At 46.6% G+C, this 144179-nt stretch overlaps 1 protein-coding gene across 1 annotated transcript; it reads left to right on the forward strand.

Moving 5' to 3' along the window:
* The first annotated feature begins 17357 nt into the window (after nucleotides 1-17357).
* On the forward strand, nucleotides 17358-100274 carry SUSD6 (sushi domain containing 6). The gene is made up of 6 exons (XM_063948017.1): nucleotides 17358-17609; nucleotides 44160-44328; nucleotides 91681-91878; nucleotides 91967-92105; nucleotides 96456-96880; nucleotides 97101-100274. Exons 2-6 carry the CDS (start codon nucleotides 44217-44219, stop codon nucleotides 97124-97126), a joined length of 900 nt encoding a protein of 299 aa, XP_063804087.1. The 5' UTR covers nucleotides 17358-17609; nucleotides 44160-44216; the 3' UTR covers nucleotides 97127-100274.
* The last annotated feature ends 43905 nt before the right edge of the window (nucleotides 100275-144179 follow it).

Raw genomic sequence — 144179 nt, forward strand, 5'->3', positions numbered from 1 at the left:
ATATATATATATATAATAAAACAATTCCCAAGCGCGCTATATAAAGCGTATTTACGATGATTCTTCCAAGAGAGCCCATGTAGGTATGACTTGTATGCTGGAGAATACCTATAACTGGGGACCTGTAATAGACAACCCCTCACCAAATAGTCACCCAAACAAGAGGCCCAAGGCCAATTATTAAATGTTAATTTAATATCACAAATTCAGAGATATTACAAACAGTACAATCGATAAAAAAGTATAAAATAAATATGCCAGTAAGTTATGTCCAGTATGTTCAATATGTGTTGTTAACTCTAGATGCTCCCTCACCTTTTTCAAGGTGTGAGCTCAAAGGGAGTATCTTCACAGACTGGGTAAATAACTTTTGACTGACAGTCTGACAGCGAAAAAATGGTCATCTAGATTATTGTTTAGAAGATGGCTAAGTCCATTTGTACACATTATGATTTTCATAGTCCGCATCGACTCTACTCCGTTTATTGGCTTTGAATTTGATTAGATTGCATTTATAAAGTTGAATCTGTCCATTCAATTTTTCGTACCAATCTGTAGTGTTATCTGCTTCAAGACTAGATTTATGTAACATTTCAAACTCGGCCACTTTAGACTCCAAGGTGTTAATTTCTTTGGTTGATTGTTCAATGATGAGGAGCATAAGGTCCATAGAACACTTGTTCAGTATACTGACCCATTTCCTACAGAAAGTGGAATCATACTTGCCAATTGTGGGAGAGTTCCTTACTCTCAACCCAGGTGGGATTTTATTAGCCCTGTAATATTCTGACAGGGATATACAGTGGTAATAATAATCAATTTCCTTGCTCTTGATCCTCAATAATTCATGATACAGATGTTCTGGTGATATAGATTCCTGTTGGTCCTGTAAACACTCTGTATACAGGATGTTCTCAGCCTCTGCTTCCGAATATCCACGTAAGTCCCCAAGGGGATATCCCACAAAGTGGACACCACTAGGCTCATCTAGTGCTGCAGATTCAGTCATTGTAGGGAGGAGGTAAACAATGTGTGTTGTACTGCAATGCTTAATATAGTATCAGTCATCAATTCCTTATTGCTTCATAAACACATCCAAAAGTGCCCAGTGCCAGAAAAAGTGCTAGTGCAGTAAAGTCTAGTGCAGACTCATATGAGCCTTGTTTGCACTATGCTGTGCAAATGAAGTGATAAACTTAGATAAATAGCACCAGATGAATAAAATTCATAATAAACAGTAAATATGGGGAGCCTTGGCTAAAGTTGATAACGTGCCCATGTAGCAACTTAAATGTAGATACCAGAGTGCTCGGCTCTCCCAATCAGAAATAAAATGCACCGGGTGCCCTCACAGGTAAATCCATACAGCATCGGAGGTGCGGCACTCCTGGCGACTCGGAGAAGGAAACTCGTTAGACAGCATATGAAGACAACGTTTCAATGACTTTTAATCCGTCATTTTCATCAGGTATATCAGAACAAACAAACAAACATCTTACTTTAAATAGCATCATCCAGTGATCGTGTGCCTCCAGAGCGCGGATCACCCGTACATTTCCGGCAGGTGCATATCCGGTGACGTCACCACAAGTCCATCAACCTGGAAGTGTACCCCAACCATCACCATAGTAACACTAAAACACATAATGGAATGTAGACTACTATAAGCAAAAATACAAATCAAAATACAAGGCCATCTAGAAACAATGCACACTGACTGCATACTGTAGTATACATCAATAGCAAATTGTAATTTACTAATCATATCAGAATCGAAAGCCTCATACTGTTACCATGGCAATACACTACACGATGTCTCCAGGGCCGGATTAACAATGGGGCGGATGGAGCTGCAGCTCCAGGCCCCCAATTGAAAATAGGCCCACAGGTACCCCTTCAGCGCAGCCAGTGTTGTCAGGAAAAAAAAATTCCTGACACCACCAGCGCAGCTCACTCACCTCCCGGTTACTGGAAAGAACATAACCGGCAAACAGAAGCTCCTACTGCGCCAAAGGGCATGCAGAAGCATCGCCCCTGGACCCCACCGAAGAACAACAACGTCACTGTGAGATGCTCCATCGAGTACTGCCAGATATTCAGAGGAGCTCCACATCCTGGACCCATCCATAGCTCCGCCTCCCGGACCCGTCGGAAGCCCCGCCTCCCGGATCAGTCGGAAGCCCCGCCTCCCAGATCCATCGGAAACCCCGCCTCCCGGACCTGTTCGAAGCTCAGTCCGCATGCCGTGAGAGATTCAGAAAAGCTCCAAATCTTGGACCCATCCATAGCTCCGCCTCCCGGACCCGTCGGAAGCCCCGCCTCCCAGACCAGTCGGAAGCCCTGCCTCCCGGACCTGTCCAAAGCTCAGCCCGCATGCTGTGAGTACTTTTGCACTGCTTCTTTGTAAGCAGCTTTATCAGCAGCAGGGGCTTAGAGCTGGTGGGCAGTGGGGACGGGGTGAATAATTTTGCAGCAGTTACCACAGGGGTCGCAGATTTTCCCATGAACCCCCTGATCCCATTTCTGCTCCTCCCCCTGTCTTCTACTGCTTTTCTCCCCACCAGATGCTATTATACAGAGACACACTGTGACTGGACCGGGTGGTGGAGATTATGGGCCTAATTCTGAGTTGATCGCAGCAGCAAATTTGTTAGCAGTTGGGCAAAACCATGTGCACTGCAGGGGAGGCAGATATAACATGTGCAGAAAGAGTTAGATTTGGGTGGGTTATTTTATTTCTGTGGAGGGTAAATACTGGCTGCTTTATTTTTACACTGCAAATTAGATTGCAGATTGAACACACCACACCCAAATCTAACTCTCTCTGCACATGTTATATCTGCCTCCCCTGCAGTGCACATGGTTTTGCCCAACTGCTAAAAAAATTCCTGCTGCGATCAACTTGGAATTACCCCCTATGTACCACCAGGTTAAGTTTTCCCCTAAATGGCCAGTGACGTCAGATATGGCTGCAGCAACCTACAGTATGCCCCTTCCCCTCCTGTGTCTCTGCCCCCTCTAAACCTGCGTCTCTGTCCCCTCCTCACCTGTATCTATACCCCCTCTCCACCTGCCTCTCTGCCTCCTCTCCACCCATCTCTCTGCCTCCTCTCCACCCGTCTCTCTGCCTCCTCTCCACCCGTATCTCTGCCCCTTCCCCTCCTGCATCTCTTTCCCCGCCCCACCGATGTCTTTGCCCCCTCTCCACCTGCATCTCTGCCCCCTCTCCACCTGTTTCTCTTCTCCCTCCCCACCTGTGTCTCTGCCCCTTCCCCTTCCTGCATCTCTGCCCCCTCCCCACTCGCATCTCTGCCCCCTCCCCACCCGCATCTCTTCCCCCGCCCCAACAGTGTCTCTGCCCCCTCTCCACCTGCATCTCTGTCCCCTCGCCACCAGCTTCTCCCTCCCCTCCTGCATATCTGCCCCTTCCCCTCCTGCATCTCTGCCTCCTCCCCACCCGCATCTCTTCTCCCTCCCCACCCGTATCTCTGCCCCTTCCCCTCCTGCATCTCTTTCCCCGCCCCACCGGTGTCTCTGCCCCCTCTCCACCAGCTTCTCTTCTCCCTCCCCACCAGCTTCTCTTCTCCCTCCCCACCTGTGTCTCTGCCGCTTCCCCTTCCTGCATCTCTGCCCCCTCCCCACTCGCGTCTCTGCCCCCTCTCCACCTGCATCTCTGCCCCCTCTCCACCTGCTTCTCTTCTCCCTCCCCACCTGTGTCTCTGCCCCTTCCCCTTCCTGCATCTCTGCCCCCTCCCCACTCGCGTCTCTGCCCCCTCTCCACCTGCATCTCTGCCCCCTCTCCACCTGCTTCTCTTCTCCCTCCCCACCTGTGTCTCTGCCCCTTCCCCTTCCTGCATCTCTGCCCCCTCCCCACCCGCATCTCTGCCCCCTCCCCACCGGTGTCTCTGCCCCCTCTACACCTGCATCTCTGTCCCCTCGCCACCCGTGTCTCTGCCCCCTCCCCACCCGCATCTCTTCCTCCGCCCCACCGGTGTCTCTGCTCCCTCTACACCTGCTTTTCTTCTCCCTCCCCACCCGTGTCTCTGCCCCCTCCCCACCCGCGCCTCTGCCCCCTCCTCCCCCACGTCTCTGCCCCCTCCTCACCCACGTCTCTGCCCCTTGCCCTCCTGTGTCTCTGCCCCCTTCCCACCTGCGTCTCTGCCCCCTCCTCACCCGTGTCTCTGCCCCCTCCATACCCGTGTCTCTGCCTCCTCCTGCGTCTCTGCCCCCTTCCCATCTGCGTCTCCGCCCCCTCCTCACCTGCATCCCTGCCCCCTCCTCACCTGCATCTTTGCCCCCTCCCCACCTGTGTCTCTGCCCCTTCCCCTCCTGCATGCCTGCCCCCTCCTCACCTGCATATTTGCCCCATCTGCACCTGCATCTCTGCCCCCTTCACAACGTGTGCTTCTCACAGCCCCTCCACCTGTATCTCTACCACCTCCCCACTTGAGTCTCTGCCCTCTCTCCACCTGTCTGCCCCTTCACCACCTGTGCTTCCGCCCCTCGCCAACCTGTGTCTCTGCACCCTCTACACCTATGTCTCTGCCTTCTCTCTACTTGTACTTCCACCTTCCTCTTCACTTGTGTCTCTGCCACCTTCACTACCTGTGTGTCCACCCCTCTTATCATCTGTGTCTTGTTCCCCACTTGTGTCATTGCCCGTTTCGCACCTGTGCCTCTGCCTCTCTCTCCATGTGTATCTCTGCCTCCCTCCCCACCTGTGTCCCTTCTCCCTTCACCACCTGTGCTTCCGCCCCTCTCATCACTTGTATCTCAGGGTATTTTTACGAAAAATACCCTGAGAATTGTGGTAACAGGATTCGCAGGGACAGAGCTTTCTCGCAAGCTCTGCCCCTGTTGGTGGTAATTGATACATCCCTGCAGTGTGTTAAATTTTCACAATGTGATTTTGGTCACATGTATCACATCTGCATCTCAGATGTGGATTGTGCAAAATATGACGCATAGTGTGGGGATGTAGTGTAGTAGTGATATAGTGAAGTGAAGTAGTGTGGGGAGGAAATACAGTGATATAGCATGCATGCCACCACACCCTCATGCCCATACAGGGAGAAATTATCTGTGGCGCTAATCACACCCACTGCGCAGCAACAATAGGCTCTTCAGAAATTGCAGCTCCAGGCCAATGTGGACCTTAATCTGGCACTGGATGTCTCTGACATTAATCAGCAGGCAATCCAGATGTTAAATACAGATACTTAATATTAAAAGCAAATCAATATATCGCTAAAATCCTGTACACTTAATTCACAGAAAACTACTGAGACCCAAATGTTCATGAAGCCTCCTAGGGGATAACGTCCCCATACGATGTATCCATCGTATTTCTAATTGGTGCAATTTAGCTCCCCTATCACCACCACGAATATTAGCTGGAATTTGATCTAGCATCCGATAACGTAGGGAGACCAATGTATGCCGTGCCTGTTGGAAGTGTCTCGCTACTGGCTGATCACTAGTACCTTTATTGATAGCCAACTTGATTGCTGACCTGTGGGCTGCCATACGCTCCTTGAACATAAGTTCTGTTTTACCTATATATGACAGCCCACAGGGGCAAATCAACTGGTATATCACAAATTTGGAGCTGCAAGTAAGAGTTTGGTAAACACGGTATGTGGGCCCAGTATGAGGGTGCTGAAAGGAGTCGCCAGCTATTAGAAATTAGCAGGTGGTACAAGTACATTTTATACAGCCCTTTTTCTTTAAATTTAGAGTAGATGTCTGCTTGTTATGGTCAGTGATATCCGCTCTAACCAAGATATCACAAAGATTTCTTCTTCTAGTATAGCAAGACATCAGTCTCGTTTGGTCAAGTTTCAAATCAGGATCACTACGTACTATTGACCATAACTTTTTGGAAATGGGGTTAATGCCCGGGCTTGCTGGATTAAACTGTCCCACCCATGGCAACCTAGGTTGACCATCAACCCTACTGGAAGTAAGTACAAGGAGTTGAGGCTGTTCAATACTCATGGCCCGTGTGATAGCTTCCTCCACCGCTATATATGTACAGTATTTCCCCTGGCCACAAATTTGTCACCAGCCATCATCACCAGCCTGGAGAAATGTCCAGCTTGTTAATTTCATCAATCCATACAGGTGTAGGTATCTGTGTTGATGCATGGTGCCAGATAATTACATACAACCATCCTACATTATATTCTTCTGGAATATTCAAATAAAACCCGATAAACCCAGTTTTAAGAACGATTTAGTACACATACATACATACAAACGTGTGTGTGTGTGTGTGTGTGTGTGTGTATATATATATATATATATAAATATGCACACATACATATCTATGTATAGGCTACCATACAACCCCCTTTAAACCAGCCAGGACACACATGAATTATATATATATATATATATATATATATATTTCCATGTATGTGTCCGCACTCACATCCAGTAAGTCATCATAGGGGTGCTCCACAAGGTAATGCAGGTGGCTTTACCATTTAATATAGACAATAAAAGTCCAAAAGACTTTACAGAGGGTACTCACTATCCAATAAAGTATAAAGATTTTATTAGGACATCAGCAACAGCAAAATATGTGTCGACGTTTCGACCCTACCAGGTTATTATCAAGACAGCCACATGAGACATCCTCTCAGCATGCAGGTTGTAGGCATGCTCAGAGGATGTCTCAGCATGCCTACAACCTGCTCCAATAATAATAATAATAATAATAATAATAATATGTGCCCCGGTGCCCTTCTGAAGAAATTGCACAGTGGAGGTAGAAAGGTGGAATGGCACTCACGGGTCTTCAAAGATTATGTAAGGGTAGTCAGCGCGACTGTACTGCAAATGTCAAATTTAATTTATTGCTAAATTTCGTCAGGACATAAAAGATTAAAACAGTGGGGCAGATGTATTAACCTGGAGAAGGCATAAGGAAGTGATAAACCAGTGATATGTGCAATGTAATAAAGGCACCAGCCAATCAGATCCTAACTGTTAATTTACATATTGGAGCTGATTGGCTGGTGTCTTTATCACCTTGCACATATCACTGGTTTATTACTTCCTTATGCCTTCTCCAGGTTAATACATCTGCCCCAATGTTCTTACCTTAAATAGAGAAGAAGTAAAAGCCATCACCACGTCTTCTAGCCCACATACCAGCAAATCCGCTTCCTAGTTTTTGGGGTGGCTCAATAGTAGTTACTTCACCCCTTATCTTGCCGCCCTTTTAGGGATCGATTTAATTCACCGACAGTTGAATAGCGCCGGGAATTAGCACCCGGCGCTATTCAATACAGCGCCAAGTGACACTCAATTGTCGGGAATTCTTCTATCACTTCTGTCGGGAATCAGCATCGCGGCGGGGAGTTAAGTCCGAGAATGCCGATCTCCCGACAAATCAACCTGTTACGTCCGGGAGAACGGGCATTCGCCGACTTAACCTGAGCTGAATTGAATAGCGCCGGGAGCTAATTCCCTGCACTATTCAACTGTCGGTGAATTGAATCGACCCCATAGAGGGTTACCTACAGAAAGGGGCAACCAGAGCACTTCCCTCCATGTTTACTAATTAGTCATTATCTACTGCTGTGTGAACAAAGCGACATGCAGTGACATGGAGGGAGAGGGCAACTGTTTATTAGCCAAGAGTCAGCCTTAGTGCAAGAGGTGAGACTATTGCAGATCACAAAGTGTGGGCGTTCCCCAGCTCAATGATAACCAGTGAGAAACCGACAGCGTGAACGGAGCGGTCATTATACCCTGCTTTAACCGTTCCTCTCTGCATGCTTGCTTAATTTCACTAAACTGAGCTGTGTAATCACCGCTTCTTCCTCACCTGCTGCTACCTGACCTGTGACCTGTGTAACTTTCTGCTTGCATAACCGTGAGGTAGAGAAAGGAACTGCATGAGCTATTGCTGTACAATGCTTTCTGACTGACTTTCAGAACTTGCCTGCATGATAAGCTAAAACCTGCAACTGTTGCTACTGCTCTGCCTTCTGCCTATTTTATCACTTCAACAGACTGTTACTAGGCAGCGGATTCTATTTGTGAGGAACTTTAACCGTATTTACACTTTTTATCGTGCCCTATAAGTGCCTGTAGGGGACAGAACATAAACTGGGATATAACAGGGTCACAGGTATAAGGACTTGGTAACAGAGACGTCAAACGCCACCCAGTGGACAATATAGGTTATTATGGTATTTCAATATTGCATTGATGTGATTTGCATGATCTGCCACTTTACCGGAACCGTGTTCTTTACTATCCTCTATTACGGTGTATCTTCTGCTGTTATATATATGCCAGTGTGTGTTGCATCTTGCATTGTTATATTCTTTTCTGTGTGTTACACCCCGCCATTTAACCTAGTTAAACCCACAGCGGTGACCAGTGCTTTCCTTCAAAATAAACATCTAGTCACCGTCCAAATGTGTGATTTTTGGGGGGTTTCTTGGGTATCCTGATCCTTCTGCCTGAAGCCAGTAGATGAGATCTGGAGGAAGCAACATCATCGGGAAAACAGGTACTGCCAACATCAGCACCGACTTCACTACAAACATACCCTGTTATTACATATATATATTTGTAACAAGCGACCTTCCACCAGACAAGACGCTGACACGGTTGTATGAAAGAAATGCAGACCGTTTACTTCCACAGCATAATAAACAGCAAGTTTCAATGGGTACCTTAATTAGGCACCAGTTCACTAACAGCATGTACACAATCTCAGGCTCCCTGTCTCTAACCCACTGGTCCGCCCTCTATCGCCTGGCCACTTGTTGGCATCAGGAGCCCTGAGCCCTTGCCCTAACGAGCTTTATAAAAAAGTGTCACAGGTGTGCCTGATTGCTGGGAGCGCTTGCTCCAATACCTGGACCGGACTTACATGGATGGGATCTCATGCATGAAATTGCAGGGTATTTCTGTTTATCAACAGCAATACAATACTATAATTTCTAACTACCACACAATCTTTGACACAACATTAAAGAGACAACCTGCTGTGTCCCAACACCTCCCTGGGCTTCCTGTTGGTGCAGCCCTAAACCCAGGTCACCATATCCCGGGGCACCCAAACTGTTGTGCCCTGTCCTGCAAACACCCGGGGTGGCATCCGGACTGGACTGCTACAATATATATATATATATATATATATATATAGTGTGTGTGTGTGTGTGTGTGTGTTTTTATATATATATATATATATAGATATAAGTATATAAAAGAACATTGTGTGTGTATTTAAATATATGTATATGAACACATAGACACACACACACACACACACACACTATATATATATATATAATTGTATGTTTTCATTCTTGCGGCCCACACACTCTTAGACCATGATTATTTGGCCCAGTTGGGATTTTGAGTTTGACTTGTCTGGTGTAGTGTGTACCGAGCATTAGAATGCTGTCTTTGAGCCTCAATTCTGTTTATTGGCAGCAGATGGCGCTACTCTGTCTTCTAAATTACCTTAAAAGTCAAAGTGAAACATATCTAAATAGGGAAGTAGTTATGTGACCTGCGCAAGGGGCTTGTTGTGCTCGCTCCCGCCGGTCACATTACCTCCCCCTAAATCCCGCACCCTCACAATCCCGACGGTCGACCAACAGGGACTATTCCCACGCAATACGCACCCATCTAGATTGGAGTTGTATTTACACAAACAACATTTGCACCAATGAGTAACACTTTATCTAAGGACATAGTGGTATGTATTTTATAAAAACAAAACTTTCTACAAATACTCTAGTTAGGAAAAAATGTTCCCCCAATATAAATTTCTCACTGTAACAATTCTCCTAGTCTAATGGGCCCTACAGACTCGGCGACCTACCGCCGAGCTGCCCGAAGGCCGATACGGCAGACGGGCAACCCGGCGGCAGGGGGGAGTGAAGTTTCTTCACTTCCCCCATCACCCGGCTCCATAGTAGTGCAAGCTAGTATATGGACGAGATTGTCCATATTGGCTTGCATGCATAAGCGACCTGGCACCAACGATGAACAAACACGGGGCCGCGCATCATTCATCATTGGTGCCTACACACTGAACGATATGAACGAGTTTTTGTTCATTAATGAACGAGAACGTTCATATCGTTCACTGAAATCTTTCAGTGTGTAGGACCCAGGGGTTAAAGTGAGCCGAAACGGGGCGGAACTGCGTTCCGTCAATTCCACTTGGAGATGGAACGCAGTTCCGCCTCCTCCGGCTCACCTAACCCGATGTGTCTCCGGCGCTGCACAGGGAGATGCCTGGCGCCCGCTGAGATTGTGTTACCAGTGGGCACCCGTCTCCCTCTCTACACCGAAAGCCGGAGGCAGGAGCTCAGTACTGAGCTCCGGCTTCCGGCACTGTTACTGTGCGGCGTGCGCTATGGGAGAGACGTCAGTCATGACGTCTCTCTTATAGTGCTGAGGAGCAGACGCCAAGAGAGGAGGACTGCAGCGGTCTGGAAGCGGGAGCGGGGCTCGGTGAGTATGGTGTGCTTTTTGTTTTCTTCCTTAGTGCAGCGGCGCATCTAATGGGGGAGGCATTACTACTGAGGGGGCATCTACTGGGGGCAAACTATGGGGGGACATTACTACTGGGGGGGCATCTACAATGGGCATTACTACTGGAGGTAAACTACTAGGGGGTATTACTACTGGGGGCCTTACTACTGGGGGGTCATCTATTGGGGGCATTACTACTGGGAGCAAACTACTGGGGGACATTATTACTGGGGGCCAACTACAAGGGGGCAAACTACAAAGGGGCTTACTACTGGGGGCAAACTACAGAAGGGCATTACTACTGGCGGTGTAACTACAGGGGCATTACTACTTGGGGGCTAAACTACAGGGGGCATTACTACTGGGGGCTAAACTACAAGGGGGGCATAACTACAGGTGCTAAACTACTGGAGGCATAACTACAGGGGCTAAACTACAAGGGGGCAAACTACAGGGGCTAAACTACAAGGGGGCATTACTACTGGTGGCTAAACTACAAGCAGGCAAACTACTGGGGGCATTACCACTGGGAGGCTAAACTAAAGGGGGGGGGGTAAACTACTGGGGTCATAACTGCAGGGGCATAACTACTAGGGCTAAACTACAGGGGGCATTACTACATGCAACATTACTACTGAGGGAAATACTACACAGGGGCATTACCATTAAGGGCATTACTACTGGGGGCCCGACTAATGAGGGAATTATAAAGGGGGCGCTTCATAAGGGGCATCACTCCTGGGGACATAAGGGGCACTACTATTGCGGGCATTGCATAAGGGGCACCATTACTATGGGCTCTATATAAAGGGCACTACCACTGTGGGCACTACGAGTACAGTGGACAGTGCATAATGAGCACTACTACTGTGGGCATTGTATAAGGGGCGTTACTGTGGTGGGCATTATGTGTATTACGGGGTGCTACTATTGTGGGCATTATTACTATTGTGTAATCACGCCCCTTTCTTTTGGAGACCACGCCTTTTCTTCTTCTTTTTTAAATTACCTTTATTACTTGGCCGCCGTGGGGAGGGGGGGTGAGTTCCACCACCTCTCTAGGACCACTTTAAGCACTGGTAGGACCCATAAGGTTCTGCTTTAGAGGTGTACACAGATGTGGGCGTGGCCGCTTCATTTGCCGCAGTCACCTCTGTGTACTTAAACTAATGCTGTGCCCAACTGTCATACAAGTGAACCGCCCACATGTGGGTGCCCAAATGGGTCTTTTCATGCCCATTACTTTAGTCGGGTTTATGTACTTTGCGCGCCTAAACCCTAATGTAATGAACGTGATAAGTGGGGGCATTTGAATATTGCCCTGTGATCTCCCATCACTTTACACAGATTGGGGGGGGGGGGGGGTGCAATAACATTTGAATTCCCCCCATTGTCTCTGTCATTGACTATTGTTTTAAATTATTAGTAAAATTAAGGGTAATGTGCACCCAAATGTAATGGCCCCCATACATCACTGGCTGCGGTGCACCGACTGACCAATCTGCTGTCTGGATCTACCGATCAGCTGGCAGTGATCCATAGGGGATATAGGGAAATTAAACATGTTAAAAACGCCACATTCCCCCATCCCGACCATAAACGGCTGGGATCAAAATGTTTGAACATATTTAATTTCTGCAGCGGGGTACACTGGTATTCCACAGGGAATAACATTGGGGTGTAGAGTTGGATCTTGATCCGAGGCACCAACAGGCTAAAGATTTGACTGTTCCCAGGATGCACTGCACCGCCTCCTCTATATCCCCACCTCTAGGCACTGGAGCTCAGTTTGTAAGTTGGTGCCTGCAGTGCAGGCAGCTAACAGCTTTTCTGAGAAGAAAGAAGACCAAGAGCCGCAGCACAGGCACTAGCTGCTATATGTCATGCTGACATATCGTGCTGCGGCTCCCTCACCACCCACAGCGGCGCTGTATACTCCCGCGCCCTGGTTGCCGGGTACTTACAGCGGAGGCGCTCCGGTTTCATCAGGCACACACATACCGCCACTGCTCTCCTGGATTGCGTGGCCGTACATCTATGGAGGAAGTAAGAGGGTCCCCCAGGCAAGACTCTCCAAAATCGCGATCGGGATGCGGTCTCCAGAGATGGACCGCGCCGCTGGCATGGACACTGTGGCCGTGCAGGGACCCCACTATATCCACCAGAGCAAGGAGCACAGGTCAGATTTGCTAAAATCCGTTTCACATAGGCTCCATAGTACCTGGTGGTGAAGTCCAGCAGAGGGGATAAGGCGCTGACCTGTAGCCCCTCCCCCAGCCGCCATCTACGGCAGATGTTGCCGCTCTGGAGCTGAATCTCTCTCTCCCTGTCAGCGTTTGGGTGCCATTACACAGAGCTGCACTGATTCTGGGACTGCTGGGCACAGTCTCCTCTGTAAAGCCGCCTGCCTCATCAGCGCTGTGCTTTTGCAGGACACTTAAGTATTCTACATGTCGTTTAGACAGTGCTAGTTAAGAACAAGTGCATAAATATATGAATATTTAGTACAAGTATTCTGTGATATACATCGTGTTTACTGTGCATTGTTATATCTGTATACATACATAGCTCTATGTAGTATTACCAGTACAGTCTTATTGTTGTATGTAATAATTTCTGCATTGTACATTTGACTGTGTGTGCCAATAGCTGCTGTGTGGTTTCCATTCAGTGTATCTCACACATATTGCTGTCTCTATATTCTGTACCCTGAGGGGGGCTAAGTGCGTCAGGGTCATATATATATATATATATATATATATAAAATGTTTCACAGGATATACTATTTGGTATTTTTCTCTGTGTATTTTCAGTCACCCTGTACTGCTTAAATCCTCTGTTTGTGTTCTGCGTTTGCAATCACCTTACACAGGGGTTTTTTGTTCGGTACTGTGTTTGTCTTGCTATATTGTACTACTACGCCCTAAGGCTACGTTTCCAGGTATTGTCTGCTACACAGGGCGGGAATTCCATGGACGCTCCTGCCTCATGCAGTGCTGACACCACGGTTTTACCTGAGGAAAATATTTCAGCTGAGGGTCCAGGTACTGGGTGTACTGCACCCCCTAGTCAGCCTACAGCACCAGTGGCACACCAAACCCCACCTTGGGCTGCTTTCTCTAATATGCTGACTACGCTGGTAACAAGACTTAGGCCCCCTGTGGGACCTCCTGTGCCATTACAGCTGCATATAGTCACTGTAGTTAATCCGCCATGGGCGGATACTCTGTCAACTCTGTTATAGCAATTAAATCAGTCCTTGGTTAAACAAACACCTAACCCTTGCCCTCCTAGGACCAAAGGGTCATCTAAGCGGGCAATTTCTTCCTCACAATCCACTCATGGTTCGGATACTTCATCCGATGAAGATGGGGAATATACTGATCCATCAGACACAGGTTTATGTACCTGACCTAGTGGAGACTATCACACTGATTCTTCAGATTGATGACCCTCCAGATACGTCTAAGAAACCTGATAAGGTCAAACGTCAGAAGGTTACTAAATTCGTTTTACCACATTCTGAACATTTAGTTGACATACATCAGGAATCCGGGGAGTCTCCAGGAAAGAAATCCTCCCTGTCTAAATAGATGCTAGCTCAGTATCCCCTCCCTGCAGAGTTAAGTCAAAATTGAGAAACACCACCTCCGGTGCTCACTTGTCGCACATCTTGTGGTGTCCTCTACCTGTCACTAACGTCACCTCTCTGAACCGACGGATAAGCGTGTGGAAGGTTGTTTGAAGCCTATTTACACTCTTGCAGGTGTTGTACATAGACCTACTATAGCGGTTTCTTGGGCTGCAAAAGCCATTGAAGCCTGGGTTCAAGAAGTTGAGGCGGGGCTACATCTGTATTTTTCTGATAACCAGTGTCTTTCATATATTACCATAGCCTCTCATTACATTCAGGAGGCGGCTTCTGATGCCGGCGTGCAGGCGGCCAAAGCGTCTACTACGTCCATTCTGGCTCGCCGGATTCTGTGGTTGCGGTCCTGATCTGTGGATCTGGACTCCAAAAAGACCTTGAAGGTGATCCCTTTTAAGGGAGACATCCTTTTTGGGGAAGATCTGAACAAGATTGTTGCTGACTTAGCGTCTGCTAAAAACTGCATGTCTGCAGAGTACTAATCCTTCGGCTCCGAAGGCTAAGCGTACCACCTTTCGTTCCTTTTGACCTCCAAGTAAAGCAAAGGGTCAGGCGTACCCAAAACAGGCTCGCACTTCCAAAACCTCTAAGCCCAAACCTAAACGTTCCTGGGCTGCCCGTCAGCCTGCTTCCAAACCAGACAAGCCTGCTGCATGACGGGGCGGGCCTTCCCCTAGGGGACCCCAGTTCGCCCAGGTATGGTTACAGACCACTTTAGATGCTTGGGGGAGGGAAGTCGTCGCTCATGGATACGCCATCTCTTTCAAGAAACGTCCCCCGCGCTAGTTTTGCTCGACAAATATCCCTTCGGATCCATTGAAAGCAAAAACTCTACATTTGGTGGTACAGTCCCTCCTGGACACAGGAGTGATAGTGTCGGTGCCTCTGGCTGAGAGAGGCAGGGGGTACTATTCAACATTGTTCCTAGTTCCGAAACAGAATGGATCCTCCCCGCCCTTTCTCAACCTCAAGTTTTTGAACAAATTTGTGAAGGTATCCAAATTCCTTCTGGAAACTCTTCACTCTATTGTTCTGGCCTTGGAACCCAAGGACTATATGGTATCCCTGGACATACAGGATGCTTGCCTACATATACCTATTGCCATGTCGCATCAGCAATATCTACGGTTTGCTATTGGCAACCTACATTATCATTTCCAGGACTTGCTTTTTGGACTGACCACTGTTCCGCGATTCTTCACCAAGGTCATGACGGCCCTTCTCCACTGTCAAGGTATCAGGATCCTGCCATATCTGGACGACTTGTTGATCCTGGCGAACTCCCCAGAGGTTCTCCTCCGTCATCGGGAACTAACGGTCCAATTCCTGCAAGCCCACGGATGGCTCATCAACTGGAAGAAATCCTCACTGGTCCCTGCTCAGAGCATGGTGCACCTGGGGGCATTACTGGACACACACAACGAACGGTTGTTCTTGTCTCCGGAGAAGGTCCTGAAACTTCAGGACAAGATAAGATGCTCCCTATCTCACCCTCGTGTGCCGATATACTCGGCGATGCAAGTACTAGGCCTCATGGTGTCGGCTTTCTACATGGTAGAGTACACTCAATTTCATTCTCGCCCTCTGCAGTGGTTAATCCTTTCCAAGTAGGACGGCCTGCCTCACCGGATCAGGACTCACATGATTTCCTTGTCTCCGGAGGTCCGTCTGTCACTCAGCTGGTGGCTGTAGGGCCAACGATTGAGCAGGGGTCGTCCATTCTGGATCTCCAATTGGGTCTTCCTAACTACGGATGCCAGTCTGCGGGGTTGGAGCAACACTCTCTTCATGGCAGGAGGACCAGGGAGGAATCTCTCCTTCCGATAAACATTCTGGAGTTTCGGGCAGTGTTCAATGCTCTGAAACTGGCCCTGCCTCTGGTACAGAACAGGCCTGTTCAAGTACAGTCGGACAACGCCACCATGGTGGCATACATAAATCAAGGCGGCACTCAAAGCCGCATGGCAATGATGGAAGTGTCAAAGATTCTCCTATGGGCGGAACGCCATCTGCCAGCCATATCGGCAGTGTTCATTCCGGGGGTCCTCAACTGGGAAGTGGACACCAGGGGTCTTGTGCCCGCTACAGTGCGCCCCCTCCCATGAGGAACTGCTTTAGGACATCCCTGATGTTATTCCCTGTGGAATACAAGTGTACCCCGCTGCAGAAAAGGAGATTTATGGTAAGACTTACCATTGTTAAATCTCTTTCTGCGAGGTACACTGGATTCCACAGGGCACCCACCCTGACGCACTTAGCTTCTTTGAGTTTGTATGGCATTAGCCGCTGGTACCTTCTCCTGTCGTCAGAATGTGGTTATCTGTGGCTACTAACAACTGTCGTCTCTTTTACCTGCTACTGCATTGGACTGGTTAACGAAACTGAGCTCCAGTGCCTGGAGGCGGGGATATAGAGGCGGTGCAGTGCATCCTGGGAACAGTCAAAGCTTTAGCCTGTTGGTACCTCGGATCAAGATCCAACTCTACACCCTGATGTTATTCCCTGTGGAATCCAGTGTACCTCGCAGAAAAAGATTTAACAATGGTAAGTCTTATCATAAATCTCCTTATTCCATTTCATCCAACACGGCCATCAGGGTTTGGGGAATTGCCTCAATACATCTCAGATGTATGAGGGCCATTAAGGTCGGGAGACATTTACCATATAGCACCCATACATTAGAGACGTATAGTGTCGATATTTGCCGATCCCCAGACAACCGGGTTGGAGAATTAGGAATATTAAAATTTAAAAACCCAGATTCTCCAATCCCAACTGCTGCAAATCGGGGATTTTTAATTTCCCCATTTTCCTGCCGAAACGATGATCATCGCTGGCCGCAGATTCGGGAAACGAGCCCGCAGATGTATACAGGCCATAACATGCTTATATTGTACTGTCTGCATTTTGCATTGGAAATAAGAACATTAAAAAATAGCGCAGCATCTGCATTTACTAGGTGACATCGCATCCTGTAAAAGAATTGGGTCGTTTCTGAGGACATCACATTTCCAGAGATCAGACTGTCATGGAAAAGCGCTTCCACCGTCACCAGGCAGCTGCCAGAAAGCTGTTGCTCATATATACATCATGGCTTCTCTAGCAGAGCCGTGATGAGGGGGCTATATTGGCATCCATCCCTATAGTACCAGGCTCATGGCTACCAAACACTCAGCAGCCGGCGGGGAAGACCCGGGAGAGGGGAACATGGACGCCGCGATGCTGCAGCTGCTGGAACAGTTCAGTAACACAATAGTTCCCTGGAAGCCGGAATGTGGCGTCAGAGGGAGGAGCCTCCCACTCCAGCCCTGAGAGACGTCACCTCCGGGAGCAGAGCAGCGGCAGCCACGGAGAGAGAGCCGAGAGAGTCCCCGGGAACTGGCTGGACGCACTGACACCGGCTCTGATCCGCGGGCTGAGCAGCTTGGAGTCCCGGGAGCAACTGGTGAGTGAGGGGCGCCCGGATGTCCCGGCGGGGTATGGCGGGGGAGGGGGCTGTATACACACGCACAGGTATGTGACTCAGGAACAGGAAGCTGCTGCCTCCTATACAGTTGCTGTATTGTCTGTACAGAGTGTAGGGCTCAGCTACCCGGTGTGTGTACACAGAGCTGATTGCTGGGCTCAACTACCCGGTGTGTGTACACAGAGCTGATTGCGGGGCACAGCTATCCGGTGTGTGTACACAGAGCTGATTGCTGGGCTCAGCTACCCGGTGTGTGTACACAGAGCTGATTGCTGGGCTCAGCTACCCGGTGTGTGTACACAGAGCTGATTGCTGGGCTCAGCTACCCGGTGTGTGTACACAGAGCTGATTGCTGGGCTCAGCTACCCGGTGTGTGTACACAGAGCTGATTGCTGGGCTCAGCTACCCGGTGTGTGTACACAGAGCTGATTGCTGGGCTCAGCTACCCGGTGTGTGTACACAGAGCTGATTGCTGGGCTCAGCTACCCGGTGTGTGTACACAGAGCTGATTGCTGGGCTCAGCTACCCGGTGTGTGTACACAGAGCTGATTGCTGGGCTCAGCTACCCGGTGTGTGTACACAGAGCTGATTGCTGGGCTCAGCTACCCGGTGTGTGTACACAGAGCTGATTGCTGGGCTCAGCTACCCGGTGTGTGTACACAGAGCTGATTGCTGGGCTCAGCTACCCGGTGTGTGTACACAGAGCTGATTGCTGGGCTCAGCTACCCGGTGTGTGTACACAGAGCTGATTGCTGGGCTCAGCTACCCGGTGTGTGTACACAGAGCTGATTGCTGGGCTCAGCTACCCGGTGTGTGTACACAGAGCTGATTGCTGGGCTCAGCTACCCGGTGTGTGTACACAGAGCTGATTGCTGGGCTCAGCTACCCGGTGTGTGTACACAGAGCTGATTGCTGGGCTCAGCTACCCGGTGTGTGTACACAGAGCTGATTGCTGGGCTCAGCTACCCGGTGTGTGTACACAGAGCTGATTGCTGGGCTCAGCTACCCGGTGTGTGTACACAGAGCTGATTGCTGGGCTCAGCTACCCGGTGTGTGTACACAGAGCTGATTGCTGGGCTCAGCTACCCGGTGTGTGTACACAGAGCTGATTGCTGGGCACAGCTACCCGGTGTGTGTACACAGAGCTGATTGCTGGGCACAGCTACCCGGTGTGTGTACACAGAGCTGATTGCTGGGCACAGCTACCCGGTGTGTGTACACAGAGCTGATTGCTGGGCACAGCTACCCGGTGTGTGTACACAGAGCTGATTGCTGGGCACAGCTACCCGGTGTGTGTACACAGAGCTGATTGCTGGGCACAGCTACCCGGTGTGTGTACACAGAGCTGATTGCTGGGCTCAGCTACCCGGTGTGTGTACACAGAGCTGATTGCTGGGCACAGCTACACGGTGTGTGTACACAGAGCTGATTGCTGCACACAGCTGAGCCCTAGGCAGTACATGGCTGTGCTCACATGTATCGGTACACAACATTCCTGTGTGCTCACAGTGCTGGATGCAGTAATACAGCGCTCTGGGCCTGATTCGGCGATGTACACAGTAGAGCGCTGTTTCACCGCTGCTCATGCTCCTAAGTGGTGCTGCGCATGTACGGCGATGATGGCCGCAGAAAGGATATATCTGCAAAGTGATTGACGGTCAGGGACTGAATATTGGCGCTAACAGGGGAGCTGCGACTGGCACACACGCATGTCATGATTATTTCAGGGGCATACCATACGTAGTTACAGTGACGCCAGCATCCCCAGCAATATGGTGCTAGATGTTTGACCAATGTGCGTCTGATGGTTGCATCTCTGTACGTAGTTAGGGGTTCAGCGACACCTCCTTATGAAGTAATGCCATTACTACCTGGAACCTTAAGGAGGTACAGCTCTATAGGGGGAGCTTTTGCAGCAGCGCGGCGTCCATGTTCCCCTCTCCCGGGTCTACCCCGCCGGCTGGGTACAGCTCTATAGGGGGAGTTTTTGTTATATAGGAAAACCCCTATGTGTTCTTATTTGTGCCTTCCTCAGAAGGTCATATGTGGTACGCATGTATTTGGCATTTTTATACTTTTTAATCAATAAATAGTTGATGGTATGCACTATGGTTTGTCCACTATTTGTTTTGCATAACTTCACCCAAAAGCGGTTGATATCAACAAAAGTGGAACAGGAACCGTGTGGATGCCTAATTTGAACTGAAGGAACCAGGGAGCAGATATATTAAGCCTGGAGAAGTGATAAAGCAGTGATATGTACAAGGTGATAACGCACCAGCCAATCGGCTTCAACATGTAAATTAACAATTAGGAGCTGATTGGCTGGTGCATTATCACCTTCCATTTATCACTGCTTTATCACTTCTTTAGGCTTAATACATCTGCCCCCAGATTATCTCTTTTGTGAAAGGAGAGACTGTAAATACTGAACATTTGGATTGGAGACTGAACAGGTTTTCCTATTCTGAACTACATTAACTGACTATAATTAAGACTTATAGGGGCAGATGCATTAACCTGGAAAAGGCATAAGGAAGTGATAAACCAGTGATATGTGCAAAGTGATAAAGGCAACAGCCAATCAGATCCTAACTGTTAATTTACATATTGGAGCTGATTGGCTGGTACGTTTATCACCTTGCACATATCACTGGTTTATCACTTCCTTATGCTGTCTCCAGGTTAATACATCTGCCCCATAATTTGAAACACCTTTTGAAAAGTGCGCAGGAATCTTTTTCCTTGTTCTGCTGATACGCAGTGCAGCTGCTGGGTGACATGGAAAACGTGAACCGTGTGGGGTCCTGAGGACCGAGTTTGAGAACAACTGTTTTAGATATTTGCAGGTAACATAGAGAAAAGTGATATTTCTCTATGTCCTCTACTTTCATACATGCCGAGGTTACTTGTGTCAAATAGTGCTGGTTATAGCACATTTACCACCTCTTACATCTCCCCCACAGTGCTCTATGTGCTTGCAGTGTTCTAGGTCGTATACAACTACTCTTTGCTCCCAAGGGCTCTGTGCTGCTCACAGTGCTCCTGCAGTACACGACTGTGCCCACAGTGTTCTAGGCAGTACACGACTGTGCCCACAGTGTTCTAGGCAGTACACGACTGTGCCCACAGTGTTCTAGGCAGTACACAACTGCTTTATGTGCCCAGTGTTCTAGAGCAGTTGTGTACTGCCTAGGAAGCACACATCTGCTCTAGGCAGTACAAAGATGTGGCCACGGTGTTTAAGCCATACACAGCTGTGCTGTTTGTGCTCACAGAACCAAACCTGGTCCTCAGGACCCCACACAGTTCACCTGTTTCCAGATCACCTAGCAAGTACACAGGTGTACTCATAACTCACTGAAACATTTTCAAAGATTCATAGGTGGAGCTAATTATTTTACTTTCAATTCTGAGAGGAGACCTGGAAAACGTGCACTGTTTGGGGTCCCGAGGACTGGGTTTGAGAACCTGTGATCTAGGCACATTGGGGGTAATTCAGATGTGGTCGAAGTAGCTTTGTCCGTCACAAAGTACTGATTATCTGTACTTTGCGCGTGTGCAGGACAGCTCCTGCAATGACAGATGCAGGACGGCATCAAACTATTAGTGAATTTATATAAAGGCAGTCTGTATGGGATTTCTCCAGCAGCGGCTTTGGATTCTGTTAAGAATGGCGCCACCATAGCCAGTAATGGCGGTTATCAGAAGATTGATTGTATCCAGTCCCTGTGCCTTACAGAGTATAGGTTCCTATCTGTGGGGGTGATTCAGACCTGATTGTAGCAGCACATTTGTTAGCAGTTGGGCAACAAAACCATGTGCACTGCAAGGGGGGGGGGGGGGGGGGGGTAGATGTAACATGTGCAGAGAGAGTTAGATTTGGGTGGAGTGTGTTCAATCTGAAATCTAAATTGCAGTGTAAAATTAAAGCAGCCAGTGTTTACTCTGCACAGAAACAGAATAATACCCCTTTCACACCGCAAACCCGGGTCCGACCCGGTATTTTGAACCCGGGTCGGACACTTTCACAGTACACTTTCAACCCGGGTTGTTGCAGGGTTGGCTCCTTTTAACTCAACCCGGGTCAGCAATTAAAACACCATGGATGTCATTTTAAATGGACTCTTTTTGGCTCAGAAAGATGAGGTGTCAGAGGGGACAAAAGGTGAGGGTGGGGACAACTCACAGCATTGCAGGAATTATGGCTGACAGAGCTATGTTTTTATATATAATTGCATCTTTAACTGTTCCAGTAGCATACCTCCCAACTGTCCCGATTTTCGTGGGACAGTCCCTTTTTTGGGGACTGTCCCACCCGTTGCACGCGGTGGGGCGGGGGGGGGGGCGGGCAGTTGGGAGGTTAGTGTCGCTGCTGCCCTGCTTAGCAGAACAGCGGTGAATCGATGCTGTGCGCATGCGCACAGCGTCTATTCACAGGTGACAGAGGGAGAGGGGGCATGTCAGCATCTCAGAGAGCGCTGGGCATGCCCCCTTAGTAACGGTACAAGGGGGGCGTGACTCGTGATTGCGGCTCTGCCACGAGACCATGCACCTTTCAGATAGGCCACGCCCCCTTTTTGGGTGCACCCCAAGGTCTTGTTTGTACTTTTAATAAGTTGGGAGGTATGCAGTAAGCTGCCTAGCAAACTCTACCTCACCCCTAATTCTTAATAGCTCTAATTGTTCAAGCTCTCTGTTCTCTCCTGTGCAGCAGGGCTCAGGCTGCTGACATCATCAAGGCACACAAAGAACAGCCAATCAGCACTTTTACATGTATGCAGGGATGAATAACCCGGGTTGGACACTTTAGAGTGCACATTGACCCGGGTCCAACCCGTGTTTTACACTGCTTTTATACCTGGTTGAAATGCAGGGTTACTCCACCCGGGATATCCAAAAGTGGTGCTTTTAGACTGCACGTTGAGCTGGCTCGACCTGGCAATATCCCGGGTTATATTTGCGGTGTGAAAGGGGTGTTACCCACCCAAATCTAACTCTCTCTCTGCAAATGTTATCTCTACCACACCTGCAGTGCACATGGGTTGGCCCATGCACTGCAGGTGTGGTAGAGATAACAAATTTGCTGCTACAGTCAGGTCTGAATTACCCCATGTGTCTTCAGGAAGGATAACTTCCTACGTGGTATCCTGTTTGTCACAAATATATCTCTGTCTTTCTCGAATATACCCTAGCACTTAATCCTAATACCCTGGCTGTAACCCTTAATCCTAGCACTAATAACTTTACAATCGCCATTAAGCTGCTTGAGTCCTGTTGGAGAAAGTGTGCTATATAAATAAAATGATTATTCTTAGTCCTAAACACAAACACTAATACCCTAACACTAATACCCTTAATCTTACACACTAACACTAATAACCAAAAACCTCACAATTAATCCTATTACCCTAACACCCAACCCTTACTCTTAAACTGAACCATGACCCTAATACTCAAACACTAATGCCCTAACCAAACCCATAATCCAGGGGCAGATGTATGAAACCTGGAGAAGTGATAAAGTAGTGATAAGTGGAAGGTGGTAACGCATCAGCCAATCAGCTCCTAACTGTTATTTTTCAAACCCGTAATGATTGGCTGGTGCGTTATCACCTCCCACTTATCACTGCTTTATCACTTTTCCAGGCTTAATACATCTGCCCACCAGTCCCCTAATCCAACTCTAACACATAACCCTAATAACCTCACACTAAAAGGGGAGACTAGGTGGGCCAAATGGTTTTATCTGCCATCAGTTTGTATGTTTCTATGTAACTCTAATGCTAATACCTTAACCCTAAAGGGCAGACTGGATGGGCCATTTACTTCTTATCTGCCATCAAATTCTATGTTTCTTTGTAAATCATTATAGGAGCTTAGGATCGAAAAGCTGAACGTTTTGTCACTTGGCCACTATTACACACTGGGGTTCTTTTATGTCTTGTACTGGACGTGTTTGCGAATGAGCCGTATGGTTACATTTCATGTTTTTTTTTTTTTTTTTTTTACAAATTTCACATATACTTAATGGGGCCATCCAGGAGCTTTGATGTATTGCACCAGCCATAGGACGTGTAGGTATCACTGGAAGGCGAAGTTCTTTTCTCTAACCACTCTAGTGACTGACCTATACATTCACATAGCACTCTGGTGCTACAGCATCCTGCTTTATAACACAAAACAGTGAAGCATGAGCTGCAATACCGCTGAGTAAAAGATTTTTTGTTTTTTTTACAGGCTATCCAGATAAATCGCCTGTTAAAAAAAAAAAAAAACCTTTCTCCTGAAAACACACAGGTTCACTGAACCTCTGTGTTTTCGTGTGAAACAGCCTCGTTTTCTGACGTCAACAGGGCTGTTTCCGGGGATTCTGCTTCGCCTTCCAGAGGCAGGTGAAACAAAATCCCCGATAAGCCGCGGCATGCGCCGGCTTATCGGGGCTAATTAGATAGCCCCCGGTGGGACAATTAGCCCCGGTAAATTACTGGAGCTAATTGGATATCCCTCTAAGTCCTGCATGATGTACCGATTGTTTACTCTACACATAGGGGCTTAACTATAGCGCAAGTTACATGTTCCCCCCCCCCCCGCATATTACTTTTCTAGTCATATGAAGAGTTGGTTGCGTCTTGCACTTGATTTAGAGAAGCACAATGGGGGACTGAAGGGCCGTGCAAATATGGGGCAAGTGCAGTAAGGGTGTGTAAATGTAACTAAACTGGATCAGAATGCAGACACACATTTGCCTTTCATGAGGTGTATATCTTACAGGTGCTTTACTTCTTGTGCAAACTCCGCACTGATGACAACTGGTAGCTGCTGCTGATTGTTTGAGTGAACTGAACCCGCCACAGATATAGTGTGGCGGCTGCAGTCTATTCACAGTATTTAATACCGTTTTCGTTCTAGCACCCCGCTCCTGTCACAATCCATGCAGTTCCTCTTTCCTGCCTGGGGTGTCGCTCCCTGCTCTGGTGCTTCTAGCACACTCTGGTATGTTTATCAGCACTGAGATACTTACCAGAATGTGCTAGAAGCACCAGAGTAGAGACTGACACCCTAGGCAGAAAGGATGGGTGGTAGAATGATCACTGTGATAGTAGCATTAGGTCTGTGACAGGAAAGAAGACTGCCATGTGATTTTTAAAGACAACTGGTGTTTATTTATTTAAACTTTTTTATTTTGTAACTGCATCAGTATCTAATACAGTGGGCTGGATTCAAATGTTACCCCCCCTCCCGGCCGCAATTGCGCCCGCCGGCGGTGTTCTAATGTTACTGCCGACGGTCGCGACAAGTTAATTTCAGCTCGCTAACGCCAGAGGTAGTAAAGAGACCCGTTTGGGCACCCAAACCGGTCTTTTCACGATTGCGACCATTAGTTTAGTCGGGTTTAGGTGCATTGCGCGCCTAAACCCGACTGTACTGGTCGTGATAGGGGCGATAACGGGGGCCATTTGAATAATGCCCCTCTATCTCCAGTCACTTTAGACAGGAGATAGTGGGCGCGTTAAGATTTGAATTCCCCCCTGTAAATGTAACGTAGGCATTTACTACAAACATTGCTTAGTCACATCTCTTAGTCTTAGCCAAGCACTTATATCAGTGGTTTCCAAACTTTTTTGAATCACGGCGCCCTAGAATATCAGAATTTTTTTCACGGCACCCCTAGGCCAAAAATTTCTTATTGAGAAATTTATAAAGAAATATTACATTAAGTAGATCGCGTTTATATGTCATCCTTAGGGTCAGTTGTGTGGTGAGGGACAAGATTTGCTTCTGTTTGGCCACATATTTTATGACTGGCAGCCACCAGCACTGGTTTTGCCTATTATATTGACCATGAATAATTTGCATTGGTCCTGGACCACCAACCCAGGGCACCCCTGCAAGTGTCTCGAGGCACCCCAGGGAGCCACGGCACACCGTTTGGGAACCTCTGACTTATATGCTTCTTTTTAAGCTGGTGTAAACCTGGCACATATACTACTGTTTTCTCCTGATGCATACTTGGTGGATATACTGCCCCCACAGAGCTGAATGCATTTTTTTTGAGCGTGTGCTGCTTGTCACACTGTGCTAAAAGCACTTTTTATGGTGCATTGAACGCCTGCATCTTGTATGTAAAATCTGACTCTGTACGTGAGCCCCACAGTGTTGTTCACGTGGGATGTAGTCACGATCCCGGCCGGCAGGAGGCCGAGGCCTATTCCCACTCCTAGGTGTCCACAACACCCATAGAGTTAGGAGTAGAACCTGTGGTAACCACAGCGAGCCACAGGGCCTACAGTGTGGCGAGCCAGCGAGGGGCTATATCGCGCCTGCACCCCTGCCGGCATTCTGGTGGCTGGTATCCCAGCGTCAACATGCTGACCGCCGGTATCCCGAACCCAACCCGTTCACATATAGGGCCTATTTATCAAGCTTTTGTTCCATAAAATTATATAGGAACTGCAGTATCCTACAGAATACTCATTAGCACTACATATCGCAGTTCCCGTTATTATCAGTTGGGACTACAATCTGACCTCTATGTACTAAACCATGAACAACGAAGCTGTTCAGAGTTTGGCCACTTTCGTTAGCACCATCTTTAGGTGGTGTAAATTGCTTTAAGCCTATGGAGGCAAAGTAGCAAGAGAGAGTTCCTTCAGTTCCCTTCCCACAGCCTCTGTCTGGCACTGGCCTCGATTCCAGAAACTGACACACTGCGCATGTGTAGCGTCCGATTCCCCCAGAGTGAAAACCTCCTGGAGAATGCCGGGGAAGTGTCTCACAGGGACAGTGGTTATCCCTACCGCTGTCCCTGCAGGTTTTCCTATGTACATAGCAGGGCTATCTTCATTAAATATGAAAATATCCGCACTGAAACATAATGTTAGTAATTGCAGCCGTTGCGAGATAATTGATACATATGCCCCATAGGGTAATTTACTAAACTGTGTAAAATGTTGCACTCTCCTCACAAATACTATTCTTTTGATCTTTTCTTGATGTTGCGCTTCTATAATTGCATGGGTAAATTCATGTCTTAATGCAAATCAAATGACCATATAGTAAAACCATTGAAATGTGCGAACTGAACACACAGTAGCACATGTTCCCTAAAGTTATGTCTTATATAGCAGTTCATGACACAGACCATTTTCAGTTGTACAATGCGTCATTTTTATTGGGAATAACTTACATTTACTATAGTAAAGTGTTTCTTTACTTGGAACTTTAGTTTGGTGACATATATGGGAATACATTATGGCGTTTGTTTATTTATTTTTAAGTCCGCTAAGGAAAAATACTCTATTTCCAACATTTCTAAACCAATATTTTTTTTTCATTTAAATAATATAATTTACTACTGTGCATATGTAGGCAATTTGAAATGTAAAATTAGTATTTAATTAGATTGTTTTCTTATTATTACGGGTTTTTTTTCAACCTGAATGAGACTATTCAATAGGGTGTGGATCATAGCATAGACCGTCACTAGGTCGACCACTATTGGTCGACAGTCACTAGGTCGACACCTGAAATAGGTCGACATGGGCAAGGTCGACATGACTAAAGGTACACAAGTTTTTAAAGGGTTGTTTTTTTGTGTGTGTGTTTTCTTCGTAAAGTGAACGGGAACCCCAATTAGTGTACCGTGCCCCCTCTCATGGCTCGCCATGCTTTGGGCAAGGTTACTGTTCCCAATTGTAGTCCAGGTGGATCGTAAAGTATTAAAAAGCTCAAAAGCGGAAGAAAAAAAATGCGAAAATCTCATGTCGATTTATAGACCATGTCGACCTAAGCCATGTTGACCAATAGTGGTCGACCTAATGAGTGTCATTATAAGTACTGGCGACTTAAGGACCGGATACCGTTAAATGCATGTCCCCTTTTCCCAAGACTACAGCTCCTGATAATGGTCATTCCGAGTTGTTTGCTTGCTAGCTGCTTTTAGCAGCATTGCACACGCTAGGCCGCCGCCCTCTGGGAGTGTATCTTAGCATAGCAGAATAGCGAACAAAAGGTTAGCAGAACTGTAACTAAATAATTCCCTGCAGTTTCTGAGTAGCTCCAGACCTACTCCTAGATTGCGATCACCTCAGTCCGTTTAGTTCCTGGTTTGATGTCACAAACACGCCCTGCGTTCGGCCAGCCACTCCCCCGTTTCTCCAGACACTCCCGCGTTTTTCCCTGACACGCCTGAAAAATGCTCAGATACCACCCAGAAACGCCCTTTCCTGTCAATCACTCACCGATCAGCAGTGCGACTGAAAAGCGCCGCACGAACACCAGCAAAACTGCTAAGTTTTTAGTTAAATTACTAAGCGCATGCGCTCTGCGTACCATGCGCATTTAACAACAAATCGCAGCATAGTGAAAATCGTCAACGAGCGAACAACTCGGAATGACCACCAATGTTAGGTGTCCAGAGAAACCGGCATACGATTTCTAATACCCCTTTCACATCGCACAAATAACCCCTTTCACATCGCACAAATAACCCGGTATCGACACGGCATATTGCCGTGTCGAAACGGGTCAGTGTGCGATGTGAAAGCTCCTTTGCTGAATTAGCGGGTCGCCTGACCCGGCAATTCAACCCGGTAAAAAAGAAGGGTTATACCTGGGTTGAATACCGGGTCAGGTGCAGTGTGAATGGGAGCCGCGTCGATGCGACACGGCTCCCATTCACAGCATAGGGAGAGGCGGCGCAGGAGATGAGCTCATCTCCCAGCGCCGCCTCCGCCCCTGCTGCTGCTGCGCCCCCCGCTGCTATGGCAACCGACCCGGTATATTGCCTGGTCGGAAAGCCAGCAAAGGAGCGCAAATGCCGGATCCCACCCGGTAAGGACACGTTTCTCTTACCGGGTGGGATCCGGCATTTGCGATCTGAAAGCAGCATAAGATTGTTGTTTTCTCTTTCTTGAAAGAGGAAGCAGCACGTAGCACGCTCTTTGAAAATAGTGTTCAGACGGGCTGCTGTGTGCTGGTCGCTTCCTCTTTGAAGGAATCCGGGTGGAAAGAAACAAATAAAATGTTTTCTGACACCTCTCAGATGAGTGCATCCACCATTTTCTCGATGACGTTTTGAATTCAGTGTTAATGCTCAGTTACCCCACCACTTATCAGCGGATGATTGACAGGTGGGTTCAACATAAATTAAGTTCCAAGTAGTATATTAGAAGAAATCTCAATTATACCAACTGTGCTTGGTGTTCACATATGCATAAAGAATAGATATACTGCCACGGTGTAACAATTGCATATATTTATTTTCTTAAGTCAATATTAAGTATCAAGTTTAAAACCTAAAGTATAAAAATTACTGTGCAAAGAAAAAAGCCTTACAAACACATATCTAATCATGATATTTTGTATAAAACACAATATAGACTGTAGAACAACAAAAGAAACTACTTGTTCAGCGCCTCAAACAAATCAATCATTTAAATAAAACCAACAGATTAAGGTACAACAGGCTCCTGAGACACTGCGCTTGCCACACCACTATGTGAGATGGATTGGAAGACTATAGAGCAAGAAAAGTGGCTGCGCTGTGTGTCAGCAGCTATATAAAATAGAGAGCACAACTATAAAATGTAAAGAATTTATTCTCTTAATCAATATAGTTATAAAACATGTAGGTTAATAATACACCTATATCTGTCTCAGGTGATATAAAGGTTCAGCCGTGTGAAAAAAATGGCTATCCAATATATTAAATCCTAATTGTGCAATAGGGAGGGAACAGGAGAATTTGTAGATGTAGTTCCAGATAAATGTAAACGTATACTACCTCTCCGGCAAGGGCTGGTATAAACTTGGCTGGGCGTCCCCGGCTAGTGAGTCCTGCGTTGCCCGATGTTCTGCGTAGAGGAGAGGAGTATTGCGGTGCCCAGTGCCGAGCACCTCCCAATAGAAAGAGATGTGTAATCGTCTCCTGTATTCCTGATCGCCAGCCGGCGATGAAGCAAGCTGCTGAAATGCACAATGTGATTGTACAGCGGAGCGGAAAGGTGGGTAACCCAATACTGAGTACCTGCCGCCAGGAGGAAATGTGCGGTCGTCTCCTGTTCTCGTGATCGCTGGCCGGCGGTGATAGCAAGCTGCTGTCGGAGAGTCAAAGGCGGTTTCTTGCCGCGGTCAGCTGGATGGAAGAGAAGCTGTGTGGATTGCACAGGATAAATTCACCTGGACCAGGTGTATGGAAGGCGGGGTCCTGACGCGTTTCGTCACGATCACGTGACTTTATCAAAGGTGATCGTGACGAAACGGCCAGCGATCACGAGAACAGGAGACGACCGCACATTTCCTCCTGGCGGCAGGTACTCAGTATTGGGTTACCCACCTTTCCGCTCCGCTGTGCAATCACATTGTGCATTTCAGCAGCTTGCTTCATCGCCGGCTGGCGATCAGGAGTACAGGAGACGATTATACATCTCTTTCTATTGGGAGGTGCTCGGCACTGGGCACCGCAATACTCCTCTCCTCTGTGCAGAACATCGGGCAACGCAGGACTCACTAGCCGGGGACGCCCGGCCAAGTTTATACCAGCCCTTGCCGGAGAGGTAGTATATGTTTACATTTATCTGGAACTACATCTACAAATTCTCCTGTTCCCTCCCTATTGCACAATTAGGATTTAATATATTGGATAGCCATTTTTTTCACACGGCTGAACCTTTATATCACCTGAGACAGATATAGGTGTATTATTAACCTACATGTTTTATAACTATATTGATTAAGAGAATAAATTATTTACATTTTATACGTTGTGCTCTCTATTTTATATAGCTGCTGACACACAGCGCAGCCACTTTTCTTGCTCTACAATATAGACTGTAGCCTTTAGCTTATGGATTCCTTAAGTATCAACACCTGTGAATCAGGGGCAATGGATTTATAACCCTATATATACACTTGAGTGATCCAGTGTATATGTGAGTGCCACACCTCTGCAATTTGTATTTATCCATGTTGTGAGGGCACCAAACCCAGCTCCTTAATTTTATGGAGTGCTGGGCCTGCTGTTTAGTATGCGTGTATGTATATACAGTGTCTGTGTGTGTGTGTGTATATATATATACATACATACATACATACATACATACATACATACACATACACGCGTGTGTAAGCACTCCCTCATCACTAATTCTCTTACTTCCCGATATGTTAGGAAGATGAAATGTAACAGGTATTCTGCAGGTGGGCTATAGGAAAATTACGTAATTAGAATTTTAATAAACCTCCCCTAAGGAGATGAGAAGGGGATGACATAATGACATAATTACTGATGCACGGTTTGCTTTGTGTGAAAGATAATGCCCAAATGGACAATTGGATCAAAATTTGGATTGCACCTCCAGTGTGTAGAATTTAATAGACTACATAAAATTGGTCCTGTCACTTTTTACAGTATCTGCTACAGGTGCTCCTCGGGTAACGCCGAGAACCATGGATTAATATTTACGTGCATTAAAATGTCTCAAATTTACAGCTCTGTAGATTTACCAAATTTTTACCACTCATTTATATTTACAACCGTAAAAAAATCAGAAACTCGCGTGTGAACGGGTAAAACAGCTAGTCACTAATAATTTGGTCCAATTTTAGTAAAACACACCTTCCTGCTGATATTTTATTCACAAGATGCATATATGTTACCTTGTGCCTACTATTGCTTGGGTAAAAGGTAACAACAACTGGATTACTTCCTCATGTGTTACACAGTCAGTTAAGGAGAAACCGTCCTAGAATGTTCAAAGGTTATGTAATAAACTAGCTGGATTCATACTGGCTGATACTTCGGCCATTCAGCTGAATGGGCGATATAGCATGGGCACACCGGCGGGTGTTTACCCCCGATATGTCTGTGAACGGCGCATTATGACGTGTTTACTGGCAGTCTGCAGACCACCCGTACCCTTACTGAAGGGTCCGCCGGTCAGGGGTGGATTAACAATGGGGCTGATGGAGCTGAAGATTTAGGACCAGTCTCTAGAATAGGCCCACAGCTTCTGCAGATCTCTGTGCAGCATCATAGGCCCCTCCCCCTCCTGCATTAACACCTCCCTCCTCTACCCCTTAGTCTCACCCGCCCCTGCTGCTCACCTCTACTGGTGTACAGAGTCCGACATGCTCGGATGCTGTGGCTGGTCACACCCCCAGCCATGGGCTGCCCTGCTGCTGAATTGTGAGCGAATGGGCAAAACATCCATATGACCCCTCCCACCTCCAGGACCAGACCCGCCCCCTCCTGCTCCTATATCCCAGCTGCCTGCGTCTTTTTTTTTTTTTTTCTTCCGCCTTTTTCCATTCACGGGTCCTCCCGTTCTTACCCCCTATCCTGTGTGAGACTGCCTCCCTCTAATTCTTATTCTCCTGAGGCAGAGCTTCTGTGCATGCACCATGCACGGACCCGAGGAAACAAACAGAGACATCCTCCTTAAAGGTAAATGCCTGTGGAGACTGGATCTGTCCTAATGTAATGGGAGTGAGAACTACTGGAGTGTAATGCAGTGATGTATTGTGGGGAGTTAGTGCTGTTACGTAATATGTGTGGGTGCTGTGTAGTGATGTAGTGATGTGATGTGGTATGGTTAGGTAGGTAGTTATCTACTGTTAGGGGCAGTGTAGTGATGTGGTGCAGAGCGGGGAGGAAGTATAGTGCTGTTAAGTACTGTGGGGAGGCAGTGCAGTAAGGTAGTATGGGGGGTAGTGTAGTGATAGTGGCTGAAGAGGTAGTGCAGTAATGTGTTGGAAGATAGCGCAGTATGGTGGTGCTGGTAGGTAACACAGTAATATGATGTGGGGATGTAGCGCAGCAATGTGATGTGGGAAGGTAGCGCAGTACGGTGGTGTGGATGTGATGTGGGAAGGTAGCGCAGTGAGGTGGTGTGGGAAGGTAGCGCAGTGAGGTGGTGTGGGAAGGTAGCGCAGTGAGGTGGTGTGGGAAGGTAGCGCAGTGAAGTGGTGTGGGAAGGTAGCGCAGTGAGGTGGTGTGGGAAGGTAGCGCAGTGAGGTGGTGTGGGAAGGTAGCGCAGTGAGGTGGTGTGGGAAGGTAGCGCAGTGAGGTGGTGTGGGAAGGTAGCGCAGTGAGGTGGTGTGGTGAAGGTAGCGCAGTGAGGTGGTGCTGGAAGGTAGCGCAGTGAGGTGGTGCTGGAAGGTAGCGCAGTGAGGTGGTGCGGGAAGGTAGCGCAGTGAGGTGGTGCGGGAAGGTAGCGCAGTGAGGTGGTGCGGGAAGGTAGCGCAGTGAGGTGGTGCGGGAAGGTAGCGCAGTGAGGTGGTGCGGGAAGGTAGCGCAGTGAGGTGGTGTGGGAAGGTAGCGCAGTGAGGTGGTGTGGGAAGGTAGCGCAGTGAGGTGGTGTGGGAAGGTAGCGCAGTGAGGTGGTGTGGGAAGGTAGCGCGGTGGTGTGGAAAGGTAGCGCAGTACGGTGGTGTGGATGTGATGTGGGAAGGTAGCGCAGTGAGGTGGTGTGGGAAGGTAGCGCAGTGAGGTGATGTGGGAAGGTAGCGCAGTGAGGTGGTGTGGGAAGGTAGCGCAGTGAGGTGGTGTGGGAAGGTAGCGCAGTGAGGTGGTGTGGGAAGGTAGCGCAGTGAGGTGGTGTGGGAAGGTAGTGCGTTGGTGTGGGAAGGTAGCGCAGTGAGGTGGTGTGGAAAGGTAGCGCAGTACGGTGGTGTGGATGTGATGTGGGAAGGTAGCGCAGTGAGGTGGTGTGGGAAGGTAGCGCAGTGAGGTGGTGTGGGAAGGTAGCGCAGTGAGGTGGTGTGGGAAGGTAGCGCAGTGAGGTGGTGTGGGAAGGTAGCGCAGTGAGGTGGTGTGGGAAGGTAGCGCAGTGAGGTGGTGTGGGAAGGTAGCGCAGTGAGGTGGTGCGGGAAGGTAGCGCAGCGAGGTGGTGCGGGAAGGTAGCGCAGCGAGGTGGTGCGGGAAGGTAGCGCAGCGAGGTGGTGCGGGAAGGTAGCGCAGTGAGGTGGTGCGGGAAGGTAGCGCAGTGAGGTGGTGCGGGAAGGTAGCGCAGTACGGTGGTGTGGGGAGATGGGTGTAGTGCGGGAATGTAGTGATTAATCTGGCACTGCTGCCGGTGACTAACATCACAACTGGGTGGGCACATGTAAATGCCCGTGACGTCAGGTAAAACACATTGGGCCGACGATCGGTAAATGTGTATGCATTTACTGGTCGGTGGATTGGCCGGATGGCTGATCCTTGGGAATAGTGTGTACACAGCATAATGTAATCCAAGCTTGGACAAGTATAAAGTCTGTAGTATAGTGTAATTAGTGCACTTAAATAAGCAGCTTTGAGTCCATTGGCATCACCTTTTCTCTAATGGGAAAAAACAGAGGTAGTAATACATGCGAGCACTGACTGTGGCTAGAAGTCCTCTCTTATCCGCCTTCTATGAGGGGATACATGAATAACAAATCTGTGTCGTAAACATGTTAACCATTGAGCTGCACTACTCTGCACTCAATCAGAATCCAACATGGGTATCGGATAGTTTGCTCCTTCCGCGTTTCTCCACTGTATGGGGATTGGTTTGTAGACAATAGCCTGGTGAGATCATCTCCGCTCCGCCTCTCCCTGTTGTAGTGAACGGGTTCCAGGGTCGCATTGACCCGGGAGCCCGTTTACGCTGCCCTGACCCGGTATTCAACCCGGGAATACTTTATTCCCAGGTTGAATTACCGGGTCAGACGACTTTGGATTTTGACTATGGTGCATTCACGTCGACCCAATATGCCGGGTCAATACCGGGTTATTTTTGCGGTGTGAAAGGGGTATAAGAGACCCTTGCCCTATTTTATATACTACGTTCTTCTCATAGATCTTGGAAAGTATTATTAATATGTAAGGTTATCTGTACTCTGTAACATCCCTGCCGTTCCTCTTGGGTTGGGTATGTGTGACCGGCGGTCAGGAGACCGACCGCCGCTGGTCACAATACTGACGCCGGGATCCCGGCTGTGAGATGGCCAGCGGGGGGAAAGAGTGCTATGAAGCCCCTTGTGGACTCGCTGCGCTTGCTGCAAGTTCTGTTCCCACTCTATAAGTGTTGTGAACTCCCACGAGTGGGAATAGTCCCTGTTGGTCGGCATGCCGACCATCGTGATTTTGAGCTGGCGGGAAGTAGTGGTCAGTATTGTGAAGACCGCCGGTGACATAACTACACCCCGTTCCTCTGCCTCAGTTGGGGAATTAAGCGTTTGCAATGCAGAGCGATATGAATAATGGCTCTTCAGCTTTGTAAAATGTCATTCAATGTATGAAAACATTTAAGGGCACTTGAGAGAAAAAGTGGTTCTACACCATTATATAGCCTAGCATAGTAATCAGCATACACTATGGATACATGTACCATGGTCAGAGTACGCAGCAGATTCTCCATATCTGCGTGCTGTGTTACCTGTTATTATAGCTAAACCCTCAGAAAGGTAATTCTTCATTTTTCCCATCTTGATGCAACCTAGGTATCTGAGAGTTTGGTTTCAGCAGTCCTATTTCAGTCTGACGTGTTTTTAAAAGTCTGCCTGGGCTCTGTTCATTTTTGTATACTCTAAATCAGAGGTTCTCAAACTCTGTCCTCGGGGGCCCACACAGTGCAGGTAACCCAGCAGGTGCACAGGTGTATTAATTACTCACTGACACATTTTTTAAAAGGTCCACAGGTGGAGCTAATTATTTCACTTGCGATTCTGTGAGACCTGCAAAACATGCACTGTGTGGGCCCCCGAGGACCGAGTTTGAGAACCTCTGCTCTAAATGCTTTGTGAGCTTCCACAGAGTTGGCTATAGCATAATGGAATTGTCACAGTGAGCAGGTCGGTTCGGATGCCTCTATCTATTTCTCTTTTCAGCCCAGTGTTCTGATTAGCGAGAAGTGTGCTGTCGTCTTGTGAGATGTACTGGATTGTATATATGAGGTATCTAGCTAGAAGAGTATCTCACGCATAACCTTATAACACAGGTTCTCAAACTCGGTCCTTCAGGTCCCCACACAGTGCATGTTTTCCAGGTCTCCTTACAGAATCACAAGTGAAATAATTAGCTCCACCTATAGCCACATCTTCAGTATTGCCTGTGTTTATGCCGTCCTAATTATGGGCTGATTCGGATTTGTATGCTAGTGTATTCACAGCTTCAATCCCATGCGCAGCTGATATGTGAAATTATGCAAATGACACAGGCGCCTGGATTTCTATTGAGATGCCCATCGGTGGCCTTACAGATACAAGCAACTGCTTAAGAATACACAGGGCAGTTGCAGGTCCTTCAGTGATAGACTCCCTGAGTGACCTTGTGGCGTAGAATGGCCGCCGGAATTGAGTGTACAGTATCGCATTTGAAGGCTGAGACGCCCTGGAAATGGTCTGTGTTTTTGCCGCCATTCCCTATTTTCCCCCCTCAAATGGTCCCTGTGAGTGGCATCGCTAAGGTACCTTGGCAAGTGCGCATTGCGATCATGCTGAATGCGCAGTCTACTGATAATCTCTCTACTCCGTAAATATCGGCATTGTGTACAAAAGAATCGGGTCCTATGTACACTTTTCATGTGTATATTCTGCATTTTATCTAGTTTTATTAGTTTCAGCAGTACATGCCTTTTTTATAACATTATACACCTGAATCTGCAATACACTGTTTATCCAGGGGGTGTGGGTGTGGGTGTGTGACCATGCCAGCCAGGGGGTGTGGGTGTGTGTGTGACCATTCTAGCCGGGGAGGGGAGAGGGGGGGGGTTGGGGGGTGACCATGCCAACCAGGGTGTGTGTGTGTGTGTGTGTGTGTGTGTGTGTGTGAGACCATGCCAGCCTGGGTGTGTGTGAGTGACCATGCCAGCCAGGGTGTGTTATTGTCACTACAAATTTCTTGTGTACTACCAACTAATCTCAAATTTGTATTTATTATTATTATTATGTTTTTATTCTAAGTCTACATATTGGTATTCCTTATTTTTGTTAATAGGACATTTTAATTTGGAGACACCTATTTTATTTATTCTCTACTCAATTTTGGTCCCAGACTGAGGTTGGGAACTCGGAGTATAAAACTCTGAGCCCTGGGCAAATGCCAGAACATTATTTGCCTGTTCCCACAACAGTGGGATTTCTTGTGGCTATGAGAAGATAAAGTGGTCCCACAGGGACAGATAATGAAGCATATGTGGGGCCAAAAGTAATAGAGTGAGAGTTTCAGAAAGTTAGAGATTTGGTAAGGTTTTTCAGGATTTTTTTAAAAGTGGCAATCATTTACACAGCAAAACCAGGTTAATCTTGCTGTGTAACTGATTGCCACTTTAAAAAAACAAACTGCAAAACTTTACCAAATCTCTCACTTCTTAAAACTCTCACTCTTACATTTGGCTCATAGTGTTCATTCTAGCATCCTGCACCTGTCATAACCCGTGCAGGTTCTCTTGTCTGCCTGGGGTGATTCTTTCTGCTCTGGTGCCTCTAGCACACTCTGATCTGTATCTCAACACTGAGATACAGACCAGTGTGCTAAAAGCACCAGAGTTGAGAACGACACTCCAGACAGGAAAGAGGAACTGCACAGATTATGACAGGTGCAGGGTGCTAGAATGAACACTACATGTATATCCTCACTGATAGATAAAGGTTGTGCGAGTAAATGCAGGAAATAGCAGTGTGACAGAATGTAAGTCATTTGTAGAGGGTAACAAAAATATTTTATGGCAGGGTCTAACGGATTATTATTGTGAACAATTAGCAAAACACTTTTTGTGTGGCATAAAAGTAAACATAATAACTGATTGTGCTGACACTGCTGCACATTGAATGCCACACAACAATGGTTTGGGGTCTGAAGTACATGAATAGGTGGTGTTAATACGAATAAGCCAGTCACTCTTACCGCAAAAAAAGCAGATGCAAAATGTGCCTTATGATGACTGGATTTAATATAGTAATACCCTCTTCTCTTTTTTTTTTTTTTTTTAGCAAATGGTTTATTGATCTATGAAAGTGAATTCAGCCAGCCAGGATGTGTCATTTTGCTAGTTAGCTCATACCCTAATAACTGCAGATAATATGGATATAAGTAACCTGCATTACGACGCTGGTTTAATCGTATCTGCTTTCTGTGTCATTATGTATACATCACTGCAGAGAAAGCAACACCCAGAAACCATGCTGTAAATATACCACTGTTTAAACAAGTGTCTCTTGAATTAAAATGTTCTGAGTTTTATTAGATTACTTTTTGTTGTTAGTTGTTGTTATTATTGTTTATTATTATTATTATTATTACTCCGTGTACTATGAATGGATGGCACCATCCTCAGTGGGTTTAGCTATCTAGTAATACTGATGCCCTAATGATAAAGCATGAGGCAATGGTTCCTGAATACAATAGTGAGCAGTGACTGTAGAGGGCTGTACAGTGGTGGCAGTTCTGCAGTAGAAACATAACAATGGGGTCTATTTACTAAGCATCGGAGAGAGATGAAAGATAGTACAAGCCGATCCGCGTCTGTCATTTTTCAAACAGTCTATAACATGGCAGTTAGGAGCTGATTGGCTAGTACTTTATCTCACTTCAAGGATTGCCAAGTAGACGACTATGTTTGAAGCACCAGTGTCACTCAAATGTGTCTTTTTTTTTTGGGGGGGGGGGGGGGGGGGTGTTTGAATTTACATAAAATACGTTTGTCATCATAATTTAAACTACTGAAGACACGAGAAATGAACAGTGCAAATTGTAGTAATATTGCGTTTGAGAACCTCTGGTAAAGGTAGGATATTTTAGCCTATGCTCACAATATTCCTTTACCGTTTAGTACTTGATCACACAAACTAAATCCGCATTCATGGTCAGGCCCGGCTGAGGTTTAGTCATCCCTTGTCTTTATGTAAGAGCCTTATTGCAGTAAAACTGATTGGTATTGACTTTCAGTGGGAGTGTTCAAAGTGAAAAGAGTCATAAAAAAGAAACTGTTCTACTAACACACCTCTATGGAAAGTGCTCAGTGTCCTGATGGAGTTGTCCAGTTTCAATTTAAAAAGCAAAAACCTCCACAGAATAATATTCCCAGAAGTTATTGCCAGCTCTAAAATTGTGTTTTTAAATGGTATTTAGGAAAAACTTCACTTACTTAAACCAGTATGCACAGATGAGAGCCAAGGAGGTGGGTAAGTCTGGCAGCTGATGCCCACGTTCTGTTTAGGTGGTGTCGATCATAGCTTCCCCTTTTTTGCCCACTTCCCACACAGCACCTAGAGTGTATTGGTGCGGTCATATGATGCATGGCGACTTCCGCCATAAACAGGCACGAGCAGCCTTACATACATTCTATAATAACCCAAAAGAAATAAAAAGTGGCCAATAGAAATGTCTATTTGTATTAGTGGAGTTAGTTTGGAGTTGTTTTTTTACCTCCATTTTACACATATTTAATACAAAGTAATTTTAATAGGCATTGTTCTCTAATAATAGCAGTAGGTATGCATTACCATCATTAATGAAAGACTCATCCGATGCATTAGGAGGATGATTACAGTGTTCCTTACCTGGGAGGTGGTGTTCCCGCCTGCTGTAGAGGGATCAAGAGCACTTTGAATCCTGGCTAAAGCTCTACTTCAGCATAAGTAAATTCATTAGGATTTATCCAAATGGGTTTTGTCTTTTAAATAATTTTAACCCCTGACCCCCACACACGTAGGTCTGTAAACTGTCCTCAGGACCCCACACGGTGCATGTTTTGCAGGTCTCCTCACAGAATCACAAGTGAAATAATTAACTCCACCTGTGGACCTTTTAAAATGTGTCTGAGAGTAATTAATACACCTGTGCACCTGCTGGGTTACCTGCAAAACATGCACTGTGTGGGGTAATGATGACCAAGTTTTCAGACCTATGCTATAACACAACACATTCAAACCAAGCTTGAAAGCAGGCTGGGAGCTGTAGTTCCACAACAGCTAGAGCCACAGGGCATTTTGGGTAATACAGATAACGGAACAGAAAAAGATCGCTTGCTATTAATGGAAAGGAAATGCTCGTGGACTCTGCTGGTTAGATGTGTAGATATGAATTGATGCAGTATGTGATCATTTTTGGCATTTGATATGACATTTTGATGAGGTAAATGTTGCTTTTTACAGTGACTCATTCATCCTTCAGTAACATTCAGTAGTTCTGCCTGCATATCATTTCCAGATATTTTAAGCTTGATATCTACTCCACCCCCCGTCCTGTGTTTAAAAGGGTACAGTCTCCTTATAAGGGAAAGTAGTTGCATGAACACAAGCGTAGTGTACATCCATGTTGTCTCTGTTAAAGGATAGAATAACTGTTTTTTTAGAAGGGCGTTTACATGTATTCTTTACCACCTTTGTGCACCAGCAACTCCATAGTCTTAGATGGGGGTGTGGGGGATTCGATTAGTCGCAATAATCTGTTTACAGGGGTAAACGCACCTAATTGCAATTTAACACAGCCAGGCACAATTTTGTGCTATTCTGCGAGATGCACAAATTAAAGTGCGTTAATCCTCCATAGGATTTAATGCACATTTTTCTTTGCCGTCCCTGAGCAGATGAAAAGCCCTATTTTAAGGTAAAACTGCAGGGACTTGGTTCAGTACCCCTGGGAAACCCCCTAATCATTTATTAGGCACATGACATGTCATTTTTGTTGTTATTCTGCAAAATGTGAAATATTTGGTAGTGTGGGACATGTGTTTTTAGCCTTGCGGGTGGGTGTTGCAGGTGTTTTTATAACACATTTGAAAAGTGGCAAAAATGACTCTCAAGCTACTTATACCCCTTTCACACAGAAGATGAAATTACCGGGTGAAGCAATTCCACCCGGTAATTTCATGTAACACACTGGTCCTTTTTCTGTGTGAAAGGGTCAACCCGTGTTGTAATTCCCGGGACTTCGACCCAGGAATTTACCAAGGTCGGAGACACGGGAATTAGGACACGGGTTGACCCGTTCACACAGACAAAATACCCGTGTTGTTCTGCAAATTACCGGGACGAAATTTTCGACCCGGTAATTTGCATGTCTGTGTGAAGGGGGGGTCAGGCAGATCCCGGCAAAACGACCCGGCACTGAAATGCCGGGTAATTGCCGGGACTTTCAGACATTTCTGTCTGAAAAGGGTATTACAGGCATCTTTGTGGACCCCAAATATATCTAGAACATTATGTAATAGAGCATTTTCAGTGAAAATACTTGCTTTTGATTTTACGCAATTTTAGACAAAAAATGATTAAAAATCAGCCATTTGACACCTTTTGAGAGCCCAAAGTAACATGGCCAACATCGTATAAAGTTACTGTGTGGCCGCTGGACTAAGCTGTTTCCAATTGAATTGCACATTAAGCGGCAGCGCGCATAGAAGTGGTCAGTGAAGTTACAGCCCATTAAGCGCGTTAATTCAAGCTGCGGTAAAGAGAGATTTTATTTCACTTAATTCAATCTGCCACTCAGTAAAACTGTTCCATTTTCACAGAATGCTCCAAATATTTCCTGCAGGCCAGGATTGTGACTTGCCATAACAGTGCACTCATTATTGCATAGGCCATCGTTTGGCTTTCATTCTAGCAGTAAATCTCTCACAGATGTTTGACCTCCTAAAGCAATTTGGGCCTTGTACACACAAGTCAGTCCCTCTGCGTCACACTGAGTATGCTTCTTACAGGCCCTACACATTAGGCGATTTCACTGAAGAACGTTCTCGTTCATTAATGAACGAGAACTCGTTCATATCGTTCAGTGTGTAGGCAGCAACCATGAACAATGCGCGGCACCGCATCGCTTATACATGCAGGCAAATATGGACAATCTCGTCCATATTAGCATGCATTGCTAAAAGCCGGGTGACGGGGGGGAATAAAGAAACTTCACCCCCGCCACCGGGTTGCCCGTCGGCTGTATCTGCCGTCGGGCAGCTCGACGGCATATGTATAGGGCCCATTAGTTACACTACTCCGGGAATGGTTCTGAGACAGTTTTAAGGTGCAGAAGGGGAAATTACAATGTTGAGGTGTCCCATGTAATACAAGGCAGTTAGCGTGTTGCAATGTAGGCTGCGTCACAGATAATGTCAGCAGAGATAGAAAAACTATTGTGCAGCTGCAGAAAGAAATACAACTCCCAGCATTGTCCTCAGCTGCACAGACATCCGCTGAGCAGCATGGGCTCAGTACTGTTTTCTGCATGTTTGCACGAAGCAGCACCATAGACTATGTAGCAGGTTTGGAGCCCTAAAGTTGTGTACACACGGTGAGATCCTTGCTATGCCTGATTTATACCCCTTTCACATCGCACAAATAACCCGGTATCGACACGTCAGTGTACGATGTGAAACCACTTTGCCCGAATTAGCGGGTCGCCTGACGCGGTAATTCAACCCGGTATAAAAGAAGGGTTATACCCGGGCTGAATACCGGGGCAGGTGCAGTGTGAATGGGAGCCGTGTCGATGCGACACGGCTCCCATTCACAGCATAGGGAGAGGCGGCGCAGGAGAGGAGCTCATCTCCCAGCGCCGCCTCCACCCCCGCCCCTGCTGCTATGGCAACCGACATGGTATATTGCCGAGTCGGAAAGCCAGCAAAGTAGAGCAAATGCCGGATCCCACCCGGTAAGGACACGTTTCTCTTCCCGGGTAGGATCCGGTATTTGCGATCTGAAAGCGGTATTAGACTATGCAATTTCCCTTGAACTCCCTCAGAGCCCAGATAGCACAGAATTTTACTATCTATACTTTCAATTTTGTCTATGTACGATTTTGACTAAGTGCCAATTTTAACTATACTGTGTACTAGATAGTCCAGATTGATTTGCCTGCAGTCTATCTAGCCTTGTGATACCGACCCCACGGGAGTGTGCATCGGATCAAATCGGTATCGCAAGTTGCCTAAAGGGCCCCATACACTAGAACGATAATTCCCGATTTCGGACATTCGGTCCGATATATATCGGATGAAATCGGGCATTTTGGAGGGGTTTCCGATCCGATGCGCGTTCCCGTGAGCATCGGATCGGATCCTCCAGATTGACCTGCTGCACTAGCTATCATGGCCGACCCCGCAGACATGGCTGGGATCGCACAATATACATCGTATGCAAAAGGACAGCATACGATATATCTTGGGCAATCCTGCCACCCAGGAGGCTGCCGGGGTGATCGCCCGCGACATGATGGTGGGACATGTTGCATAAGTGTATGGGGCCCTTAACACCTTGAGATGTGCACTAACTTTCCTTAAGATTTTGACTATATAATCAAAATCTTACAGATTTATCTCACCTTGTGTACACACCTTAAGAAAACAGACTGCACTGGCAAAAAAGTTCATTTAAGTCAGGGGTGGCCAGACTTTTGGAGTCGGCGATCTACTTTGAAAGCTAAAAAGCTTTTGTGATCTACCCGGGAGGAATAATAGCGCGCGCCGTAGACGCGCGTGCAAAAAGTGGGCATGGTATAACAAAAAGTGGGTGTGGTATAACAAAGTGGGCGTGGTATAACAAAAAAAGGGACGTAGCCTTGCTGCACAGAGTGTAATGACTGCCTCACACGAAATAACACACTGGCCCCCACAGGTAAAAACCTCAAACACACATGCCCCCACAGTGCCATGTGCCCACAGTGCCAGATATGACCCCACAGTGCCAGATATGACCCCACAGTGCCAGATTACAGATATGCCCCCACAGTGCCAGATATGCCCCCACAGTGCCAGATATGCCCCCACAGTGCCAGATATGCCCCCACAGTGCCAGATATGCCCCCATAGTAGAGCTCACCATTGCTGTGTGGTGAGCACAGCGCGCGCTTCTCCTGCCTGCCGCCCTGCTTTTCAGTCTGATCTCCAGCGGTGACTGCAGCGTGTATGTCTCAAATCAGGCGCCGGTCCGCAAGCTCTCATTGGCTAACGAACCGGCACCTGATTTGAGCCATACACTCCGCCGTCACTGCCGGAGACCAGACAGAGGGGCAGGGCGGCAGGCAGGAGAGGCGCGGCTTCGGGTGGCTGGGCGGAGGATCGCGATCGACTGTTTGGCCACCCCTGATTTAAGTGGAAACTGTTCAGTGTAATGAGATGTGAGGCCGGCTCAAAGCAGATTCATTTACATCTCTGCAATTTACAGATTATGCAGAAAATATAATTTTTTTATTACTTCCATTCTTTCAGGGTGTAAATCAGTGTTTTTTTTTTTTTTGTTTTTTTTTTCTCTTCTTCTTTTTTTCTTCTTCCCTGACAGTCTAGTACATGGGTCTTCATCCTGTGGCCCTCCAGCTGCTGTGAAACTACACATCCCAGCATGCCCTGCCACAGTTTTGCTATTAAGGTATGCTAAAACTGAGGCAGGGCATGCTGGGATGTGTAGTTCCACAGCAGCTGGAGGGTCGCAGGTTGAAGACCCATGGTCTAGTACAAAGGGAAGCTTGTAATGGTGTGACTCAACGATCAGTAGCGCCTATTGCTGGTTAAAAATAAATTGAGCAACCTACTTTATTTTCCTTTGTCATGACATGTCATTTCTTGTCTTCAGATCAGCTGCTGGTTGTCCTACCTGTTCCTTGGCCCGCACAGATCCAGGTCCAGGAAGATGTGCCACAGGATATCGCCCAGGAGAAGCCTGTGGTGTACTGTTTGGTCCTCCAGAAGAAGTGGGTTACTATTACTGCTGCTGTCCTTTCTGCCATACACCTTTAGTTCAGGTAAGGACATATTTGCTGGACTCCACACTTACCCAGTGTTGCTCACATCCGTAACACAATTGCATATGGTGATGAGTTTTCATCCATGGTTTTCCAGTTTATTCCTCAGGAGCAGATAGGAAGAGATCTGTGACACTGGCATTTTACCGGCATATGAGGAAGTTGTAGCTTTCTACATTTGACCTCCTAAGAAGAAGTCTTATTTCTCTCAGTAAACTGTGCTCGCAAAGACGATCATTGAATGGTGTATAGCTGACCACACACCCTAAGAGGATTTCAGGAAATGCGATAGTACTGTGACAGTATAGTTGGTAGAAAACTAAGGTCAGGAGTTCAGATCTTGCCCATGGCTTGTATGTGTGGGGTTTGTATGTTCTCTCCATTTTTTTTTTTAAATTATTTTTTTTTGCGGGTTTCCACCAGAGCTTCAGTTTCCTTACAAACTTCCAAAAACATACTGGTAGGTTAATTAACTTCTGACAAAATTAAAACTAGTCTGTAAATGCACATTTGTATGTCAGGGACTGTGGGGGATATTTAGCAAAGCTTGGAGAGAGAGAAAGTACCAACCAATCAGCTCCTAATGGTCATTTTTCAAACACAGCCTGTAATATGGCAGTTAGGAGCTGATCAGTTTATTTCTCTCCAAGCTTTGACGAAGCTCCCAGGTTATCCTGTAAGCCCCGATGAGGCAGGGACAAGAGGAAGACAGCACTGAAATAAGCCATGAAATCGTATCTGCCTCTGGTTGGCTTGGGCGTCTGAGGAGCACATAGCAGTTTGTAGCACTCAGTTGCTCAGCAGTGCTGCTATATAGTAATTTATTTTATTTATATAGTACTTTTCTTCAGTAGACTGAAGGCATTTTGCAGAAACCACAAACATAATACAGAGTTTTATTATTTGCATAAATACAAAAACAATGAACACAATGCAGAGGTGAGGCAGTCATTTTGTGTTATCCATTACATGGACTAATAATCCCAAACACGAAGGATCCAGGTAAGGCAGCCATTTTAGGCAAACCACATAGGATTACACTGGGCAGATAGGCAATACCCGGAAGAGATGACCCATAATTGGAATGGTACAAAATATTAGATGAGATGCACAATCCTTACAGAATCGTCAGAAGTTCAGAACCATGTATTGTACATCCTTTTTACACAAGAAGTACCAGGCTGTGTCATGACCTCTCCATTATCTGTGCCATTGGGAAGCCGTAAATATGGCACCTTAGGAATCCTTGTTTTGGCTGCCAGTCCTGGCATCCAGGCAGTTTTCTCTGCCAGATAATGAGCCTCATTTCAGTTTGTTGGATCTTATACAGTTAGATTAAAGTAATAGCATAGGGGACTGAGACGTTGTGACCTGAACTTTTATCAAAGAAAAGATATTTCCTTTTTTTTTTTTTTTTTAGTACTTCACATTCACATCACTTTAGCTTTATAGCACAATAGCTTGTCCTTGTTAATGTATGTTCTTCTAGAAGCCGTCTTTTAAAGAAAAGATGGTTTGCCATAAAAAGTGGTGGAATGTAACTTAATGTATTTCCACAGTTGTTTCGGGTCTCCATGTATCTTCCAATCTCCGTAGTGTTTAGCTCTCTGTAGTGTTCATGCTTTCAAAGCAAGGAAACCCTATTTTTTATCATTGTATTTGTGGAATTGGAAAATGAATAGCGATGGTGTTTCTCCTGTTAATGACATCATCTACTCCCAATGTACTCCTGTAAATCTTAAAGGAGATGTCCGACCATAGAAGTATTTTATTAGGCAATTGCCCTCCACCGGGTATCCACGCTGGTTTCTAGGGCCGAGCACCCGGGCTGTCCTGCGGCTATACACATTGTACAGTCAGACCACTTGACGCCTCTGGGCCTCTTGAGAGGGGAGTTTAGTACTAAAATACTACCATGTGGTAATTCTCTGTGTGCCACACCTAGCGTAGCAGCTTGGTAGCGTGCAATGTTATGCTGTCAGGTCAAGTTATATAGAAGCCTCTAACACATTGTTCTATACATATTGGGTACAGAGAAGCATGGAAGAGTGTCAAGGTTTCAGTTCCTATAAGGTGCGTCATATGTCTGTGACAGGATAAACCAGTTATCCCTCTAGTTCTGCTCTAGTATGTCTTGGGAGTGTTTTTCTTTTTCTCCTACAGCAGCAACCTGCTATCCTAACTGTTAAATCTTAGTGTTCACCTTTGTATCATACACTACTTTTATTATAATTTCCTGTATACATATTTCAGATTCTTATGGCCTGATGCAGTTGGAATTATGGCCATTTGCGCCACCATAAAATCTGCAAATGTGAAAACACTTTCTTGTGTTTATGACCTGGTTGTGTATAAGTGTATCTGGCTGTATGTATTTTCTGACCCACAGCTTGGCGCATATGCCGTGGTTACAGCTGGATGTACCTTGCCATATATACGCCTCAGCATATTACCATAAATCTGTTATTTGTAGGTTTCTAGGGGCAATACAATTCTTACATGGGAATTTTAGCTATTCGATTAATTTCCACAGGATTAGCCACGTTAAGCAGCTTCTCCCATGCTAACTGCTGGGAGTGATGCAGGTGTGGAGCACCCAGCACTTACAACCCGTCCTGAAGCCCTGCTTAATGCAGAATTCTTCTTGCAGCTCAGGAGGGTGTATCATCCACTGGGATTGTCTTTTGTGTGGTATCTGTCTAATTCAGGGATGGAGAACCTTCGGCCCTCCAGCTGTTGTTGAACTATACATCCCAGCATGTTTTAGCATGGCCAAATAGCAGCACTCTAGCAAGACATGCTGGTATGTGTAGTTCAACAACAGCTGGAGGGCCGAAGGTTCCCCATCCCTGGTCTAATTAGTCGAGGCTTTAAAAGGAAAGGGTTATCTATTGTCTGTCGTTTGATTCAGCGACCAATATAGTGTTGTGATATTTGTGGTAAGATGGTCTAAAATAATTTTGTATTTTTGATAGTAATAATGTATTTTCTCTGACGTCCTAGTGGATGCTGGGAACTCCGTAAGGACCATGGGGAATAGCTGCTCCGCAGGAGTCTGGGCACAACTAAAAGAAAGCTTTTAGACTACCTGGTGTGCACTGGCTCCTCCCACTATGACCCTCCTCCAAGCCTCAGTTAGATTTTTGTGCCCGGCCGAGCTGGATGCACACTAGGGGCTCTCCTGAGCTCTAGAAAGAAAGTATAATTTAGGTTTTTTATTTTACAGTGAGACCTGCTGGCAACAGGCTCACTGCAACGAGGGACTAAGGGGAGAAGAAGCGAACCTACCTGCTTGCAGCTAGCTTGGGCTTCTTAGGCTACTGGACACCATTAGCTCCAGAGGGATCGACAGGCATGGAACTGGCCTTGGTGTTCGGTCCCGGAGCGCCGCCGTCCCCCTTACAGAGCCAGAAGCAAGAAGAAGTCCGGAAAATCGGCGGCATGAAGACTTCTGTCTTCACCAAGGTAGCGCACAGCACTGCAGCTGTGCGCCATTGCTCCTCATACACACTTCACACTCCGGTCACTGAGGGTGCAGGGCGCTGGGGGGGGGGCGCCCTGAGCAGCAATAAAAACACCTTGGCTGGCAAAACAATCACAATATATAGCCCCAGAGGCTATATATGTGATAATTACCCCTGCCAGAATCCTTAAAAAAGCGGGAGAAAAGTCAGCAAAAAAGGGGCGGAGCTATCTCTCACAGCAGACTGGCGCCATTTTTCCCTCACAGTTCCGCTGGAAGGAAGCTCCCTGGCTCTCCCCTGCAGTCTACACTACAGAAAAGGGTAAAAAAGAGAGGGGGGGCACTAAATTTAGGCGCAGTAAATATTATAGCAGCTATAGGTGGACATAATTCAGTTAGTCCCTGCATTTTATAGCGCTCTGGTGTGTGCTGGCATACTCTCTCTCTGTCTCCCCAAAGGGCTTCTGTGGGGTCCTGTCCTCTATTAGAGCATTCCCGGTGTTGTGTGCGGTGTGTCGGTACGGCTGTGTCGACATGTTTGATGAGGAAAATTATGTGGAGGCGGAGCAGATGCCCATAGTAGTGATGTCACCCCCTCCGGGGCAGACACCTGAGTGGATGGTTTTATGGAAGTGTCGACTCCTTACACAAAAAATTTGCCGACATGCCAAATGCGGGACAGCCGGCTTCTCAGCTCGTGCCTGCCCAGGTGTCTCAAAGGCCATCAGGGGCTCTAAAACGCCCGCTAACTCAGATGGCAGACGCAGATGTCGACACGGATACTGATACCAGTGTCGACGACGATGAGTCAAATCTAATGTCCACTAGGGCCATTCGTTGCATGATTGAGGCAATGAAGGAGGTATTACACATTTCGGATATAAACCCAGGTACCACTAAAAAGGGTATTATGTTTGGGGAGAAAAAACTACCCGTAGTTTTTCCCCCATCTGAAGAATTAAATGAAGTGTGTGAAGAAGCGTGGGCTTTCCCCGATAAAAGATTGGTAATCCCTAAAAAATTACTAATGGCGTTCCCTTTCCCGCCAGAGGATAGGGCACGTTGGGAAACACCTCCTAGGGTGGATAAAGCGCTCACACGTTTGTCTAAAAAGGTGGCACTTCCGTCTCCCGGATACGGCCGCCCTAAAGGAGCCTGCGGATAGAAAGCAGGAGGCGATCCTGAAGTCTGTATATACACACTCAGGCATTTATACTTAGACCAGCTATTGCGTCAGCATGGATGTGCAGTGCTGCCACTGCATGGTCAGATTCCCTGTCAGAAAATATTGACTCCCTAGACAGGGGACACTATTCTCCTAACCATAGAGCATATAAAAGACTCAGTCTTATACATGAGAGATGCACAGAGGGAGATCTGCCGGCTGGCATCTAAAATAAGTGCATTGTCCATTTTCTGCTAGGAGAGGCTTATGGACTCTTCAGTGGACAGGGGATGCAGATTCCAAAAGGCACATGGAAGTTTTGCCTTATAAGGGTGAGGAGTTATTCGGGGATGGTCTCTCAGACCTAGTTTCCACAGCGACAGCTGGGAAATCAGCATTTTTACCCCAGGTTCCCTCACAGCCTAAAAAAGCGCCGTTTTATCAAGTACAGTCCTTTCGGACCCAGAGAAACAGGCGAGGAAAAGGCGGGTCCTTTCTGTCCAGAGGCAGAGGTAGGGGAAAAAGGCTGCAACAAACAGCAGGTTCCCAGGAGCAAAAGTCCTCCCCCGCTTCTTCCAAGTCCACCGCATGACGGTGGGGCTCCACAGGCGGAGCCAGGTACGGTGGGGGGGCCCCGCCTCAAAAATTTCAGCGATCAGTGGGCTCGCTCACAGGTGGATCCCTGGATCTTGCAAGTAGTATCTCAGGGATACAAACTGGAATTTGAGGCGTCCCCCCCCCCCCCCCCCCCCCCCCCCCCCCCGCCGTTTCCTCAAATCTGCCTTGCCAACGACTCCCTCAGGCAGGGAGGCTGTGCTAGAGGCAATTCACAAGCTGTATTCCCAGCAGGTGATAGTCAAGGTGCCCCTACTTCAACAAGGGCGGGGTTACTATTCCACACTGTTTGTGGTACCGAAACCGGACGGTTCGGTGAGACCCATTTTAAATTTGAAATCCTTGAACACATACATAAAAAAGTTCAAGTTCAAGATGGAATCGCTCAGGGCGGTTATTGCAAGCCTGGACGAGGGGGATTACATGGTATCCCTGGACATCAAGGATGCTTACCTGCATGTCCCCATTTATCATCCTCACCAGGAGTACCTCAGATTTGCGGTACAAAATTGCTATTACCAATTCCAGACGCTGCCGTTTGGACTATCCACGGCACCGAGGGTGTTTACCAAGGTAATGGCGGAAATGATGATACTCCTTCGAAAAAAGGGAGTTTTAATTATCCCGTACTTGGACGATCTCCTAATAAAGGCGAGATCCAGGGAGCAGTTGTTGGTAGGAGTAGCACTATCTCAGGAGGTGCTACACCAGCACGGTTGGATTCTGAATATTCCAAAGTCACAGCGACGACACGTCTACTGTTCCTGGGAATGATTTTGGACACAGTCCAGAAAAAAGTGTTTCTTCCGGAGGAGAAAGCCAAGGAGCTGTCATCTCTAGTCAGAGACCTCCTGAAACCAAAACAGGTGTCGGTGCATCACTGCACGCGAGTCCTGGAAAGATGGTGGCTTCTTACGAAGCAATTCCTTTCGGCAGGTTCCATGCCAGAATCTTTCAGTGGGACCTGTTGGACCAATGGTCCGGATCGCATCTTCAGATGCATCGGCTAATAACCCTGTCTCCAAGAACCAGGGTGTCTCTGCTGTGGTGGCTGCAGAGTGCTCATCTCCTAGAGGGCCGCAGATTCGGCATACAGGACTGGGTCCTGGTGACCACGGATGCCAGCCTTCGAGGCTGGGGGGCAGTCAGTCAGGGAAGAAACTTCCAAGGACTATGGTCGAGTCAGGAGACTTCCTTGCACATAAATATTCTAGAACTAAGGGCCATTTACAATGCCCTAAGTCAGGCAAAACCCCTGCTTCAAAACCAGCCGGTACTGATCCAGTCAGACAACATCACGGCGGTCGCCCATGTAAACCGACAGGGCGGCACAAGAAGCAGGACGGCAATGGCAGAAGCCACAAGGATTCTCCGATGGGCGGAAAATCACGTGCTAGCACTGTCAGCAGTGTTCATTCCGGGAGTGGACAACTGGGAAGCAGACTTCCTCAGCAGGCACGACCTCCACCCGGGAGAGTGGGGACTTCATCCAGAAGTCTTGACACTGATTGTAAATCGTTGGGAACGGCCACAGGTGGACATGATGGCGTCCCGCCTAAACAAAAAACTGGAGAGATATTGCGCCAGGTCAAGGGACCCTCAGGCGATAGCGGTGGACGCTCTAGTGACACCGTGGGTGTACCAGTCAGTTTGTGTTCCCTCCTCTGCCTCTCATACCAAAGGTACTGAGAATAATAAGAAAACGAGGAGTAAGGACAATACTCGTGGTTCCGGATTGGCCAAGAAGAGCTTGGTACCCGGAACTTCAAGAGATGATCTCAGAGGACCCATGGCCTCTGCCGCTCAGACAGGACCTGCTGCAGCAGGGGCCCTGTCTGTTCCAAGACTTACCGCGGCTGCGTTTGACGGCATGGCGGTTGAACGCCGGAGGATGTCATTCCTACGCTGATTAAAGCCAGGAAAGATGTAACGGTTAAACATTATCACCGCATATGGCGGAAATATGTTGCTTGGTGTGAGGCCAATAAGGCCCCAACAGAGGAATTTCAGCTGGGTCGATTTCTGCACTTCCTACAGGCAGGAGTGACTATGGGCCTAAAATTAGGCTCCATTAAGGTACAGATATCGGCTCTGTCGATATTTTTTTTCCAAAAAGAACTAGCTTCACTACCTGAAGTTCAGACATTTGTAAAAGGAGTGCTGCATATTCAGCCCCCCTTTGTGCCTCCAGTGGCACCCTGGGATCTCAACGTGGTGTTGAATTTCCTAAAATCACATTGGTTTGAGCCACTAAAGACCGTGGATCTAAAATATCTCACGTGGAAAGTGGTCATGTTATTGGCCTTGGCTTCGGCCAGGCGTGTATCAGAATTGGCGGCTTTGTCATTTAAAAGTCCTTATCTGATTTTCCATATGGATAGGGCAGAATTGAGGACTCGTCCCCAGTTTCTCCCTAAGGTGGTATCTGCTTTTCACTTGAACCAACCTATTGTAGTGCCTGCGGCTACTAGCGACTTGGAGGATTCCAAGTTACTGGACGTAGTCAGGGCCTTGAAAATTTATGTTTCCAGGACGGCTGGAGTCAGGAAACCTGACTCGCTATTTATCCTGTATGCACCCAACAAACTGGGTGCTCCTGCTTCTAAGCAGACTATTGCTCGCTGGATTTGTAGCACAATTCAGCTGGCGCATTCTGCGGCTGGACTGCCGCATCCTAAATCAGTAAAAGCCCATTCTAGAAGGAAGGTGGGCTCATCTTGGGCGGCTGCCCGAGGGGTCTCGGCTTTACAACTTTGCCGAGCTGCTACTTGGTCAGGGGCAAACACGTTTGCAAAATTCTACAAATTTGATACCCTGGCTGAGGAGGACCTTGAGTTCTCTCATTCGGTGCTGCAGAGTCATCCCCATGGTCCTTACGGAGTTCCCAGCATCCACTAGGACGTTAGAGAAAATAAGAATTTACTCACCGGTAATTCTATTTCTCGAAGTTCGTAGTGGATGCTGGGCGCCCGTCCCAAGTGCGGATTGTCTGCAATACTTGTACATAGTTGTTGTTCACAAAAGGGTTATTGTTATGAGCCATCTGTTGAGAGGCTCAGTTAAATTTCATACTGTTAACTGGTTATGGTATCACGAGTTATACGGTGTGATTGGTGTGGCTGGTATGAGTCTTACCCGGGATTCAAAATCCTTCCTTATTGTGTCAGCTCTTCCGGGCACAGTATCCTAACTGAGGCTTGGAGGAGGGTCATAGTGGGAGGAGCCAGTGCACACCAGGTAGTCTAAAAGCTTTCTTTTAGTTGTGCCCAGACTCCTGCGGAGCCGCTATTCCCCATGGTCCTTACGGAGTTCCCAGCATCCACTACGGACTACGAGAAATAGAATTACCGGTGAGTAAATTCTTATTTTACTATCACTTAATGAAAGTTGAGCTGTGTGTTTTGCTGCTGGCTAACGGGCCCTACACACTGCGCGATTTTAGTGAAAGATATGAACGATCTCGTTCATTAATGAACGAGATAGCGTTCATATCTTTCACTGTGGAGGCACCAGCGATGAAGGATGCGCGGCCCCGCGCTCGTTCATCGCTGGTGCCCCGTCGCCTGTGCATGCAGGCCAATATGGACGAGATCGTTCATATTTGCCTGCACTTCTATGGAGCAAAGGTGTCTATGCAACTTTGCATAGACACCTTTGGAGAAAATGATGTGAAAAATGTAACATTATCTGTCTCCATTTTATCACTCTCCAGGGATAAGTACATTTGCCCCTTAGGTTGGTTACACACAGTCATGACAGAGCGGCTGAGTCAGGTAAGTATACACACTTACCAGTCAGCTGCTTGATGTGTCAGTCAGGACACCCAGCTGGGGCGTGCATTTGAATTTGCTCGCCCAGTTGGGATGTCAACCCCTGCAGCAAGTGTATGGTGGTCGGCGGACCACCCGTACACACAGCCAGATGTGTTAGATGTATCGGCTGTGCTGCACAGCTGAGGCAATATGTCTGTGGACGACGTTGTTCAGACAGATCAGGTTTACGCACTCGCTAACGGGCTTGCGATGTATCGCCTAGTGTGTAGCCAGCTTTAGTCTTTCAGTCAAACGGTTATTGGAGTTTTTTAAGCAACGTGATCATAAAAGCATTCAGAATTCAGCCAGGGATTATGAAATGTGGGATTGTTCAATTGAATAAATAAATAATAAACCCCTTTTATTATTTAATATTGCTAATTAATGCAGTTTGAAGTAAGTATGGAAATAAACTGCAGCATACCATAGTCAGTTCTCATTTGTAGAGTTTATGCTCTCCAGTTGTCAGATTGTGCTTGTATGATTTCTTATATCCTTATTTCCCATCTCTATGTCTGGCATAGAATGTATGATGTCCATTGATGTTGTGGAGAACTAGTGCTAAGAAGTTCTAATCTGGATGTGAAGTGCACAAGAGCCACAGTGTGTTTTCCGCAGCAGCTGTTTAAGGATCTGATTGATGCTTATTGTAACCCTAAAACATACAGATACAAGCAGCTTCTGTATTTGGGGATCAGGCTCCAATGTAATTAGCATTCTAATGGGAGCAGAAGTAGGGTCCAATAGCGTTAATTGAGATTGAAAGCCATGAGCTGTTTTACATGCCCAATCTCTCTGTATGGGGCAGAGCTGTGCCCATTGTGAATAGATGGGGGTTTCAGGTCACTTGGACACGGTGGTAGATGAAAACCGACAGTAGTTTATTGAACAGAATGGATGATAAACAGCCCAGCACTCTTCAGTAATGCAATCCAAAAGCACTCTTCGGTAATGCAATTAAAAAGGACAGTCCTCACAATGAAACCCTGGCAGAGCATCACCTCTTAAAGTGGGTACACCCTGGTCGATATATCGGCCGTTCTATTGAACGGCCAATATATCACGGGTCCGCCGGCCAGTGTGTACTAGCGATATGTCTGTGAAATCCGTCGTTCACAGACCTATCACGTCTGTCCTGCAGCACAGCTGACGGCCATTATATCTACTGATATATTGGCTCATCGCTGTGTGTGTACGGGCGACCAGCCGGCCGCCCGTACACATGCTGCAGCTGCCGGGAGTGATTGACAGCTGAACTGGGCGGGCGTCTGTACACGCCCGCCTGGTTCATGACGTCAGTTCCTGACGGATCGGGCAGTGTGTTTGCTCAACACACTGCCCGATCTGTCCATAGATATATCTGCCGATCATTTGATCTGCAGATATATCTATCAGTGTGTACCCACCTTTAGCCTAGGGCAGGCATTCCCAACCACAGTCCTCAAGGCACACCAACAGTGCAGGTTTTAGTGATATCCAGGCTGCAGCACAGATGGTTAAATCAAAATAACTGAGCTACTAATTAAGTCACCTGCGCTGAAGCCTGGATATCACTAAAACCTGCACTGTTAGTGTGCCTCGAGGACCGTGGTTGGGAATGCCTGGCCTAGGGTCAGTGACTCCTCTCTCTAGCCCTCACTATAGCATTAGCCAACCTTTCATCACACTCCTAACTTCCTCCCCCCCCACCGTGGGAATGCCCTGCCCAGGGGGAGTTACCAAAAGTTCAGATTGGTTGGGTCTTTGCAATATCCAGCCCCCACTACCTCCCCTAAATGTCATCTCTCAGGTGTCATCCTGCAGGGACTGACTCCTGGCTGTCTGGCATAGCTCACTGTTGGACAATAGGGAGTAAACAGAAGGAACAATGGTACTTGAAATCACTAAACCCTTGAGTGTCCCTGTGGTTTAAGTAAACAAAGATTGCTTCTGTTGAACAATAGTCTTGGGTACTTGACCTGATAATCTATACTGAATGTAGATAATTATATAGAGGGACATGGGTATAAAAAAGTACATGTTCAACTGGTTTTGTTTAGGTGGGAAATAAAGCGTATAGCAATATTGGCCCTCATTCCGAGTTAATCGGTCGCAAGGCGAATTTAGCAGAGTTACACACGCTAAGCCGCCGCCTACTGGGAGTGAATCTTAGCTTCTTAAAATTGCGAACGATGTATTCGCAATATTGCGATTACTAACTACTTAGCAGTTTCAGAGTAGCTCCAGACTTACTCTGCCTGTGCGATCAGTTCAGTGCTTGTCGTTCCTGGTTGACGTCACAAACACACCCAGCGTTCGCCCAGGCACTCCCACCGTTTCTCCGGCCACTCCTGCGTTTTTTCCGGAAACGGTAGCGTTTTCTGCCACACGCCCCTGAAACGCCGTGTTTCCGCCCAGTAACACCCATTTCCTGTCAATCACATTACGATCGCCGGAGCGAGGAAAAAGCCGTGAGTAAAAATACTTTCTTCATAGTAAAGTTACTTGGCGCAGTCGCAGTGCGAACTTTGCGCATGCGTACTAAGCGGATTTTCACTGCGATGCGATGAAAAAGAACGAGCGAACAACTCGGAATGAGGGCCATTGTCACAGACCTCTCATTTCCTCACACCCATCTCTTGCACAGCAGATTATCCTGGTGATTGAAGCTTAATAAGGGATCAAGTGTTGTGTGTCTAGCATTGCAGGTTTTCATCTAGTGTTGTGTGTCTAGCATTGCAGGTTTTCATCTAGTGTTGTGTGTCTAGCATTGCAGGTTTTCATCTAGTGTTGTGTGTCTAGCATTGCAGGTTTTCATCTAGTGTTGTGTGTCTAGCATTGCAGGTTTTCATCTAGTGTTGTGTGTCTAGCATTGCAGGTTTTCATCTAGTGTTGTGTGTCTAGCATTGCAGGTTTTCATCTAGTGTTGTGTGTCTAGCATTGCAGGTTTTCATCTAGTGTTGTGTGTCTAGCATTGCAGGTTTTCATCTAGTGTTGCTCTATGTTAAACACAGTTTTTATGACTCTCTATACATAGCACATTTTTATATAAATGCGAAAACCCTCTTTCACTCATTCACTGACGCATCATTAATTCTCTTACTTCCCAATATGTTAGGAAGCTGTAATTTTACATAGGTATTCTTCAGGTGGGAAATAGGAAAACTACGTAATCAGAATTTTAATAAACCTCCCCGTAGGGGATGAAAAGGAGGTTGACATAATGACATCATTACCAAGGCGTGGATTGCGTTGCATGAGCGTATAACTCTCAAGCGGACAATTGATCAAAATTTGGATTGCACCTCCACTGTGTAGAATTTCATTAACTACAAAAATGGACCTGTCACTTTTTACCGTATCCGCTCGGGTAACGCCAACACCCATGGATTAATATTTACTTACATTAAAAGTCTCAAATTTATATCTCTATAGATTTACCAAATTATTAACACTCGTGTACAGTGGAAGTACAGCTGTGAAAATCATGAACCCCCGTGAGAAGAATGGGTAGAACAGCTAGTTCTCAAATAAAACATGGCACATGACTTTCCCTGGCAACATAACACTTGCTGGATCTGTCATCTACACTTGGGGCTTTATAGACAGATCTTTAATGCTCATTTTAGTTACTTCATATTTGTCTAATTCTCTTTACATGTTCTAATGAGTCAAAAATGTTTAAAACCAGAGCTACCTAGGAGTGGCTTGATCCCAATACAATGGGTAGCATCTTCTCTGACCTACTCAGGTATTACTCTCACTGGGAACCCTATGGACCTGTATGGATTTAATATCGCCCAGGCAATTCAGCACATTACAAATGATCTTGGAAAGGTTGGGTCATCTAACCCTTTCTTATCTGGGACAGGCTAATCTGGTCAAGATGATCACATTTCCCAGATTGCTCAATTTGCTACAAGTACTACTATTACTACTCACCCAGCGAGATGTGAAATTGATTCCTGTGCAACTCGTTCTTTTATGACATAGGGGTCGACCCCGTGTGAATCCTCTGAAATTATGACAAACTAAACGGTGGCATTAAATTTGCCGATATATTATGTTTTAGTCACGCAACTCAGCTACGATATTTGACCAGCTCCATGTCAGGGAATTATATGCGAATACCAATTTACGATCCCAATTTTTAGATAATTATATCATTTCTTGCTTCTTACCCATACATGACCATGACTTGTCCTCTGACTACCAGGGTAATCCCCTTCTTTGGAGTACACAGAAAACATGACATCCAGAGACACTGCTAGTTCTTAACATTTAGCATTTCCCTTTATTCCAAAACCTGGAATTTCAGGGCGGCATGGCCTCCTATCACTATTATGGGGATAATGCACTCCCTATGTAATTTTGTTCATATTGATGACAAGAGACCCCAGTTATACTAGGGGGCAGTGGCTAAATATGAAATTCTTTGCACTTTTCCTGTAACATACAAGCCCAGCACTACACCTCTACTGTGATTAGGGTATTAAAGGCACTCGATTGGGATAATCCATTTGATAAACTATTAATGCGGGAACCCATTTTTTTATGTATCCCTTTTTTAATGTATCCCTGGCAAATGCTATTGCCGTCTCACGAGCTGGATTGGGACACTGGCTTGTCCACTTTCCTACATTTTTATTCAGGACTGTTCTTACTACAGATGTGTCCTCTTAGAAAAACGCAGGCGTGTCCGGGGGGAAACCGCAGGCGTGGCTGGGCGAACGCTGGGCGAGTGTGTGACGTCAAAAGCCGTCCCTACGTCGTTAGAAACAACGCACACGAAGAGTAACTACAGGGCTGGTCTTGTTTTGCACAAAATTATTTTGCAGGCGCTCTGCTGCACAAGCGTTCGCACTACTGCAAAGCAAAAATACACTCCCCAGTGGGCGGCGGCAATGCGTTTGCACGGCTGCTAAAAACTGCTAGCAAGCAACTCGAAATGACCCCCATGGTTTTGCCCAACTGCTAACAAATTTGCTGCTGCGGCAATCAACTCTGAATTACCCCCCTTGTCTCTTTCTATGCAAAGAATGATCTAGAAAAGCTACTCACTGACCACCTGGTATGAGTTGAGGATACTTAAGGGTGACCTTCTAGAGCAGGGGTGGGGAACCTTTTTTCTACCAAGGGCCATTTGGATATTTATAAAATCCTTTGGGGGCCATACAAAAATTATCAACTTAAAAATGAGCCTGCCCCCAGTAGATATGCCCCCAGTAGTTACAGTATGCCCCAGTAGATATGCCCCCAGTCAGTAGTTATGCCCCCAGTAGATAGACTCCCTGTCCTTTGTTATGCCCCAGTAGATATGCCCCTAGTAAGTATGCCCCCAGTCACTTGTTATGCCCCATTAGATATGCCCCGTCACTTGTTATGCCCCATTAGATATGCCACCAGTCCGTTGTTATGCCCCATTAGATATGCCCTTTAGTAGCGACGCTTAGACACACACACACATTAAAAGAAGAAAAAAAAACACAATACTCACCAGCCCCGCTCCTGCTTCCGGACTGTTGCCCTCCGCCTGGCCGCTCGCTCCTCAGAACTATGGGAGAGAAGTCATGACATCTCTCCCATAACACCACACAGCAGCACATGCACGCTGCCAGAGCCGGAAGCCGGAGCTCAGGAGTGAGCTCCTGCCTCCGGCTGTTACTGAGGGTAAGAAGCCAGGTGCCCACTAGTAACAAAATCTCAGCGGCCCGGCTAGGTGAGCCTGGCCGGGCCGGATCAAGTGTCTCTGCGGGCCTTATACGGCTCACGGGCCTGAGGTTCCCCATCCCTGTTCTAGAGTGTATGTTGCTATTGGATACCTTCAGAAACGAGAAGCGAGTGTCACTTTGTGTTGTCAAATTTGTACTATAACCATTGTATTTATATACACGTCAAAAGAATTACAATATATTGATGTCTGTTGTCTTCTATTGCAAACTACTTGACTTGTTGACCACTGTTTATTTTTTACATAATTTTGATTTTCGTGTACAATATCTTATTTATGTATGTACTATCATGATTCAATAAAAAAAAAAATCAGGCTAGCTGAAGCCAACTTTGCAGGAAGACTTGTAACACCACAGTGACCAAGCTGTTCTGTTATAGATGTCAGATTAGTGGACCTGTATCTACTGGAAACCCCAGAGCAGTGAGATAAGCTTTCTGTAGAACCAGTCCGCTTCTAGCTGTGGGCACAGAGCAAATGTCTCTAGTGGCCCCTTTAAAAGGTTTGATGCAACTCTCCCTTTGTGGGACAATGTCATATCTTCATATCGCAGTTTTAATTTTATTTAATGACCGCCAAAGGGGAGTTGGAGGTCGTATGGGTGGCACAGATGTGAGCAATGTATGTGCAGAAGGTTCTAATATCTAACATTTGTTTGACTCCCATTACATATGCTTAAGCTAAAAAAGTTGCTTTAGATGGTCATTTAGAATTTCAATTAAGGGGGAGTTAAATTAGCAGTGGTTATTTACAGCAGGCTAATTGATCCACCAGGACTTTTCCATTAGCCCCGAAGGCAGCTTGCAGCACTTAACAGGGAATTATTTGTTTTAGTCCGAGCAGTCCCAAAAAGAATCCCCGATAAGTAGCTCAATATCGGGTTTCACATTAACAAACAGGCCCAGGAACTTATCCCAGATACTATGGGTTAACGCCTATTAACAGTGTCGCTTACCAGGTGAGACAAGTGGGCTCTAATTGAATTGCCTGAGCTCTAAAGCTTGATGTGGCTAATGAGCACTGTTTTATAAATTGTATTGACAGTCCTTGTCTAAAATGGGATTGGTGCTGTAAGCCGTTCAGTCAAGTGACTAGGTGACGCAGTAACTACTACCACATGAGGAAGATACTTTTCTGTAGTGATAATTGGGAACTGAGAGTATAAGAGCTGCAGTGATACTTTGAAATGAGTCAGTGTTGTCCTGACCTCAACTGTGGTAACGTGGGGGTAGGGGGAGAGAGACATACAGAGCAGATGTCTGAGACTATAAATGAATGCATTTACACACCAACAATTCACTGTTACACTAATGCTAGCCATACATCAGACCAACTTTCCTCCAACTCTCCAACCATCCAACTTTTCTGTCCAACTAAAACAGTGCTCTACACATCTAACCAAATTTTCAGCAGACCAGCCAACATCTCTCCAACTTGGGATGTCACATAAATATGCGGACAGTGACCGTTAGTGGAATGCGGGGGTGCCGTGACCGCGGGTGGAATCTGGGGGTGCCGCGATCGCACACGTGGGGGGCAGTGACCGTGGGTGGGGTGCGGTGGTGCTGCAATCGCTGGGGGGGGGGGGTGCCGCAGAAATACACAAGTCCTTAAATTAATACAGTATTTAATGCTCAGTATAGGGCAGCTGTAAAGTTAGCACTGTCACCGCTCTGGATTGGGCAACACCAAGTATGGTGAGGGCAGGTGCATGTACTGTAATTGCAACTAAGGTGGATCTCTTGCTGGTGCAGGAGGACCGGTGCAATGCGACACAGTGATAATGCCAATAAGCAGCTCTAGCCAGGCCTTATAGCTGATAGTACTTACTGTCATTCATCCCCGTAGCGCAGGGGTGGGGAACCTCCGGCCTGCGGGCCATATAAGGCCCGCAAAGCCGTTTGGTCCGGCCCAGTGAGACACGCTGCCGCTCAGTCCGGCGGCAGCGTGTCTCAGCTGTCACTACACGGAGGAGAGCATGGCTATTTTTGGGCGGCTGCGGCGGCGTGTAGGACTTGAAACCAGCCGCCGGTTCGTGAGCCAGAGTCAGAGCTCGCGGACCGGCAGCCAATCAGGAGCCGCGGCTGCCGGTCCGCGAGCTCTGATTGGCTCTCGAACCGGCGGCTGGTTTCGAGTCCTACACGCCGCCGCCCAACATAGCTGCGCTCTCCTCCGTGTCCCCGCCGAAAGGAACGGTAAGCAGCACGGGGGGCGGGGGGGGCATCTGTATACCTGGCACTGTGAGGGGCATCTGTATACCTGGCACTGTGAGGGGCATCTGTATACCTGGCACTGTGAGGGGCATCTGTATACCTGGCACTGTGAGGGGCATCTGTATACCTGGCACTGTGAGGGGCATCTGTATACCTGGCACTGTGGGGGCATCTGTATACCTGGCACTGTGGGGGCATCTGTATACCTGGCACTGTGGGGGCATCTGTATACCTGGCACTGTGGGGGCATCTGTATACCTGGCACTGTGGGGGCATCTGTATACCTGGCACTGTGGGGGCATCTGTATACCTGGCACTGTGGGGGGCATCTGGATACCTGGCACTGTGGGGGGCATCTGGATACCTGGCACTGTCAGGGGCATCTGGATACCTGGCACTGTGGGGGCATCTGGATACCTGGCACTGTGGGGGCATCTTGATACCTGGCACTGTGAGGGGCATCTGTATACCTGGCACTGTGAGGGGCATCTGTATACCTGGCACTGTGAGGGGCATCTGTATACCTGACACTGTGAGGGGCATCTGTATACCTGGCACTGTGGGGACATCTGTATACCAGGCACTGTGAAGGGGCATTTGTATACCAGGCACTGTGAAGGGGCATTTGTATACCAGGCACTGTGGGGGCATTTGTATACCAGGCACTGTGGGGGCATTTGTATACCAGGCACTGTGGGGGCATTTGTATACCTGGCACTGTGGGGACATCTGTATACCTGGCACTGTGAGGGGCATCTGTATACCTGGCACTGTGAGGGGCATCTGTATACCTGGCACTGTGAGGGGCATCTGTATACCTGGCACTGTGAGGGGCATCTGTATACCTGGCACTGTGAGGGGCATCTGTATACCTGGCACTGTGAGGGGCATCTGTATACCTGGCACTGTGGGGACATCTGTATACCTGGCACTGTGGGGGACATCTGTATACCTGGCACTGTGGGGGGCATCTGTATACCTGGCACTGTGGGGGCATTTGTATACCTGGCACTATTGGGGGCATATGTGTATCACGTCCCATTTTAACTGGCCACACCCATTTTTTGGGCGCGCCGGGGGCAGACTTGTATGGCCCCCGAAGGATTTTATAAATATCCAAATGGCCCTCGGTAGAAAAAAGGTTCCCCACCCCTGCCGTAGCGGCTACAGTATTGTATATGAAGTTGCAGCCAACTATTCAGATTACTTAATACATATTTTTATTTGGACTGCTTTCATGTTGAACTCTGGCAGGCAACAAACAAGTGCTTGTATTTATTTGGATTTAAATGAAATTGTATTTTGTGTTTAGAATTATATTGTATATGGTAAATGTGACTGTCTTATTTATTACTAATATTGTCAAGACTCTGTTCTCTCTAGTATATGTTACACTTATTTACATTATCATATTGTATAAAAGTGGCAAATGTGGCTAGAATTTACTACTAGCACTCTCAGGCCACATCTCCACCCTTCTCTAAGCTATATTGGTGTGAGTATACACGCTTTGTAGTCCTGATGTAAGCCTGTCTCATATGGTAGCGTTGTACAGCTGGATGCATGTTGAGCTGTGTCTAACTGGGCATATGTACTTTAATGTGCTCTTTCAGGTGAGCATTTACTGCCTATATTTGTGTGTGCCAGTGTGTACTGATTTGTGGCAAGAGTTGCACCAGTAACTGACTAAAGTGTTCAGCTTCAGCCTAATCACTGCAAGTGCTACCTAACAACAGAACTACATCAGTTGCTGTTAAAAGGTTGTGACAGGGGCAGCCCGGCAGTAGTGTTGTACTGCCGTAGCTGTCCCTGATCCTCCTCCCGCTCTGCCGCCACTGCTGGGTGTCCCGGTGTGACAGGGGCAGCTTGGCAGTAGTGTTGTACTACCGTAGCTGTCCCTGGTCCTCCTCCCCCTCCGTCGCCACTGCTGGGTGTCCCGGTGTGACAGGGGCAGCCCGGCAGTAGTGTTGTACTGCCGTAGCTGTCCCTGGTCCTCCTCCCCCTCCGCCGCCACTGCTGGGTGTCCTGGTGTGACAGGGGCAGCCCGGCAGTAGTGTTGTACTGCCGTAGCTGTCCCTGATCCTCCTCCCGCTCTGCCGCCACTGCTGGGTGTCCCGGTGTGACAGGGGCAGCTTGGCAGTAGTGTTGTACTGCCGTAGCTGTCCCTGGTCCTCCTCCCCCTCCGCCGCCACTGCTGGGTGTCCCGGTGTGACAGGGGCAGCTTGGCAGTAGTGTTGTACTGCCGTAGCTGTCCCTGGTCCTCCTCCCCCTCCACCGCCACTGCTGGGTGTCCCGGTGTGACAGGGGCAGCCCGGCAGTAGTGTTGTACTGCCGTAGCTGTCCCTGGTCCTACTCCCCCTCCGCCGCCACTGCTGGGTGTCCCGGTGTGACAGCAGGGGCAGCTTGGCAGTAGTGTTGTACTGCCGTAGCTGTCCCTGGTCCTCCTCCGGCTCTGCCGCCACTGCTGGGTGTCCCGGTGTGACAGGGGCCGCTTGGCAGTAGTGTTGTACTGCCGTAGCTGTCCTTGGTCGTCCTCCTGCTCCACCGCCACTGCTGGGGATCCCAGTGTGACAGGGGCAGCTCGGCAGTAGTGATGTACTACCGTAGCTGTCCCTGGTCCTCCTCCTGCTCCGCCGCCACTGCTGGGGATCCCAGTGTGACAGGGGCAGCTCGGCAGTAGTGATGTACTGCCGTAGCTGCCCCTGGTCCTCCTCCCGGCTCCTGCTCCACAGTGCTGCCCAGCAGGCAGTGATTGTGAAAGAAGTAGGCGGAGATTGCTGGCCAGTGTCTGCCTGCTTATCGCTCAGTTGGGGGGAAAGTTCCTCCTACACCTGAACGATTAATTGGGAAAATCAAAAGTTTGATTTTTCCAACTAGTTGGACCAACCGTTTCTGGCCGTTTTTTAGCGTGTGTGAGCAAACTGCTGATAATCGTTTGCTCCCACACACTGCCAGATTATCTTTCCAACTAGCCAACTTGTACGTATGGCAGGCATAAGTATTGGCTGACTTATAAAAGCTTTATGAAGATCCTCTGCTTTTACAACCTGCATTCCCTTCTAGAATTCTGTTGCGTACACACCCTGCTGCACATGGTGAACTCCAGGAACTCTCTGTCTGTTCTCAGGAACCCACATACAACTCATCTGTGCTTAGCAGTGCTAGATGGGAACAGGGGTGGATAGAACAACCGGCAAAACAAAAATAGAAAGAAAATAAACACATGACCGTAAATAGGTCTCTAAAATACATTTTGTTTATTAGCTTAAACTACAGTAGTCCTTTTTAGTCTTTCACGCTCTGATTTTAGTCTTTGTTCTGTAACAATGCTCCAGCGTCCTTTTTTACGCTGCTGATAGATTTTCCTTGTGTGAAGTGATGTGGGTGGCACTGCCAGTTACATGTCCCCAAGAGATCACTCAGAGAACAAACAGTCTGAGAAGCTTATAGTAACAGTCAGTAGCATGCTGTGCTTTCCTCAGTGGGAAAGCCCCAGTACAGCAGTCACAATACAGTAAGACTCCTCAGTGTTAATGTTCTGTACTTTACGTATCCATTACACAACATTTGCATTGTCAGTGAATTGTCTGAAATGTAAAAAAAATAAATAACTTGGCATTGCAATGGCTACAGTGTAACACCAGCTAAAAACACAGCTCAAAGCCTGGTGAGGGTGACGTAAGGGTGCCCATATGCATTTTTGTTGTGTGTTAATATACGATACAGTAACGCTAAAATATATATATATATATATACACACACACACACACACACACACACACACACACACGCGTATTTAAGGTAAAGAAGAAACATAGGGGCAGATGTATGAACCTGCAGAAGGCATAAGGAAGTTATAAACCAGTGATAAATGCAAGGTGATAAACACACCAGCCAATCAGCTCCCATATGTAAATTAACAGTTAGGAGCTGATTGGCTGGTGCATTATCACCTTGCACTTAACACTGCTTTATCACTGGTTTATCACTTCCTTATGCCTTCTCCAGGTTAATACATCTACCCCAGTGTTCTTAACACTCATTTATCCCCAATTAATTGCAGCACACTATGCTAAACTGCACCAATTGGGTACTAGCGTTACTGAATCATGTATGTGTATGTGTGTGTGTGTATGTATGTATGTATGTATGTATGTATATATATATATATATATATATATATATATATATATATATATATATATATATATATATATATATATATATATATATAATATATATATATATATATACTGCTCAAAAAAATAAAGGGAACACTAAAATAACACATCATAGATCTGAATGAATGAAATATTCTTATTAAATACTTTGTTCTTTACATAGTTGAATGTGCTCACAACAAAATCACACAAAGATTATCAATGGAAATCAAATTTATTAACCCATGGAGGTCTGGATTTGGAGTCACACTCAAAATTAAAGTGGAAAAACACACTACAGGCTGATCCAACTTTGATGTAATGTCCTTAAAACAAGTCAAAATGAGGCTCAGTAGTGTGTGTGGCCTCCACGTGCCTGTATGACCTCCCTACAACGCCTAGGCATGCTCCTGATGAGGTGGCGGATGGTCTCCTGAGGGAGCTCCTCCCAGACCTGGACTAAAGCATCCGCCAACTCCTGGACAGTCTGTGGTGCAACGTGGCATTGGTGGATGGAGCGGGACATGATGTCCCAGATATGCTCAATTGGATTCAGGTCTGGGGAACGGGCGGGCCAGTCCATAGCATCAATGCCTTCGTCTTGCAGGAACTGCTGACACACTCCAGCCACATGAGGTCTAGCATTGTCTTGCATTAGGAGGAACCCAGGGCCAACCGCACCAGCATATGGTCTCACAAGGGGTCTGAGGATCTCATCTCGGTACCTAATGGCAGTCAGGCTACCTTTGGCGAGCACATGGAGGGCTGTGCGGCCCCCCAAAGAAATGCTACCCCACACCATTACTGACCCACTGCTAAACCGGTCATGCTGGAGGATGTTGCAGGCAGCAGAATGTTCTCCTTGGCGTCTCCAGACTCTGTCACATGTGCTCAGTGAGAACCTGCTTTCATCTGTGAAGAGCACAGGGCGCCAGTGGCGAATTTGCCAATCTTGGTGTTCTCTGGCAAATGCCAAACGTCCTGCACGGTGTTAGGCTGTAAGCACAACCCCCACCTGTGGGCGTCGGGCCCTCATACCACCCTCATGGAGTCTGTTTATGATCATTTGAGTAGACACATGCACATTTGTGGCTTGCTGGAGGTCATTTTCCAGGGCTCTGGCAGTGCTCCTCCTGTTCATCCTTGCACAAAGGCGGAGGTAACGGTCCTGCTGCTGGGTTGTTGCCCTCCTACGGCCTCCTCCATGTCTCCTGATGTACTGGCCTGTCTCCTGGTAGCGCCTCCATGCTCTGGACACTACGCTGACGGACACGGCAAACCTTCTTGCCACAGCTCGCATTGATGTGCCATCCTGGATGAGCTGCACTACCTGAGCCACTTGTGTGGGTTGTAGACTCCGTCTCATACTACCACTAGAGTGAAAGCACCGCCAGCTTTCAAAAGTGACCAAAACATCAGCCAGAAAGCATAGGAGCTGAGAAGTGGTCTGCGGTCACCACCTGCAGAACAATTCCTTTATTGGGGGTGTCTTGCTAATTGCTTATAATTTCCACCGTTTGTCTATTCCATTTGCACAACAGCATGTGAAATTGATTGTCAATCAGCGTTGCTTCCTAAGTGGACAGTTTAATTTAACAGAAGTGTGATTGACTTGGAGTTAAATTGTGTTTAAGTGTTCCCTTTATTTTTTTGAGCAGTGTGTGTGTATGTATGTGTGTATATATATATATATATATATATATATGTGTGTGTATATATATATATATATATATATATATATATATGTATATATATATGTATATATATATATATATGTATGTATGTATATATATATGTATATATATATATGTATATGTATATATATATATATATATATATATATATATATATATATATATATATACATACATACATACATATACATTATAATAGTTTGTTACGTAGTTAAGGTTGAAAAAAGACAATTGTCCATCGAGTTCAACCTATAGTGCTATTTACAGATGATATCCTCGGATGCCATTTTCGGCTTAAAAATGTATCTAAACCTTTTTTGAACATCACGATAGATTCAGACATTACCACTTTCTCCGGCAGTGTGTTCCATAATCTAACCGCCCATACGGTAAAGAAACCCTTCCTTCGTTTGGTGTTGAACTCCCTCTCCACCAACTTTAAAGGATGACCTCGTGTCCTGTGTACAGTTCTCTCGATAAGTAAATCACCAGAAAGATCCCTATAAGGTCCCTTCATGTACTTGAAGATATTAATCATATCCCCCTCTCAGACGCCTTTTCTCTAGTGTAAACATTCCCAACTTAACTACCTTTTCCTCATATTCCAAGGACTCTAAACCTTTAATCAATTTAGTAGCTCTTTTCTGCACCTTTTCTAGTTCTACTATGTCTTTTTTATAATGAGGAGCCCAGAACTGTACACAGTATTCCAGACTGGGCCGTACCAGTGATTTATACAATGGCAGGATTACGCTTCCATCTCTAGTCTCTCTTCCCCGTTTTATGCATGCTAATACCCTATTGGCCTTCACTGCAGCATCCCGACGTTGGGCACTACTGCTAAGTCTATCATCTTTGTTCACCCCCAAATCCTTCTCCATTACTGACTTTCCAAGAATTACCCTATTCAATGTATAGGTTGCCTGTTCTTTTCTGATCCTGACATGCATTACTTTGCATTTCTCTATATTAAATCTCACACTCCACTTGGCTCTCCAAACCCCCAGTTTAGTTAAGTCGCTTTGAAGAGGGACCACATATTGATCTGATCTAATTATCCTACAGAGCTTAGTATCGTCTGCAAAAATTGATACCTTACTCTCGATACTGTTTACTATGTCATTTATAAATATGTTCAACAGTAAAGGTCCCAGCACAGATCCTTGTGGTACACCACTCAATACCTCAGTCCAACCTGAAAATGTTCCGTTGACTACCACTCGCTGTTTCCTATTAGCCAACCAATTTTTGATCCAAGTACAAATATTTTCACCAAGCCCAAGCTCCCTTAATATACAAAACAACCTTATGCGAGGAACTGTGTCGAAGGCTTTTGCAAAATCTAGAAAGACCACATCCACCGCATTACCCATGTCTAAGTTTGCACTCACTTCCTCGTAGAAGCTAATTAAGTTAGTCTGACATGACCTATTTTTTACAAAGCCATGCTGGTTCTTACACATTATGTTTGAGCATCCCAGATACTCCTGAATGCTATCCCTTAATATGCCTTCTAATATTTTTCCTAATATAGAAGTCAGGTTTACCGGTCTGTAATCTCCAGGATTAGATTTCATTCCCTTTTTTAAATAGTGGTACAACATCTGCAATACGCCAGTCCCTGGGAACTATGCCATTTGCTATTGAAGCGTTAAAGATTAAGTATAATGGCCTAGCTTACTCAGAGCTTGGCTCCATAAGAACCCTTGGGTGCAGTCCATCTGTTCCGGGATATTTATTAATCTTAATATTTTGTAATCGCTTCTGGATTTTCTGCTTCACTTAAATACGTTAAATAATCTTGGTAATTATACTTTGCACTAACTTCTTAAATTTCCTCCATATTTTCTCTATCGTCCTAAGTGGATGCTGGGGTTCCTGAAAGGACCATGGGGAATAGCGGCTCCGCAGGAGACAGGGCACAAAAGTAAAGCTTTTACAGGTCAGGTGGTGTGTACTGGCTCCTCCCCCTATGACCCTCCTCCAGACTCCAGTTAGATTTTTGTGCCCGGCCGAGAAGGGTGCAATCTAGGTGGCTCTCCTAAAGAGCTGCTTAGAGAAAGTTTAGCTAGGTTTTTTATTTTACAGTGATTCCTGCTGGCAACAGGATCACTGCAACGAGGGACAGAGGGGAGAAGAAGTGAACTCACCTGCGTGCAGGATGGATTGGCTTCTTGGCTACTGGACATGAAGCTCCAGAGGGACGATCACAGGTACAGCCTGGATGGTCACCGGAGCCACGCCGCCGGCCCCCTCACAGATGCTGAAGCAAGAAGAGGTCCAGAATCGGCGGCTGAAGACTCCTGCAGTCTTCTTAAGGTAGCGCACAGCACTGCAGCTGTGCGCCATTTTCCTCTCAGCACACTTCACACGGCAGTCACTGAGGGTGCAGGGCGCTGGGGGGGGGGCGCCCTGGGAGGCAAATGAAAACCTTTAAAAAGGCTAAAAATACCTCACATATAGCCCCAGAGGCTATATGGAGATATTTACCCCTGCCTAAATGTACTAAATAGCGGGAGACGAGCCCGCCGGAAAAGGGGCGGGGCCTATCTCCTCAGCACACGGCGCCATTTTCTGTCACAGCTCCGCTGGTCAGGAAGGCTCCCAGGTCTCTCCCCTGCACTGCACTACAGAAACAGGGTATAACAGAGAGGGGGGGCAAAATAAATGGCAATATATTAATATAAAAGCAGCTATAAGGGAGCACTTAATCATAAGGCTATCCCTGTCATATATAGCGCTTTTTGGTGTGTGCTGGCAGACTCTCCCTCTGTCTCCCCAAAGGGCTAGTGGGTCCTGTCTTCGTATAGAGCATTCCCTGTGTGTCTGCTGTGTGTCGGTACGTGTGTGTCGACATGTATGAGGACGTTATTGGTGTGGAGGCGGAGCAATTGCCAAATATGAGGATGTCACCTCCTAGGGGGTCGACACCAGAATGGATGCCTTTATTTGTGGAATTACGGGATAGCGTCAACTCGCTTAAGCAGTCGTTTGCCGACATAAGGCGGCCGGACACTCAATTAGTGCCTGTCCAGGCGCCTCAAACACCGTCAGGGGCTGTAAAACGCCCCTTGCCTCAGTCGGTCGACACAGACCCAGACACAGGCACTGATTCCGGTGGTGAAGGTGACGAATCAACCGTATTTTCCAGTAGGGCCACACGTTATATGATTTTGGCAATAAAGGAGATGTTACATTTAGCTGATACTACAGGTACCACTAAACAGGGTATTATGTGGGGTGTGAAAAAACTACCAGTAGTTTTTACCGAATCAGAAGAATTAAATGACGTGTGTGATGAAGCGTGGGGTGCCCCGATAAAAAACTGCTAATTTCAAAGAAGTTATTGGCTTTATACCCTTTCCCGCCAGAGGTTAGGGAGCGCTGGGAAACACCTCCTAGGGTGGACAAAGCGCTAACACGCTTATCAAAACAAGTGGCGTTACCCTCTCCTGAGACGGCCGCACTTAAAGATCCATCAGATAGGAGGATGGAAAATATCCAAAAAGGTATATACACACATGCAGGTGTTATACTACGACCAGCTATTGCGACTGCCTGGATGTGCAGTGCTGGGGTAGTTTGGTCAGAGTCCCTGATCGAAAATATTGATACCCTGGACAGGGACAATATTTTACTGTCGTTAGAACAAATAAAGGATGCATTTCTTTATATGCGTGATGCACAGAGAGATATCTGCACACTGGCATCACGGGTAAGTGCTATGTCCATTTCGGCCAGAAGAGCTTTATGGACACGACAGTGGACAGGCGATGCGTAGAGGAGTTATTTGGGGTCGGTCTATCGGATTTGGTGGCCACGGCTACGGCCGGGAAATCCACCTTTCTACCTCAAGTCACTCCCCAACAGAAAAAGGCACCGACCTTTCAACCGCAGCCCTTTCGTTCCTTTAAAAATAAGAGAGCAAAGGGCTATTCATATCTGCCACGAGGCAGAGGACGAGGGAAGAGACAGCAACAGGCAGCTCCTTCCCAGGAACCGAAGCCCTCCCCGGCTTCTACAAAAGCCTCAGCATGACGCTGGGGCTTCGCAAGCGGACTCGGGGGCGGTAGGCGGTCGTCTCAAGAATTACAGCGCGCAGTGGGCTCACTCGCAGGTAAATCCCTGGATCCTGCAGATAATATCTCAGGGGTACAGGTTGAAATTAGAGACAGAGCCACCTCGCCGTTTCCTGAAGTCTGCTTTACCAACGTCCCCCTCAGAAAGGGAGACGGTTTTGGAAGCCATTCACAAGCTGTATTCTCAGCAGGTGATAGTCAAGGTACCTCTTCTACAACAAGGGAAGGGGTATTATTCCACTCTTTTTGTGGTACCGAAGCCGGATGGCTCGGTAAGGCCTATTCTAAATCTGAAGTCCTTGAACCTGTACATAAAGAAGTTCAAGTTCAAGATGGAGTCACTCAGAGCAGTGATAGCGAACCTGGAAGAAGGGGACTTTATGGTATCCTTGGACATCAAGGATGCGTATCTCCACGTTCCAATTACCCCTCACACCAGGGGTACCTCAGGTTCGTTGTACAAAACTGTCACTATCAGTTTCAGACGCTGCCGTTTGGTTTGTCCACGGCACCTCGGGTCTTTACAAAGGTAATGGCCGAGATAATATTTCTTCTTCGAAGAAAAGGCGTATTAATTATCCCATACTTGGACGATCTCCTAATAAGGGCAAGGTCCAGAGAACAGCTAGAGATGGGTTTAGCACTATCTCAAGAGGTGCTAAAGCAGCACGGATGGATTCTGAATATTCCAAAATCCCAATTAATGCCGACAACTCGTCTGCTGTTCCTGGGGATGATTCTGGACACAGTTCAGAAAAAGGTTTTTCTTCCCGAAGAAAAAGCCAAGGAGTTATCTGACCTGGTCAGGAACCTCCTAAAACCAGGAAAGGTGTCTGTACATCAATGCACAAGAGTCCTGGGAAAAAATGGTAGCTTCTTACGAAGCAATCCCTTTCGGCAGATTCCATGCAAAGGGATCTGTTGGACAAATGGTCAGGGTCGCATCTTCAGATGCACCTGCGGATAACCCTGTCGCCGAGGACAAGGGTATCCCTTCTGTGGTGGTTGCAGGAGGCTCATCTATTGGAGGGCCGCAGATTCGGCATGCAGGATTGGATCCTGGTGACCACGGATGCCAGCCTGAGAGGCTGGGGAGCAGTCACACAGGGAAGAAATTTCCAGGGAGTGTGGTCGAGCCTGAAAAAGTCTCTTCACATAAGCATTCTGGAACTAAGAGCAATCTACAATGCTCTAAGCCAGGCGGAACCTCTGCTTCAAGGAAGACCGGTGTTGATCCAGTCGGACAACATCACGGCAGTCGCCCATGTAAACAGACGGGGCGGCACAAGAAGCAGGAGGGCAATGGCAGAAGCTGCCAGGATCCTTCGCTGGGCGGAGAATCACGTGATAGCACTGTCAGCAGTATTCATCCCGGGCGTGGACAACTGGGAAGCAGACTTCCTCAGCAGACACGACCTTCACCCGGGAGAGTGGGGACTTCATCCAGAAGTTTTCCACATGCTATTAAACCGTTGGGTAAAACCAATGGTGGACATGATGGCGTCTCGCCTCAACAAAACACTGGACAGGTATTGCGCCAGGTCAAGAGATCCGCAGGCAATAGCTGTGGACGCGCTGGTAACACCTTGGGTGTACCAGTCGGTATATGTGTTTCCTCCTCTGCCTCTCATACCAAAGGTATTGAGGATTATACGGCAAAGAGGAGTAAGACTAGTGGCTCCGGATTGGCCAAGAAGGACTTGGTACCCGGAACTTCAAGAGATGGTCACGGACGATCCGTGGCCTCTACTTCTGAGAAGGGACCTGCTTCAGCAGGGTCCTTGTCTTTTTCAAGACTTACCGCGGCTGCGTTTGACGGCATGGCGTTTGAATGCCAGATCCTAAAAGGAAAAGGCATTCCAGAAGAAGTCATTCCTACCTTGATAAAGGCAAGGAAGGAAGTCACCGCGAAGCATTATCGCCGTATTTGGCGAAAATATGTTGCGCGGTGCGAGCAGCGGAGTGCTCCGATGGAGGAATTTCAACTGGGTCGTTTTCCTACATTTCCTGCAATCAGGATTGTCTATGGGTCTCAAATTGGGATCTATTAAGGTTCAAATTTCGGCCCTATCAATATTCTTCCAAAAAGAATTGGCCTCAGTCCCTGAGGTCCAGATTTTTATCTAAGGAGTACTACATATACAGCCTCCTGTGGTGCCTAAGGTGGCACCGTGGGATCTAAATGTAGTTTTAGATTTCCTCAAATCCAATTGGTTTGAACCACTAAAGAATGTGGATTTAAATTATATCTCACATGGAAAGTGACTATGTTACTGGCCCTGGCTTCGGCCGGGAGAGTATCTGAACTGGCGGCTTTGTTTTATAAAAGCCCTTATTTAATTTTCCATTCGACATAGGGCAGAGCTGCGGACGCGTCCGCATTTTCTCCCTAAGGTGGTATCAGCGTTTCACCTGAACCAGCCTATTGTAGTGCCTGCGGCTACAGACGACTTGAAGGACTCCAAGTTGTTGGACGTTGTCAGAGCCTTAAAAATATACATTTAAAGGACGGCTGGAGTCAGAAAATCTGACTCGCTGTTTATACTGTATGCACCCAACAAGTTGGGTGCACCTGCTTCTAAGCAGTCGATTGCTCGTTGGATTTGTAACAAAATTCAACTTGTACATTCTGTGGCAGGCCTGCCACAGCCTAAATCTGTTAAGGCCCATTCCGCAAGGAAGGTGGGCTCATCTTGGGCGGCTGCCCGAGGGGTCTCGGCATTACAACTCTGCCGAGCAGCTACGTGGTCAGGGGAGAACACGTTTGTAAATTTTTACAAATTTGATACCCTGGCAAAGGAGGACCTGGAGTTCTCTCATTCGGTGCTGCAGAGTCATCCGCACTCTCCCGCCCGTTTGGGAGCTTTGGTATAATCCCCATGGTCCTTTCAGGAACCCCAGCATCCACTTAGGACGATAGAGAAAATAAGAATTTACTTACCGATAATTCTATTTCTCGGAGTCCGTAGTGGATGCTGGGCGCCCATCCCAAGTGCGGATTATCTGCAATACTTGTACATAGTTATTGTTAACTAATTCGGGTTATTGTTTAGGAAGCCATCTTTCAGAGGCTCCTCTGTTATCATACTGTTAACTGGGTTTAGATCACAAGTTGTACGGTGTGATTGGTGTGGCTGGTATGAGTCTTACCCGGGATTCAAAATCCTCCCTTATTGTGTACGCTCGTCCGGGCACAGTACCTAACTGGAGTCTGGAGGAGGGTCATAGGGGGAGGAGCCAGTACACACCACCTGACCTGTAAAAGCTTTACTTTTGTGCCCTGTCTCCTGCGGAGCCGCTATTCCCCATGGTCCTTTCAGGAACCCCAGCATCCACTACGGACTCCGAGAAATAGAATTATCGGTAAGTAAATTCTTATTTTCTTCTCTAGTGAAAACTGACTAGGTCGGTTTTAAGTGGTCCTATGGTGTCTTTTTATTTTTTTTATCCTTTTACCATTGATATACTTGAAAAAAATATTTGGGTTAGTTTTACTTTCCTTCGCAATTAGTTTTTAAATTTCTATTTTCGCTGCTCTAATTTCCTTTTTGCACAATTTATAACATTCTTTGTAGCAGCGGCAGCTCTCCTTACTCTCAACAGATTTAAAAGCTTTAAATGCTCGCCTTTTTCTGTCCATTAATAACTTAACCTTGTTATTTAGCCACATCAGTTTAAAATTGCTCCTTTTGCTTGCCAAGGGAATGTACTCGTGCATGAGCTTTTGCAGCAATATTTTAAAGGTATCCCACATCTCTGTAGTGTTCTTACCGTTAAAGATTTGGTCCTAATCTATACCCTTTATAGATTGCCTGAGCATAATAAAATTTGCTTTCCTAAAATTAAAGATTTTAGTCGAATCCATATAACGCTGTTTACTGTAACACAGTTCGAATGTCACCATATTATGATCGTTATTTGCCATCGGCTCCCTTACTTTAATGTTATATATTGCCTCCACATTATTTATCACCAGGTCCAGTGTGGTGTTATTCCTAGTAGGTTCCTTAATCATTTGGGACAGATAGTTATCTTTTAGTATGTTACAAAACCTATAACACCTAATAATATAAAAAATCAGTACCGGTTGAAGACCTTGTGGCGCCCAGGGTGAACATATCCTCTGGCGCAAGAGCCCCTAATGCACGTTATGGTACAACCCCTTATACACATTGCGCCTTATACACGTTACACTAGGTAGAGCCCCTCTAGAGAGAGTGTCATTGTGTTGGTAGCCCTGTCACTCAGCATCTCTCTGGTCTGGCTGGGGCACAGCCTTCAGGTCCTTTGTGCTGCTCTCCTGGGTTAGGCCAGGAACCCCCGCCAAGGGCCAGCTGGTTCAGTGTCGGTGTGAGGGTCCGAGCCCCAGCATTGGAGGAGGATAGGCCGGAGCAGGGGGCTTGCCTGTGGAATACCCCTGGCGGGTGCGAGGAGGTGGTGGAGTCGCGGCGCTTCTCCCGGCTTCTACAGCCACGAGGTTGGTGCCAGTCAGGGCCTGTTGGCTGCCTTGGGTGGATTGGAGTCTGTGGGGGTCTGATCCAGGATCTTAGCTTGGGGCTTTGCCGAGAAGGGAGGGGGATCCCCTGTGGGCTCTTTAATTTGGGACCGGTGGTGGGCAGGGTTCCCTCAAGACTGGTGCCGGGGGCCGGTGCCACCTGTGCAGCCATGGAGCAGTGTGATGAGCGTGGGGATGGAGTGTCATGACTCGACGGCATGCCCGGGTGAATTTTTTGCCAGCCTGTTCCTGCATTCAGTATGTAAGTCCAAGATGCAGGATATAACTGCGTTTTACCCTCTGTGGCCCACTGTCTGCATGCCCAATGGAGTTGTGTATCCCCTACTATTGTGGACATTAACAGGACAATATATGGTTGAATGCTGAACCTGTCATCTACTATATGTGTTTAGGGAGTTGTCCCTCTTGTTATATGGTTGTGCCTGTCGGAGAATATCTTTCTAGCTCTGATTTGCTCCCTACAAAAGGCCTATGACAGGTATATGTGTGATTGTATTGCACTAATGGGTGTAAAGGGCAGTACACACTAGGAGAGATGTGTGCTGAGCGATCTGTCACAGACCGCTTAGCACACATCTCTCCCCCCGCTCAGTACAGCGCGATGTGTGCTGAGCAAGGGGGACGGGAAGGACGCTCATTTCACCCAGCAGGTGAAATGAGCGTTGTGCTGGATCTAGTCAGATTGCTTAAGTGGGGTACACATGGAGAGATCCGTGTTTAAAATCTAACAATCTGACCAGATTGCTTAGATTTTGAGCACGGATCTGCCGTGTGTATGCCCTCCAGCAATAGCCGCGCATCGCTATCGCCGGTGCTAGATTGAGCCTGCATGCAGGCTCAATCTAGCGGGTCGCTCACTTCACCGAGACCCGTGGCCTCTACCTCTTCGCAAGGACCTTCTCCAACAAGGGTTGTTCATTTATCAAGACTTACCACGACTACTTTTGACGGCATGGAGGTTGAGCGTCAAATTCTAGCCTGGAAAGGGGTAACGTCTAAACATTACCACTGTATTTGGAAAAAATACGTCTCTTGGTGTGAGTACAGGATATTTCCTGCGGTGGAATTTCAACTGGGACGTTTTCTCATTTTTCTGCAGTCAGGTGCGGATGTGGGCCTACGTTTGGGCTTCATAATAGTCCAGATTTCGGCCTCATCCATTTTCTTCCAGAAACAATTGGCTTCTCTCCCTGAGGTTCAGACATTTTTGAAGGGTGTTCTGCACATCCAACCGCCCTTTGTGCCTCCTACGACACCTTGGGATCTCAATATGGTGTTACAGTTCCTGCAGTCAGAATGGTTTGAGCCTTTACAGGACGTTGACAGAGTTTTTTTTTACGTGGAAGGACGTCACGCTGTTGGCCTTGGCTTCTGCGAGGCATGTGTCGGAGCTGGGGGCGTTGTCTCACAAAAGCCCCTATTTGAATTTTCATGAAGATGGGGCTGAGCTCAGAACTCGTCAGCAATTTCTTCCAAAGGTGGTGTCTGCATTTCATATCAACCAACCTATTGTGGTTCCGGTGGTTACCGACACCTCTGCTACTTCAAAGTCTTTGGATGTTGTGAGGGCTTTGAAGATCTATGTGAAGCAGACAGCTTGTCACAAAAAATCTAACTCGGTGTTTGTTCTCTAAGATCCCAATAAAATTGGGTGTCCTGCTTCAAAACAGACAATTGCACGCTGGATCAGGCTTACTATCCAGCATGCTTATTCCATGGCAGGTTTGCCAATCTGTACAGGCCCACTCTACTAGATCGTGGGTTCTTCCTGGGCGGCTGCCCGGGGTGTGTCGGCTTTAAAGCTCTGCCGAGCAGCTACTTGGTCAGGTTCAAACACGTTTGCTAAGTTCTACAAGTTCGATACTTTGGCCTCTGAGTACCTGAAGTTTGGTTAATCAGTTCTGGAGGAACCTCCGCATTCTCCCACCCGGTTTGAGAGCTTTGGTACATCCCCATGGTACTAATGTGGACCCCGGTACCCTCTAAGATGTAAGAGAAAATAGGATTTTAATTACCTACTGGTAAATCCATTTCTTGTAGTCCATAGAGGATACTGGGCGCCCGCCTGGTGCTTCGTTTCTTCCTGCACTGTTACTTGGTTAAGTATTGTTGGTTCAGCGGTTGCTGTTCCTGGTTTAAAGTTTGGTTAGCTTGGCTTTCCTCTTGTTGTGTGTGCTGGTTCGGAATCTCACCACTATCCTCTTAAAACTTTCTCTCAAAGTATGTCAGTCTCCTCTGGCACAGTTTCCTAGACTGAGTCTGGTAGGAGGGGCATAGAGGGAGGAGCCAGCCCACACTATCAAATTCTTAAAGTGCACATGGCTCCTAGTGGACCCGTCTATACCTCATGGTACTAATGTGGACCCCAGTATCCTCTACGGACTACGAGAAAAGGATTTACCGGTAGGTAATTAAAATCCTATTTTTTCCATGTCGACCTAATGACCATGTTGAACTAATGACCCATACCCTTCGAAGATGGCTTGAATTTCCTGTTCTGCATTACAAGGTGACTCATATTTCGTTGAGCCCTGAAAATTCACCAGTGTCTGGTTATACATCCGGTATTGGTTGCTGTCTTTTCAGCATTTGTGACCAATGAATAAATACATTTATGAGAAGTACATGTTAATGCAAATTCTTAATGCAAATTCTTTACTTCACCTGAAAGTGTCAAAATTGGCTAATCTTCACATGAAATCACATTGTTTTTAAAAACCCTGGTTTTCCAATATACACTTAATAGTGTGGACTCTGCTGCTTTATAGTGGTGATAGCTGGGTTGGGTAGAAGGGTTAAGGCAGCCATTAGGTACTTCTGATGTCACTTGTTGGAATGGTCGACCATGTGCTTAGGAATGTTTTAAATAAATTGTAAGCATGACCTACAGATGTGTCCACTTATACATATCCTCAACCAAATAGCCCCATTTGGCGCACCATAAAATCTGCAACTAAAGCTGAGTACACACCTATGCGATCCCTGGCTGATCAGGTAAAACGCTCCCAATCAGCCAGGCTCTGTGTGTACCAAGCTGTGACCTCCTGTGAGGCGGGGGTAGCGGCTCCTCTATGGGTATCGGGGGGTCGGATGTGCAGCACATAAGATGCGACCTCCCGGTCCCAACTGTTGCAGGAGTGTTATAAGCCATTTATCGGCTAACGCTCCGGCATCGGTACAGAGTACACACCTACACAATCAACGGCCATTCACCCGATATCTGGGGAACGGACCGATCATTGTATAGGTGTGTACCAGGTTAAGCTGCGCCGTTTGTCTCTTTTGCTTTCCACAATTTGCGTCTTTTCCGCACTGCTAACGAGCAAAAAGCACGAGGTACCTGTATCCTGTACATGGCTTGCTATAGCGGTGTAAAAGGGGGGGGGGGGGGGGGGGGCTGGACTGCACATCCTATTACTAAAGATATTAGGAGGTGCTATCATGCTGAGGCTTCTAATACTCTGCTGGGGGAAGAGAGATGCAGATGCACACTCTCTGCACTAAGAACACTGATAGTAAAAATAATTTAAATAAACCCTCACAATTAACATGGAATATAATGGAAGTTCTTAGAACACATTTGCGAAAATATGCGGGCCCATGTACCGCGGCCAGGTGACTTCATCACATGGGTCCCTAACATTCCTAATACTATCCCATTCTATAAATTTATTCAGGACTTACCTCTAAATAAGGCCTTATCAATGTGTGATCTGAAATGCAGGAACCCAGCTAATTAAAACACCTGAGGGTGAATGGGAGGAGTGCCAATACCAGAGGAAGGAAGCCTTGTGTGAAAGATGCTAGTCCGAGAAAAAATAGGCAAGAGACCGGGTCTGATATAACTGAGGGGAAGCTGTCAGGATCCCGGCTGTCTGGAACCCGGCAGTCAGAATACCGACACCGGGATCCCGACACTAGTCTGAATGCCGACCACCAGCATCCAGAAAGGGAGCAAAAACCCGGCGCCGTAGTCCCGCCATCCGGGATCCCGAGCGAGGAAACATCACAGTGCTTCAGAGGTAAGCCGCGGGGTGGGGGAAGGTTAGGTTTAGGCTGCATCCTGGGGGGGGGTTAGGGTTAGGCTGTGTGTAGGGGGGGTTAGAGTTAGGCACCCCCCTTGAGGGTTAGGGTTGGACTACAGGGTGGGGGGCATAGTTTTAGGCACAGAGGGGGGAGGTTAGGGTTAGGCTGCGGGTAAGGAGGGTTAAAGGGGTGGGGAGAGGGTAGAACACCCTTTACTCACCCCTGTCTGTATTTTCAACTTCGGTATCCCAGCGTCGGTATTTCGAACATCGGGATCTCATACTGATCCCAACTAAGGTGCATCATGCACTTCGCCAAGCAGATTCATGCACGTTTGTGAGAAAAGTATGAATACTAAGGGGCCCATTTATCAACGAGTTTTGTCTTATGCAACGAGTTTTAAAACTTGTTGCGTTTGATAAATGGTGCTGCAGCCAATAAGCTCCCAACTGTCATTTTTCAAACACATGACAGTTAGGAGCTGATTGGCTGGAGCACCGTTTATCATGCGCAACGAGTTTTAAAACTTGTTGCATATGATAACATTTGTTGATAAATAGGCCCCTAAGTCCTCAGTACTCTACACATCTGTTATGTGGCTACGGTGTGAAGAAGATACAAAACTTTGAAACTAGCCGTCTGTGGTGTGGCTTCTGTGTCGCGCCAAGCGTCTCGCACCATGTAGCACAAGAGATATAAGTGTGTAAGAACAAACACTTCTGTTATACCAGTGTTTCCTACTTGTTTGTTGCTCAGTTGCCTTTTGCATTAAAGCCATGGTAAAACTTGCATTCTTTTTAATTTTAATCATCTTTCCTGTTCTGTTATGTTATGCCTTATTCCCACCCACGCTGCTCTACTTCTCCACATGTGGTTTGTCAGTTATTATTTTCCTATCTCATGACTGTACCCACACTAGCCGTGTGTATACGTTTTCAGTTTGACCTTTTTAATGCTTCTAAAAACAAGAATAAGGTGTGTGGGAAAGAGGGGGGGGGGGGGGGGAGGGAGAAGACAATCTGTATTACTGTAGTACCTAGTAAGTCTTTTAATCACCAACGTAAAATTGCTGATTTTGCAAGCTTTGCATATGATGTGTTATCAGAATATTGCACGTGGTCCTATAGACAGTGCATTGTGGCATAAGGTATGAAACTGCAACACAACTTCCATTAGTATATCATGGGCCTTTCAAAGTCTAGATTTCTTTACTCACATGGGCCCCCGGTGCAGTGTCATAGCCTGCAGCTTAATGCCCACTAGAGCACTTGTCCCTGATTCTGAGTTGAATGCATTCCGCTGATATCTGCATATGCGCCATATGCACACAGATTGAGATTGAAAAGGTGGGGTAACTGGACAGCGACCATGTGATGGTTCAGAACTGATCCATCTCATGGGACCGTAGTGGACATGTGTGAGCCGACCACAATGCTCGTTTGTGATGTGCGGATTGAGAGAGGGTGCCACAGAGTGATGTTTTGCATACAGCAGTGTCACCGAGAAGAAGAGGAGCAAGAGCACTTTGCCTGGGCTTGTTGGAGAGGGAAGCCTTCACCATTAACACTTCAGAGAGGAGACCAGAGCAGCAGCAGCAAGCAGTCTCCTCTCTCCCTGCATGATGTGATGTGCAGAGTGGGGGGGAGCAGTCTCGCAGATCCCTCTGTGCATCGCACGGTGCAGAGTAACTTTGCACAATCTGTTTAGTCGGACCTAGCCACGCTTCGCTTATTTGGCCATGCCATCCACAGAACCTGGGCCCATCCTTCATATCGATTGCCCTGGCAGCATGGAGTGGGTTCAGTTCCTGCTACTAATGATGTTTGCTGTTGATAGATAGAAGCCGGGCCAGCCTTTGCATGCAGATGCGCAGATAATCTGCATCGATTGTCATTAGTGTTATGGTTCTGCAGCCTTACGGACAAGCAGTCGCAGATTTGTCCTACTCAGAATCGGCACCGATATTTGGTTTTATAAATTTATGATTTTATTTTTAATTAAAGTAATGCACAGAAAACACCCTGTAACTAGAAGTTTCTACTTGTCTTACAGTGCCCTGTGTTCTAAATAACCCCCTATTGCTTTTAAGTTCATAAATATTTAGGGGTTGATATTCATTGTCATTCAGTTATGTCAGTATGTGCGCTATGTAGGAGCGTATGGTTTCATCATCTTTCCTGATTTTTATTTCTTAATTTCTCCCTTCTCCTACAATTACTACACACAATTTGAATTTCATGTTAATTTCTTGAACTCTCAATATTGCTTATGTAGAGAGATTTCGTTGTTGAATGACACCTGAAATCTAATTCCTCTGTGAAGCTTGATAGAACCTGGGAGAAAGAGGGAACAGAGCAGGACCTTCATCCCGCTGCTTTCCCCGCCACTGCAGCTGTGTTTATAAGGCGTGGAATGCAGCTCAGCGAGGTTCTTGATCTGATCTTCTGCTTATACAGTGAGAGTAGAAGCAGATCCAGTATGGATTATTAGGGAGGAAATGGAAATAGAGCTTCATTAGCACTACAATTATTTGAACCTAGCCCTGGGATTCGGAGAGGGGCGGGGCTGGTCCCTCTTTCTCTCTCCCTCCCCCATCCCTAGGCCCTTCTCCTTCTCACTCCCTTCCATGTCCCTTCTCTATATCCCTTTCTATGTGTGTGTGTGTGTGTGTGTGTGTGTGTGTGTGTGTCCCTCTCCCTCTCTCTCTCTCTCTCTCTCTCTCTCTCCCTCTCTCCCTCTCTCTCTCTCTCTCCCTCTCTCTCTCTCTCTCTCCCTCCCTCCCTCTCTCTCTCTCTCTCTCTCTCTCTCTCTCTCTCTCTCTCTCTTTCTCCCTCTCTCTCCCTTTCTCCCTCTCTCTCTCTCCCTCTCTCTCCCTTCCATCTCTTCTTTCTCTCCATTCCGAGTCACTTCTCTCTCTTGGGGTATCCTATTAGCCACATTTAATTTTTCAGCTGTAAAAATGGGCTTACAATTTTAGATCCCTACCGAAAACACATGGGATCTGTGATAAATTCCTGTGGACCCATGTGTTTTCCCATCTCCGAGGGCTGATTATCAGGGATTATACGTGCCTGGTATCGGAGCTAATTGGATAGCCCCCGGCAAATCCACTAGCTGCAAAAAATCACCATGGCTAATTGGATACCGCCCAACTGTCTATCTCTCTCTCCCATGTCCCTAATCTCTCCCTCTCCAAATGCTGCTACTGTATTAACAGAATAAATCTCAATTTTACTGGAATGGATATATCTCCCTGGCATACAGAAAATGCCATATTTAGGTGTATCGTGGGAATAACCCCCCCCCCCTGTTGCTGTATGAGAAACTACTACTTTGTAACTGTCCAGCAAATGACCTCATGTGGCTGCAGTTTCCTTTACAGCCAACTGTGATGCTCCGTGTGCTCTAGTATGACATAGACATGTATCCATACGACAAAATGAATAGTACATAAAATTTTAGGGAATTTCTCTGACGTCCTAGTGGATGCTGGGTACTCCGTAAGGACCATGGGTACTCCGTAAGGACCATGGGGAATAGACGGGCTCCGCAGGAGACTGGGCACTCTTTAAAGAAAGATTAGGTACTATATCTGGTGTGCACTGGCTCCTCCCTCTATGCCCCTCCTCCAGACCTCAGTTAGTATCTGTGCCCGGCCAGAGCTGGATGCACCCTAGGGGCTCTCCTGAGCTTCCTAGAAAAGAAAGTATTTGTTAGGTTTTTTATTTTCAGTGAGATCTGCTGGCAACAGACTCACTGCTACGTGGGACTGAGGGGAGAGAAGCGAACCTACCTGCTTGCAGCTAGCTTGGGCTTCTAAGGCTACTGGACACCATTAGCTCCAGAGGGATCGAACACAGGCCCAGTCCTCGGTCGTCGGTCCCGGAGCCGCGCCGCCGTCCCCCTTGCAGAGCCAGAAGAACCGAAGAGAAGTTGAAAATCGGCGGCTGAAGACTCCAGTCTTCATTAAGGTAGCGCACAGCACTGCAGCTGTGCGCCATAGCTCCCTTAGCACACCACACACTCCGGTCACTGATGGGTGCAGGGCGCTGGGGGGGGGGGGCGCCCTGGGCAGCAAATTAGATTACCTTTTGGCAATAAAAACACACATAATACAGTCTAGTACTGTATATGTGTGTAAACCCCCGCCATTAAAGTACATAAAAGGACAGAAGCCCGCCGCTGAGGGGGCCGGGCCTTCTTCCTCAGCACACCGGCGCCATTTTCTCTTCTCAGCTGGAAGGAAGCTCCCCAGGCTCTCCCCTGCAGTATCCTGGTACACAAAGGGTAAAAAAGAGAGGGAGGGCACATAAATTTAGGCGCAAAACTGTGTATATAAGCTGCTTTAGGGGAAAAATCACTCAGTATAGTGAACATCCCTGTATTATATAGCGCTGTGGTGTGTGCTGGCATACTCTCTCTCTGTCTCTCCAAAGGGCCTGGTGGGGGAACTGTCTTCAAATAGAGCATCCCCTGTGTGTGTGTTGTGTCGGTACGCGTGTGTCGACATGTCTGAGGTAAAAGGAGGTGATAGAGCGGATATGTGTGTGGGAGGGTGTCTCCGTCGACAACGCCGACACCTGTTTGGATATGTGTAAGTGCTGGGGTAAAATTATTGTACAAAAGGTTAGGGAACAGAAAGGAAATCTACCCTGGTCTGTCCCTATGTCACAGAGTCCTTCAGAGTCTCTCTATGCTCACTATCCAAAATAACAAACACTGGTATCGACACGGAGTTTAACTCCACTGTCGACTAAGATAATGCAAAGTTACAGCCAAGAGGGCTAAAAGATATTCAATATATGATTATTGGAATAAAAGATGATTTGCATATCACTGATGACTCATCTGTCCCTGACACGAGAGTACACATGTTAAGGGGAAGAATGCTGAGGTAAATTTCCCTCCTCTCATGAGGAAAAAGAGCGGGAATCTCCAGACAAGAGATGGCAGCTTCCCACAAGAGAATTCTCAGGCTGTATCCTTTCCCCACTAGGGCCAGGATGTGTTGAGAATCTTCCCCTTGGGTGTCCTGTTTGCGCTAGCTATTCTCAGGGATCCTGCAGATAGTGTGCACATTCTAGTATACTACCCAGACCGGCGATTGTGTCGGCATGGGTTTATAGCGCTGTGGCAGCGTGGACAGGTACGTTATCAGCAGAGATTGAGACCCTAGTATGCATATAAATATTTTAAGATGCTGTCTTAAGTGATAGATATATAATTATAAAGCATGCCCAAAGGGACATGAGTATACTGGGTCCTAGAGTCAAAAGCTATGTCGATTTCTGCTTGACGTGTCCTGTAGAATATACATTGGACAGATGATGCCGACTTAAGAGGCATATGGAAGGCTGAGGATTGTGTGGAGAAAGGTTCTCTGGCCTGGTCTCCACAGCTATAGTTGGTAATTCTGCTAGTTTGCCCTATATTCCTGCACAGCCTGGGAAAGCACGACATTATTAAATGCAGCTTTTCGAATAAAGAAACAAGAAAGTCTGAGGTGCGTCCTTTCTTGTCAGAGCCGGGGGCAGAGGAAAGAAGCTGTACAACACAGCTAGTCCCCAGGAACAGAAGTCCTCCCCGGCCTCTACAAAAATCCACCGCATGTCGCTGGGGCTCCACAGGTGGAGCTAGGCCCGGTGGGGACACGCCTTCGTAAGTTCAGCCACAAGTGGGTTCACTCCCTGTTAGATCCCTGGGCAATAGAAATTGTGTCGCAGGGATACAGGCTGGACTGGGAGAAGATGCCCCCTCACCGAGGACCCGGCGGGCTTCCCCCCAAGAGAGGGAGCCAGTGTTAACTGCAATTCGTAAATTGTATCTTCAACAGGTGGTGGTCAAGGGTCCCCTCCTTCAACAAGAGGGTGTTATTATTCGACCATGTTATAATCCCGAAACCAGACGGTTCGGTTAGACCCATATTGAATTAAAATCCCTGAACATATACCTGAAAAGGTTCAAGTTCAAGATGGAATCGCTAAGAGCGGTCATTGCAAGCCTTCATGTCCCCATTTATCCACCTCATCAGGCGTACCTCAGAATTGCGGTACGGGATTGTCATTACCAATTTCACCAAGGTAATGGAGGATATGATGGTGATCCTGCGGAAGCAAGGTGTCACTATTATCACATACTTGGATGATCTCCTCATAAAAGCGAGATCAAGAGAGCAGTTGCTGGACAGCGTATCACCTTCTCTGGAAGTGAAACGGCAACACGACTGGATTCTATATATTCCGAAGTCGCAGTTGGTTCCTACAGCTCATCTGCCTCGCCTAGGCATGATCCTAGACACAGACCAGAAAAGGGTTTATCTCCCGATAGAGAGAGCTCAGGAGCTCATGACACTGGTCAGGAATCTATTGAAAACCAAAACAGGTGTCAGTGCATCACTGCACTCGAGTCCTGGGAAGGATGGTGGCATCATACGATGCCATCCCCTTCGGCTGGTTCCATGCAAGGACAATGGAACTTACTGGACAAGTGGTCCGGATCACATCTTCAGATGCATCGGTTAATCACCCTATCTCCCAGGGCCAGGGTGTCTCTCCTGTGGTGGCTGCGGAGTGCTCACCTTCTCGAGGGCCGCAGATTCGGCATTCAGGACTGGGTCCTGGTGACCAAGGATGCAAGCCTCCGAGGGTGGGAGGCAGTTACACAGGGAAGAAAATTCCAAGGTTTGTGGTCAAGCCAACAGACTTGCCTTCACATCAATATCCTGGAACTAAGGGCCATATACAACGCCCTAAGTCAAGCGGAGTTCCTGCTTCGCAACCAACCGGTTCTGATCCAGTCAGACCGCAGGGGCTCATGTAAACCGCCAAGGCGGCACAAGGAGCAGGGTGGCGAGGGTAGAAGCCACCAGAATTCTTCGCTGGGCGGAGAATCAAGTAAGCGCACTGTCAGCAGTGTTCATTCCGGGAGTGGACAACTGGGAAGCAGACTTCCTCAGCAGGCACGACCTCCACCCGGGAAAGTGGTGACTTCATCAGGAAGTCTTCACGCAGTTTTGCAAATTGATGGGAACTGCCTCAGGTGGACTAGATGGCGTCCCACCTCAATAAAAAGATAAAAAAGGTTTTACGCTGGGTCAAGGGACTCTCAGGCGATAGCTGTGGTCGCACTAGTAACACCGTGGGTGTTCCAGTCGGTCTATGTATTCCCTCCTCTTCCTCTCAGACCCAAGGGCTGAGAATTGTAATAAAAGGAGGAGTGTGAACAATATTCTTTGCTCCGGATTGGCCAAGAAGTACTCGGTACCCGGAACTGCAAGAAATGCTCTCAGAGGACCCATGGCCTCTGCCTCTCAGACAGGACATGTTGCAACAGGGGCCCTGTCTGTTCCAAGACTTACCGCGGCTGCGTGGGACGGCATGGCGGTTGAACGCCGGATCCTAGCAGAAAAGGGCATTCCGGATGCAGTTATTCCTACGCTGATAAAGGCTAGGAAAGACGTGACAGCAAGACTTTTTCACTGTATATGGCGAAAATAGGTTGCTTGGTGTGTGGCCGGGAAGGCCCTACAGAGGAATTCCAGCGGGGTCGATTCCTGCACTTCCTACAGTCAGGAGTGACTATGGGCCTAAAATTAGGATCCATAAAGGCCAAGATTTCGGCCCTATCCCTTTTTCTCTCAAAAAGAACTGGCTTCACTGCCTGAAGTTCGGACGTTGTTACAGGGGTGCTGCATATTCAGCCCCTTTTGTGCCTCCAGTGGCACCTTGGGATCTTAACGTGTGTTGGATTCCTAAAATCCCACTGGTTTGAGCCACTTAAGACCGTGGAGTTAAAATATCTTGCGTGGAAAGTGGTCATGCTTTTGGCCTTAGCTTGGACTAGGCGTGTGTCAGAATTGGCGGCTTTGTCATGTAAAAGCCCATATCTGATCTTCCATATGGAAAGGGCAGAATTGAGGACTCGTCCCCAATTTCTCCCTAAGGTGGTATCATCGTTTCATTTGAACCAACCTATTGTGGTGCCTGCGGCTACTAGGGACTTGGAGGATTCCAAGTTGCTGGACGTTGTCCGGGCCCTGAAAATCTATGTTTCCAGGACGGCTAGAGTCAGAAAAACTGACTCGCTGTTTATCCTGCATGCACCCAACAAGCTGGGTGCTCCTGCTTCAAAGCAGACTATTGCTCGCTGGATCTGTAGCACGATTCAGTTTGCGCATTCTGCGGCTGGACTGCCGCATCCTAAGTCAGTGAAAGCCCATTCCACAAGGAAGGTGGGCTCTTCTTGGGCGGCTGCCCGAGGGGTCTCGGCTTTACAACTTTGCCGAGCTGCTACTTGGTCGGGTTCAAACACTTTTGCAAAATTCTACAAGTTTGATACCCTGGCTAAGGGAGGACCTTGAGTTTGCTCATTCGGTGCTGCAGAGTCATCCGCACTCTCCCGCCCGTTTGGGAGCTACGGGAGTACCCAGCATCTGGGAGTACCCAGCATCCACTAGGACGTCAGAGAAAATAAGAATTTACTCACCGGTAATTCTATTTCTCGTAGTCCGTAGTGGATGCTGGGAGCCCGTCCCAAGTGCGGACTTTCTGCAATACGTGTATATAGTTATTGCTTAAATAAAGGGTTATTGTTATGAGCCATCTATTACATGAGGCTCAGTTGTTATTCATACTGTTAACTGGGTATAGTTATCACAAGTTGTACGGTGTGATTGGTGTGGCTGGTATGAGTCTTACCCTGGATTCCAAATCCTTTCCTAGTAATGTCAGCTCTTCCGGGCACAGTTTCATTAACTGAGGTCTGGAGGAGGGGCATAGAGGGAGGAGCCAGTGCACACCAGATATAGTACCTAATCTTTCTTTTAAGAGTGCCCAGTCTCCTGCGGAGCCCGTCTATTCCCCATGGTCCTTACGGAGTACCCATGGTCCTTACGGAGTACCCATGGTCCTTACGGAGTACCCAGCATCCACTACGGACTACGAGAAATAGAATTACCGGTGAGTAAATTCTTATTTCTTGCAATCCATACTCTTCTAGTACCCCTTTCACACCGCACAAGTAACCTGGTATAGACCGGTTATATTGCCGGGTCAACACGGGTCGCTGTGCGGTGTGAAAAGGCCCATGGCGAATTCCGGGGTCGCCTGACCCGGTAATTCAACCTGGGAATAAAGCAATTTTATTCCCGGTTTGAATACCGGGTCAGTGCCAGTGTGAACTGGTTGCCGGGTCGGGATGGCAGCGTGTAGGGTCAAATGTCTGGTCCCACCTGGTAAGGATCCGTTTCCAATTGCCGGCTGGGACCCGGCATTTGCGATGTGAAAGGGGTGTAGGAAGTCGCATGAAATAATCACTGTATGATGTTAGTCTATATTCTAGAAGAAGAAAAATAGCCAATTGTGAAAGAAGGGCAATATTTTAAATCTGGTCCCTTTTTAAGATATACAAACAATGGAAGCATAGTGTATAATATTCTTGTTTCAGAGAGTTTGGCATAGCAGCAGGTGTCCTTGTCTGATGTTGTTCCGCATCATAAGAAAACATAAATGTTTAATTTGGGTGGAGTTTTATCAAAGCTTGGAGAGAGATAACGTACCAACCAATCCGCTCCTAACTTTCATTGTACAAACACACCTTATAACTTGACAGAAGCTAATTGGATGGTATTTTATCTCTCTCCACTCTATTGATATATCGCCCTCTTAGTGTATGTATAAATTGAATATGCTTTTTCCATTTTATAGACTATGCTAGATAAATGTCAGAAGCTGCCTTGTTTGCTATGGGCAACTTCTCTGCTTTCTCTCGCCAAGGTTTGATACATCTCCCCTACAATATATGGCATAGCCACAGAGAGGAAACAATTTCTCAATGATGTAATTAGTCAGGGAAATGAATGGCTAGAGTTATGAAATTCTATTCTTAACAGATCTCTGGTGTAATGGGTTTCCTAATACATCCGATTAGTGACCGTTGCTAATTGAGCCTCAATTAGAAGTACTGTACCAGTTATCTATGTTGAGTAATCAAATCATGAATATATAGAGATATATCAGAAATATAAATTCTCTCACGCACGCACGCACGCACGCACGCACACACACACACACACACTAACACACACTAACACACTCGCATACAAAATGGACACAGTTAATTTCCGGCCCATAGAACTTGTGCGTGGGTTGTAGTGAAGGTCCCTCTGTAGATGATGAACACTCTGCAGTAAGATCACTACTTCTGCCACTTCTCACCACAAGAATTTGGCCGGGACATAGACACTTTTGTTTGGGATATTTTTGTGTGGCAATGAAAGTACATTTTTGTGACTGGTATAACTCGTGTCTTTGGTGGCTCTGTGCAAACCTCTGTCCCCCTCCCTTTTCTGTCATGTCTGGTGGATAGGACTGTTCATACAGCTTGTCATCTCGCTCCCTGCCCCCTCATCTAGTTTGTTTTTGTGTGTGTGGTTTCCTGCCGTTATTGATGTTCTGTCTCAGCTGCTGGAACCACATAAATGTTCTCCTGAGAAGCTGTAACTCTGTGCAGCCTCTAGTAGAGATCACTGTATGTTCTTAGCTGTTCCAGCCACGTGGACAGCAAACTCTAAATATGGAGTCCTGAGGGAACAGACCATCTGCTGTGAGACATGAGAAAGATTTGTTGCAAATCTTCTTGCCTTGACTTGCTCACTTTATTTATTTTTTCATTCTGGAATTCCTCATCTATGCAGCCTTCTTATGTTATTTAACAGTCGCAACTGTAATAAGTATAAACTTGTCCTCATTGTACTAGTGTACCTTGTGACTGGCAGTATATTATATGTTTTATGGACCGGTATTTGATGTAAATCCAGCTGTTGCTCTCTCCCCTTGGACCATAGTGATAACATATACAACATATACCAGACATCTGTACAGTTCAGTTGACACATACGTGTATCTCAACAAACATTTAGATGCAATTATAATAAGATACTACGGGGTATATTCAATTGAAGTTGAAAACTGCAGTCTGTCGAAAAGACGGTAGTTTTCGACGAAGCACGTGGATCGGCGGAATAGCTGCCGATCCAAGTGCTTGTATCGAAATCGGTTTTGGTCCCCTTTTCGACCATCTCAGTCCGACATCAAATGATGTCGGACTCAGATGCGCACCCAGAGGAGGAGTGGGGGGAGAGCAGCGGGGACAGCCGGCGGGCATACAGGGGAGATCAGCGCTACAGTAGCGCTGCAGCAGGATGTTACACAGCCGCGCCGCTCACGCCAGCTTCCACCCGGCTCCCGCACACCTGCTTGAGCCGGGTGGACACTGAAAAAGTCGAATTGAGATGAGATCGAATTGGGGTTGTCGGATCCATTCCGACAAATACATGTCGGAATGGATCCGACTTTAATTGAATATACCCCTATGGGGGAAATTCACTTGCCATGTAAACAAGTACTTCAGGCTCAAGAGTGAAATATTAAAAGAAAAGATGGACATGCTTGTGGTGAATATATTTCTGCTCTAGTTTACTCGCTATGGAAAATGTTTCAATTTGCAAAGCTCTCACTGCACCCATGGCAGGGAATCCTGTGTCTTCTCTTTGTCTAATACTTTTTTTTTTTTTTTTTTTAAATAAAATTCTGCAGCAATTTAATATTGGTTTTTCAAACAAAGGTGATTTTGTATTGCAGAGCCCGATAGCAGGCCTGGCCAACCTGTGGCTCTCCAGCTGTTGTAAAACTACAAGTCCCATCATGCTTTGCCACAGTTTTGCTATTAGGGAATGCTAAAACTGTGGCAGGGCATGCTGGGATGTGTAGTTTCACAACATCTGGAGAGCCACAGGTTGGCCAGGCCTGCCCTATAGGGTTGTGTATTTCATGTAAAACCTTCTGTGCTTCCATGCGATATTCATTTCTTTTCTTTTTTTTTTGTTTTCTCTACCACATAGAGTGTCCCCCTCCTCCGGAGCCAGAGAATGGTGGATTCATTTGTCACCCCCCACACTGTGAGAAGCCCTTCACCTCTGGCAGTGTCGTAGAGTACTTCTGTGCTGAGGGGTACATGCTGAAAGGGGACTACAAATACCTCACATGCAAGAACAGGGTTTGGAACCCACCTATGGGTGTTAGCTGCAGACTGAGCCAAGGTGAGTGCTAATTTGGACCTGTCTATGTAGGTAGTATCATGACTCTGTTCAGTGCAGTTCTAATTTCTTTTCTTTTATTTTCTTTTAGAAACCAGCAAAAATACCAGCATTGGAGTTTCAACACTATCCATTGTTGCCTCAACGGCCAGCTCTGTGGCCTTGATACTGCTGCTTATTGTCCTATTTGTGCTATTACAGCCCAAAATCAAATCATTTCACCACAGCAGGTGAGAGATAGAATGACCTTTAATAGTCTGTGAAATGTTCTCACTTAAAAAAATAATAATATATAAATAATTGAAAAAATTATTTTTACACACACACACACACACACACACACACACACACACACACACACGTATATATGTATGCATGTGTGTGTATGTATATATGTGTGTGTGTGTGTGTGTGTGTGTGTGTGTGTATATATATATATATATATATATATATATATATGTGCGTGCATCTGTCCATCCCTCCCAACAGGTTGATTTTCATCCTGCAGAAATGAAGGGGGAGGGGGTGGTATTTGTCCCAGGTTGATATATGGTTTTTATTTGTAATTGATATTACTTTACATAGCGTTTATCATGTTTTGCAGCACTGCATAGATAATATATAATCATGCATGTGCACACGGGGGCCTGTTTTTTTTTTCTGAACCAATTAATCTTCTGTATGAAACATATATTCCTATTTTTTTTATTTTTAAAGAACTAATTTTACTATGGTTTTTATAATATAAAGATTATTTGAGGAGACCGTATAATTCAATGACTAATGGATAGGGAGAGTATACAGAACAGATGATCCTTAAATGGTTAATGTAGTCCTAAGGCTATAAAGCTTTTTCCAGTTCTGCATAAATGGACGTCTACTCTGTAGATTGCAGCAACATAATGTTCATAAACAATTGCTAAAATAGATTGTCTATAGTAGCCTAGCATTAAGTCATTGCAAACTCTTTAATGGGATTTAACTGTCATAAATGAAACCTATAGGTATTTTTATTTAAAGGGTTCTCCACTTTTGGAGAACAGTATACATAAGGGATAGGTTCAGTTAATAAGTTAAGTTGGGGTTGCGCTAGGAACCTCTACAGTTACCTCACTCAGTGTCACCAGGAGCTGAATCAGGAAGAAAGTGTCCTACAGGCCGCCTATAACGCTACAATAGAGCTCTGAGAGAACGCCCATATAGCGGTTTGTCTGGTTAGGCTTCCGTCTCTTAGCATCAAGTCATTTGTGGAAAATAATGAGGTTTTGCAAAAATGTCCAACTTCTTTAATACTCAGTTGCTGTTTTAGCATCTTCACAGTTTACTGCGATTTATCGTAATCTTAAAGATATTGTTGCTGGTTTAGGTAGCCAGCTGTGTACTGAAATGCATTGTGTTTGGTGCTAAAATATTCAGTGGTAGGGAAAAGCAGAAGAAAAGAAGTACCCGTTGGGACAATGCATCTGTTTGCTGAACTATAAGGCAACATTTATTAGTTTTTTCTAGAATGATTTTTTCATTACCTAAATATGAAAAGTAAAGATACAGAATATATCACTAAGTCATATATTAATAAGTCACTAAGTTGTCACAAAAAAAGTAGATATATGACAAAAGTACTCAATAAATCCGGAAACACATAATACGTAAAATGTAAATACATTTGTGTAAGACCCTGCCTGACCCCATGGATTTTCTAGTAGAATACGAGGATGCTACTATATATAACTTCTTTGTTTTCAGTGCAAATTCTGTTGTATTTGTGTGCACAATAACTACCCCAGAGCATAAAATCTCAAACACAAGTATAAAGTTGAAAATCTTTTAAATTTTTTAAGCAGAGATTCAGTGATCTAGGTATTGAATGGAATACAGATGTTTCAATAACATTTCATCCAGATTGAAAACCATCACATTCAATACAAAAGCTTATCTCATTACCACTTTTGTGCTGGTTGGTTATAGGCTTCTATAATCTGTCCCGCTATATCTGCATGCACAATAATTGTGCCTGATGGCAAAAAGCACATATTATAAATACAAATAAATGGTTGCAAGTAGTGATTCAATAAGCGAGCAGGAAGAGATTCAGTGAGGATTTATCAAAGCTTTCAGATGGAGAGAGTTAAGCCCAGTACCCACGGGCCGATGCAGGAGAGATGTGTGCTGAGCGAACCGCTCAGCACACATCTCTCCCGGCGCTCAGCACAGCGCGATCTGTGCTGAGCGTGCGGGGGGAGACGGGGGGGGCGCTCACTTCACCCAGCGGGTGAAGTGAGCGACCCGCTAGATTGGCCTGCATGCAGGCCAATCTAGCAGCAGCGATAGCGATGTGCGGGGCCGCGCATCGCTATCGCTGAGGGGGCTACACACGGAGCGATCATGCTGATATTCTAAGCAATCTAGTCAGATTGCTTAGAATATCGCTCCGTGAGTACCCCCCATTAAAGTACCAACCAATCAGCTTCTTAAGCTGGGTATGCACTGGTAGATATATCTGCACATCAATGGATTTGCAGATATATCTATAGCCGAATCGGCTATAGATGCTCTCCAGTACATTTTATACAACGCTACAAAGAGCAGGTCCAGTGGCATAACTAAATATAATGTAGGCCCCAAGGCGAAAGTTTGTAAGGGCCCCTATAAACCATTCAATGGTGAATATGTGTATATAACACATGTTACTTTGACAGGGAAGGTGGGCCTCTCTCAGCTCTGGGCCCCATACAAGCTTCACTCCCTGTACCTACAGTATGGTAGCTACACCCTTGTCTGGAGAGGATCCCGCTGTCCACCAAACAAGCAGAGGCTGTGGTCAGGATGAGCGGCGCTAAAGGTGCATACACACTTGCCGAGAAATTGAGCGACGCCGCTCATTTTCTCGGCAAGTGTGTATGCCGCCAGCGACGGATGATGCGCGGCCCCCGCGGGTCAGCGGCTATCGTCGCTGTCAGCAGTGTATGCATGCTTGATCTGGACTGTCGTCCAGGAACTGCATGCACGGCCGGTGGCTGCGTGACGTCACTGAGTGATATGAACGGTCATATCGCTCGGTGTGTATGGGCAGCCGCCGACCGCCCGGCCCTGGAGGGGAAACACTAGACTACGTCTCTCATAGAGTGACGACATCTGGTGTGTATGGACCTTTAGGATAAAAGATCAAATATTTCCACAAAGGAATAAAATCCACTGATGGCAAATATATAACATTTTGAAGACGCCATAAGAGAGACATACAGCATATCTGTTCCTGTGTGAGATGTGTATCCTTACTTCTAGGTTCTTGCATATGGATAGTACAGTGCCCATTCCACTGATGGTAAAGTAAATGTTGAGATAACATATTCCATAAGTCTATAAATGTGTCAGACCTTTACAGAAGATGGGTCTAGACTGCTTTGTCTGCCATTGCAATTCATAAGCATTTAGGTCCTTGTTTGGAGAAATCCAGTTACAGTGCAACCATGAAATAAAATATATATGATATAAAGGGGCTGGGCGGCCACATAGGTGCAGAGATGTCTGCATTCAGACAAAAATTTACATTTAGGGCTGCATCAGTCTCTTAGTGGGCAACTCTGATTAAAGAGCTGTGCTGGCAATACAGTATGGTGCCCCGTACAGGTATATGTCAGAGAAGTCTTTCAAGCTTGGTTCTTGCAGAGCACTACTTGTGTGTCCTGGTCCCTGAAGTCTGAGAGTACCTTCTCCTAGTCGCATAAAATTGCTAGGAGCCCACAATGGGGTAAATGTATGAAGCAGTGATAAGAGTGGAGAAGTCAGCCATTGAAGAAGTTGCTCCTGGCAACCAATCAGCTGCTCTGTATAATTTTATAGTATGCAAATTCTAAATGTTACTTTAATGCTGATTGGTTGCCATGGGCAACTTCTCCACTCTTATCATTGCTTCATACATTTAGCCCAATGTCACTAATAACTGGTGATCATAATGAACAAAGTTTGCACTTGTAGCTTATTATGATGCATTTAATTTTATGGAATGTTGATGAATGTAACAAATGTTTGTGTTGCCATATTTTGGGGTATATTCAATTACGGTCGAAAACTGCAGTCTGTCAAAAAGACGGCAGTTTTCGACTTTAAGGTCGAATCGTGATTCAACCTTATTCAGTCCAGCAGTTTTTATTCGACAAGTTGTGGAATTCGACTTGCCGAATAGTACGTGAATCAGCGGTATAGCTGCCGATTCACTTACTTTTGAGTGAAACAGGGCCAAATTCGACAGGATTTGGCCCCGTTTCCGACCATCTCAGTCCGACATAAAAAAAAATGGTCGGACTGAGATGTGGGACCAAGAGGAGGAGAGGGGGGAAGAGCCGCAGGGAGACGGGGAATAGCCGCGGGCATACAGGGGAGAGCAGCGCTACAGCAGGATTTCTCACAGCCGCGCCGCTCACGGTCAGCGTCCACCCGGCTCCAGCAAATGCATGTCGGAATGGATCCGACCCTAATTGAATATACCCCTTTATCTTTTAGAAAAAGAAAAGTATTCCTGAGTATTTCTTAACAGTACAACCTGTCTGTGAAGTTCTTCAGCTATGTTATGTCTCTTCCAGGCGTGAAACATGCGTACCAGGGGAGCAGGTTTCCATCATGGTTGATGGCGTACAGGTTGCCCTTCCTTCCTATGAGGAAGCAGTTTATGGCAGTGCAGGAAACTGTATTCCATCTGCCAGCTCTCGTGTGCAGATTGTGTTGTCTGAAGGACCAGGGGAGGAGCAGGACATACAGCAGGAGGTGTCTGGCTCTGACATCCCAGGACAATCCACAGGGACTACTCATGTTTCTGGCCAAACTGTTGCACATACAACACAATACGCTGCCGGTCGCTCGCAGCGCTCAGAGACAGTGCTGGTCCATCAGCCTTCCTCCCAGTGGGTGTCTGGAGCAGAGGGCAGGACTCTGGGAAGGGAAGGTGTGGATTCTGAAAACAGTGATGTGCAGAGTCTTTTGTCACTTTCATCCGAGGATTACACAGATGGTGAGTAGATATGAATCGCATACATTCACTGTTCTAAGTCTTTTCCAGCAGTGGATGTTTCTTTCTCTGCTTCGTCTAATGTTTTATGCCATGGCTGTTCTTTTCTGTTTTTGATCATTTTGGAGTATTCCTTACTTGATGTAGTTTCTCTGTCCTGCACACGGCACATGCATGCTGTATTTCTTGTCTGAGTTGGTCTTTTTTATGTTTTTCTCTCTAGATATCCCACTGCTGAAAGAAGCTTGAACACTTCTAACTCCTCGCTCAACTCTGCAGGATCTCCACAATCTTCCTGCTCTGCCCTTCCTGTATTCACAGGAGCTCTGGAGCTGACAAATTGTGCCTCCCCCCCCACCCCACTGAACACAGACGCTCTGTTCCTTATCTGCAGAGCACTGGGAGCAGATGGTCTGAGCCTTGCTTGCAGAGGTGTACAACTATATTTAATATGTATGTGTTATTCTGTAAGCTATATACAGCTATAAGAATATCCCTTTGAATGGGGGGGGTTGGATCTTACTTTGCCTGGCACTTCTCCTTACTAAATATATTGCTGCCTCTTGTTCTTTCCAGTGACTCTGGCACTTGCACATGTAAACCTTTGGTTCCATAAGGTCTACACTGCTATGTGCAGAAATATATATTGTCCCCGAGAGAAGACCTATGACTGCAGATTAAGTGCTCTGATCCTCAAAAATGGGGTCCAGTGCAATAATCCTTCCTGTTACAGAACACAAGACTAGAAATCCTTTGTTACCTTTGTGGTTAGGCTGACGGGCGTTCTTTACATTAAGTACCATTTAGGAAACCATTTCTCATTGTTGGGGTGAAAGTTGAGCTGTGTAGCTTAGTAACTGGATGTGTGTGGTGTGGTTCCTACACCACTCTCTGGTAGTCTGGGCAAATAAATTGGGATCTTCTTAGGATTTGAGCTTTCTGCTACTAGGGGGTATTTACTAGACATCGGTTTTTCAAAGATGCTGATTTTCTGAGACTTCTGAGAGTTGAATTTGAGGACAATAGTAATAAATACAAATAGTAATAAAGGTAAAATTAGTCTTTCTGTGTACATCACTATTGTCCTTTCAGATTCAGCCTTCATAGTCACTGATTCTTAACGGCTTTGTAAAAATTATCTTTAGTAAATATACCCCCAGGTCTTGTGAAACGCTTTTAATGCAGTTTTTAAAGGGAAAGTATCTTAAAACTGTGACGCTTATTAAGGGATGTGCTGAACAGTTCCTAGGATTTGTCCAGATACTGAATTGTTTTTGCAAAAGATTCTGCCACCTAATGAACTAAAATAGAACCCTGATTTGCGTTTAGATTATGTTAGTGGGGTCTAAAGAATAAATTCATCTGTCATTCTTGCTACAAAAAGTGCTATTTTAATGGTTTTAAAGCATAATAAACACACTTGGATATAGCTGGCCATATCCCAGGAGTGAACATGAACCTTTTCAAAAATCGTCTGGGTTCTGCCTGACCCTGTGCATCTTTGCATTTAATGGGGGAGATTCAAATGTTTGAAAAGTTGGTTGGGTGTCTGTTTTTTCCTGTCTATTAGATAGGACAAAACAGACTCCCAACTAACTTTTCAAACATTTGAATCTCCCCCAATATATAGTTGACAAATAAGTAGATTTGAACATTGTAGTTTTGCACTATTAGGTAGATTTTTATTGTTTTGGCAGGTTTTTTTTTTTCTTTTGTACAATGATCTGTATTTACAATCATTCAGTATTGCGGTCTATGGCGTTTTATTACTGTCAAAATGGTTTCCATTGTGAGTTAGAATTAAAAAAAAAAAAACAAATACTTTCCCTTTAAGCCACAAATGTACAGTAACAGCCTTTACGGCCTGGAAACCATGCAGGCAGGTAGCCCTGAACTGTAACATACAGTACCTTTTGGGCATTGCAAGTGCCGAGCCTTGTTCTACGCTGTAGCCATCTTGTATGCGGTCAGTGACCCTGAGGCAGTGTGTTTTACAGGAAAGGTGCATGTGGGGAGCAATAGAGCAGGTAATTGGTATGGGTTTATGTGGGGAAACATGCCTTATGAACATGCAGATGATTAGCCCTAACTATTAACATAATGTCCATATTATGTTCATTGAACTAAGCAGAAAATCCGTGGGTGAAACCACAAGCCGTGCAGAAAGATGGCACTGGAGGTTCGATATTGCTGAGCAGAAGAGGATTATATAATATAGGAACTGAGAAGGGAGATTGTATTCTTGCTAGTATGCGTGTGTGTACATATACCATATACTACATTAGACAATTGTCACATGCACACCTACACAAGTGTGCTTGTGTATGAGTGTATACTTGTGAGTGTGTGTATATATGTAAGTGTTTTTATTATTTTTTTGTGTCGGCTTGTATTTTTCAGGGGGCCTTTTTTGTTTTGTTTTGTTTTTTTATGTCCCAAATGTAAAAGGTTTACATTTCAGAGAGCGCACTGATGCAGAGCAGACCAGTATCCAGTTGTGCAACATTGTCTGTTTTATTGTGTATGACAAAATGTATCGAGTCACCAACAAGATGCTCTAGTTAACATGAACACATCAGCTACATTCAGCAGAGTGACCCATTTTGTAAGAAACCAATACTCATGTTACTGCAGCCTATGGGTCCGCTAAGAACTACTGACAATGTACCCGTGATGTCACTGGTACCATTTATAGACTACGGCTGCCTGTACTGTTTGTAGGTGAGACATCCAGTTTAAGTGCTGGTTTTCATTGTGCCACATTCACTTTCTTTTTACACAGTTGTTTGGTCACCCGTCTCTTTCCCACAATCAGATGTGCAATATTTCTAGTACCATTACATGTATGGGGCGGAGTGACCTGCAGCCATGCACCGCCTTGTAAATACCGGTCTACAGACTCCTCTGCATCTATAATCAAGGCTTTGCTTTACATTGTGGGGTCTTAACGTTCTCTTATAGTGATTTCTATAGGGTTGGTAAATGCTGCCCTCTAACATATATCAGGTGATTTGAATTTATACTCCCTCTCTGCAGAGTTTGCATTATGGTTACTGCCCTGGACGTTGCATGAGAGATGACAATAGATAACCACTACAATGGTAATCTAACCTCCAATACTGTCTTCCAGGTGCTAGAGGCAGTGTCGCAGTCACCAAATGTTATATAGTATGGGGCACTGCATGCACGTATACAGGGCTGGTTAATCCCTCTGGTGCCAGAATGATACATTATAGATAAATCAGCTTTATCCCCTCTGCTCTGACTGTCACCCTGGACATTGCTGTGGGGCTGAAGATAATATTTTAATATTTGTACAAAGTAATTTAAATTTAATTGTTCTATGTATATAACTGCATTTCTAAATAATAATAAAAAAAAGTTTCATTTAAAGTTATATTATGTGGTGTTTCTTTTGTTAAACTTTGTGAATCATTCTGTCCCTTTTTATAATTTTTTGTTTTAAATAGATACATTATCTATCTATCTATCTATCTATCTATCTATCGAACATTAGTTTTTGTGCAGTGGTTTTGATTGAAAAGAAAAATCCAATTCCATTGATTTCTCTGCCAGCTAAAGACATTCATTTAATTGGCCATTAAGATTCTAGGTTACTTTAAGTACAGTGCGATATATGCAGAGCCGGATCACGGCTAAGGGGGGCCTGGCCCACTTCAAAGGAGTGGGCCCCTAACAAAGAGGCAGGCAGATTATATATATATATATATATATATATATATATATATATATATATATATATATATATATATATATATATATATATATATACCATAGTTCCCAATGCTTACCCTGAAAGGGTTTAGACAAAAGGAGACCAGCACACCACCATATGAAAAAATATGAAAAACATTTAATGAATCAGTAGCATTATCAGGCCTTTTGAAAAAAGTTTTTAGTACTCATCATGAGGCTTTCAGCAGTATTCAAGCAGAACAGCCATCCCAACGGCCCGTTTCGGTTGTCACACCTTCATCATGGGGTCAGCTGATGAAGGTGTGACAACCGAAACGGGCCGTTGGGATGGCTGTTCTGCTTGAATACTGCTGAAAGCCTCATGATGAGTACTAAAAACTTTTTTCAAAAGGCCTGATAATGCTACTGATTCATTAAATGTTTTTCATATTTTTTCATATGGTGGTGTGCTGGTCTCCTTTTGTCTAAACCCTTTCAGGGTAAGCATTGGGAACTATGGTATCAATAACAATTGACACGGCACCCTTCTAACATCCTTTAAGTGTGTGCGCTTCACCTCTGGACTTTATATATATATATATATATATATATATATATATATATATACGGATGTTTTTGAGTGAGATACTGCTGCGGGGTACACTGGGCTCCACAAGGATTAACGTCTGGGTGTAGAATAGGATCTTGATCCGAGGCACCAACAGGCTCAAAGCTTTGACTGTTCCCAAGATGCACAGCGCCGCCTCCTCTATAACCCCGCCCCTGTGCACAGGAGCTCAGTTTGTAAGTTGGTGCCATGCAGTAAGCAGGCAATCTACAGGGGGCTGCTCCTGCAGCCCATATTATAGCTTTAATAAAAGAACAGAAGAAAGGAAAACTTTCAAGACTTCAAGGGCTGCAGCTTTTAATGTGATAAGACATACTCAGCTGCAGCTCCATCACTCCCGCGCCCTGGTTGCTGGGTTACTACAGCGGAGGCTCCGGTGTCCTCCTTGTTAGTCACGCACACCTGCCGCTGCCCTCCAGGATCGTGTGGCTGCAGGTACAGGGGAGGTAAGGAGTCTCTTTGACTGCTATTAAACCGTGATCCGGTGCGGCCATGGGAGGCGGGCCGCACGTGCTGGCGTGGACTCTGTTACTGGGCAGCCGCTCCACTAGCCACTGGGACAGGTGGGGTTTTTTGCTCTAATAAAACCCCCGTTTTTAATAACCCGCAGTGCCCGGTGGGGAGGCCAGCAGGGGGAGAAGGCATAACCTCTAGCCCCAGGGCGCCATTTCTGTATATGTTCCCGCCCTGGAGCTGCATCTCTCTCTCCCTCACTCCCTGTCAGCAGCCATCACTACGGAGCTGAGCTGTTCCTGGGACTGCTGGGGCAAATCCTCCTCTGTAAGGCCGCCTGATTGCCAGTGCTGTGCATTTTACAGGACACTTAAGTATTCTACCTGTCACTGGCACAGTGTTGGTTAAGAGAGTGCATACATTCAGGGCTGTATGGTACAAACGCCCTGTGATATACATCCAGTATCTACTGTGTTTTGTTAGATCTACTGTTAACATATATATATCTTTACTGAGTATTACTTTGTATTGCTAGTCCAGTGCAGTTTATGGTGCATAATTTCTGCATGGTACGCTTGTGACTGTATATGTGTGTGTGCATGTAGCTGCTGCGTGGCTGCCATATCTGGTATTTCACTCAGCATGCTTCTCCTATATTCCATAACCTCAGGGGGCCAAGTGTATCAGGTTTTTTCTGTATAATATAGGTTTTTCACAAGTTATACCTGCTGCTAATTTTCCTTGTGATTTATAGTCACCATATATCTCTTGGATTCCCGCTTTGTGCTGACACAGTCACACTTCACGGGGAGTTCTTGCTAGGTATATAGCTGCTAAGAATTGTACCGGGTTGCCCTATATTGTGCTTACTGTTATGTCAGCTACACGAGGCGACGGAGCTGGGGCTTCTCCCACATTGCGTAGTAGTGATGCCGCAGACATTTTGGAGGATAATATGGCAGCAGAGAGTTCAGGTTCAGGGGGTTCCTTACCCCCCCAGTGGGTCCATAGCACCAGGGGCAACAAATGACCCGCCTTGGGCTACCTTTTCCACGCTGTTAAACACGCTTGTAACTAAATTGGCGCCCCCTGTGGGACCACCTGTGCCACTGCAGCAGTTCATGCTCCCTGCAATTAATCCGCCATAGGAAGATCAAATCTCCACTCAGTTACAGCACTTGAACCGGTCACTGATTAAATCTCCCTCTCGCCCGCCTAAGACTAAGACGTCTTCTAAACGGGCCATTACCTCCTCACAATCCACTGCTATCCCGGACACATCCTGTGAGGAGGATGGTGCATATACTGACCCCACAGACACTGACTCAGAGGCTTCTGATGGGGAGGGGAAGTCAATGGTGGATGTCCCAGATTTGATTGAGGCTATCAGGCTCATTCTTCGGGTCTCGATCTCTAAAAAGCCGGACAGATTTAAACGAAAGAAGGTGGTTAAACAAGTTTTACCTCATTCTCAAAACCTGGCTGACATACGTCAGGAGTCCGGGGAAAATCCGGGGACAAAGTTCACACTGAATAAGAGACTGTTGGCTCGCTATCCTCTTTCTGCGGAGCTTTGTAAAAATTAGGAAACTCCTCCGCTCGTAGATGCTCGTATGGTAGTTTCCTCTGCTCTGCCAGTAACTACCATCACCTCTCTAAAGGAACTGATGGATAGACGTGTGGCGGGTTGTTTGAAAGCGATTTATACCCTAACGGGGGCTGTGCATAGGCCAACCATTGCAGCAACTTGGGCTGCTGAAGTTGAGGCGTGGGCTCAGGAGCTAGAGGCGGAGCTGCCTTCTAATGCATCTGAGCATGCTCGACAATGTCTCTCATATATTACCACGGCTTCTCTGTACCTTAAGGAGGCGGTCTCTGATGCTGGGGTGCTGGCGGCCAAGGCTACTACTACGTCTGTCTTGGCCAGACTTATCCTTTGGTTGAAATCCTAGTCGGTGGATATGGATTCCAAGAAAACCCTGGAGGTGCTTCCTTTCAAGGGAGACATTCTCTTTGGAGAAGTCCTCAATAAGATTGTGGCTGATCTGGCTACTGCTAAAACAGCTTGCCTACCTTGTATGGCTCCTTCCACGCAGAAGGCTAATAGTACTTTCCCTCGGCCCTTTCGTCCTCCAGGTAAAGCAAAAGGTCAGGCGTACCCAAAGCAAGCTCGTGCTTCCAAACCTGCCAAGCCCAGACCGAAGTGAGCCTGGGCTGCCCGTCAGTCAGCTTCCAAAACTGACAAGCATGACGGGGTGGGCCTCCCTCTGGGGGATCCCAGGGTGGGGGGCCAACTTCTAGGTCTTGCCCAGGAATGGTTGAAGACCACTTCCGATGCCTGGGTAAGGGAAATAGTCACTTGTTTTTACGACGTATCCTTCAAGAATCGTCCCCCTCATCGACTTTGCCTGGCAGATGTTCCTCTGGACCCGACAAAGGCAAACACTCTGCATTCGGTGGTACATTCCCTCCTGTCCACAGGAGTGGTAGTACAGGTGCCTCTGGCTCAGAGAGGCAAGGGGTACTATTCACCGCTGTTTCTAGTCCCGAAACCGAACGGGTCCTCGCGGCCCATTCTCAATCTGAAGTCCTTGAACAAGTATGTGCGGGTCTCCAAGTTTCGTATGGAAACTCAGTGCTCTATTGTTCTGGCCTTGGAGCCTGGGGACTATATAGCATATTCCTATTGCAGTATCTCATCAGCAGTACCTCAGGTTTGCGGTGGGCAATCTTCATTACCAATTTCGGGCGTTACCCTTTGGTTTGACAACGGCTCCCCGAGTTTTCACCAAAGTAATGGCGGTCATGACAGCTGCACTCTGCCGTCAAGGTGTCAGGATCCTACCGCACTTGGACGATTTTTTGATCCTGGCAAATTCCCCAGAACTTCTCCTGTGTCATCTAGATTTGACAGTCCAGTTCATAAAGCCCACGGGTGGCTGATCAACTGGAAGAAATCCTCCCTGGTTCCTGCTCGGAACATGGTACACCTTGGAGCGTTATTGGACACACACAACCAACTGTTGTTCTTGTCTCAGGAGAAAGTCCTGAAGCTTCAGGACAGGATTCGATGCTTCCTATCTCGTCCGCAAGTGTCGATACATTCGGCAATGCAAGTGCTAGGTCTCATGGTGTAGGCTTTTGACAGGTTCAGTATGGTATGCCGGCGGTCGGGCTCCCGGCGACCAGCATACCGGCGCCGGGAGCCCGACCGCCGGCTTACCGACCAGTGTGGCGAGCACAAATGAGCCCCTTGCGGGCTCGCTGCGCTCGCCACGCTACGGGCACGGTGGCCACGCTATTTTATTCTCCCTCCAGGGGGGTCGTGGACCCCAAGAGGGAGAATAAGTGTCGGTATGCCGGCTGTCGGGATTCCAGCGCCAGTATACTGTGCGCCGGGATCCCGTCAGTCGGCATACTGAAGACCACCCCTTTTGACATGGTGGAGTATGCTCAATTCCATTCTCGCCCTCTGCAGAAGTTAATTCTGACCAAGTGGGACGGCCTGCCTCACCGGATCAGATCTCACATGGTCTCCGGAGGTCCGCCTGTCACTGAACTGGTGGCTTCAAGACCAGCGATTGAGCAGGGGCTGTCCCTTCTGGATATCCCACTGGGTCCTTCTGACGACGGATGCCATTCTGAGAGGTTGGGGCACGGTGTTGGAACAACATTCTCTTCAGGGTCGGTTCACCAAGGAGGAGTCTCTACTCCCGATAAATATTCTGGAACTGCGGGCAGTGTTCAATGCGTTGACAATGGCCCAGCATCTAATACAGAACAGACCTGTTCAAGTACAATCGGACAACGCCACCACGGTGGCGTACATCAATCATCGAGGCGGCACTCGAAGCCGCATGGCAATGAGGGAAGTATCACGGATTCTTCAGTGGGCAGAACGCCATCTGCTGGCCATATCCGCAGTGTTCATTCCGGGGGTCCTAAACTGGGAAGCGGACTTTCTAAGTCGTCAGGACGTACATGCCGGAGAATGGAGCCTCCCACCAGAAGTGTTTCAACTTCTCGTGGACAAGTGGGGCATTCCAGATGTGGACCTGATGGCGTCTTGACACAATCACAAGGTTCCAGTCTTAGGAGTAAGGACAAGGGATCCTCAAGCAGCATTCGTGGATGCTCTGTCAATCCCATGGAACTTTCGGCTGCCGTACGTGTTCCCTCCGGTGTCACTCCTGCCCAGAGTAATACGGACGTTCAAGCAAGGAGGAAACCTACTTCTGATCGCTCCAGATGGCACTGGTTCTCCGATCTACAGGGCCTCTCGCTAGATCGTCCCATTCTACTTCCACAACAACCAGACATCCTCGTTCAGGGCCCTTGTGTTTACCAGGACTTGGCCCGTCTGGCTTTGACGGCATGTCTCTTGAAGCTTCCGTCCTGAGGGAAAAGGGTTTTTCTGAGGCGGTCGTTCAAACTATGTTGAAGGCCCGTAAGCCGGCTTCTGCTCGGATTTACCATAGGGTCTGGAATGCTTACTTTACTTGGTGTGCGTCTCACAATCATGATTACTTGTTTTCAAGTTTAGCACGGCCAAACTGTTGGCCTTCCTACAACAGGGCCTGGACTTAGGCCTGCGTCTGGCCTCCCTCAAGGTTCACATTTCTGCCTTGTCGGTTTGGTTTCAGAGAAAGATTGCTGCACTTCCAGATGTTCATACATTCACTCAGGGCATGTTGCGGATTCAGCCTCCTTATGTACCTCCTGTGGCCCCTTGGGATCTGTCAGTAGTACTGGAGGCCTTGCAAGAGACTCCGTTTGAACCTCTTGCCTCTGCTGACCTTAAGTGGCTGTCCCTTAAGGTGCTATTTTTGCTGGCTATTGCTTCAGCTAGAAGGGTCTCGGACTTGGGTGCCTTATCCTGTAAGTCGTCCCCCCCCCCCATTTGATTTTTCATCGTGACCGGGCAGTTCTTAGAATGCGACCGGGTTATTTACCCAAGGGCGTGTCTTCATTCGACCTTAACCAGGAGATTGTGGTTCCGGCCTTTAATTCTCCTGAGTTGTCTTCTAAAGAGCGGTCTTTGGATTTGGTACGGGCTCTCCGTATCTATGTGAAGAGAACATCCTCCATTAGGAAATCTGATTCTCTGTACTGTTTGGTTTTCACAAACGTGGCTGGCCTGCTTCCAAGCAGACCCTGGCCAGATGGATTAGCATGCTGATTGCACGTGCTTATGTACAGGCTGGTCGTCCAGCTTCTGCTACCATCAAAGCCCATTCTACTTGGTCAGTTAGACCTTCTTGGGCGGCCCACCATGGTGCGACCCTTGAACAATTGTGCAAGGCGGCTACGTGGTCTTCAGGTAACACGTTTATAAGGTTCTATGCCTTTGATATTTCCGCCTCCCAGGATTCTTCCTTTGTCGCCGGGTTCTTGTGCCCACTACAGTGCGTCCTCTCCCATAAGGAACTGCTTTAGGACGTCCCCGATGTTAATCCTTGTGGAGCCCAGTGTACCCCGCAGCAGAAAACGAGATTTATGGTAAGAACTTACCGTTGTTAAATCTCTTTCTGCGAGGTACACTGGGCTCCACAAGTCGCCCACCCTGATGCACTAAGCTTCTTTGGGTTGGTGTGGCATAGCCGCTGACACCCTCTCCTGTGGTGAGTGTGTGGTGTAATTGGCTATGAGCTATTGTCGTCTCTAGTACCTGCTACTGCATTTGGCTGGTTAACGAAACTGGGCTCCTGTGCATGGAGGCTGGGTTATAGAGGAGGCGGCGCTGTGCATCTTGGGAACAGTCAAAGCTTTTAGCCTGTTGGTGCCTTAGATCAAGATGTAGTTCTACACCCCGATGTTATCCCTTTGGGAACCCAGTGTACCTCGCAGAAAGAGATTTAACAAAGGTAAGTTCTTACCATAAATCTCCTTTTTTTTTTTTTTTTTACACATTATGGCAGGCAGTCCCACTTTTTACACATTATGGGAGTGGAAGGAGAGAGAAAGACATACTCACCTGTGACTAACCGGCATGCCTCTCCTCCGTCCTCTTCCCGCCCTATGCTGCGCTCTTCGCAGGGCATTGTGGGTGGGCTGGGGGATTGGACTATCGTTTGCTGATATACAGTATAAGGTAAACTTAACAGTACCTCTGTGAACATCGGCATTGCATACAGTTTTGAATCAAGCCCTTAGGATGGTTTTATTTTTTTCTCTCACATGCTTGGCCAAAAGTAGGTATTTCCCCATATTCCACAGCACTTCAGTTGCTGTCTATTGGCAAGGTCTCTCATGACACATTAAGGAGTAGATGGGTTGTGTTGGAATCATGGGGGTCATTCCGAGTTGATCGCTCGCTAGCTACTTATGCAGCGCTGTGATCAGATAGTCGCCGCCTATGGGGGAGTGTATTTTTGCTTTGCAAGTGTGCAAACGCTTGTGCAGCCGAGCGGTACAAAAACACTTTGTGCAGTTTCTGAGTAGGTCTGAACTTACTTAGCCGCTGCGATCACTTCAGCTTGTCCGGTCCCGGAATTGACGTCAGACATCCGCCCTGCAAACGCTTGGACACGCCTGCGTTTTTCCAACCACTCCCTGAAAACGGTCAGTTGACACCCATAAACGCCTCTGTCAATCTTCTTGCGATCGGTTGTGCAAATGGATTTTTTGTTAACTTCAACGGCCAGCACCGATCCACTTTGTATCCATACGACGCGCCTGCGTATTGCGGTGCATGCGCAGTTTTGCCGAGTTTTGACCTGATCGCAGTGCTGCAAAAAAATAGCTAGCGTGCGAGCTACACGGAATGACCCCCCATATAGTCAAACTTGGAGATAAGATTACTTGTACCTTGTGAAATCAAGTTTGTCTGTGGAAAACAGTTTGTTTCGCTCCTAGCTTCTCAGATGAAGTCTCTTAACGCCAGTTGTTTAATGCTTATACTTCCTCTCTGTCTATATTGTGGAACTGAGTAATGTTACCAGTCAATATGTATTGAAACCTGAACCCCTACCAGGTGCTCGAGAAAATGTTACTTCTTTCCAAGGAAAATAGGATTTTGGTTACCTACCGGTACATCCTTTTCTCGTAGTCCGTAGAGAATGCTGGGGTCCATATTAGTACCATAGGGTATAGACTGGTCCACCAGGAGCCATTGGCACTTTAAGAGTTTAATAGTGTGGGCTGGCTCCTCCCTCTATGCCACTCCTACCAGACTCGGTCTAGAAATTGTGCCCGAGGAGACGACATACTTCGAGAGAAGGAATTACACAGATAGTGGCGAGATTCATACCAGCTCACACAACAGGCAAATCCGGCTAACATGCCGGAACAACTCAGCAACAGCTGAAACAGTAAATAACGTAGAACTTACCTAGGAACCAGGCAGTACTGAACTATAAAACCAATGCAGGAAAACGCAGCGCTGGGCGGGCGCCTAGCATCCTCTACGGACTACGAGAAAAGGATTTACCGGTAGGTAACCAAAATCCTATTTTCTCTTACGTACTAGAGGATGCTGGGGTCCATATTAGTACCATGGGGATGTACCAAAGCTCCCAGTAAGGGAGGGAGAGCGCAGAGGCTCCTGCAATACTGCTTGACCAAACTTGAGGTCATCAGAGGCCAAAGTATTGAACTTGTAAAACTTGGCAAACGTGTTCAACCCAGACCAAGTAGCCGCTCGGCAGAGTTGTACAGCCGAGACACCCCGGGCAGCTGCCCAGGAAGAGCCCACTTTGCGAGTAGAGTGGGCCTTTACAGATCTTGGACACGGCAATCCTGACGTGGAATAAGCATGCTGGATAGTGAACCTGATCCAGCGTGAAATCGACTGCTTAGAAGCAGGACACCCAATTTTCTTGGGATCATAGAGGACAAACAGAGAGCCACTTTTCCTATGACGAGCCGTCCTCTTCACATAAATCTTCAAAGCCCTCACAACATCCAAGGCCTTTGAAGCAATTGAGGAGTCAGTAGCCACTGGCACCACAATAGGTTGGTTGATATGGAAAGCCGATACAACCTTAGGCAGGAACTGTGGACGAGTCCTAAGTTCCGCCCTATTTTCATGGAAGATCAGATAGGGGCTTTTACAAGACAAAGCCCCCAATTCCGACATGCGTCGTGCAGAAGCCAAGGCCAACAAAGTGACCGCCTTCCACGTGAGAAACTTGATATCAGCCTCCTGTAGAGGCTCAAACCAAGCTGATTGCAGGAACTGCAACACCACATTAAGATCCCAGGGTGCCGTTGGCGCTATAAAGGGAGTCTGGATGTGCAGAACCCCTTTCAAAAAGGTCTGAACCTCAGGGAGGACAGCCAATTGTTTTTGGAAGAATATGGACAAAGCAGAGAACTGGACCTTGATGGAGCCCAATCTCGGTCCCATATCCACCCCTGCTTGTAGGAAAAGGAGAAAACGTCCGAGTTGAAATTCCACCGCAGATAACTTCTTGGACTCACACCAAGAAACATATATTTTCCAGATGCGATGGTAATGTTTAGACGTTACCCCCTTCCTAGCCCGTATCAGGGTAGGAATGACCTCACTCGGGATACCCTTCCGAGCTAAGATCTGGCGTTCAACCGCCATGACGTCAAATATAGCTGCGGTAAGTCTTGATAAGCGAACAGCCCCTGCAGTAGCAGATCCTCCCAAAGAGGTAGAGGCCTTGGATCTTCCAGCAGAAGATCCAGTAGATCCGCGTACCAAGCCCCCCTTGGCCAGTCTGGAGCAATGAGGATTGCCAAAACCTTTGTTGTTCTTACCAGTTGAAGAATTTTTGGTATCAGAGGAAGTGGAGGGAACACATACACTGACGTGAACACCCACGGTGTTACCAGTGCGTCCACCGCCACTGCCTGTGGGTCTCTCGACCTGGAACAGTACCTCCGCAGCTTCTTGTTGAGGTGGGAGGCCATCATGTCTATGTGAGGAACCCCGACCAACCAGTTACCTCCTCGAACACCTCCGGATGGAGGCCCCACTCTCCTGCTCCCCAGCCTCTTAGACTTGCATCTGTGGTTAGAAGGATCCAGTCCTGAACGCCGAACCTTCGGCCTTCCAGAAGGTGTGGTAGTTGTAGCCACCAGAGGAGCGAATTTCTGGCTTTCGACGACAGACGTATCCTCTGGTGCATGTGTAGGTGAGATCCCGACCACTGGTCCAAGAGATCCAGCTGAAAGGATCGAGCTTGAAACCTTCCGTATTGTAGAGCCTCGTAGGAGGCAACCATCTTTCTTAGAAGGCAGATGAACTGATGAACCGAGACCCGGGTAGGCTTTAAGACATCCCGGACCATTGATTGAATCACCAATGCTTTCTCCACTGGCAGAAACACCCTCTGCACATCCGTGTCTAGGATCATCCCCAGGAAAGCCAGCCTCCATGTCGGCTCCAGATGAGACTTCGGAAGGTTCAGGATCCAACCGTGCTCCTTACGCAGATGTGTCGTCTTGGAAGGTTTCCCCCTGAGCGACTGTGACACCTCTGACCTGTCAGCCCTGCTCTTCGTTCCGCCTTGTCTGTTTATGTAGGCCACTGTGGTCACGTTGTCCGACTGCACCTGAACAGCCCGATCCTGTAGAAGGTGTGCTGCTTGCCGAAGGCCATTGTACACGGCTCTGAGCTCCAGAATGTTTATCGGGAGAAGGGATTCTTGATGGAGGTCGTGTCTGCTGAGGAAGTCTGCTTCCCAGTTGTCTACTCCTGGAATGAAGATTGATGACATCGCCACCGCGTGCCTTTCTGCCCAGAAGAGGATTCTTGAGATATGCCTGCTGCGCGACCAAATGGGAATGTGGAGGTACGCATCCTTGAAGTCCAGAGACACCAGGAATTCCCCCTCCATCAGTCCTGAGATGACAGCTCTCAGAGATTCCATCTTGAATTTGAACTCTTTGAGATAAGGGTTCAAAGACTTTAAGTTCAGAATCGGCCGTATCGAACCATCCGGTTTCGGTACCACGAAAAAGTTCGAATAATAGCCTTTGTTCCACTGCTGAGGCGGAACTGGAACAATGACCTCGGACACCATCAATTGTTGGATGGCCTCCAGAAGAATAGTTCTGTCCGCCGGCAGAGCTGGTAAGCCGGACGTGAAGAAATGGTGAGGTGGGAGAGTTTGAAACTACAGTCTGTACCCCCTGGACACTATATCCAGTACCCAGGGGTTCTGGCCAGACGACACCCAGACGTGACTGAAATGCTGGAGTCTTAAGGCCACCCGACCTTCCTCCAGGCCCAGTCGTCCACCGTCATGCGGAGGACTTAGGGGTATCAGAAGCAGGCTTCTGGTTTTGGGAACCTGCGGGAGCAGGTTTCTTTTCCTTGGCACGACCACCTCTGAAGCAGGTGTTCGAAGGCTTGTTCTTTCTAGGCCTCACGGGCCGAAAGAACTGACATGGCCAGTGTAAAGGGCTTCTTCATAGATGGTGCAGCTGAGGGGAGAAAAGGTGACTTACCTGTGGTAGCCGTGGCAATCCACGCATCCAGTGCCTCCCCAAAGGGAGCCTGACCTGTATAGGGTAGTCCCTCCACACTCTTCCTGGATTCCGCGTCCTCAGACCATTGGCGCAGCCAGAGACCCCTGCGAGCCGAGACGGACACGGACGAGATCCCCGCCGCCATGGAACCCAGGTCCTTCATGGAATCTACCAGGAACCCTGCAGAATCCTGAATATTCCGTAAAAATAAATCAACGTCACCTCTATCCAGCGTAGTTGATTCCTCCTGCAGAGTGATTGACCACCTGGCAATAGCTTTTGCAATCCAAGCACAGGCTATAGCAGGCCGCAATATAGCCCCTGAAGCTGTGTAAATGGATTTTAGCGTAGCATCCACCTTTTGATCGGCCGGGTCCTTCAACGCGGTTGATCCCGAGACTGGCAGCACCACCTGTTTGGACAGCCTAGAGACAGAGGCGTTGACTATCGGCGTGGACTCCCATTTTTTCCTATCTTCCTCTGGGAAGGGAAAAGCAACCAAGACCCTCTTAGGGATCTGGAATTTCTTCTCCGGATTTTCCCAGGCCTTTTCAAAGATAGCATTTAATTCTTTGGATGCCGGGAAGTTGAGGAGGGACTTTTTATTGTCTGTGAAAAAGGCCTCCTCTACCTGCTCAGGGGCTGTGTCAGTAATGTGTAACACATTCCGTACAGCTTCAATCATCAACTGTACCCCCTTAGCAAGTGAAGCTGTCACCTTCAACACATCCCTGTCACCGTCTGCAGTGTCAGAATCGGTGTCCGTGTCATCCTGCATAAGTTTGGCAAGTGCACGTTTGTGAGAGTGTACCGCAGGGGACCCCGAGGATGCAGTATCAGACCATACAACCATAGATGATTACAGAACTTGAGTGGCATGCTCAGTCCTAGCAACCCTATCAGCAATCTGGGAAATAGTCCCCCTCAGAGAGACTAACCATTCTGGCTCTCTAGCTGGGATCTGCGCTACAACAATGCAATCCTGATTACATGGTATGGAGTCTTCCTGGGAAGATAAATCTTCTGCAGCATATGAAACAGTGTCCCTAGACATGTTTTCACATACACAACAAACACCCCACAACCACACAGGGTACTGGGTAGACAGAGTTTCCCCCCAAGAATGGCAGAGAGACACAGAGATTGGAGCCAACCCACACACAGCGCTATTCTAGGTATAGGGAGACCCTAACCAGCGCTGTGTCCCTTAATAAGTGACACAACCTTTACACAGCCTCCCCTCCCTTCTACAACCCTGGTACCGTACAGATAGCTGGAGGTGCTCTGGAGGGACCTGTTCATCCACTGGCAGTGAGCTGCAGGCAGGAAAATGGCACTGAACGCTGCTCGGTCCACTCTGAGAAGCTCCGCCCCCTTAATGGCGCTGTCTTCCCGCTCCTGTGAGATTATACTGGCCTGAGAATTTGTTTGCTGGCTGAGATCCGCGGACCCCGACAGGCTGGAAATGGTCAGTGTAGGGTTAGGTGCTGGCTCAGGGCGCCCCTCACAGCGCCGCACCGCAGTACTGCTGAGCCATCCGGGAGTGCGGTTAATACCGCGCTCCTAACCATAAAGCCGCCCTCTTCACACTGACCCCCTGCTTGTAAGGGGGGACAGTGACTCACTCAACACACTTCAGCTCTGCAAGGGGGTGGCGGCTGGCTGCCGCGGTGAGCATTCGCCTGTGGCGGAGCGCGATCTGTCCCCTCTGGAGCTCAATGTCCAGTCAGCGGAGTCAGTGGCTCAGACTCCGCAGTGCGGACACTGCTCCCCCCCCCCCCCTCTCAGTCCCTCGATGCAGACAGGCTGTTGCCAGCAGCCTCCTGTAAAAAAATAAACTCTTAAGAAAAACTTTTACCAGGAAAGCTCTGTAGAGCTCCCCTAGCTGTGACCGGCTCCTCCGGGCACATTTTCTAAATGGAGTCTGGTAGGAGGGGCATAGAGGGAGGAGCCAGCCCACACTATTAAACTTTTAAAGTGCCAATGGCTCCTGGTGGACCCGTCTATACCCCATGGTACTAATATGGACCCCAGCATCCTCTAGGACGTAAGAAAAAAAAATATTTATTTGTGTTGTAATGTGGAATATCTCTCATGCCAAAACAGTATTTCCTTCTTCCATTTTCCTGGGCTTTGGAACAGCTGGTAATGATTTATAGTTATATCATTGAAAAACCTTGGAATTCCCACAATAACAGCCAAAAAACCCTTGCCTGTTAGTGCCGTTAATGGGAGTTTCAAGTTAACCCAGGGGATTGTGTGCACTTGAAAACCATTACATTGTAGTATATATTATTTATACCATGTAACTTATGATGGTTCTCAAACAATTCAATTATTAATTAGTGTTCTTTAAATGTTCCCATTGTTACTCTGACCACCATGGAACTGTAGTAATAGGTCATAATAGCGGTGTGTCACACAACAGGGTCCTGCTCCCCATCACAGAGTCCAGCAGTGTCCCCTTACTGCCATCTGTGTCCTCACTGGCTGACTGCTGCATCACTTACACTTGTGGTCCCTATTCCGTATGTGTGGCTGGCATCCAACATGCGGGTTCCCACCGTTCCGAACCATGGCGGTGCCATCTTGGATGTGATCACATGACCTGTTCATCTAATCAGTGTCCAGCAACTGCAGTCACATGTTTGTGGGTCAAACATGTGACTGCAGTTGCTGGACACTGATTAGATGAACAGGTCATGTGATCACATCCAAGATGGCCCATCAGCACTGTCAGCGCCCTATTTAAACCAGGAACTGCTGATCACACATTGCCAGTACAACTTCTCTTGGCTCCTGGTTCTGTTTTGTAAACCTGCGTTCTGTTCCAGTTACCAGATCCAGTATTTGCTTCTCCGTATTCTACATCTGTTATAGTTACCCGCTCAATATTGCTTTCCAGCACTTTATCCCAATAATTTCCAGCAACCTGCATCTATTGTGCTACAGCACCCTGTTCCAGTATCTCCATCAGCCTGCCTCAAGTGTGCTTCCAGCACCTAGTTCTCAGGTTCCTGCAGTCTGCTACTATTGTGCTATAGCAGCCTGTTCAGTCAGTTCCAGATTTACCAATATATTACTACCACAGGTCAGGATATCTATATAACCTGCCCCCAATTTCCTCACATACTTAGCAGTGGCTATATTACACCACACAGTAGTGACCCCAATTCATATTATAACAAATAGTAGTGGACAGTGTATTTTATATATTACATACACAACTCGCTGCACTGCTCCATCCTCAGCTACTCTGGTAGTGGGGACAATTATGGTGCAAAGTGATGTGGACAGCTCAGCTACACTGCCACATCTTATAAGTCACTGAGTGACTCCTTCACCGACCCTGTCATCTCATGTGAATGCTGATGACACTGAGAATTTTGCTGACAAGCAGCTGACAGGGTGCGCTCGGGCATACTCTGGAGCCTATGTGGCACACATCTATGATCAGAATGCAAACACTGCGGGATAAATAGACTTATTGACTCACAAAATGCATTTTACCCACAATGCTGCACTTTCATAAATGACTCTCATTGCTCTATCTTCTATTTCTCTGGCAGGGTCCACAGGTTATCCACAGGATAACATTGGGATATGATGAAGCGTCAGCGGATTTGCACCAATCGGTCAAAGCTTTTTGGCCTCCCAGCATGCAACGGGCCCGTCCATATATTTTTGTTTGGTGCGGCAGGAGCTGGACCATGGTCAGAGGGCTGCTGGTTTTAGCAGCCCTAAGCTTTCTTATTTTATTATTATAGTCTTACTATTTTATTCTTGAGTGAGCTTTCTAAAAAAGTCTTATATGTACCTTAGAAAGAGTCGCTCCAACAACTCTCCGCCGGGTCGCGTCAACGCTTACCCACGAGTACAGTGTTGTTTCGGCGGGCCTCTGTGTCGGATATACTAGCAGGTCCAGCAGACATTACCAGGCTGTGGCCATAGCACGGGGAGAAGCGAAGGCATCGGTTCCGCTTAGAAGGGGAATACGGATACAGCTGCATTGTTTTGGGAGGAGACTACCAAACAGTCTCTGGCGCGGCTGCCACCTCTGGTGCACCAGCGCACACGTGATTGGGCCAGCCGGCTCTGCTTTGTCCGTCCACCAGGAAGGAGGGGGCGTTATGGAGCGGCATAGTACAAGTCCCACCGCGGATGCAGGAAACACTCCATAGGTTTAGGGTATCGTATATGCTGCAGCCTGCACGCTGCTTCTAACTAACATCATGCACTGTCAATTACTCCAAGCAACAGTGTGTGGTTGCTTACATGCTGCTTAAAATCTGCGTAGCTCGGAACAATCCTATGTGTAGAGCCTAATATGAATTAATCCTGGGTGTTATTAAACTATAGTTAGGTCCTAAGTATATCCTGTTTATACTTATATATAATCTGAGGATCTTGATTTTCTTCTTAAGACCCTTGCAAACTGCAAACAACCAGTAGTATATCATAGTTAAGTACATGCAATATTGAATAACTACGGAAGGTATGTTTGTGGCAAGAATTTAATACTTTATATACTCTTATTAGCATTGCTCCTATTGAACTCGATGTGACTTTGATACAGTGATACAATTTACTGGCTGTAAATTATTACATAATATCCACAGATGAGTAACAGCTCATGGTATAAATAACAAGTATTTTTATATCCCAGTGATGCATTTTTTTTCAAGAGTGTGTCTTAAGAATTGGTATACATGAACCCTGCAATGTATTGGTTACAGGGTGAATGTTATGGTCACTGCACACTTGACGGCTCTACTTTTCCTTTCTTCCAACCTGTTGCCGAAGTCTTACTCTCTCATCCCCCATCCTATACCATTTTGGAAAGATGGATGGAAAGCAGAAATGAGGCACCGTAAGTGCATAATTGTTTCTACTTTTACTATATCCTCAAAACCCCTTATATTTTCTGATTCCTGAGACAACACATTCAGACAAACCTATTCCTATTAAAGGCTAGATACAGTAAGTATATATGTATCTCTAGTTAGAATGTATTGCTACCATATTTAACTACACAATTTGCCGTCTCGGAATATTGTACTGCTTAAAGAGCGTTGGATGTGTTGTGAAGGATTTAACTATTTGCGGTCATACTCCACTGGAGATGCCCAATCTCTACTGATCTTGGAAGCTAAGCAGTGGAGGGTCGGGTTAGTACTTGGATGGGAGACCATCCCATCCATCGATCACGCACATCAATCTCAAAATGCAGTCTACAGTACTTGACGGCTTTAACAACATAAGAATGGTGGTCGGACCTTAGATTTAATTCCCTGCGAATTCCTTTCAATTGGGATATATGCAGGTTAAATGATGGCCATTCTTTTATCCATTGGGGATATTTGTTAATTATAATTATTACACTGACCATCTCTAGCAGCAAAACCGGCTTTTGAATAACCTTAGTACATTACTAATAAATTGTGCATATTATAGTCTATATTTTCGCTTCGCTTTTAAAACATTATATTTTTGACTGAACTCCCTAATTTTAGAAGTAATACCCAATAAAGATTTTTATTTTATCAGTCATTTGTATTTGAACCGTTAAGTTCTTCTGATAGAGAGTGCTCCCTAAAAAGAGTCTTCTGTCCCCATTTTCTATTGTGATTAACTTCATATTCACCGACTCAGGGGAGCACCACTGACGGTTGCTTAACATACACTATAGAAATGGTTATATACTGTCGGGTGTATGGCAACCTAATTAAGAAATTTATTTGTATATTTGTCAGTTTTTTCAGAGAACAATCATTCCATATTTCATAATTATTCTAACCTGTGCGGCTTCCCCTACACCCTTTACTATATAGTCTGGCAGTTTTTTTTTCTATTCCAATCCTCAATGCTGGTGCATAGCAGGGTAGGGTTGGCTTGTATGTCACTTTTAAAAGCTTAAAGTGATTACAGTCACAAATTGTGTAGTACACTGTGGAAGCGTTGATTATTTATCATGTCTAAGTTGATCCGCCTTGGGCTATGTTTGTACAGACATTAGGGGTCATTCTGAGTTGATCGCTAGTTGAATTTGTTCGTAGCGCTGCGATCAGGCTAAAAAATGGCAGTTATGCACATGCGGTGCAATGCGCACGCGCAACGTACGGGCACAACGAACGATGTAGTTTTGCACAGGGTCTAGCGATGCATTTCAGTCGCACTGCTTGCCACAGAGTGATTGACATGAAGTGGGCGTTTCTGGGTGGCAACTGACTGTTTTCAGGGAGTGTGCGGAAAAACGCAGGCGTGGCTGGCCGAACGCTGGGCGGGTTTGTGACATCAAATCCGGAACTGAATAGTCTGAAGTGATTGCAAGCGCTGAGTAGGTTTTGAGCTGCTCTGAAACTACACAAACAATTTTTGTAGCCGCTCTGCGATGCAACCGTTCACACTTCTGCTAAGCTAAAATACACTCCCAGTGGGCAGCGGCATAGCGTTTGCACGGCTGCTAAAAACTGCTAGCGAGCAATCAACTCGGAATGACCCCCATTATCCAGTATAGCTGAACGGATAATTCCAACTCCTGTACCAGGGATAGGTTACACGATTAACCCTTACATGCAGCTTTTCACCTGCGGTTTATCACTTCCAGCAGCAGCCTCTCAAAAGATACAGGCTGATAAGCCAGTGGTAAGTAAATCTTCATCCTTACAGGCTACACATATTTCAGATGAGGATTAATCGGAGGATGAAAGCTCAATAAACTCTGCTTCGGCATACGAAGAGGAGGAGGAAGGTCTCAGCTGAGTGGCTATAGCTGAGTTAATTAAAGCAATGAAAGCCATTCTATCCTTAGAGGATTCAGCAGAGCCTGTGTTACAAACCAAGGCACCAGTGTTTAAACGTCCCAAAACCGTTAAGACTGAGTTTCCGGGGTCAGATCAGCTGACGGAAATCATGGAAGAGGCTTGGGCTATGCCCAATAAGAAGTTTAGAATTCCTAGGAAATGGAATTCCAATTATCCTCTTCCAGCTGGGGATTGTTTAAAATGGGAGGTGGCTCCCAAGGTAGATACGTGTGTGATTGATTAGTGCGAAAATCTACATTACCTCTGCCTTCAACATCATTAAATGATGTCATAGTTAGGAGAGTGGATGGTTTTTTTAAAAACATTTTTTTCCCTGTCTGAGGCAGTCATAAGGCCAGCTATGGCTTCAGCTTGGATGTCAAAGGTGGTGGCTGCCTGGGCTGATGAATTGGAGGGGGATTTTTCAATGGCATCTAGAGAGCAAAAATCCCATAAAACACATATAAAACAGGCTGCGAGGTTCTTGGAAGAAGCAGCTTGGATATGGGTACCATTGCTTCCAGGGCATCAGCTTCAACAATAGCTGCTCGTAGAGGAAGAGTTTCCGCACATTGAGGCAAAAAGTTTTTTTTCACAGTAAGGACAATACGTGTTTGGAATTCCCCACCTGAGAGAGTAGTAACTGCGGACTCAGTCAACACCTTTAAGAATGGGTTAGATAAATTCCTATTGGATTAAGATATTCAGGGTTATGTAGGTAGGCACACATTATAGTTAATTTAACTAGTCCTAACATAAACATAACTAGTCCTATAATAAGACTGCATAGGAGAGCACAAATAGGTTGAACTCGATGGACAATTGTCTTTTTTCAACCTTAGTTATTATGTTACTATGTAGAGCAGTCTGGCTACGTACGTGGAAAGTTGATTCAGAATCTAAGAAGGTTTTGGAATCTTTGCCTTTTTCTGGAGATATTCTTTTTGGTAAAGAATTGACAGATATTTTGGAGTCAGAAGCAGACTCCAAGAAGGTAAAGTTTCCTTCCACATACAAATTCAAGCCTATAGTTCCAGCTTTTCTGCCATTTTGGTCTCAAGGAAAAGCTAAAGTAAAAAGTGATGGCAGGCAGTCCCAATACAACAAGTCTGGTAAGACTACAAAGTATTGGGCTACCAGAGGACCGGTTGGTAAAACAGAAAATAAGCCATCAGCCTGATAGCGCGGGCCTCCACCTGGGGGATCCCAGGGTGGGGGGCTGACTTCTTGAGTTTGCACAGATCTGGCAGCAGTCTACAACAGATGCCTGGGTGCAGGAAGCGGTATCTCTAGGTTATGCTTTTGCCTTCAAGAAGCACCCTCCTCGAAGGGTTTTTGTACCAGCCCATCTCAGGTAGAGACGAAGGCCAGGGCTTTGTTAGAGGCAGTTCAGAAATTGCTTTAGTCAGGAGTAATCATTCCAGTTCCTCCTGCACAACGAGGACAGGGTTTTTACTCCAACCTGTTTCTAGTTCAGAAGCCAAATGGGTCATTCCGGCCCATTCTCAATCTCACAGTGCTGAACAAATACATTTGGGTTCCTCGGTTTCATATGGAAACTTTACATTCCATCATTTTGGCCATGGAGCCAGGGGATTATATGGTATTCCTGGACATCCACGATGCTTACCTACAAGTTCCTATAGCACTGTCTCATCAGTGCTGTCTTAGGTTTGCTATCCTCCAACAGCATTTTCAGTTCCAGACCCTACCTTTTGGGTTAGCCACAGCACCCAGAGTATTTACCAAAATAATGGTGGTAATGGCAGCTTATCTCTGCCAGCAGGGGATAAGAATTTTTCCATACCTTGACGATCTGTTAATCCTGGCACAGTCACAGGAATTGCTCCTATGTCATCTGCAACAGACAATAACATGTTTGCAAAGGCACGGGTGGCTCATAAATTGGGCAAAATCGTCTCTGGTTCTGTCACAGCGGATGACTCACTTGGGGGGGGCTGTACTGTATTGAAGCCTTCAGAGAGTAATTTTACCTCTGAACAAGATATCCAAAGTTCAGTCAAGGATTCAGGAGTTGCTGCACAGTCAAAAGGTATCTATTCACGCAGAAAAGCGCGTGATGGGATTGATGGTGTCAACATTCGACATGGTGGAGTATGCACAGTTCTACTCAAGGCCTCTGCAGCATCTGATCCTTGCCAAATGGAATGGGTTGTCTCAGATGATAAAAACGCAGACTATGGTCCTTACGATGGATGTAAGGAGATCATTACAGGAGGTGGCTACAGACATCCCATCTGGACAAGGGGAGACCCTTTATGATATCAGATTGGGAAATTCTGACAACAGACGCCAGTCTGCAGGGCTGAGGAGCAGTGTCTGGAAGGTTTTGTTTCCAGGGGAAACCAAGGAAGAAGGTTGCCTGCCAATAAATATATTGCAACTTCGGGCCATATACATGGCATTGATTTAGGCAAAGGACATTCTTCGGGGAAAACCAGTTCAGATACGCTTGGACAATGCGACTGCAGTAGCGTACCTCAACCATCAGGGAGGAACTCGCTGTCAAGGAGCTAAGTCACACACTAAAATGGACAGAACTACATCATCCAGCCTAGTCCGCAGTGTTCGTTCCAGGAGTCCTAAACTGGGAAGTGGATTTCTCAGTCGACATGTGATAGAGCCGTCTAGGTGGCCCCGGTTTGGTCCCTTCCATTATCATGTCACCTCTGGATACCAGGTCGTAATGTATTGCTGAGAAAACTCAAGAAGACACACACAGCCGCATGTCTCATAAGTAATCTGCTTTACTTTGGTCAGCTTCGATATTTATACACACATATTGGCAGTAAATGATTAACACAATTATATAACTTCATATGCCCCTTGTCCTTCTGCTTATCTGGAGCTACATATAGATATTTTCCATTTCTGAGGAGAGAGCAGGGTGCCAGATGCTCACTTTCACACACAATGTTATATAGAAACACGCTTTTATATTTTCCATATGTTCAAGCTAGTTTAATCAAATCTCTTTGTAATATTGAAATTAATTGCATTATTATAATTAAGAATGGTAGCTAAGCTTTTATCTCTATCAGTTTCCCTCCTATTTATAATAATCAAACATTACAGGTTCATCTGGTATTACAATATGACATTACAGTTGAGCTACAAGGCATCACATAAACTCTACCAACAAGAGACTAAGCAAACAGTCTAGCTATAATGGTGCTAAAGGCTATGTTCCCATAGGACGGTGCTTGTCACTCTATCCCACGGAAGGTAAAGAACCGTTCACATCATATCCATTAAGGTAGACTGCTCACGGCTCCTTCTTGCCAAGCTCTTCTGTAGTTTCTTCTTTGAGTTTACACTTTACACTTCAAGCTGAAAGGAAGGGAAACAAAATAGAATCTTAAATTCAGATATATGCAATTTGCTAAAAAAAAATCACTATTTCAACAATCTCCTTTGCATGTTTGCATATTTCATCGTTCAAACTTAACTTGAGCAAAATTGCAGTGGAACCCAAGTTTCTCTTTCCTTAATTGACACAGAAGTGGGCGTGGTCAGAAACACTCGATATGGACCATCAAATCTGGGCTCAAGTGACTTTTTCACGTGTCTTTCCAGATACACCCAATCTCCTGGTTAAAGCTTGTGGGGATTCAGATCTGCTCCTGAATCTGGGAGATAAAAAAACTAGAGAACACAGAGGTGTCAGTTTCTTCAGTAAGAACACTTTAGCATCCCTTTCTGGTTTCTGTGACACACTCACTAATCTGATACTGTAACTTCTGGTACTCCTTATCTGCAAATATCTTCTGAACTTAATTTTCTATCTATTGATCTTGCTGTAGCTTTTGCCATTGGCCAATAACTGAAAAATGTCTGTGACTATCAATACATCTTTGGCAGTTAGTTATAGTCAATTTGCAGTCTGGAAAATAACTTTTGTGGATTGCTCCAAGGGTTGTCTTGACCTTCTGTCCTGGATTGGACATTTCCACATATCCAGCAGGCTTGTACAAACTTGGCTGCATCTGGATAAAATTCTGGAGCTATCCATCTTTTCGTGTGACTAAGTTTCCCATCTGATAATTTCCCAGGTGTGTGAGTCCATGGCCGACTTAACACATACGGGGGTATAAGCTTCTGGGTAAGTATAAATTTTCTTCTAATTTCCATAAGCCAGTTTCTTCTTCTTGTTTGGCTCCTCTTCTCTGCCATGCTGCTTTTTCTTTAGGCCCTGCTTGTTCCTGAAATTTCTTCAAATCCTGTAGATCAGGCATTTGAGGCTTTGCTTCTTTCTGTTACTTCTGTATGTGTGGTGTAGATAGCTACCTTTACTGGTTGTTTCGTTGCTTTCTCTTTCCACAGGCTTCTTTCTCACTCTCTTCTGCTTTGTTCTGAAGTTCAATCAGCGTAGCATAATCAGGCATTTGGTCTGGCACTGGAATGGTTACTGTATAGGCTTGCCTTATCTGCTGGGGGCATTTTGCTGCCCTCTTGGCTTCAGCATCTTGCCAGATTGTTGCCTCTTGTTTCAGGAGTGTCATTTCTTCATGTGCCTGGATCTTCATTACTGCAACATTTTCTGTGGCCCTTGCAGAGCTCTCAACTGGTGTCTGATCAGGGAAGCACGTTGTATGTCTTCGCCACTTGCCTTCTTGAAGCCTCTGCTTTTCCATATCTGGCCCACAATCTTGTGCTGGGATGGTAGGGATCCTGAGTCCACAACTTCATGTTTAGTGGTTACTGCGTATCCTTTATAAGGAATCCCATCCTCATAGTATCTTGAACCATCCACATAGAGATTGTGCTGTGCATCAGGAAGTGTTGTGTCTGTGACATGAGGTAGTGGTGGAGTTTCTTGTTCCATCAGAGCCATGCAGTCATGGGAAAAAAAAAAATTTTATTGTGAATATTTTCATCACTTTCTGCATTCCCATAGTTCATGTAGTCCTCATCATCCTGGTTATTCTGGGTACCATTGCTAGAGATATTATATGTCTCTCTTCTCCCTCCTTTTGAATCTAGAGATTCATACTCTGCTCCTTCTTCCTGCAATAGGGCTGGTAGTAGAGTTGCTGGGTTGAGGGTGGTGCATCTTTTAATGGTGACATTTGTGGCACTTAGTAGAGCTACTTCATACTTGGTGAGTCTTGCAGCTGATAAGTGCTTGGTTCTGGCTTGCTGTAGTATTTCAGTCACCGCATGTGGTACCTGAATGATCAGTTCATGATTAAGCACAATGTCTATGCATTTCTGTTTGAGAACTGCTGTTGCTGCAACTGCTCTGATGCAGGTGGGTGCTCCTTGGATAATGTTGTCCAGTTTGCTTGAAAGATAAGCCACTGGGCGTTGCTTGCTTCCATGCATCTGTGTAATGACTCCAAGTGCATGACCTCTTTCCTCATGGCAATAAAGAGTAAATGGCTTGGTGTAGTCTGGCAGACCCAGTGCTGGTGGAGATGCTATGGCTGCCTTGAGTTTCCAAACTGCTTCTTCAACTTGCTCTGTGGTGTAGCTTGAAGCCTCTTTCTTTGTGCTGTCATACAAAACTTGCATGTAGATAAACTTCAATTGCTGCTTCAATGCTAGGCTTCATGATAGCTGGAATATTGCTGGTATACTTGATTCCTTGTGGGGTATACTGAATAGTAGCTTGCATGATGTTAAGGATATCAGCTCCCAACAAATTCATTCTTTGAAGAGGGAGGGGCTGTCCTCCCAGTCCTGTCCCATCGACATAGTGGCTGGTTAAGAGTTCTTCTGGGACGTCAGTTTTCTTAAGTACAGTGACTGCTGCTCCAGTGTCCAAAAGGCATTCTAGGGTGTTTCCTGTAGGTAGAGTAAGCATAACAGTACCTTTTATGGGGTCAGTGTAGGTGTCACTTGAGTAGGTGGACCCCGTAGCAGGATTCAGTCATTCCTGTTGTACCGTGAAGGTTGGGACAGAGTCCTTATATTTCAGCCATGTCTGGTATTTTCTGCTTTTCTTCTTCTGATGACCTGAAACCTTGCACCAAAAACATTTACCAGTCATGTCTTCACCCTGCACATTTCTTGTGGTGTAGGGCCTGGAGTTATTTACACCTTTACCTTGATTTTGGACCTTATTTGTCTTGGTGTTAGACTGGGCAGCCTGCACTACATGTATAGTAACAGCTGGTGCTTTGGAAGTTCTCTTATCTCTCCTTTCTTTCTCGTTATCTTGAATCCCTTCTAGGACTTCTACTAGTGAGGTAATGTTCATCAAATTTGCTTCTGGTCGGACTGCATACAACTGCTGCCTGTATTCAGGTCTAAGTCCATTAAGGAACCTGGTCTTAAACAGTCTGGCGTTGTTAGAGTATTCCCTTATGCTGAGGTTTTTTTGTACCAGATCAGGTTCAGCTGGTGCAGTGTCTCTGATTTGCTTACATCTGACTTGTACTCTATACAACAGTTGTGAGCCTGAAGCCATAGTATAGCGGTTGGCTTCAAGGGGAGCATTCTCAATTTTCCCCCTATCACTATCTGCCTCCTGAGGAGCTATGGCAAGAAGCATATTATATTCACCTATTCCTATGGAAGCTCTAAGAATCTGTTCTAAATCAACCCAACACGGTCTATACACAAGATACACTTGTTTAATCTTTTTTTCAAATTCAGCTGGACTTTTTCTGATATCTGGTAAGTCATTTACAGTACGCATAACCTCTGAAGGGAGCCAGGGTATGTATTGTTCCTGCTCCACATATTCTGCAATATAACCTTCAGCCCCAGGTAACCTGTCAGTTGTATGTCTGGGATTAGCATGACTACTAACTCTAACAGGCATTACATTGTAATTTTTACGAGATATTCCTCTTGGATCTCTGTTAGGACTACTAGCAAAGTTCCACAACCTCCTAAATATCCCTGGAGTTTTTGGTTTAACATTTTGTGATTCACATGGTCCTGAATTTGTCTCTACCCAGTTACCACAAAAGAAACATTTTTCACTTCCCTCCGGAACACATCTCCCACAATAAAGACACTTTCTTTCAGGGTAGTGGATAACATCCCTAAGAACCAGTGTACCTTCTGGATTTTCTTTATAACTTAAAGTATTTTCATAACGTTTTTTAGGTGTCATTTGTTCTGCATATGTTGCTGAAGGAGTTAAAACTCCCGCTTTATCATGTGTCCTTGATTCTGCATGCATTGATACTGCTGAGGGGGCTGACCCCCCTTCCACATTCCCATCATTATAAATAGCATAACATGTTATTGTAACATTGGGTGGTGGTATTATATTAGACCTACAATCTTCCTGTCTAATTCTTTCCTCATCTTCCAGTTCTTGTGAAACAATAAGCCATATATTTACAGTGTCCAAATAACCTTTCTTTTGTAACCAGTGACTATCTGTGGCCTGGAACCTTTTCCAAGCCTCTGTATCTAAGATTCCATCCTTTGGAAAATTAGCTCTTTTAAGGATAGCGTTAATACGCTTAAATCCTCTCCTTCCCTCACGTTCTGCTAAGCGCTTCATCTTACTCCCTTTCCCTCCCATTGGGGTAATTAAGCCCTCTGGGTGTGGCCGAATCCACCTGCGGTGAAGAGGGATATGTCCTTGAACGAGAAGTATCTGTATATCACTGGCTATAAGTTTTGTCTGGACACAAACCTTTCTCAGCCTATTTTTGTTTCTACTGAACTTGTCTGACTGTACTAAATCACATTTACAATACATGCAATCTAAAACACCATATTCAGTCTTCTAAGTTTTCTGACAACTTGTTGGACACTGCTGGTATTTTTTTTTTTAAAATGATCAGTAGGTTAATCAGCTAAGCATAAAGGATATGGTTCATTTCTATGCACTGACAACAATTGAGCATCCAAATGATATCCCACAATACTAGCAAATTCTGTTAAAATGCCTTTCCTATTCTGAGATGGTTATCTACGTTGCAAAAAACACTGGGTAAATGCTGCATAATAATTAACCTTAGTACACCTCTGTACCGCACACAATTGCAAACTAGGTACGCCTTTGTATACTATTCCAATTGTTCTGTGGGCGCATGCGCTAATAAGACATAGACACAGATTCAGTCATTCAGCATACATATAGAACATACAAAAACATACAAACATATGACAACAACTGCAATATGCCTTACGCCTTATGCCTTAGCTTTATACTGTAGCTGCAACAAGCAATGCACCTTAGCTAAGCAATACACCTGTATATGCCTTAGATTACAACAAGCAATAAACTTTAGCTGCGCAATACAACATAATTCAAGTAATCTAGGCTGTGTGACAAGATAATCGGGTTTCTTTATAATGACAGTTCAAGGAAAAACATAAATGCACATTGTCTCTAGAATTACACTCAAGGAGTCTGATTTTGAGCAAAATATGGCTGCAGTCCAATCGTTTTACTCACCCAATGTGAAATCAGAGTCCTTGAGAACAATTCGCTTCCAACACAGAACTCTCATTAGATGCTTTTCCTTGTGTTAGTCATCCCGTAGAGTCCCCCATTAAATGATAGAGCCGTCTAGGTGGCCCCGGTTCGGTCCCTTCGATTATCATGTCACCTCTGGATACCAGGTCGTAATGTATTGCTGAGAAAACTCAAGAAGACACACACAGCCGCATGTCTCATAAGTAATCTGCTTTACTTTGGTCAGCTTCGATATTTATACACACATATTGGCAGTAAATGATTAACACAATTATATAACTTCATATGCCCCTTGTCCTTCTGCTTATCTGGAGCTACATATAGATATTTTCCATTTCTGAGGAGAGAGCAGGGTGCCAGATGCTCACTTTCACACACAATGTTATATAGAAACACGCTTTTATATTTTCCATATGTTCAAGCTAGTTTAATCAAATCTTTGTAATATTGAAATTAATTGCATTATTATAATTAAGAATGGTAGCTAAGCTTTTATCTCTATCACATGCCATTCAGGCAAGCAAATGGGCTCTACACCCGGAGGTCTTCCAGACACTAGTAGACAAGTGGGGGTTACCAGAGATAGATCTCATGGCGTCCCGTCAGAACAACAAGGTTCTCGCAGACGGGTCAAGAACAAAGGATCCAGGAGCGATCTTTGTGGGTGCCCTGTCGGTGAGATTGGACTTTCATCTGGCCTATGTGTTCCCTCCAATCACCTTATTACCCAGGGTGGTGAGAAAGATAAAGCATGGAAAGTGTGCCGTGATACCAATAGCTCCGGCTTGGCCCAGAAGACATTGATACACAGATCTGCAGAGAATGTCGATGGATGCTCCACTCCTGCTCCCTCAACGTCCAGATCTACTGATGCAGGGTCCTTGTTATCACAGACATCTGGATTGACTGTCTTTGACGGCGTGGCTCTTGAAACCTCTATCCTGAAGTCAAGAGGATTCTCACAACAGGTAATTCAAACAATGCTCAGGGCAAGGAAACATTCCTCAGCTCGCATTTATCACCGAATATGGTAAGCCTATATTCATTGGTGCAGTGAACGAAAAATTGACCCTAGGTCTTTCAGAGTTTCCAGGGTCTTAGCGTTCCTTCAGGCAGGAATGGATAAAGGTTTGAAGGTGGATTCCTTAATAGAGCAAGTGTCAGCATTGACTGTATGGTTCCAAAAGAAAATTGCCAACTTACAGGATGTGCGTACTTTTTTCCGGTGAATGCTGCGCATTCAACCTCCTTTTGTTCCTCCTACAGTGCCTTTGGACTTAAATTTAGTCCTAAAGGCCCTTCAAGTTGCCCCATTTGAACCACTTAATAAAGTGGATCTTAAATGGTTGACAGCTAAGGTTCTCTTTCTACTGGCCATGGCGTCAGCTAGAAGAGTATCAGATTTAGGGGCATTGTTATGTCGTCCTCCATTTCTAAACTTTTATCCAGATAGAGCGGTTCTTAGAACTAAATCTGGGTATCTTCCCAAGGTGGTGTCTAAATTTTACCTTAACGAAGAAAATGTAGTCACACCTTTACAGGAACCAGGCCTTTCTAGGGAGATGCATCGCTGGACATGGTCCGTGCCTTAAGGATCTACGTGGATCGTACCAGTGTCATCAGAAAGACAGATTCTCTCTTCATTCTCTACAGATTTCACAAGAGAGAATGGCCTGCTGGTAAGCAGACACTGGCAAGGTGGCTTCGGATGACTATTTCAGAAGCATATTCTCAAGCTGATCTCCCTGTTCCGGCTAATATCTCTGCTCACTCTACTCGTAAGGTAGGTCCATCGTGGGCAGCACTACATGGTGCTTCAGCAGAACAGATATGTAAGGCAGCCACATGGTCTTCCATTAACTCATTAATTAGACATTATGCCATGGATACCTTTGCCTCTCATGATGCTGAATTTGGGCGAAGGATTCTCCTGTCCAATCAGGAGTGTCCCCATCACTAAATTGCTTTGGGAAATCCCAATGTTATCCTGTGGATAACCTGTGGACCCTGCCAGAGAAATATACGTTATAGTAAGAACTTACCGTTGATAACGGTATTTCTCCTAAGTCCACAGGGATCCCACCCTGACGCACCTGATTTGAGGATCCTTTTACTCACTAACCTCTTCCTTCTTGTACGGAAGGGTGTGCATGCGTGCTCTTCTCGCCTGATTAGGGCTATCTATGATGTTCCTGCCTTAAGTTTTGGGAATGCAACTAATTTGCCTGAGCCAGGAGGCAGGGATAAATAGACAGGCCCACTGCATGCTGGGAGGCCGAAAAGCTTTGACCGATTGGTGCAAATCTGCTGTCGCTTCATCATATCCCAATGTTATCCTGTGGAACCTGTGGACTTATTAGAAATACTGTTAACAACGGTAAGTTCTTACCATAACGTATATTTTATCATCTCTTGCTGGATATTCCTTTGGCTTTTACTTTGAAGGTTTTTCTTCCCTTCATCCTCATTAGTTGGGATACTCCGGTCATTAGGGCTGGTTCCCTTACTCTTATTTCAGTGTCCGTTACTTCCAGTGGTAGTTATGGAATTTATAGCCATGTCTTTGCTTACTAACACCACTGACTGTGCTTCTGCTATCTCCTCCAGAATATGTTGCCTCTAGCATAGCACAGTCTGCTGTCCTTTCCATCATCTGCCAGTATTGCCCTACAGACTATCTCTATTAAATACGCATCTTATTTCCTCCTCTCACGCTGTTGTATGGAGCCACTTTTGATTCTGCGCTACCCTATTCACAATGACATTGTTCCTGACACTCAAGTTATTTCAGTGTGAGGGCGGCTGTAGCTGTACGCATCTCATTCTACCTATCCATCATCTCGTGTGCTGCATTTACTGTATACACATCATTGTATTATTATTAGACGTCCCTTTACCCTCAAAATTTCAAGGACAATTATAAATTTAGTGGGGTTAATAAATTATCCCCCTAGTTGAGAGATTGCATGAATACATAGTGGTTTACCCTGTAGGTTTGCAGCACACTTCAAATCTATCCATAGCACTCAGTAGCACTCTATTGTAGCACTATGGGTGGACTTTAGTCATCCTTAACTTCAGTTAAATGGCTGGTTGCCAAAGGGCACTCCCCCCATAACTTGAGTTTTACCCCTTCTCCCCACACAATGGGGGTTATTCAGAGTTGGTTTCTGCGATAGCAAAATCTGTGACCATACTACTCACATGCTGGGACTGCCCAGCACAGGGCAAGGCCGCTCAGCATGTGTGGTACCGCCCTGCGATACGATCGCAATTTAATTGCGATTGCATCAAATAGAGGTTGACCCTTGCCTATGCAAGCATGGTTGTGTAGGCAGGGGCACTGCCGAAATGCAGGCAACGTTATTGGCTGGCCCAGAGAATGGCCATGACACACCTGCGTTTCCTGCTCTCTCCGCCCCCCCCCCCCCCCCCCAACGCCGCATCGCCGCTCCCAGACGCCCATCGCCATTTGATCGCATCCTTCTGGGATCGCATTGTGAAGAGTAGCACACACGCACTATAGCTGCTGCAAGTGCAAAGACCCTCTGGATGCAGCCGCTGCGTGCAGGTCTGAATAAGGTCCTATGTCCACTTGATATTTCTCTACTAATTATCAAATTCTATATATCTTCTGCTGCCCTCTCTAAGGCATTTTATTTCTGCCTCCAACATTTATTTCCTTTATCCCTTTTCTCTCTCAATTTATTATGCACCCATCAGTATTTGATTTTTCTCCTCACATTGCAACTTTGCTGAATAAGTTACATTTACTAATAATAACATTTTAACATTATATAATACAAAAATATCATGATAATTTGTTTCCGCCTTAATAAGATGACTTACATAAATGTAAGTCATCTTACATGTTGTGTCTGTCTCAAAATTCTGTCCAAGAAAATATTTAAACTACCAGGACCAAGACCAACAGTGACACCTAGTGGATAATGCATAGATTGCATACATTTCTCCACATTTACCTTAAATTTACTGACCTCCATGTTCATAGATAATGACTTGCATAAAGCAGCTGAAAGTTCATACAGTAAATGTCCGGTTGCACAGACATTTATCTACATATCTGTCTTATTCAGTTTGTAGAATCCAGAGATAACTCCATCAAGAAATAGTGCACCATTTGCATTATAATTTTATAAAGTTGCTCTGTAACACTAGAGCAGTGTTTCCTAACTCCAGTGATCAGGGACCCTTAATAGTGCATGTCTAACAGATCTACTGAGTAAACCAGTGTTAACAGCTCAACTTGTGGATCTATTAAAATGTGTCAATCATTGCAGCCACCAGGTGGGGACTGGTGCCCCGGGCCCTTACAGAGAGGGGGGCCCACCCCTGGCTCCTACCGCCAATAACTGTAGAGCTGCATCAGACTGTGAATTAACAGCAGGCTGATACGCAGGGACGACTTCTTTAAAACAAGCCTTATCTGCACATCAGATCTCTGTAAACCGTTTCTGTGTGTCCGCAACACTCTTACCTATATGTAACATCAACATGTATGACATGACATGACATAAGGGTGGAGCAGTGCGGCAGAGTCTCTCTTTTTTTTTGGGGTGGGAAGGAGGGCCCCTGCCTATTTTGTCAGTCCCGGGCCCCACAATTTCTGATGGCAGCACTGGTGTCAATACACCACCAGATGGGAGATCTGCTGCAGTGGCTTGCCTGTGGTCTACAACTACTGCTCACACTCCCTTACTTGGTGGAGTAATTACTTCCAAAGGATCTTCTGGTAAATGCTGGCGATGTGGCAACTCAGTCTCCACCTGTGATGTTGCAGGATATTTGACATGATATGCTCTAAACACATCTAATTCAGTGGGACTCACTGCCTAGATGGTCATCTGTTGCTTATTTGGGATGGTTATTGTGGATCCCATCTTAACATCATTGTGGATTCATTTGGCACTTACATTGCCTTTTATATGTCCTGGGTACAGAATATCGACAGACAGAAGACCAACAGTGGATCCTGGGGGCCAGAATCCCGACACATCCCAGTAAGAATTTTAACCCTACCCTAACCCACCCCTCTCATCCTAACCTCCCCCTACCTCCGCAGCCTAACCCTAACCCTCCCACCCCAAACCCCTGCACTTACCCCTGGGATGTGTTGGGATCCCAACTGTTAGTATTTTGACTGCATCCCCTCTATATGCTCATGTGCCCTCCTTTATTCCTCCACATTTCTTGGAACCTTTCCCTGAAAAAGTGAATTCATATTTCTGCTGCGGGGTACACTGGGCTCCACAAGGAAAGACATAGGGGGTGTAGAGTAGGATCTTGATCCGAGGCACCAACAGTCTCAAAAGCTTTGACTGTTCCCAGAATGCACAGCGCCGCCTCCTCTATAACCCCTCCTCCCTGCACAGGAGCTCAGTTTTGTAGTTGGTGCCGCAGATAGCAGGCACATAACAGAGGGGCTGCTCCAGGCAGCCCTAAGAAGAGCTTTTTTTTGAAGAAAAGTGAAGACTTCAAGGGCTGTAGCAGTGTGTACATGTCTAGTGACATTCACTGCTGCAGCTCCATCTCTCCCCAGCGACGCTGTACACTCCCGAGCCCTGGTTGCCGGGTAACTACAGCAGGAGGCTCAGGTTTTCTTCTGGTCAGGCACACATGATGGGGGCTCTCCGGGATCGCGTGGCCGCGCTTCGGGAGGTGGTGAGCGGGTCCCGCTCGCGAGACCCATACTTTATCGCGATCTGGCGCGGTCAGTGGGAGGCGGGCCGTGCGCGCTGGCAGTGGACACTGTGGCAGTACAGGCGATCCCACTAGATCACCAGGGCATGGCTGCAGGTCAGGTTTTCCCTTAAAACCTTTTTATATGTAGCCCACAGTACCTGGTGGTTTTGCCAGCAGAGGGGATCAGGCTTAGACCTGGAGCCCCTCCCCCAGCCCCGGGGCGCCATTTCCAGGAAATGTTCCCGCCCTGGAGCTGCATATCTGTCTCTCCCTTACTCCCTGTCAGTGTTTGGGCGCCATTTCTCTCAGCTACACTGTTCCTGGGACTGCTTGGGCAAATCCTCCTGTGTAAAGCCGCCTGGTTTTCAGCACTGTGACTTTACATGACACTTAAGTATTCTACATGTCAATTAGACAGTGTTAGTTAAGAAAGAGTGCATTTAGTCAGGGTTCTCTGGTACAAGTACCCTGTGATATACATCCAGTTCTTACTGTGCAGTGTTATATCTATTGACTACATAGCTATATAAGCTGGTCCAGTGCAGTATTATTGTTAGTAATAACCTCTGCATTGTTTAACTGTGACTATATGTGTGTGCATTAGCTTGCTGAGTGGTTTCCATTTAGTGTCTCTCACTCAACTTGCTATCCCTATATTCTATAACCTGAGGGGGCTTGGTGCGTCAGGTTTTATAATTATATAGGATTTTCACAATATATACTCTAATACGTATTTTTCTATGTGATTTTAGTCACCATATCTCTCCTGTATCTCTGCTTGTGCTGACTACACTGCGCAGGGGTTTGGGTAAGAGGTATTGTGCTGCTGCCAATTGTACTGTGTTACCTCATACTGCAAGTTATATCATGTCTGCTTCTGAGGGTAACGGTTCTGGGGCTGAACACACTGGCGGTGTTGCTGAAGCCACAGATCCCTATGAGGAGACTATAGCAGCTGTGGGCTCTGGTTCTGGGGGCTCCTTGCCCCCCAGTGGGACTGTGGCAACGGGGGTACATAATGACCCACCGTGGGCTACTTTCTCCACGCTTCTACATACGCTAGTTAATAAACGAACACCCCCTATGGGACCTCCTATGCCGGTGCAACCGTATGTGGTCCCCGCAGCTAACCTGCCGTGGGCGGATAATTTATCTGCTCAATTGAAGAAGTTGAACCAGTCGTTGACTACTAAAAAGTCTGACCCTCGCTCGCCTAAGACCAAGGGGTCCTCTAAGCGAGCTCTTATCTCCTCACAATCCACTGCTGTCACTGACACCTCGTCTGATGAAGATGGCGCTTACACTGACCCCACAGACTCTGACACAGATACTGCTGATGGGGAGGGTAGTTCACATGTGGATGTTCCTGATCTTTTGGAGGCTATTAAGTTAATTTTGCAGATTACGGATGATACCGAGCCATCCGCCCCTCCTAAGAAACCAGATAGGTTCAAGCGTCAGAAGGTGGTTAAACAAGTTTTACCTCACTCTGACCACCTAGTGGATATACGTCAGGAACCCTGGGGAAACCCGGGAAAGAAGTTTGTGCCTCAAAAGAAGATGCTGGCTCGCTATCCCCTCGCGCCAGAGCTGTCTAAAAATTGGGAAACGCCTCCTCCAGTAGACTCACATGTGGCTAGGATGGTGGTTTCCTCAGCTCTACCTGTCACTACCGTCACGTCTCTAAAAGAGCCTACGGATAAACGTGAGGAGGGTTGTCGGAAAGCGATTTACACCCTCACGGGTGCTGCAAAAAGGCCCACTATTGCAGCAACATGGGCTGCAGAGGCTATTGAAGCATGGGCCCTGGAGTTAGAAGCTGAAATCTCTTCTGACCATGCTAGACAATGCTTGTCATATATTGTCACAGCTTCTCACTATATTAAAGAGGTGGCTTCTGATGCCGGTATCCTAGCTGTCAAGGCCTCTACTACATCAGTCCTGGCTCACCGGATATTGTGGCTGAGATCCTGGTCTGTGGATCTGGACTCTAGAAAAACCCTGGAGGTACTCCCTTTTAAGGGAGATACTCTGTTTGGGGAGGACTTAAATAAGATAGTGGCTGACTTGGCTACTACCAAAACTGCCTGTCTGCCAAGTACCGCTCCTTCTGTGTCGAAGGCTAAAGGTACTTCCTTTCGCCCCTTTCATCCTTCAGGTAAAGCGTACAACAAGCAGGCCCGCACTTCCAAACCCGGTAAGCCGAAGCTCAAAAGAGCCTGGGCTGCCCGTCAGCCAGCTTCCAAGACCCATAAGCCTGCCGCATGACAGGGCGGGCCTCCCCTGGAGGATCCCAGGGTGGGGGGCCGGCTTCTAGGGTATACCCAGTAATGGTTGAAGACCACTTCAGATGCCTGGGTACGGGAAGTCGTCACTCGAGGTTACGCCATATCCTTCAAAAACCGACCCCCTCATCGATTTTGCCGGACAGATGTCCCGTTGGACCAGACAAAGGCAAACACTCTACATTGGGTGGTACAGACCCTCCTGGATACAGGAGTCGTAGTACAGGTGCCTCTTGCTCAGAGGGGCTGGGGGTACTATTCTCCGCTGTTTCTGGTCCCGAAAGCGAATGGGTCATCCCGGCCCATTCTCAACCTCAAGGCATTGAAGAGATTTGTGAAAGTTTCCAAGTTCCGTATGGAAACCCTTCGCTCTATAGTTCTGGCCTTGGAACCTAGGGACTACATGGTCTCCCTGGACATACAGGATGCTTACTTGCATATTCCTATAGCAGTGTCACATCAGCAATACCTGAGGTTTGCGATTGGCAACCTCCATTACCAGTTTCGGGCGTTACCTTTTGGTTTAACTACGGCTCCGCGAGTCTTCACCAAAGTCATGGCGGTGATGACGGTGGTACTCCGCCGTCAAGGGGTCAGGATACTGCCGTATCTGGACGACTTGTTAATCCTGGCAAATTCCCCAGAAATTCTCCTACGTCATCTGGATATGACTGTCCAGTTTCTACAAGCCCACGGGTGGCTCATCAACTGGAAGAAATCCTCCCTGGTCCCTGCTCAGAGCATGGTGCACCTGGGAGTGCTATTGGACACTCACAACCAGCGGTTGTTCTTGTCTCAGGAGAAAGTCCTGAAGCTTCAGGACAGGATTCGTTGCTTCCTTTCTCGTCGGCAAGTGTCGATACATTCGGCGATGCAGGTGCTGGGCCTCATGGTATCAGCATTCGACATTGGAGTATGCTCGATTTCATTCTCGCCCCCTCCAGAGGCTGATTCTAGTCAAGTGGGATGGCCTGCCTCACCGGTTCAGGTCTCACATGATCTCATTGACTCCGGAGGTCCGTCTGTCGCTGCACTGGTGGCTCCAGGACCAACGATTGTGCAGGGGCCGTCCCTTCTGGATATTCGACTGGTTCCTGTTGACGACAGATGCCAGTCTCAGAGGTTGTGGAGTGGTGCTGGAGCGACACTCCCTTCAGGGTCGGTGGACCAAGGAGAAATCTCTCCTCTCGATCAACATTCTGGAATTGCTGGCGGTCTTCAATGCGTTGAACCTGGCCCAGCATTTAATTCAGAACCATCCTGTTCAAGTACAGTCGGACAACGCCACCACAGTGGCTTACATAAATCATCAAGGCGGCACTCTAAGCCGTTTGGCAATGAAGGAAGTCTCACGGATTCTACATTGGGCGGAACGCCATCTACCGGCCATATCGGCAATATTAATTCTGGGAGTCCTGAATTGGGAAGGGGACTTTCTCAGTCGTCAGGACGTACATGACGGTGAGTGGGGCCTCCATCCAGAAGCGTTTCAACTCCTAGTGGAAAAGTGGGGCCTTCCAGACGTAGATCTGATGGCGTCTCGACACAATCACAAGGTTCCGGTCTTCGGAGCAAGGACAAGGGATCCTCAGGCAGCATTCGTGGATGCGCTGGCGGTGCCGTGGAGGTTTCGGCTGCCGTACGTGTTCCCTCCGGTGTCACTCCTGCCCAGGGTAATTCGGAAGTTCAAGCAAGAAAGAGGAATTCTGCTTCTCATAGCTCCAGCGTGGCCCAGACGGCCCTGGTTCTCCGACCTGCAGGGCCTATCGTCAGAGCGTCCAATTCTACTTCCACAACGCCCAGACCTTCTCGTTCAGGGCCCCTGTGTCTACCAGTACCTAGCCCGGCTGTCTTTGACGTCGTGGCTCTTGAAGCTTCCGTCTTGAGGGCTAAAGGGTTTTCTGAGGCGGTCATTCAAACTATGTTGCGGGCCCGGAAACCGGCTTCTGCTCGGATTTACTATAGGGTTTGGCATTCTTAGTTTGTTTGGTGCGCATCTAACGATTATGACGCTTCCAAGTTTAGTATAGCCAAGTTGTTGGCCTTTCTTCAGCAGGGCCTGGACATAGGCCTGCGTCTGGCCTCCCTCAAGGTTCAAATATCTGCCTTGTCGGTGTGGTTTCAGAGAAAGATTGCAATCTTACCTGATGTGCATACCTTCACTCAGGGTGTGTTGCGTTTCCAACCTCCCTATGTACCGCCTGTGGCTCCTTGGGACTTGTCGGTGGTTTTGGAGGCGTTACAAGAGTCTCCGTTTGAACCTCTTGGTTCAGCTGATCTTAAGTGGCTTTCCCTTAAGGTGGTGTTTTGGCTATTGCTTCAGCTAGAAGAGTGTCGGATTTGGGTGCCTTGTCTTGTAGTTCCCCATATCTGATATTTCACCGTGACCGGGCGGTTCTTAGGACTCGTCCCGGTTATTTGCCTAAGGTGGTTTCTTCGTTCCACCTTAACCAGGAGATTGTGGTTCTGGCATTTGTTTCTACTGATCTGTCTCCCAAAGAGCGGTCTTTGGATGTGGTACGGGCTCTCCGTATCTATGTGAAGAGAACTGCTTCTATTAGGAAATCTGATTCTCTCTTTGTGTTGTTTGGATTTCACAAACGGGGCTGGCCTGCTCACAAGCAAACTTTGGCCAGATGGATTAGAATTGAATCAGAATTGCACATGCTTATGTGAGGGCTGGTCTATCAGCTCCTGCTCACATTACGGCCCATTCTACTCGGTCTGTTGGACCTTCTTGGGCGGCCCGCCGTGGTGCGACCCTTGAACAATTGTGCAAGGCGGCTACGTGGTCCTCAGTGAACACGTTCATAAGGTTCTATGCCTTGTGCCCGCTACAGTGCGTTCCCTCCCATAAGGAACTTCTTTAGGACATCCCCTATGTCTTTCCTTGTGGAGCCCAGTGTACCCCGCAGCAGAAAACGAGTTTTATGGTAAGAACTTACCTTTGTTAAAACTCTTTCTGCGAGGTACACTGGGCTCCACAAGGCGCCCGCCCTGACGCACTTAGCTTCTTTGGGTTGGTATGGCATTAGCTGCTGACACTTCGTGCTGTCGTGAGAGTGTGGTGTATGTGGCTACTAACCGTTGTCGTCTCTTTGCCTACTACTGCATTGGGCTGGTTAACTAAAAACTGAGCTCCTGTGCAGGGAGGCGGGGTTATAGTGGAGGTGGCGCTATGCGTTCTGGGAACAGTCAAAACTTTTGAAAGTGACAAAATTGTAATTGAAATATGTAATTGTTTACTCCATATTTAATATAGAAACCAGACTTTACATTTCATTTTTTTTATTCAGTAGAATATTTTATATATTTATAATTTAAAAAAAAACCATCTTCATGTTTACATATATGAGTTTGCCACACATTTCACACCCCAAGAAAGTTTGTCCGCTACTGTCATCAATACAACCCCCCCCGTTAATTAGTTGAACACCCTCATGAACACACCTCCCCCTGTGCCAGCTGATATAAGGCCTAATTCAAGGTTTATTGCAAAACAACATTTTCCTCTAATGGGCAAAACCATGTGCACTGCAGGGGGGGGGGGGCAGATATAACATGTGCAGAGAGAGTTAGATTTGGGAGGGTTATATTGTTTCTGTGCAGGGTAAATACTGGCTGCTTTATTTTTACACTGCAATTTAGATTTCAGTTTGAACACACCCCACCCAAATCTAATACCCCTTTTCCACTAGCGTAGCACGGGTCGCAGCCGTGTCGCCTGACACGGCTGCGACCCGTGTTACAGCCCCCTGCAGACAGCGCTCACCAACCCGGAAATTGCCGGGTTGGTGAAGCGCTAGTGACGCGGCAGGGGCGGTGCTGGGAGATCACATGATCTCCCAGCGCCGCCCTCCCATACACTGTGAACGGGAGCCGTGTCGCCTCGACACGGCTCCCGTTCACACTAGACAGCTAGCCGGGTTGAATACGTGTTTAATCCAGCTAGCTACCAGGGTAGGATTCCCGGATCACTTGATCCGGGAATTTGCCGGGGGACCTGTTTCCACTAGGGAAAAACACGGGTAAATGCGCGCCCCCGCGCATTTACCCGTGTTTAAAAAAGCTAGTGGAAAAGGGGTATAACTCTCTCTGTATATGTTACATCTTCAAGCATTTGTTAAGGATGCATTTGTTTTTCAAGGATGCAGAATCATGTAATTAAACTAGTTTCCCAAACACTGCAGCTCAGGATCATTATGGGGCCTCTCCTCACCTCTGACATGAGGACACAAGGACCAGGCCTACCACCACTCCGTCTGAGAACATCAGGACTGCCCCCAGGCCTACGCCTCAAGTTAATGGAATACACAACCGGTGGAAGTTTTTACCCAAAAGGCCTACACCAATCCTGTATTATGCTTACTCTGCGCTCTATATTTTCTTTTTTATGTCTGTGCGGCTTGTCTATTGCTGTATTACTTAAATCTTCTGTAGTATAGTATGTGCATTGTTTTTGGTGTCTATAAACGGTCTTGAGTTCTGTTGGAGAAAGAACGCTATATAAATAAAATTATTATTATTATTATTATTATTATTATTAAAGTGGCATGAACCCTTCATCTAGTATTTTGTTGCCCAACTTTTAGAGGCAATTACTTTAACCAATTTTCTGTAGCTCACAATGGGGTAGATGTATTAAGCCTGGAGAAGTGATAAAGTGGAAGGTGAGAAGAACGCACCAGTTAATGAGCTCCTATCTGTCAAGTTACAGGCAGAGGGTGGGATGCACTAAACTGAAAATACGATAAAACCCCCGTTTACCGCATTTTCATATGTACTAACCCCCGACTGCCACGTTTTCGCCACTGAGGGTATCGTCATCAAAAGATACCCTCAGAGGCCTATAGAAGCCTATGGGCTTCTTACCCTTGGCCGCCGCTGAGCCGTGGCGCAGAGGGCTGTGACTATGGGAGCGTGGAGCGGACACCGGCGTGCAGAGAAGCTGGATATAATTGGAAGTGTCAGGGCAGCAGGGGTGCGGGGCCGAGTGTCACCGTCAGCAGGATGTGTGGGGCGCGGGCACAGCAACTGAGTCCTCCCCCTCTCCCACTGGTATCTGTCACCTGCCGGTCCCGTCTTCCACACAGTTCCATCATGCTGACCTCGTCTGTGCCGTCTCCTTCCCCCACCTCCGTTCTGCCACTGAGTGTAATATACTGCTCCACCGCCTGCCGGGTACCCTCTCCCCTCTGCTATGTTGTTATTACCGGGAAGTGGTGCCAGGCTCCCCCACCAGCTGCCGCTGTGCGCATGGAGTGGGGGAGGGACTGGAGGCCTGGCATGAAAGTGAAAGCACTCTTGTGTAACGCTGCTTACCTGCAGGGAGGAGATGGAGACCCCAGGGAGATGACGGAGAACCCCCGCACACCACCTAACAGGTATCGCGGGAGGCCTCCGTCACTGCATTGGGATGTTAATTGCATATGTTAGTACATTTGCGATTAGCATTCCGGCGGCAATGTATGTTAATACATCCCGCCTGGAGTTTGAAAAATGACACTTAGGAGCTGACTGGCTGTTGCATTATCACCTTCCACTTTATCACTTCTCCAGGCTTAATACATCTGCCCCTTTGAGACTAATGTACTTGTCAGCAATGAGGTTGGCCGACTCTTCCTGGGCAAACAGCTCTAGCTGTCTCAGGTTTGATGGGTGCCTTTCCAGAGCTCATGTTTCAGCTGTGTGTTTTGGGTTATTATCCTGTTGGAGGACCGATGATCTGAGACTGAGATAGACCTTTCTGATGCTGGGCAGTATGTTTTGCGGCCTATGCTTAGGGGTGTGACCATCCACCACAGAGGCTTGGCTAACAATTAGAGAGTGCATAATCTGGGCCTCTTGATAAATATATACACTAAATACAGCTAGTCCCTGAATGATAATGTATCAGATTAATAACAGAAATGAACTGTAGAAAATATACCATAGTCCTGTGCAGTATATTGTAAGATATGTAGAATGCAGAATTTGGAACCTGATCCTTAGAGGACGGATGGACCCTCAGGCAGTGGGACCCACCAGGGATTTCCCCTGTACCTCTGTGGGCCAGTCCAACCCTGCACAGCTGGTATGGTGTCTTGTCTTTAAAAGCTTCATTTTTGTTTTGTCTGTGAACATAGAGTTGATGTGACTTCCCACAATGCTTCAGTTTTGACTTATCTGTCTATAGGACATTTTCCCAGAAGCATTATGTCAGTATGCATTTTAGCAGATTTCAGTCTGGCTTTTTGGTGGTGTTTTTTTTTTTTTTTTTTTAAACAGTTTTTATTCATGGGATCACAGAATACAAACAGGAACCAACAGATGGCAATTATAGCATAGTACGTTACAAACATGACCTAACAGTTGGTACGTATAAAGATAATCAAGAAAAAATGATCCATTTTTGACCCAAAGAGCGGGTATAGTAAAACAGAGAGAATAGCAGTCGTCCGAAAGTCCGACCGACTAATATTAAGAAATAGTATAGGATGAGATGTGAGAAGGGAGAGAGAAAGAGAAGAGAGAGAGGAAGAAACAGAGGGATAGAATACAGTAGGTTAGAGTCCCCGGGAGGGTTCCATCAAATAAAAACACAGGGCATTATTAGTTGAAAGGTGACGGGGCATGTTGTGTGGTCAACCAAGGACTCCATATTTTATCAAATGACTTGGGGGAGCAATTAATGATACTAGTCATAAATTCCATACGGTAAACGTACCAAATGCGGGCGATTATAGACTGCATGGAAGGTGGAATAGGGTTTTTCCAGTCTGCGGCCAGTTGACAAGTCATTGCAGAAACTATATGACGCAGCAATTTATTTTGATGGTTTGTCAGCGTTGGCAGGTTTAAGGGGAGGAGAATGTATTTAGGATCATAAGGAATAGGAATCTGTAACAAATTAGTGATAAGATTAATCACATCCCTCCAAACACTTACAATTTTAGGGCACGACCACCATATATGCAGGAAAGAGCCCTCTGCGCCACATCCTCTCCAGCATCTATCCAATGTATCCGGATACATTCTGCTTAAGCGAGATGGTGCATAGTACCATCTATATAATAATTTGTAGATGTTCTCCTTGATTCTAATGCAGATAGAGCTAGATGCAGCGTTACCCCAGATCTCAGACCATTCCTCATCATCTAAGGCCGAGCCTAGGTCCAATTCCCATGCCCTCTCGTGAGGAGCACGTTGAGAGGGTGGTTCTCCATCGAGAGTGGCATATAAAAGGGAAATTAAACCTTTGGTTGAATGACGTCTGAAACATACTGCCTCAAACATAGTCAAGGATCTGCTGGACGTGGCTCATTGCGGAATGAAAGTGCCTAAGTTGTAAATATTGATAGAAATATTTGGATGGAATGTCGATACCTTCTTGAATATGGGAAAACTGAGGAAAACTAGTGTCTCTAGTGATATCATTCAGGTATAATATACCTCTATCCTGCCAAGGGGCAAATAATTCTTTGTGTGTACCAGGGGAAAATGCTGGGTTGTGCAATATAGGGATGATGGGGGAGGGGGCTGGGGCCAAGCTGTATTTCCTATTGACAAAGTCCCAAACCGTCAGTGAGCGGGACACCAGGGGATGAGAGGCCACATTTCTAGGGCAGCAGGGTTTTGGGAGCCAAAGAAGAGAAGAAAGAGTAGAGAGACCTAATTCGGCTGCTTCTATAGATACCCAGACCCTCTGAGACTCGGGATTACACCATTGCACACAATGTGAAAGCTGCGTGGCTAAATAATATCTTTTAAAGTCTGGGATGCCTAACCCGCCACTACCTGAGGGATGCTGCAATAGTTTCAGTCGGACTCGGGGACGCTTATTTGCCCATATAAATTGTGATGTGTGAAACTGTAAGAATTTGAAGGCAGATGGAGTAATAAATATCGGGAGAGTTTGGAAGAGGTATAGTACCCGAGGGAGCACATTCATTTTCACTGAATTCACTCTACCTATCCAAGAGATAAAAAGGCTAGACCAAGAAGACAAATCCGATTTAATGCGGTCTAAAAGTTAGCATGGTATAGTTGGTATAGTTGGCTATGTGTTAGGAAAATGCCTAAATATTTAATCTTTTGTTTGTGCCATTGAAATGGAAATTAATTTTCTAAAGAGAGCTTAATCGGGCCAGGAATGTAAAAATTCAGCACTTCGGTTTTACTCGCGTTGATTTTATAACCTGAGTGCTTAGAGTAGAGGTCAATTTCAGAGAGGAGCGGCTGCAACGATTGAGTCGGGGATCCAAGGGACAAGAGGACGTCATCTGCGTATAGTGCAATTTTATGCTCAGAAGGGCCTACCCGCACTCCGGCTATATCTGTATTAGCTCGGATCCTTGCTGCCAACGGTTCCATAACCAGAGCAAATAGTAGGGGGGAGAGCGGGCATCCCTGTCTAGTGCCATTAGTGATACCGAAAGCGACGGAGGTGAGGCGATTGACAGAAACCGTGGCAGTAGGGGATCTGTAAAGCGCCGAGACACCTTCCAGAAATTTGCCAGAGAAGCCCATCTTTCGGAGTACCGAGAAGGTGAAAGACCAAGATATCCTGTCAAAAGCCTTCTCGGCATCCAGCGCTAGTAACAATGAGGGTAGCTTTTGTTTATGAATAGAACATATCAGATCTATAGCTCTCCTGGTATTATCGGAGGCTTGACGGCCAAAAATAAAGCCCACTTGGTCTGGGTGTATCAATTGCGTGAGCAGGGGAGCTAATCGGTTGGCCAAAATTTTTGCGTAGATCTTAAGATCAACATTTAGTAATGAGATCGGGCGATAATTGGCACATTGTGTGGGGTCTCTCTCTGGTTTCGGGATCACAATAATGTCAGCGTGCACAGTTGCTGGCGCAAACGATGCCCCCTCCAAAACTTTATTAAAAAGC

Source organism: Pseudophryne corroboree, chromosome 12 (genome assembly GCF_028390025.1).
Source record: "Pseudophryne corroboree isolate aPseCor3 chromosome 12, aPseCor3.hap2, whole genome shotgun sequence".
Classification (NCBI taxonomy): Eukaryota; Metazoa; Chordata; class Amphibia; order Anura; family Myobatrachidae; genus Pseudophryne; species Pseudophryne corroboree.

Bases quoted from the DNA above. Each gene is read 5' to 3' on its own strand.
- SUSD6 (XM_063948017.1), top strand. From the start codon at position 44,217: ATGTGCCACAGGATATCGCCCAGGAGAAGCCTGTGGTGTACTGTTTGG. The intron at 92,106-96,455 runs GTGAGAGATAGA...TGTCTCTTCCAG, and splicing joins AAATCATTTCACCACAGCAG to GCGTGAAACATGCGTACCAG. The intron at 96,881-97,100 runs GTGAGTAGATAT...TTTTCTCTCTAG, and splicing joins ATCCGAGGATTACACAGATG to ATATCCCACTGCTGAAAGAA.